The 103,682-nt window shown below is 39.9% G+C and overlaps 4 protein-coding genes across 7 annotated transcripts; all 4 read left to right on the forward strand.

Annotated features, from left to right (window-relative positions):
* Nucleotides 1–37,622: 37,622 nt before the first annotated feature.
* Nucleotides 37,623–38,976, forward strand: foxl2l (forkhead box L2-like). The gene has a single exon (XM_044038930.1). The coding sequence runs from the start codon at nucleotides 37,665–37,667 to the stop codon at nucleotides 38,487–38,489; it is 825 nt and encodes a 274-aa protein (XP_043894865.1). The 5' UTR covers nucleotides 37,623–37,664; the 3' UTR covers nucleotides 38,490–38,976.
* Nucleotides 38,977–39,998: 1,022 nt separating this feature from the next.
* On the forward strand, nucleotides 39,999–53,659 carry tmem201 (transmembrane protein 201). The gene is made up of 11 exons (XM_044038258.1): nucleotides 39,999–40,218; nucleotides 40,793–40,913; nucleotides 41,485–41,679; nucleotides 41,767–41,937; nucleotides 42,725–43,083; nucleotides 43,179–43,379; nucleotides 48,904–49,124; nucleotides 49,385–49,447; nucleotides 49,580–49,870; nucleotides 50,068–50,196; nucleotides 50,995–53,659. The coding sequence occupies exons 1-11, from the start codon at nucleotides 40,109–40,111 to the stop codon at nucleotides 51,090–51,092; spliced, it is 1,959 nt and encodes a 652-aa protein (XP_043894193.1). The 5' UTR covers nucleotides 39,999–40,108; the 3' UTR covers nucleotides 51,093–53,659.
* Nucleotides 53,660–57,428: 3,769 nt separating this feature from the next.
* Nucleotides 57,429–74,581, forward strand: pik3cd (phosphatidylinositol-4,5-bisphosphate 3-kinase, catalytic subunit delta). Of its 3 annotated transcripts, none has more exons than XM_044038946.1 (23): nucleotides 57,429–57,759; nucleotides 58,690–58,864; nucleotides 60,376–60,604; nucleotides 61,187–61,419; nucleotides 61,728–61,904; nucleotides 62,636–62,791; nucleotides 63,093–63,182; nucleotides 64,222–64,443; nucleotides 67,600–67,696; nucleotides 67,794–67,924; nucleotides 68,023–68,073; nucleotides 68,158–68,325; nucleotides 68,522–68,643; nucleotides 68,730–68,873; nucleotides 68,954–69,053; nucleotides 69,137–69,303; nucleotides 69,666–69,775; nucleotides 69,922–70,000; nucleotides 70,099–70,266; nucleotides 71,320–71,443; nucleotides 71,746–71,891; nucleotides 71,984–72,116; nucleotides 72,203–74,581. In XM_044038946.1, the coding sequence occupies exons 2-23, from the start codon at nucleotides 58,724–58,726 to the stop codon at nucleotides 72,338–72,340; spliced, it is 3,126 nt and encodes a 1,041-aa protein (XP_043894881.1). In that variant the 5' UTR covers nucleotides 57,429–57,759; nucleotides 58,690–58,723; the 3' UTR covers nucleotides 72,341–74,581. The 3 variants fall into 3 exon arrangements, with proteins under 3 accessions (XP_043894881.1, XP_043894882.1, XP_043894883.1); XM_044038947.1 differs by having other exon boundaries at nucleotides 57,429–57,680; XM_044038948.1 differs by lacking the exon at nucleotides 57,429–57,759 and adding an exon at nucleotides 58,137–58,328.
* A 1,127-nt stretch (nucleotides 74,582–75,708) lies between these two features.
* On the forward strand, nucleotides 75,709–95,998 carry ctnnbip1 (catenin, beta interacting protein 1). Of its 2 annotated transcripts, none has more exons than XM_044038714.1 (4): nucleotides 75,709–75,839; nucleotides 85,106–85,254; nucleotides 86,323–86,413; nucleotides 93,180–95,998. In XM_044038714.1, the coding sequence occupies exons 2-4, from the start codon at nucleotides 85,159–85,161 to the stop codon at nucleotides 93,236–93,238; spliced, it is 246 nt and encodes an 81-aa protein (XP_043894649.1). In that variant the 5' UTR covers nucleotides 75,709–75,839; nucleotides 85,106–85,158; the 3' UTR covers nucleotides 93,239–95,998. The 2 variants fall into 2 exon arrangements, with proteins under 2 accessions (XP_043894649.1, XP_043894648.1); XM_044038713.1 differs by having other exon boundaries at nucleotides 85,140–85,254.
* The last annotated feature ends 7,684 nt before the right edge of the window (nucleotides 95,999–103,682 follow it).

Consider the following 103,682-nt stretch of genomic DNA (forward strand, 5'->3'; position numbering starts at 1 on the left):
TTAAAGAAAAAGAACGCCATCTAGCGACTTAATTTGAAAACCACCCACAGAGATGATGGAGCTCAAGAACATCTGCAAACGCACCGTGTCTTCATGTTGAAATGAAGAACATATTCGTGTCATGTAGTGTTGTTTTCACCTGTTTTCATACACTTTATATTAAATTCTTTGATTCTAGTGTGATCATTTGTGATCTGAAACTCGTCTTTTTTGTTTTCTGACTTGTTCTGCAATTAAGATTCTGTAAAATATTCATCAGAATGTATTTATTGAGATATTATGTTGTCTCTAAGCTGGATGTACTGTATGTAGACATAACAAGGAGAAGTTTATTCAAAGGTTCATCGTATGTCCACAAGGTGGCGCATCTGTGTCCAAGTTAATGAACAAACTTTCAAACATATTCTCAGCAGCACAGGAGAATTGTTATCTTGTGAACTTGTTTTCTTTGCAATCACATCTAAACATTGTTAAATGGATGAGAGAAATATTATGCAACCGCAATGTAGGGTTGCATGCACTTAATTAAACATGTGCAATTACAACAATGGGAAGTTTAGATGCATATTTAATCGAATATGCACTTAAATGCACTACAAATTACATCACAGACTATGGAGCATCAAAAGAAATAAGTGATGTTGTGTATCGAATGGTTTCTAAAATAATGATCAGTTGAATTTAGAATATTAGGGTCTGCACCTTTGAATAGACCCTAACACAAATAAAAAGTATTTTATCTAGGGTGTTTTAAGGTTTTATCCCACTCTAACAGTGTCACAGTGACTAATTCAAAGCAGACAAGGTGTTCCCTCTGTTTTTTTTAAAAATGATTACAGGTTAGGGAAATGTATAGCTCACTAACTAACTAATTAAAAAAGAGAAATATTTACAAGCAGCTGAAACCAGTCATTACACAAACAAAAGAGAAAAGGTGTAGTGTAACAGTTCCTGGTGACCCGCCAAAATCTGCAACTGTGTCCGAAAGGAAAACTTCATGTGAGTGAACGGCAGATTTCCATGTTAAATCAGTGGATGTGCTTCTACAATAGAAGCATTACAAAGTCTAAGGAGGCATAGATGTCATAGTAATCGTCAAACTGACGACAAAGTCTCTGATCCTCTTTTGGTCAGCAGTCTATTGAAACAGGCCAAATGTAATAAAATTTTGCTAAGCCCTGCTTCAGTCCGGCCTCTTGTGGAGTATCGGTCTTTGTTGGGTAGCTCATGTCCCTCCATGGGTGAGCTGTGCCGATGCATGCTGGACACTTGTTTACCCAGGATCCCGAGTCTCAAGAGCCAGCTGTGTGTGCTCGGACTCACATCGCTTTTATTTGCTTTTGGATTGACCCAAATGATGCAGATCTAATTCTACAGAGCTCCGAGCAGATTACACAACTGCTCGCTGCAGCAGGCGAGTGAATGGGGATCTTGGCAGAATAATTCTGTGTAGGTGGAGCGGCACCTGTTGAACCTGATCTGGAGTCGGGACAACAAAGTCCGACAACTCTTGGTATTTCAAATTCTATCCATCAATAATTCCTCCTTGTCATTCCTGCATCTCAAAGATCTGGGACTCAGACAACAAAGAGAACAAGAATTCCCCTTCAACTAAAAAGGAACTTTGTGAGTGACTCCATCATTAGAGCATCATTAAAGCCAGTGCCGACGTGGCCGACATGAGGAATGCAGAAAACAGAAATCACTGCTGTTTTTAAGAGATGATCAACATTCGCCAGACAAGAGCCTGAAAAGTACTTGCTTTTTGACTCAGTCTTATGAAGTAGAGGTCTGATGTCAGGGAGATGAAAGGGTTCAAAAGGAGGGAGAAGCTGTGTTTGCAGATTTAGCTGAGTTCAGTAGTCTGTTGTTCAGATCCGGTGAATGCTCAGCGGCTCCTTTTGACTGCCCCCTGCTTAATTTGTTGTTGTACAATGAGCCTGTGCACTTCTCCAAATCCATGTGCAGAATGCAGAAGGAGAGTCAATTATATCTGTATTAGGCGGTGTCGGCCGGGCAATCCCTTTATATACACTGCCTAATCAAGTGCTAGTAGTAATGTGTTTACCATGATGACTCCCTAACAGTGAGAAGCCACAGTGCCCGTTTGGGTGGCCTTTGCTTTCTTTCAGCTGTTGTGTCCATTTTATCAAGGAAAAGGAGAAAAGCTTCAGTCTGGCGAATGAATCGCCACAAAAACACAGGACAGTTTGTGGGTTTTATGTGTAAAATTCTTTATCCATGTACAAAATGTGAGGTTCTTATGTTGAGTATTCTGTCTTCTCACACACCAGAGGCTCGGTGGAAGCAGATGGAAGCGTTTGGCTTTTCACTGCACTGCAGTTTCAGTTACAGATTATAGCTAAAAATATTAATTATAGATCTTTGCGCCTGCTACATCAGTAAAATGCTATAATACATACTTAACAGCAATTAATTATATTCCAACAATACAATATGATACAATTTTCCTGTCACTTTTGCTTTTTTAATCTGTTAAGTTTAGTTATTACTTTTGTTCAAAAATGTGCACTTTTATTTGCAAGTTTATAATTACAGTGAAGAAGTACTTTAATCCAATCCAATCTAAATGTATTTCTATAACACATTTAAAAACAGCAGAGTTGACCAAAGTGCTGCATATCGCACAAATACATAAAGACAGGATATGAAACAATGTAAACTAAAAGCAATAGAAAAAATAGAAAAAGGAATATAAAACACAGAAACAAGGTCACACACACAAACACAAATATTAATCGTAGGTCTTCTGAGAGCTCTTTTGTGCGAGGCATGGTTCACATCAGGCAATTCGTCTTGAGAATAGCAACCTCAAAACTGGCGTGTGTGTTTTTTATAGTGCAGGGCAACTTTAACCAACACCTCCAACCTCATCTCATTGATTGCTCTCCAGGTCAGCTGACTCCTGACTCTGATCAGCTCCGGTAGAAGTCACTGATCTGGGGTTTCATACGTTTACATAGTGTGTTCCATAAAAAACACTTTATCCTCCACAAGAGGGTCGCAGGGGAGCTGTGCCAATCTCAGCTGACATAGGGCGATAGGCGACAGTACTTGTAAAAACATAACCAATGAGCAAAATCTGTTTATGTTGAAAACGAAAACATTACAATTTGCCAATGAAACACTCACTCATTCATCATCTAATGCTTTATCCTCCACATAAGGGTTGAGGGGGGGGCTGGAACCAATCCCTCTCCATCAACCATTCACTGTCACATTTAGACCTACAGTCAATTTACAGGGTCCTGTTAACCTATCTGCATGTTTTTGGCCCGTGGGAGAAACCAGAGTGCGACAGGGAGAGATTATAAGGTATTTTACGTATAAGTAAAACAATTGATTACCTCCTCCGCTGCTGGTGACACTAAGTTAATCCACATACATGATGACGATCAGGACATGATCATTTGATGTTGTGTTTCCACATCAGATTTGACAGCAGGAATACAAAGGTGCTGTTTGTGCCAGTTAGTGCTGCAAGCTTTCTGAAACAAGTAAAACCAGAATCCAGAGCATCCAAAGCACCAGGAGATCTAAGCTTCTGAGTGAAAGGACACATGTGGCTCATGCATTCACCTCCCAACAAGAAGTGAAGGGATTTACAGAATACCAAACACACACACGGTCGATGGCTCATGAAGAACCCTAATTAAAATAAACACTGAACAATTAATGCTCACAAATATTTGTGTAAAAAAAATATGTGCTCATTCCCCCTCAGATCTGCCAGTAGGAGACGTTTCACACGCGTAGTAGTGTCATGGATTTCTAAAATGTCAGATCAGACGTTTTCTTTTTACACCCATGCCAGCTGTAGTGGTATTAAAACAGCAATTTTCCTGTTCGACTATTCCGTGTTTGATGTATTACCAGGACTGCAGGGGAGCTTTGTGAGTGGCCAGCATTTAAATAAATTAATATGAATTTGGAAATATTTCTCATGGCATTACAGGGCTGGGTGATTTCAGTCAAAGGCTTCAAAGCTGCATGTTTGCACCACAAACGTGAGGGGAAAGTAGTATTTTGTCATGGACTTTCACTTTATTCTTCCTTAATCTCATTACTCCCTCGGCTGTTTTCATACCTGACATAAAAAAACCCTGAGATCAATTATATTTGCCTCACTTTTCAAGCGACTTGTTGTCATTTTGCCATCTGCAGACCAGCATGTCCAGTACAATGTGGTGTATTCACGCAGCCTCTTTGGCTTTCTGAACAGAGAGAGAGACCCCTTTCTCTTGCTTCTCGCCCCAATTCAGGGCTTTCTTCTCCCTTTTAAGTGGGCTGTTGATGAGGTTAGTCTAATCAGATTAAGTCAACTCACATTGGTCTCTGCAGTTTGTTTTCCTTCCAAAGGAGTGCTGACATCTCCTATACTTTTTCTTTATCCTCCTCCTTGCACTTTTCATCCAGGCTTCCACCCAAAAAAACCCTTTCAGCAGAGGTCCCAATGGACTCCTTTATAAAACACCGTTCCCCAATGATATAGGTTATTTAGAAAGGGTCACTAGACCGCTATGCAAGGGAAAGGCCTTTAAAGTTGTGCAGTGACGCATTTGGACATTTCCACTGGTGTCTGTGTGAATGCCAGAGATTAGGTAAACACAAAGCCCTAAATCAAATTTTGGAAATTGCTGGAACCTTTAATTTGATTCCTAAATAAATGTTTAAGGGATGTTTTGTAAACTACATGAGTAATGCAATCTATACTTAAATTTAGATGCTTGGCTGAAAGAAGTGTTTTCACGGCCAACTTGTTAAATAGTTTTTAAGTGGAATAAATGTGATTTGATTGGTTTGGTTTTCAAGATGTGCCTGTTGTGCAAAGTGGTGAAAAAATAGGTATATAAGTATGAGAGAAACTAAAATAATACATGTTTGTATTACATTGGGAGAAAAAAAAATTGTTTTCCAAGGTTGATTTGAAAGTTGTTGATTAAAAGGTCATATAAGCGAGATCATTGGCATCATCAGAAACAATGTGGTTCTCAATATTGTGAACTTTCCAATCATTAAATCAACTTTGCACTTCTTGAAACACTAGATCTCAAGTAATCATTAGAGAGAATCATTACAGGGCCACGTCACCCAAAAACAACAAAAGTTTTTACGAAGTTCCAGAGATAAATGTGTTATTTGCTCATCAGACGGTGGATCTGAGATACATGCCTCATTCCCACAACAACAGAGGAAGTTGGGATTGAAAAAAATGAATAAAATTTAAAAAAAGTCGACGTCAAAGTCACTTCCTTCAAAGAAAATAAAAGCCCTGCTCTGCTCTTCACCGAGTTTCTGTCAGTTATAATAAGTATGAGTAAAAGAGCTGAAAAAAATAAAAATAAACTGGTCAAATTTGGTCAAATGAAACAAACAGCAGCAGCATGACGATTTTAATTCCCATGGTGAAATTTTCCCTTCAAACTGATTTGATTAATACACACAGACCCCAGTTAAGAATATACCCCCACCTGTAACTGTAAAATCTCCGAAGTTCTCATCAGTGGTGTGTCGTAATTTGATGCCCCCTCTCATAAGGGGCTTACAAAGACAATGAGCACAATGAGTACAGAGGAGGTCTTTTCAAATGACTTCAGAGAGCCCCCCCCTCCAAGAAAAGACGCGGCAGCACTCTGACAAAATGAAGGCAGCAGAACCACTTCAAGCTCTGAGAGAGACTGTCCACATAATTACATTACAGCATCTCAGCAGCCCCTTTGAGCTCCATACGTGCAGCTTGGGCACACCGCACCGCTTCATTCATATCATAGCTCCACAGTGGAATGTGCTATGACAAATATGGCCCCCTTGGTCTCCCTTGAACAAGGTTGCGCTCCATGGGTCTGGCAGCCCTCGCATCGCTCTGCATAGTGGTTCTTGGGTTTAAAACAGAGGGTGGGCACTGAAAAGACAAAGGATCAAACGTGGAGGGCGAAGAAAATCTAAAAATCGACTTAGTGTCAAAAGAAATGCCGCTCGAGTACAACAATATGCATATTTTCCTCACAGATTTGTCCAGTTAATTTTTTCCCCCCGATGATGCACCACACAGCATGATATTGATTTCACAGTTAAAGACAATAAAAGTTAACATGAGGGGCAAAAAGGGTCGCACAGACACTTGCTATTACATCTGGTTTTTAATTGGTTTTGCGAGTGAAACAACCATTTTTTTTGCCCGAAACATCAGTAAAAAAATGTTTCTTGTTTCTCCTTTATAACAAATGTCAAGTGTGCTCGCAAGTAACCACCATACAAGGAGAAAAATTGGGCAGAAAATCAGCATTTTCTCTCTTTTTGGCCTAAACTGATCTTGTGTCTAATCCATTCCAGCCAAACCAAATACATGTAAAAGGAGAACAAGATTTTTCACAGGCTGTGGTGAATGCTGTTGAATAAGGCAGACAGGCAAACACAGAGCAGGAAAAAGGCACATTTGTCGCTCAATTAACATACAGACTCCTCAATCAGTTTTGATTTGTAAAGATCCTTTCCAAACCTTCACATGCCAAATTATTGAAATTTAGATTGATGTTTTCCTCCATTTGTGATCAAAAGTCACAGTCAATCTAATCCACAGACCAAATCTCCCAAACAAACACAGCACAAAGCACAATTTTTTGCGATGTCCCTCCTTGATAACCATATTAAAAGATGCTGTTGATCTTTTTGTTTGATTTTGTTTTGCTTTGGCTCCAGAAGAACTGGACAAAAAAAATTACTCCTTTTGTTGATGAGCAAAATTAATGCAAATTAATCCTTTATTCGTACGTTCAGCTCTTGCACTTTTGTTTGGGGCCTGTGAGCTATGCAGAATCATAAGAAAGGTGATGAGTGTGAACATGCATTGGTCAGTGGAAGAGGGAGATGACCCCACTCATGGGTGACAAAGACTTCTTTATGGCATTGATGTGAACCCATGAAGCAGGGGTATTTCGCTGTGACTGACCAGCACCGCAGGAGATCCAACATGCGCAAAAAATGGTGCCCCACTAAAACCAAGTCTTTTTCACCCAATAAAAGGAGGTTAGAGAATCAAAAGAATGGCAAAATCTCTCTCATTCATGAGAACATAATCTCTGTTTGTCAGCCTGATAGTGATGCTGCAGAGTCAACATTAACTTAAAGAGGAATAATCCCAAGATTGATTTTTTGCTTAAATCCATATGCTATAATTAGGTGCAATGCATCAATAAATAGTCAGGAATGGCTGCAAACTAAAGTTAAACCTTGACGAACTGCAACAGATGAATTGAATTGGCTTTTTGGTCTCTATTCCTACGTTTTAATTCTGTATTTTAAATATACTGTGTTTTATTAGTGAACTGTACTGAAGTGTCTCTTTTGTAACAGAACTTCCTGGTTAACTAAAGGTACAATCTTTACACATGTATGCATGAAATAAACATGTAAACATGTCCTCTTTTACTTGAAGGGAAGCTTCACCTTGTCTGGTTGGAGCATAAGAGCAAGTTGGAAAATTTAAAAGAAGCTTTCAAACCTCTGAGACTATACCTGCTGCCACGAAAATTTTTTTTTTCGTTAACCAAAATAAAAATAAGAGTTTAAAACAAACGATTACAAGCTGAAAGTGAATTGTGCGTTTATAAAACTAACTAAAACTGTAGTGAAAATGGACTTTTGCAAATTCTTGAAATTAATACATGAAAATTAAAAGTTAAAATTAAAAAACATTAAAATGGCATCTTTTACTAAAACTAATAAAAACTAGCAAGCCTGCTCTTAAAACTAACTCATTTAAAAAACAAAAAGTCAAAACTAAAACTAATGAAAAATCCAAAAGCATTATAACCTTGCTGCCAGCACAACTGAATCCAAGGGAGCTGTTTGTGTTAAGTTGTGACCCTGACAAGACAGCTGTTTCATAACAGCTCCCTTAAATCCTCACAACGGTTTTCCTGATTAAGATGAGAACGGACCCTGACTATCAGATAATTCATTTTCCACCACTATGTGAGCAAGGGATGCTGACTTTGCAAGACACTGGTGGAGAACCAATCCTTGACGTGATCCTTTATATCACAGTTTGCTTGTTGAGGCTGAACTCAGCACATTCCTGCACAGGGCCAGAGGTAAAATAAAGGACACGGGCTGTAGCAAGATTATCCACAGAGAAACAGCAAAGAAACTCCACTCTTAATACTGGTTATTGCTGAAGTTAAACATGCATGTCGCAATGACTGGCATACACAGTGGTTAAACCAAGGGACAAGGGCTTAAAGCATTTCCATGTCTGTGGTCACCTCAAACATAATCCCATCATCAAAGTCCTCTCTAAACCCCAAACACCGCCACCCTTCCCTTTTCCTCTGATGTGGATATTCACACACTCCACAGCAACATACCCTCCCTTAAACTTTTATTTTGGGCCAAACATTGCAGAGGAGACGATTTGTGTCTTTGAAAACACTATGTATCAATCACATCAAAAGCCACGGAAACAAAAAGCTGGCAGCATCAGACAAACACTCCCATTAGTCACTGCGCTCTCTTTTCTCGTGTATTGCGTTGTGGCTGAAGGAGGGGCTGTTTACTCTGGAGTATCTCACACTGTATAGGCAAAGAGAACCTACCGCCTCGTCCATTCAGCAATCATGGAAACAAGTGGACTACTGTGCAGTCAATTACAATAAACACACATCAAAGAGCCACAAAATGGACTTCTGTTTCTGGATGCACCATGTGGCACAACCTTTTTCCTTACAACGCCCTCACACGCGATCTTCCCACACTCATAAACTCACCATTAATAAGGTCTGAAAAGTTTAATTTTCAGCTCTCGCTCTTGTGTTTCTTTTTCTTGTCTTCATCCCTCACCCCCCGTGTGGTGCTGACCCAGCCAGCAGACCCTCTCTGCCCCCTCTGTGGCCCCCTTCAACCCTGGGAAGAAGAGGCCCAAGCCAAAGCTACGACTGGGGCTCATTAGCAGCACCCACCTGGAGGCAGGCTGGGGTCTGACGGGAGCACAGGCCTTTATCAAGTGGCTGTATGCGGCGGCGTGACACACAGCAGGGACAGGACTGCTGCAGCATAACATACATCACAGTACACCGTCACATATACAGTGGTATATCTATGATCTTGTCTTGAGCTGATCAAGCTTAACAAGTTAAATGGTTTCTGTAGCAGAAGCACACCACTTTCTGTGAACCAACTGGGAATCCTTTCAGCAGTTCCCTCATAAACGTTAGATAGAAGGTTTATAACTGTTTGTGTTGATGGTATCACCACAGCAGAAAGAGTCTGTAAAACAATTAGAAACTTGTGGCCTTTTGTGTCCAACTCTCTTTGAAGTCTATTCCTTATGCAAAGTCAGTGTCTCATCGGCCGCTGTCTTGGAGACAAACAAATTACACAATTATTTTGGGAGGGGTGGTTGTAAACTATTTACTCTTAATAGTTGTTAGTGTAAAGTATAATTGTAATAGTGCTCTGGCCTGAAGCCTCTGTGGTCAGATGGCCTGCAGGCAGACATGAAGGAGATTCCCCTGGTGACGTGGCTCCAGTCACACAAATGCATCCAGAGATTCAAGCTTTATCATTACATACATTATAATGTTCAATAAAATGTATTACTTTGCCTTAAACACTTCAGTTAACCATATAAATGTATTTTTTAATAAAGTAAAGCTTTTTAATTCAAACCAAAATACTTTATTAAAATAAGTCGATCTGCAATGTAAAATACTGTAGTAGATATGAATATACAGATTTTAAAATACACAAACACAACAATAAACAAATCTAAAAACAGTTTATTATTATTATTAACAAATTATAATATGTCTAGGGATGGGTATGGTTAAAGTGAGAATGCATTTATCAAGTGAATTGACATTTTATTAAACTGTTAGTGTCACCAGTCTGATGGCTTCTGTTACAAACATCATCTTCTTGTTTGTGTAAGTACAGACAGTCTGAAGTGCACTGCTGATGGTGGCAGCTGAAATTTGCTATAGAGAAAATGATCATTAAAGATCTTAAATGCATTCCTGAGAATGTGTTCAAAAAAGCTCCATGAGAAATGTTTGTGTTTGGCAAAATCATTTTTGAGATAAGGAGAGACCAAGAGAGGGATTTAAACCCATAGAAAACCTTCAAATGTACTCAGCGATCCTTTATTATGATTGCCCATCTTGTATACGCTAATCGGACACACAATTGTCCGAAGACCACAGGTAATACTAATACCATTTATACTGTTGGTACTATTCTCCATTTAGGTTGTATACTTTGTCTGAAAGCAAAGTGTTTCCCCCCCAATAATTGATCATTCTTTTACTTCTCCAAAATATGGAGATCACATGCTCTGAAACTCTGTGCTCTGTGTTGAATGGAACAGTAGGGAGAACATCACGGTTTTAATCAGCTAGTAAAAACAGCAGCTGTGACCCCGAGGCTCTCTCCTCCATCAGACTGTTAATCCTGAGCACGAGAGAGAAGCCCCAGAGGCTGCTCACCAGGACATATACATCATATCCCATGCTAAAGTTGAGATATACAGGGCTATGGTTCAAAATTCAGACAACTGTCTATATCTAGGCACTTCCTCTACCTCTTAATCAAAACATAGGATGAATGAAAGCATGACAATATCCCAGGTGATGGTGAACCTTTGATTTGGTCAGCTCAAAGTGTGTGTAGCTCATGGTGAATGTGGACAATGGATTGGTCATAATGACTGGTAAATCTTAGTCACGGACCACCACATCAGTGACAATTAGCATTAGCTTGACTCTCCAGGCTCACCCCTTAAGCAGGATGAAAAAGAAAAAACTGACCTGCTGACTAAGCACATTCCACCTGCAGCCTGCAGTTCAAAGAGCTCCCATGAAGGACGGTCAGAATCTGCACCTCACTGCTCCACTACTGTCCGGCCACCACCTCCCCTGAGGCAAAGGCTCACCCTCCTCCACACGGCGGGTGACCTGGTGCTCCATCAACAACAACATCAACCCATTCACAACACGTGGAGCTGCTCCGACCACTGGCTGAGGCGCTACCTGCCAGCTAAGTGCCTCAGGTGATGTTTGAATGGGCCCCCACATCAAAATTAGCCACACCTCTGCCCCTTCAGAGAAGAGACACGAGGGAGGTAGCATATGGCCAGCTCAGATGAATTCCCCTACTGTTTCGAGAGGCTCCCAGAAGCCTCCAGGGTGATCGGAACTCCATGCTCTTCTTCACTAGATTAAGTCTAATAATCTCCCAGTAACGAGACTTTAAATCCAGCGCGGTAAAACACTGGGCCCTGGGGTTCACTTACACACTGCACATGCTGGTTTCACTTTAACACTATTTTATGACTGCAAGAGTTAATGTCCCTCATCAACTTTCTCCTCATCTGTGGGAAAAGAAGGAGAATCTCCAAAAGCAGATTTACTGGATTGCATTGTATTAACTGTGAGTCATTCAAATAATGTTCATATTGGAAACTGAAACACAATGATGACAGAATAAAGAGGTTTTGGTTTTGTCTACGAACTCTAAAGAGAGTAATAAATGATATGACGTGATGTGAGAAGACATAGGAGGTTGGACATTTTGATTTATCGTAAACGACATCAGTTTGTGACAGCAGCTGTAGCTGAAATGTAATAATTCCTCGTTGTACAGGGAACAAGTGATCACTCACCCATTGCACTCCCAAATGAACCGTTTCCTTTGGGAAAGGTGTTAAAGACTCCTGTGATCCCCAAAAACATCTCCAGGAATTACATTTTATTATTTTTACATATTACCAAGTGCATTTAAGTTGTTTAACTGTTAAGTGGTGACATTGGTTGGCTGGATTTATTTGCATGTAATTGAACTTCAAGCTCTCCAATTTTACTGCCCTTTAAGTTAAAAAAAATGATTTTGTTAGTGTAGTTTATGAGAAAAATAAAGTTTCACTTAACCTATTTTAAACATAAATGTGTAATACAGCAGGTAGAATTTGCTTGTAAACAACTTGTATTAAACAACACCACATTGTTTCTACACATAAATCAGTAAACTTAATAAAGTGATATAGTATAATGTTACTAATCTCTTGTGAGAGGCCAAAATGGTTGGTTTATAGCACAGTATGTTGACTATTGGATAGATTTCCATGAAATGTGGTAGAAATATTCATCTCCAGGAGTTTAGACAAAGGCAACTGGACTTCTGGCTTCACTTGAGTAGACAACATTTAATCTCTCATACTTCTCCATCTTCATGACAGGCATGTGTTGCCCACAGTGAAAACCATCGTCAATTGACCACATCATCATTTTCTTTTCATCTAGTACTTTTCACCAAAATTCATGTATCTGTTATTTATATTTCATCTTTTACTCCACTACATTTCCTCTAACTATCTTACTTATCAAATAAAATCAGAAGAAGAAGATTGTATTTATATAGAACTTTTCTCGTGTATTGATGAGCTGCTTTACACTACAGTTTTGCCATTTAGCCACTCACATATCCATTCACACACTGCAACATGGGGTTAAGTGTCTTGCTCAAGGACACACAGACAAGCAGAGCCAGGAATTAAACCCACAGCCTTCCAGTTGAAAGACAACTCGCCCTAACACTGAGCTACTGTTATGCCCCCTTGCACTTCATGATAGTGCTAAACGTTTGCGTTTAGGTTTGATGAGGAGATTGGCTTGAATTTACCGGTCTGACCACTAATGCAGACTTCTAATCCAATCTAACTTTGTTTATAAAACACTTTAAAAAAAAACAACAGCTGAAACAAAGTGCTGTACAACAGAGATAAATAAGACAAATAAAACATAAAAAATGGCATCATAGGCCTAACGAGAAACACCAAAACATACAATAAAACACCGTAGAAAGCATCAATAAAAAACACAAATGAAAAAGTCATACAATAAAACTATAAAAAGATAAAAACCAACATCTCATACTGGGTTGAAAGCCAAAGAGTAAAAATGGGTTTTAAGATGTGTTTTAAAAGTGGACAGTGAAGGGGCGTGTCTAACATGCTGTGGAAGATTGTTCCACAATCTTGGCGCAGCGACCGAAAAAGCTCTGTCCCCTCTGAGCTTCTGTTTAGATTTTGGTATCTGCAGGAGCAGCTGATCAGCTGACCTCAGAGACTGGGCAGGAGCGTAAGGATGAAGCAGCTCAGAGAGGTAGAGCGGGGCAAAGAAGAACAAACAAAAGGATTTTAAAATGCACAGGCAGCCAGTGGAGTGAGGCTAAAATAGGCGTTAAGTGTTTCCTCTTACGTGGTCCAGTTAAAAGACGTGCAGCAGCATTTTGGACGAGCTGGAGATGTGAGAGGGACGTCTGACTGACTCCAGCATAAAGTGCATTACAGTAACCTAAGAAAACCACTGAGATCTCAAGGGAAAAAAACGTATCCAAATTTATGAATATAAATAAAAAATAAATAAATGAAAGTACTGAGTGCACTCAGTCCTACCGCGCTCCTTTTGCAGTCATTGGAGTGATGATGAGGATACACAATGGATGAGGGCCCAAGGTCCTAACTGTGGACTCCCTCAAAAACCAGCCTACAGAAATGTACAGTAGAATTACTCATTCAAGCTCTAAATGTATGTCCATGTAGGCATACAGTGCTTAAATAACATTACCGCTTTATATTATCCACATTACTTTTACATTGAATCATCACAAGCCACAAAAACAATAACACAGTATATTACACTAACTGAGCATAGATTTTTTTTCCCAAAGTTTAGCACGTTTATACTTCAGTCAACATTAATTGAATACATTATTATTATTATTATTATTATTATTATTATTATTATTATTAATAATAATAATAATAATAATAAACAACTCAACTAAATTGAGTTTAGCCACATGAAACTTGTCTTGAAAATGCATGTGCTGCACCTAACTAGCCAGCATAGTAACCAGCCTCGTCAGATAAGATGATTTACCAGATAAACAACTACCCAAATTAATTAGCTCCACAAACAATGATGACATCTTTAAAAAATAATGTGACTGTTGTTCATGCCGTCCCGTCTGGTTTATTGAGCGTACACCTATGGTGTTTGGGGTTTGTTTGCTACTACAGTTAGCATGCTAGCGCAGCATGTTGGCACACAGCCAGTACTCACCAGGATATCATTCAGAATTCTGAGTGGTTCAACGAAGTTCCACTCGAAATCAGAGCTACTCAGTCATCACCTGGGTTTCAGGGTTTTATTTCTGCTTCTATTTTATCTGTTCTGTCAAGCTCAAGTCTGACTTGTTTTACTGTCCACTTGACGAAGCAGCGCGTGAGAGGTAAACAAAGATCCTTTCTAGGGTGAGATGACCAATCGGCGCACTGAAAAGAGTAAAAGCTACTGCCTAATCGATCTTGTGGAAAACACAGCACATAACTATCTGGGTTTAATTTTGTGTTTCAAAATAATTCTCACCTGCTATGATTTTTCAATAATTTAAATATAAATTATTGATTCACAAGGTAAATTGGAGATTACCTGGAGTGCTAAATTGCCCTGGTTACACTACCATGGCTCAATCCTTACTCCTCACTTTAAAAAAAAAACTTTATTTCTAAAACGTAAGTACATTTTATATCAGAAAATGACTTTTACTAAAGTAATATTATAAAAATTTACTTCACTTCTACCAACATCATTTTCTGATAGGATACTTTTACTCAAGTGTCCCTTTTAGGTACTTTATACAAGACTGTTCACCAGCCTCCCTTCAATTTATTGTTCACTGTTAATTACCAAATATTGGCAATGAAACAAAATATACAATAACCTTTATATCCGATGACAAACTGTGAACACTTTAACATACTGTACTAACTGATGGGAGGTGAAATTACTGTGTTGTGAAAGATGTAAATCCTGACTCTGAATAACGATTTCTTGGGAATTACTGCTGAGTTCATAATGAAACAAGGTCTCCCACAGGAGTGTTGATTAGGCAGATGCCTTCACTGTGCAACAGAATCCAGCGTCTGGCCCGTCTCCTGCCCTGCAGGGACTCAGTTCATTCATTCTCTGTAATTCACGGCCAACCCAGACACGACACACGCTGCTGTTCCCCCTCTTCTTTCTACTCGTTTAAATTGGAAAAGCAAACGCAGCAGAACCAGCAGAGGCAGAGGAAGGAACCCCAGCGATGGAAGATATTAGACTCTGACGAAAAGCCTTCCACAGGAAATCCAGCCTGAAAGCAGAACTCAGACATTATTTGATCGTGTTGCTCAGTCACTGGTTTTGTCAGTCTTCCTGAACGTTGACAACTTAAAACACATGGTTTCCAAACAGTTAAGAGGACACAATGTGTTTGTATGATCCTTCATCACAACTCTAAAATGTCTGGGACTTGACAGAAGCTAAATTGTGAAGCTCCAATTTCAAATTGTTGGAGTTTCAGAAGTCTTTCAAACAGAAATAAAAAAAAACAAAAAAAACATTTTAAATAGATTGAACAGACTAAAATACCTGTGCTGGTTCACAGATATATACAGTAAGAAGGCAGCGCTTTTCCCCATTATTTATGCTAAGCAAAGCTAATATCTCTTAGCTTCACATGGATGGGCGGTTAGATAGATGGATAGATAGATGGATGGATGGATAGATAGATATGTTTTGGAAAACGTGCTGAAGACAATGGCATTCCAGTCTCAAGACATGCAAAGCCTGCTCACCGGGAAAAGGGACCAAACAAGGTTTCTCGGCTTGACAGTGTCTCTTCCATCCTTATGCTAGACAGCCGACTGAAAATGCCAGGAATGCCAGACTGCTGCTCAACAGGAGATCATGTTCCACTTATTGGCTAGTGGTGGGCAGATCCACGGGGACAATGTCCAAGATGAGTTCCCACACAATAGGAACAAGACATTTATGACTCTTCGGCCACAGAAAAAATGAGAGGTTCACACTCGGGACACTTGAGGCTCCCGTACTCCCACTGACACACAGGGAAAGATGCTGCTCTGGGGTGACACTCCTCACATTTTTGAGCTGTGTCTGTACAGCTGAAGAAAAGGTCTCCCCTGAATCCAATCACACTGCCCCATCGGGGATGATTTAAATGGCCCGTTATTACCTTTCTTAGTCATTGTTTCTTCACTGGTATCCTCGTCTTTTAATTATTAGTTTCGCTGGCACTCAGCAGACAAGAGCCGGCAGAATTCTGGCTTGGTATTTCAGTGGCATGTAAAAATGACTAGACATAACCCAGGAAACCAAAATGAGAAAGACAGCTTTACGTTCATCCAGCAATGCAAATTTATGTTCTGTGTAAAAACTGCAATACACATGTGCTTATCTAGTAAGTGGATTCAAAATAGAGTGAATGAAGGACTGAGCACAAATACTGTATGATATGTTATTTGTTTGTCCTCAAAATGTTTTCATCTTTTTGCACTAAAAATTCAACATTTCAATGATAACCAGAGAAATATAATGAAAAATGCTTCCTCATAAAAATATATAAATGAATTGAATGATTATGCATGGCTAAAAGATTATTTCTGGTGAGTAATGATGACTATTAGTGTGTTTTTGTCACTTTGCACTATGAACTTGTGTGTTCATGGAATAGGCAGGGCCACTGTGAGAAGTATAACACTTCATAATTGTCAGTAATTAAAAGTGATTAATCTTTATGTGAACAGGTGTGTCTCCCTATACATTTGATCTGTTATTGTTTTGTGTAAACTGGAAAAGAACATGCAGTATTTCTGATTAATGCTCAGTGTTTCTAATACAAAAACTTTATGCTAAAAAGAGCTAGAGACAAACGCAGGTATGCCAAATAAATGAATATGTGGATGTTTTGTCATCTGATTTCCACCTGCTATAAGATTAAATAAATAGATCTCTAGGTAGATCCCCCTGCAAAGCTAATTTCAGGTTATGTTGTATCCAAATTCACTGTTACAGGCATGTTTTTCTCTGCAATACCTTTAAATTGTAGTTTAATGTAAATGTATTCAAATAAACCCTTACATATATTGATAGCCACATATCAAATATAGGCACCAAAATGAAAACATGTTCAGTACCCAGGCACTATATTTAGGATTTGATCTTTTTTTTTTTTTTCTCCATTTGTTGACACAAGAGTAAAGACTTGTTATCTGATCTCAGAGTGAGGTGGCTCATTCCTTTGAGGAGATGAAACTCACTCAGGTCATCTCTCAGCCTTCAGACTGGGAGCGCCACCTCCTGGTCTCTTTTCACAACAGCAGAGGAATTGTGGGGTCCCCCCAGTGATGCATTTTGGTTTTAGGCTGGCTGAAGTTTAAGTTTCCTTTCAAGCTTGCTATTAATCCTTTAAATGATATAAAGAAATATTAGAATATCATTTTTTGACATTTTGTCTCACACATATCATTATAAAATTTCACAAATGTTTCTGTGGAACGTTTCCGTTGCTCCTTTTCTGCTGGAACAGAAATGTGTATAATTAGCTGCACCAATTAGTAAAGACCTCCTTTGATGCTCATTACACATTCTCTGCCAATTAGTAGCATGAACGCACCAAAATCCTTTCATGAGCGTCCCATTTCCTCACTGGTATCTATTATACTCTTCGGCTATTAGAACCCATGTACAGACATTTCCAAATTAGACCTTACTTCCACTTTGAGGTTTACTTCAAGACGAGGGAGAAACAGAGTCTTTTAACAAGTGGGCCTCATTCTCTTGTTCACATTGGGAAGTTTACCCACATCTGTCTCAGCACCCGACCCCTGGAAGAGAGAGGGTCAGTGCCAAGACCAGAGGTCAGCACTTGTCCCATTGTGGGCTAGAACCAACACGAACCTCTATCGAACACTGCGGTCAGCGGGAAACATTGCCTGGTTGGTTTTTAAGGCCACGGCTGTGTGAACTGAGCAGGAGTTGTACTTAGAGGTGGTTTGCTGCACGGAAGCATCTGAAAGGGACCCTTTAGGTGTCTTAATGAGGAAAGGAATAAACAATTGTCCTGCTTTGTTGCGTCTTTTCTGCATCGTCAATGGCACGGACACAAATACACAACAAAGCTGTGGTTTGAGAATTTGCAGGTGTGCATGGATGCATGTGAAGCTACCAGAGGAAACGCTACCATGCAAGAAAAAAGTTTATGTGGCACTCAAGGGGGAGGTCTGTATGAGAACGGATCTAGTTAGCAGCGTCACAACAGCTCTAACAAAACATTCTGTCAGGTCAGGCCAGGCTTGCAGCAGTGATCATGTAGTATTCAACCACATTATTATATAAAAAAGCAGCAGTCTTACTCCCCTCCCCTGGTTCGCCTCTATTCTCTTGCTTGCTTTCTTTCAGTGCTATCAGCAAGGCACCATCCATAATTGACCTGATTCCCAGATTGCCATTCCCCTGACCACCCTTGCCGTAGCATAAAAGTGGGCAGCATAGGTGGCACAGGACTGCCTCCCCGAGGGGAGAAGAAATGCAAAAGAAAGTATTCTTCCAACATCGTGAAAGAAAAAGGAAAATCAGCATAATGACGTGCTCCCCTACCACACATTCACTCTCTCACCCACACCTACACACACTCCGTCTCCACACGGCCCCTCCTCCCACTCCCGTCCGCATCAAATCTTGATTAACCTCCTCTCTAACACCCCCTTTCCCACCCACTCACATTCACACGTACACATAGGCACAAAGTGCCTCAGAGGCCCCCTGACAGATGGGGAGAAGGGTTTCAGGGGGTTCCTCTGAACAAATGGCACCCTGGTTTAGTGTGGTGTTGTCAGGGTTTGAATTGATCTCCGGGACTACAGAGGCTTCTCTCTGCCAGTGTGTCACAATGGCAACAAGTGTGTAGAGCTGGGAGCAAGCTTGTACAGGCATGGGACCCATACCTCATGAATGATAGCTTAGCAAATGTCCCTCCTTTCACTGGCTTTCATTGTAGGGCCATCTCTCGTTTTCTTTCATACCCTACTCAAAAAACTTGCCCAGCTTTGTTGGTTTTATTGGGTTTGATTGGTTTGAGATTCTGAAACGTGTTGGTTTTTGTCTGATTTTGTACGTGTGAACTTTGGACTGAGGCAGGGAAGAGGTTGTGTGTGTGTGTGTGTGTGGTGTTGGTGGTGTTTAGTGGTGGGAGGGGGGGGTTGTATTTTTGTACATTTTTGCTTGTTAAATTGATGGCCGCTGTGGTCTCACGGTATGGTCTCTGGATTGATGTAAAGCTATCTGTCATTGGCCAAAGCTGCTGAATGTGATTCAGTTTTATATGAATAGTACTTCCTGGGAGGTCGTGATGTTTTTCACTTGGTGAGATAAACACCATGTGCGCAATTTTCACACAGCTTTCCATAAATTTGAGCAACGCGACTTTCACACAGTTTTAAAGGCTGTATATAGATCCATTCTTGTCAAACACGGATGCTTCCCAAGTTTTTTTAAACAAATGTTAAAAACAGGCATAAAAATCATGCATTTACGTTTGCTTTTTTTTTAATCAGCTGTATAAGTCGTATATTTGTCTAATGTGGTCTCATATATCTGCACAATGAGCCTCTGTCTCACTCAGAGTCCACTGTGACCTCTCATGTGACCCTGGGTAGCAGTTTACAGGTTGAGAAACAATTGTCCCATTGGTAGATAACAACGGCATCATCCCTCCGGGCTCATTTCATCACTGTCACTTCTCCTCCTGCTGGTTAATGTTTCACTTCTCTTCCATTTTCTGCTGCTCTGCCTGCAAAGGAGGGGGGAGAAGGAAGAGCGCAGCAGAGGAGGTTTGGTTAATGACAAAAGGAAAACAGGGGGTGATCAATTGATTGGTAAACAAACAGGCCGGACAAGCAGCGGCAGAGCACGGCGAGCCAAGGGAGCTGAGTCTGCTTATCTACCACCTGTGACATAGCCATCCATCATACCTCATTATCATGGCTGTATCAAGAGGTGTTGAAGGGGATGATTACCTGCCTGTGATCAAAACTTAAGATAGCAAAGCCAGCATGAGGAAGTGGTCATTCTGTCATGAAGATTTTTTTTACTTTCTGTTTGCAGTATAATAATGGGACTCCAGCTCTTTGTACTTCTATATAATCAAACAATTCAGAAGAAAGCTCATAACCAGAAGCCATTTTATCTTGTCATTTAATTTTCATGATGATACGGTTACACGAATGATGAAACTTAATTTCACACAATGCAACATTAAGTTATATTTAATAACATAACTAAACGGTCACTTCTTTCAACCCCTACAGTTTGCCATACATGCGTTCAGTTACTTACATTATATGTCTTTAAACTGCAATTGAGGTAACTCTGATGATTTTGCACAAACGTTATTAAACTACTAGTTTTTTGCTCAGTACGAGACACAACAAGCAGGGCCTCAGTTGTATTCTTTTGTAGACGAGTGCACAGTGGTCTACCAATAATCTGTAATTTATTTAAAATAAAATATGTACACAATCTATAGAAAACCAGTGGTGTAATGACATCCATTATGGATGTGCTGTTCTCCTTGCAAGAAAGTGGTATGAGCAGCCACTGTATGACAACATGTTTTGCTAAGGTCACTGTGCATGCAATCGACGCATCAGTTTGTCTTGTCACTCAGTACAGTACCACCATTTGTGACTATGCTGAGCTGAGCCAAACAAACAAAATAAACTCTGTCAAAGCAAACTCTGTCCTTGATCCTGTTGGCGCTCAAAATATTGCAACTGCAAAATTCTCAAGGACCTCTCATCTTATTTCCGTTCCCTGGTAACAAATGACGGTAACTGTCTCTGATGAGAAACTATGATCAGTGTATTCAACAGTCAGAGACAAGTCTATACATTTTTGGTCAAACATGTTGTCAGAATACTGCACAATGAAAGCAGACAGATGTTAAAAGTTGGAATAGAAGAATTATAAAATGTGCCTTTGTTGCTTGTTAAATGTCAGTAAAGGTTGCCTATTTGGAGAAAATGACATTTCATGATGACATTTAAGATGGAATTGAATTCATAGAAATAAATGAAAATGGATCAGTTGAATTTTTGCAAAAGTTTCACTATCCATCAAGTAAGAGAAAGGTATGAACTCTATATGTGTGCTAAGTAACGGTTGCCTTTAGCTTTTTAACAAGAAGGTCGAACCCCCAGGCAAATGATTTGGGTCAGAGAGCAAAGGTACACATCTCATATATACCTCTGTGTCAAGACGATGTGTCCCCTTGCTTCCTTTTGTGTTGTCCACTCTGCATAGCAATGGCGAGTACACTGCAATATGTCTGTGGAGGTGGAGGGGGGAGCATGTATTGTTTAAGAGGTAAGGTCTGCATATTAAGAAAACACGGAGAGAGAACAGGCAACTGAAAAGGCCTTTGAATGAGAATCAATTAATTTTCATTTACCTCCATTAGCACTGGGCAGGGATTTGCATCTGTGAACTCATTGCCAAACTGGCAGTGGTCCTTTTAGTGACAGAGAGGGCCACATTAAGCTAATGATGGGGGGCAGAGGGAGAGACAAAGGGCTGTATGTGTGGGAGGGGAGGCCTGGCCGTCCTCTTCTCTCATTAACACCACAGTGCCCTGCTCTGCTGTCACACAGCAAGCCCTCACAGGCAGATCATTAACCACAGACGAGGATGTGAAAAAACTCAGACTAATAAAAAAGATGTCACAGCCGACCATATCAAATGTGTATGTTTTATTGTGACCAGGCTTTGGTGAAAAAAAAGAAAGAATGGTCTTTATTTGCAGCAGATTTTTCCATTCACCAATTTACTTTCACATCCATTGAGCTGCCATCAGCCATTAGGAGCAACTTGGGGGTAAGTATCTTGACCAGGGACACATCAGCATGTCTGGAATCAAGTCCTGACCTGACGACCTGTTTGGGAGACGACCCACTTCTACCACTGAACCACAGCTGCCCCTAGTGTGACATGAAGTGTACAGTGCTGTTTATAAACAATATCGATGAAAGAGAACACCTCTTAAGCTGGGTTGAATTGACGTAATCATTATAAGTGCAAGTGTTCCTTTTGGGATATAATCTGCATTTATGTGCAATAAACGATGAATCAAAAGACAAGAAAATAAGATGCAGAGATTCATTTAACAATATGTAAATGCTCATGAGCAAGGCACTAACCTCCCACCGCTGCACAGGTGCTGCATTGTAGAACAAAAATATAAACGCAACATTTGCTCCCATGTTTCATGAGCTGAACTCAAAGATCTAAAATATTTTCTATATAGACAAAATCAAAATTCCTCTCAAATATTGTTCACAAATCTGTCTAAGTCTGTGTTAGTGAGCACTTCTCCTTTGCCAAGATAATCCATCCCACCTCACAGGTGTGGCATATCAAGATGCTGATTAGAGTGATGGTTTAGCTGATTAGCTTGTCACAATAAAAGTGTATGTATGTGTGTGTGTGTATGTGTGTATGTGTGTATGTATGTATGTATCTGTGTGTATGTGTGCATGTATGTGTGTGTGTGTGTGTGTGTATGTATGTAAGTAAACCATACATTTCTTAGGTGATCAGTTTCTGATATTTTAACAAATGGTTCAAATTTGGTTTCAGACCAAAAAATAAAGGAAAAAATAATAAAAAAGGACCCCCTGTAAATATATATATATATATATATATATATATATATATATATATATATATATATATATATATATATATACATACATACACATATAAGAAACAACAACATCTAACAAAAATATCTGCCATATTAAATTAACGTACTATGAATGAAACACCATACCATTTTAGTAAGATACCTTCAATTTGGTACGAGTCAAAATGCCATGCATGGTGGTCACACTAGCGCACTGTGTGGCTACTTCAGCCTATGCATTAGTCAAATACACTGTGGGGATCTACAGTACAGTATATCCACCTGTGAGTGCATATTGTCTCAGTGTGAAAGTGAACAAATCAAATATCTCACTTTTCCTATAGAAGTAAATAGCTGCACATCTGTGGAGGAGAGTCAACCTAAAACAGGATTAGACATGATGAGAGTCCTCTTTTTGCAGCACCACAGTGTAGAGCCTTTGCCTCCACACGTATAGGGAGGAACCCAGACTATATGAAATGAAGCGGAAGGTATGAGCAGAGAAGAGGATGAAAGACAAAGTGGGAGAAGGGAGCATACAGGGTCACATATGTGACATTACACTAACAATAGGAGTGGCAGGACTAAAAGTGTGCAGACATCCCATCTTGGGCAAAGCTGTCTCCCAGCTGTTTGGTTCACCTGTCTATTAAAAGGGAACATACTTCTTGGTGACTACAGAAGAAGAGACAGTTTTATTGGTACTACAAGGAGGAGGCCTTAACTACAATTGATTATTGGAGAAGGGGTAATAAATCACTTTTCGTCTTATTTGGAGAGGTGTGACTCTCCACTAGTTTCCTGATAGAAAAGGAGGATATATAATTAGGAGTTGTAGCAGATTTCATAATTCAATTCAAACTTTATCATAAGAAATTGTTCAAGGAGATATCAAATCCCTCTCTGCGAAGTTTTGTCTTATAGCAACACATGATGTGGTTTTACAATAAAGCCCAGACAGATATTGAGGTGACCTCCAGCCCTTTCCTGTACTCAGGCAGCCCCGCTCTAAAACAAAGTGGACATGACAAGAGGAGAGGGGACAAATCAGATGGCTTAATTGTTCTTGGACAATTAGACCATCACTCAAGAGAACATTGAGCAACCCAGCATAAGAAGCAAAGGGAGGAGGTGGCTGAAGAAAGGGATGAAAGAAGAGGGCACTAAAACACCCACTGAGTTAGAGAGAGTGAGGGGGAAAGCGGGAAAGGGCCGGGCTATTGAGGGTCCGACGGGGCAAAAAGGAGCAGAGAGCAGTTTACAATACTGTACAATGCTGTTCTGCACCATTAAGTGGCGTGGAGGGCAGGGCCAGGACAATAGGCTTCTGTCCCCAAGGAGAAGGCCAGCAGCTCCAGAGGAGTCCTCCTTTTCAGCCCATATGTTTGTGGTTGCCTCACAGGATGCTCCTCTTGCGGTGGCCGCATGCTCAGCATCTGGACACAGGAGGTCCTCCATCTTTCCTCAGTGACCACTGCAGCGTTAAGGAGGGGTCTCCCTGGTAACACTGCAGTGACATGCAAGGATTTGGGGCAGCACTCCAGCAATTTCAAAAAGGAAGTACTTCTGGGTGGAGTGAAATCCCAATTTTATTGGATTTAGAGAAACAAAAATCAGACAATTCCACCACAGGACTGGAAACCTGGGACCCAAAATAATCCAAAACAGAATTAGCACAAGGACAGTTTAATCCAAAAAACAAACAAACAAACATTGCAGACAGTCTTTTAGCCGTGCACAATTGTTTCCACTGCCTGGGTGTCGTGTGAAACAGCACAAGTTAATTTAATAATTAGAGACAATTGTTCAGCTTAGACGGAGGAATTCCATACTAATGTAATCAACATAAGACAAAATTGTTCCAGATTATTTGTTCCTTTTTTCCTCATTTCATGGAGATTTGCATTTGTGGTTTTTTATTGTCATATTTCTTTGCACATGTCAAAGGCGGACAGTACTTTATACTGTACCTTAAAGGTTCAGTGTGCAGTATTTCACTTTGGTTGATGATGTTACATGTTGCATTTAAATGTCTCTCACCTCACTCTTTTCTGGACTGGACTCCTTTGTAAGCATGTAGGAAAACCTTTGGCAGTCTTCAGTTATCATTAAAACAGAAAGGTGTGTATTTTGTCTTTTCTGCCTAATTGAAATAATGTCAGTATATTTGGACATACTGGACCTTTGAACATTTTTAGTCAAAGCCATTGTCCGAAAGTTTCCTTTGAACAAGACGTGTCCAAATATTTCAGGCGCATTTCTACAGCATTTCCATTACTTAACCTAGTGTAAATTTCCTCTGTGATCAGAACAACTGTGACTCCTGTCCCCCTTTGGACCAGTGACAAAGAGCTGTCCGAATGATAGATGATGAAGCTGCTGCTGCCTGAGTTTTCAAACAAAAGACCTGTCTCAACTCCTGTCCATCCTTAAACAGACCCACAAACCCCCTAAAACAGAAAAAAAAAATATTTATAAGCCAAGCGACCAAGAGAGAAAAGAAGTTGGGGGAGAGCCTAGAGAAGAAGAATCTTAACAAGTGTTTACCCTCTTTCTGTTGCCAAGCTGTGGAGTAATAACCCACCGTAGCGAAAGGCAGAGCCTGAGCCAGGAAGAAAGGCGTCAGCCTGTGGGGTCAGGGGTCACTAACTCTACCATTGTCTCTGACAGGGCGAGCACACTCCAGCTTTTCTCCAGCTTTCAAAGGCCTGTGATGGGGGTGGAAGGATAGGCCTGAAAACACTGGGTCAGGACCACGGGGTTTTATGGTAGCCAGGGAAGAAAGATTTGGACCCCAAAGGTTAAATGAAGAGCGAAAGGGCCCTTCTGTCCAATTACGGAGGGACAAACGCTCTCTGTGACCCTTCAGGGTCAAAGTTCAGCCGAGCCATTGGTAACGGCACACTTTGGCTTATTGTGGACCAGATGAGATGAACCTCCACTGTGTTTATTTAAGTGACACCCGGACCCATAGTAAAAGTATAAATAATTCTGCGCTGCCACTTAGCAGAATGAATTTATAGACCAGGCGGACTTTTTCACTCCTCACTTGGATACATAGCACAATGAAAGAGCTAAGCTTTTATTGTGTCTGTAAAATTTTACCAGGAACATCTGAAAACATGAATTAGTTGAAATATAATTAGAGGTCAAGTCATGGAAACACAGTGCAAACATAGTTGTTTATGAATGAAACGCTCAATCGAGTCAGTCAGAAGTTTCCCTGATCATGTGCCCATCTCAGTCTCCAGCAGCACTTGTGGTGTTAATACCTGCTGATATAAAGGCCCAGTGGAGTGGCATGTCTCCCATATCCGGAGATGGCAGGATTAGACCTGAACTACTTCCTCCTGAGCCTGTGTGCCGCCAGGGATTAAGTCGGTGAATTTAATCATCTGCACTTGTTAGGTTAACAAGCACAAGTACAATCATATTACAAGATTTAGCCGAATCCTTTTTTTTTTTTAGGCTTACAGTCCTTCATTTGCGGAATCATTCTTTTCACTTGGGATCACCTGCAAACAGTATTTCAAGGCTGGCCTGAAGGACACAAACATTAGAGGTGAACTTCCCACAGCTGTGATAAACGGCAGGTTTAGTAGACAAAAAAGTTCAAATTAAAAAATGGCAAACAATAGAGTCAGTGGAGGTTGTTGTGTTACTGGAATTTTTTGACTCCTAAAGAAAATACACTCAGGATGTTCCCATGTTCACCTAAATCCTGGTAAACCCTGGCAGCACTGAGCCATAGCCAGCTCACCCTCCAAAATCTCTCAGACAATCCAGAAATGAACCTGAGGACAATCCATCAAAGCCTCGAGGTGCGGCCGCCTGGAACACACTGAGCGCTATGAAAGCTTTAAATCTCTTCCTCTGCAGAATCCTTTTAGCATGGCTCTGCCACACTCTACCAGGGGGGGAGTGCTTGGGCTGGATACCAGGCGTGGTATCGCGGGGATAAATTATGCAGCCAGTGTTTGTGTGTGTATGTTCTTGCAGGTCTTCTGCGTGTGTGTGACAGTGAGTCTGTGTCATGGATGAAGAGGATTTTCCTCTCTCTGGGACTCCTCTCTTCAGGTCCTATCATTCCTCCTGAGCTTCAGCATAAGCCTGTTGGACACACATCGGAGTGGTGAAGGGGTGTCACTGGGAGTGAGCCCGGCTCCCAGGGTCTTACAGGCCCTTAGAAGGAACAGGATGACCTTTAATCAGGGATCAGGGGCACTGGCTGCAGCTGGAGGCCTACAGGAGCCCATGGCCCCAGGTCAGCCTCCCTGCCGGCTGTCCACCTTGAGCCCGGACACTGAAGTGGCCTTAGGCCGGATGAAGAGCTCATTGCAGGCATGAGGTGAACATTTATGATGGTCGGAGTTGTAACTTTCATCTGGAAGATCTTCATCCACACTTTCTGAATAAGATCTGCAGACTTGACACCTGTGATTACCTGTGTCACAAACATAACATGACAATTTTCACCTTTTTTGTTAAGCTTTTCTATTCCTCTATTCCTCTATTCCTCAGACTCAACCAAACCGCTTTAAGTGAAAGATGTGAGGTCAAAACAATGAAATGAAACAGGTGGGAGACATAGGATGCTGAAAATCCACATATAATGGGGTCACATAAATTCAGCACACACATTTTTGTTGTTATTATGCTTATGATGGTTGTGATGAAATTGAGAGAAGTGAAACAGTAGGGTCAGTATTTGATTGATTATCTCAGTCTCAGTCCTACATTTTACAATAATACAATTGAAGATAGTCAGATTTGCATACTGTATAGGTGTTGTTTAATACAATAAAGGGACTTACTGACTTTTTGGTCAAATCCATATGTTCTTTATTTTCTACCTGAACATTCTGTTTGTATTTCAGATGAGAAAGACAATCCCTTTGTCTCTTCATTAAAACTTTTCTCTCACTAGGATAAAAATGACCCAAACCTGTACTTTCCATCCCAAGCTGCATTATTCTAACACACACTCAGTTCCTCCTCAATAGACACAAACCACAGACACACTACCACATTTACTCCTGCCATCTGGGGGAATGTGACCCCCTCCACTTGCCCTTGCCCCATTACCCACCCTAAGGATTAGCCCCCTACCCCCACCTCAGCGCGCACTACCAACCCTTCATGCCCTATTATCATATTTGATCCACCCCCCTCCCTTACTTATTTCACCCTCCCACATGCACCACCAGTAAGGCATGCCCCCTTTTCTTTGGCCACTCTCAGGGAGAAGAAGAGGAGGATGAAGAGGCAGGGGCTTTCATGGGGAACAATCTGCCAGGGAGGCAAAGAATGAGCGGGCACTCAATTAAGGGTTGCCCATTGAGCCTGCGGAGTGAGCCTGAATGTGGGCCCCTCCAAAGGAATGGAGTCCCATGAATAGATTGTCGGCCTTCATGAAATATTAAAGAGCGGACGGATTTCCCACAATATTTGTACACCTCCTTTTGTGGGGATTTCTCCCTCCATTGAGCCTGAAACTGTTAACACATCCGCTCTGAAGCGCGGCCTGCAGACTGTGCTAAAGAGCCCCACGGTCTAAGCATCAAACGCCACCTCCCCACCCTCACTCTCTCCGCTTGGTGCCCTGTCTGTCTATGTTTCTTTGTCTTTCTCTCCCCATCTCTCTCTCTCTCTCTCCCTCTCAATCTATCTCTCTCATTCCCCTTCTATCTGTGTCTTGCTGCCCATGAGCTATTCATGGAGGGGATTACAGCAGTTTTAATGACCACCTGTCCTTGCTCCGGTACTGCATTGTGCCAGGCCAGGCCAGGCCAGGCCAAGCAGTAAGCATCCCACTTGCATTAAAGGGTCAAAGCGCTAACTGGTGACCCTTATCTCCACCGACCAGAGTCTTACCGCAAAAGCCACCCAAAGGTTAGAATCTCAGTCACCTGGATAATCAATAACCTCCAACCTGCTGACCGTCCTGTGTGCAACTAAAATAACTTTAAGAAGACAAAGGACAAAGCACAACAGCACTTTTACCTCCTTTTAGCTGCAGTGAATTCCTTTAATGACAGTCTAAACAAAGCATTATCCCTAAAACTAACCTAACCTTAACGCAGTGGTTCTCAATTATTTTCAGTCATGCTTCCCCTAGAGGACAGAATTGAAATACTATTTATTTATTTATCTGTATAAACCACTGTATGAGTTGCCCCGTCCTGTCTCTCACACCACGCCCCGCCAGGGGGACCTGCCCCACTATTTGAGTACGTAACCACAATTCAAATCTTAGCCCTAAACTTCCTCAGAAATGAGGTTCCGCCTCATTAGAACCTGGTTTAGGTCTCCATGAAGACCACTGGACCCGAAAAGGTCTAAGTGTTATTGCCAGGAAAGGTCCTAAAGTGATAAAAACAAAGACAATTTAAGAGTTGCATGAAGAACAAATTGTGGTTGATATGGAAAGTTTTCCAATCGCTCCCCATAACGTTAGTTTTTGGTTGCACATTCGGTTCCCAGAACTTTACTTTCTCACAACCTTTAAAGAATGTTCTTTTTTTGGTTCCCAGAACATTCCCGTAACCATTTTTATTAATCTGGAAAATGTATTTACAATTAGGAAATGACAATTACTTGTGAAAAATAATGAACTTGAGAGACTTAAGTCAATCTTCTCTAAAAACAAATATGAGATTTGAAAGCAAGTATCAAGAGTATTCAAGTTAATTAGTTAACTTTTGGTGTAGATTGTTTTGCCTCTTTGTAAACAGGAACAATGTAAAATTGTTTATTATGCTGCATCCATCACCTGAAAACAGCCTCTGACAAGCAAAACTATCAGTTCTGGATGAGGGAGCGTTTGTGTCCACATTGCAGGGGTGGGTGGGAAAAAGGTTGTTTATTCATGTAAACTGCTAAAGGACTGGTTATTTCTTCTTCTTTGTGTTTTCAGTCATACTCCAACCTGTTTGCAGCTGTCTAACTTTGCTTGAATCGAACAGACATTTGTTTATACAAACATTAATTTTAAATGTTTAAATGGCTGCAGTAAAATAAGTATTTAGTATTTCAGAGGTGACGGAAACTGAAAAAGAATCTCGGTTTGGTGAGTTTTTGAGCATGTTTAGGCCCTCAAATAAGCATTTCACTAACAAAACCTGAAACCAAAATGATCTACATTGAATTATGTCACTGATAGCAAGTATGGAAATATGTTTGTCTCGTCATGACTCGAATGGATATTTAAAGGAAAGGTGTTTAACTTTCACCCTGTCTGTTCTACTCAGGAGATTTAAACCATGTGGGTGAACAGAGTGAGCAGAGAGCATGTGGTAGCATGAAGCTCAGCTGTCCACTCAAGCAGAGACCCAGCTGTGAGTGCACTGGAAAGCAGGCTCCTTGGTCTGGCCTCCATATGCTGGGGTGTGGGGTCCAAGCAGTCAGTGCAGCCACAGCACATGGAGGGCAGTTGGGGGGCACATGGGTCCAGGAGCAGTGGTGGGGAGAGGGTGCAGAAGTGGGGGGGGGGCTTAATAGCTCCACCAGCATTGTACAAGGAGGACAAGAGCTGAGGAGAACACAGCAGGAGAGTGAGGGGCCTTTTCTAAAGAGCGATCAACTGGAGCTCCTTTTCTCACACACCCTCCTTTCCTTGGCAGAGTGATACACTGGCTCTGGCTGAAATGTGATTTTTTTTGCGTTTCTCCTATGAAACTGTTTTGTGCCCCTTGCCTCCTCTTCCCACCCACTCATCGCACTCATCTATTCTGCACTGGAATTAAATCGAGCCACGTCGCTTTGTCTTTCAATCATCTTGTCCACATCAAAGTCACTCATGAGTGGACGGTAAAAAGGAGGAAGGGGCCAAGGACGAGGCAAATCTCTTTGGCTTTTTGCCTCACACAATGCTTCTCATTTGAATTCCCCATATATTGCTGATCACCACTCTGAATGGTGCCCCTGATGAAGTGTTGTTTTTTTTTGGTTCCTCACATGAATTCCAAAGACCCTGGGGATACATTTTCCTCTTTTTGTCTTTGACTTCAAAGTTATCTGGAACGGTACGTGTTGGAATGAAGAAGCTGAGGGGGTCACCAGGTCCAATGCGGGGATGTTGTTTACCAACCTTCACCAAGTCAGGGAGCTTTAAAACTATGCAGTCACCACAGGGTGTTGAATAAAGACATTTTTCAAGCACTGAGGTGTTTTCAAGTTTCAATCCATGTCATAAGCAAAACATTCTTTCAATTGCTGCTCGGGTTTGAAGAAGGCCCCCTTTGTTTTGATGATCTTTTAATTCATGAGTTGCACCCACACAGTGTTTAAACTCATAAAGGATCGTTCTACTCCCATCTTTGGCCCTTGTTTTTGATGTGTGAGGGCATGGCAGGAGGTTAATTACTGTAGCAGTAGATGAAAAATGAACATTATTTTGTATATCTGAGGAATTGCATTCACTGGTATGATACGTTGAGTTCTATTACCTGGCCCCTGTTAACTATAATCATTCAGTATTATTATTATTACATTGATGCCACTTTATACAGATGACAAACCTTCTCAACCTAATTCATAATACAAATTGTGACGTGAACCAATTTGTGCACAATATAAGATTTCTCTCTCTTTATTTCTGGAACACCAAATTTTTTTTTTTCAATAGGTAAATAAGTCACTTTCAATATGTACTGTATATGTGACACGTGAGTGAGGGGTGAGGGGTTTTTTTGCACAATATTTTGGGAATGTGTTGAAAACTGAAATATCCAATAAAAGACTGGAAGAACTCCCCTGTGACCTGTCTCAGGAAAGTACTGATGATTAGGAATTAAGACAATGCGTTGTCCCAGTATATGGATGTGTCAAAACACTTTACACATCATCACATTAATATCGCCACTCACTATACAGAAGCCTTGAAGCATGTCAGTATGCTGCCCTCTGCTGCCACACTTTGGAAATACAACTGCAGAGAGAGAAGAGAGAGAGAATTATTATTATTACTCTTTAGTTTCTCTTGAATATACGAAAAAAACATATTTTGTAGTTTGTGTATGTGGATGTATCACACGTATAAATGACTCATATATGATATATACTTTTTTCTACACTAGTACGCAGTAACAGCCCGGTGTATTGTGACTTTTCCCCATGATGTCTCGTGATTCATGCGTTTTATGTGATGCATATGTGGTGATTGTTTCTAATTTGATGTAGGCTACACAAATATCTTTACGTTACCACAATGAGTTTAGAGACATTATTAGCCAGTCCGCCACCACCTCAGCCATTCATGGGACATGAGCTACTTCAACTCAGTGACAAATGTCTTTATCATTCACCACCACAAGATGGCATAGGAGAGTAACTAATGGACAATGAACCAGGCATAATGTAATGATAATCCATCCATCCATGCAATAATAAGTTAAAAAAAAAAAAAAAGAAAAGAAAAGTGGATGGGGTTGTGTGGTCATTGGGAGTATGTTATAATGAACAGGTGAGTTTTTATCCAATTCAATCCAACTAAAGCACTTTAAAAACAGCTGAAACACAGTGCTTTACATCAGAGATAAATAAAACAAATAATATAAAAACGTGTAAAACATACAATAGAACAATAAAACACTGAAGAAAGTATAACACAAATAAACAAGTCATACAATAAAACCATTTAAAAAAAAAATTCCAAGATACACAGTGAACATATATATATATATATATATATATATATATATATATATATATATATATATATATACATATACACTGTATGTCATGTGTATGTCATCTGTATGTCAGATGTTAACCTGACACAGACAACTTTGTCTAGAAAGGTTGCATCTGTTTTGGGATGGTGAAATGTGAAAATACACTTTATTTTCATGTAGGAACTTGAAAGTGATTATTCAGGGCAAGCTTGGTATTTGGCAGTGTCTTTATCAAACAAATGTCATCTGAGGCAGCTGGGAGAGGCTTGCTTGAGAAGATATAAATCAGTTGTCAGTCAGATGTCACAAACTTCACTGACTGCTATCTGAGATTAGCTTTTGTTTTCCTGGCAGTTCTGTGGGAAACAAGCAAGAGTACATTTTAGCAAGGCTTTGCACCAAAGCTTCAAAACAACAAAAGGCACATATGGAAGCAGGTTGATTGGCAGTGAGGAAACATGTCAAACAGGAAATCTTGACAGTTTAATTCCATCCAGGAATTCTTCAATAAAGTAACATGAAACATACATCTAGACGAAAACCACTTACACTTTAAAGTGTAAACAGAGAAACTGTAAATGTGAGACTCCAAAATGATACAATGATGCCTTTGTGTGTATAGTGGTGATCATTCCAATAACAAAGAAGCTGTGAGCATGTGATCTGTCACTAAGGAATCCCTGTTGACTTTATCTTGGCACAGAAGTTATTTTTGTAAATGACAGCAGGGTGCAACAGTGTTATTTTTACTTTAAATCTGTCACCATGGATTTTAAGTAAACAAGTCCCTGACTGATAATGGCTTTAACAGACCTATTTGGAGATAGTGGTAATTACATACACTGATATTTATCGTAATCCAGTGTGACAACCCAAGTTTATGAGGCAAACAATATAGAAGCGGAGGCTGGAGATGGGAGTGGTATACAGGACACCTGCGGTGTTTGCCCAGACTGGCACAAGACTGACTGACTGACTGACAGGTCGTTATGTAGAGTGTTATAAAGAAATGCACTGTGGGAAGAGTCACAGGTCAGTAGGGTGACGTACAGAGCAGGAACTGCAAAACCGTAAAATTCCAAAAAAAATGCCACACCTTGCATGGGAATGGGCAGACAAGCATCGTCGAGGCGGAAATTGGAGTATCACATTCAGGATGTAAGCAATGGCTATATGTGAAGTGTACAAGCAATGTGTATGTCTCTTTTCTTGTTTACACTACTCTTTGTGTGTCTGACTTTCTGATGTGCTCCATCTGCGTTTGTTCAGACAGAGGCCTCAACACTTCTGTCAATGCCTTTTATCACTGATCACAGCTTTGCAGGTGCCCCACAGAAGGTGACTCATATTTCATGTACGCTCAACCCACTGCAGTCAAACGACACGTTTATTTCCTGCATGTTGACTTTATTTGGTCGTCAGTCCCTGATGACACCATATAAAACACGCTAAAGGAAGGTAAAGTCAAATAGCAGTAAATTGAAACTGTAGTTCTATTAGATCTATGCTCTAGACTAAGTCAGGATATGATCCCTGGCTCCGACCCTGAGATTCTCCCGTGTAATAAAAATATCACTGCATGTTATCAGAATGGGAATATGCACTACTGATTTACTACGCATCATGGGCTGTCATCATGACTAGAACAGAGCTATAATTATAGACCATATATTGGTTAAATTCCCTTCCTCCTTGTGTGGTTTCCTTATAATGAACATTGCATCTTCATAATTAAATCAATTAATGTCAAGTAATGGTTTTGGATTTAGTTGAATGATAGCTCTGACACACAACACAGTGGAAAAGTACATCATGTGAATAATAAGATCAATGACATCTAAATCGTATCAGTTTAGGATTCTAGTATTGGGCCTGCTGGTTCACGATTGGTTTTCCGAGGTTTTCAGAGACAAGTGCTGATGTATCTGCAGTTCAAATTGCTGTTGTTAGTAACACCTTTTCTGCTTTGACAAGTTAAAATCTGCTGTGAGGAAACAATGGAACTTTTAGCCAAAAGCAACTGGGACTGGCTCAAGGTTGATTTGCAGTTATAAACAGCTTAACTTTTGATCAATGAGTTTCCAAAAAGGTAATCAGTCCAGTGATCTGCATGCCTGCAGCTGGACATCACTCATCTCGTGAACAAACATCAAGGTAAAGATGTTTGAGCACTAATCCAAACCTTTCTATGCGTGTTAGCATGCAGGAAGAAGAGAAGTACAGGTGTTGAGCTGATTGATCAGCAAAGCAGAGTTGGTGTTCTGGACTAGTGCATCTCTGTAGTCACCATCTGTGCATAAAAGGTATTCATGGTATGACTGCAGCAAGGGGAAGTTCCTGCTTGTGTCGGGTGGAGAAGTCAATATTTTTTCATTCAAGTGTTTGTACTGTGGAAATGAGGCAACAACCGGATTAGACAGAAATATTCTCAAAAGTAATGTCTGAAACATTTAATAATACTCCACTTCAGCAAAAACACTCAAGGTTGGATTAACTTTGCTGTAAAATGTACCTAAATGCATTAAAGAATGCCCCCTATTGGATGTTTATTGGCATTACAGCAGAGGTTTGGTAGAGAATCTTTACTAGGGATGAGAATCGGTACCGGCCGATACTGGTCAAAATCACTTGATCAGATATCGGACAGATAAAAATGTCAAATCTGACACAATCCAAAAATTCTGTATTGTACGCTTCGCTAAGCACAGACTGTAAAAATGTAAATAAAAATCAGCAAAAGCATTTTAGCTGAGTCATGTTTGGGCTGTTAACATTTGTTACACAGTTGGAGAATAATGTCTTAACAGCTTCATAGTTCAGGTCTAAAATGACTATATCAGACTAATATTGTTAGCGGTGGATTTTCAAGTTTGTGATATCGGTATTGGACACAAAAAAGTGGTATCATCCCATCCCTACTTTAAACTCAGCACTAAACCGATTACATATTTCTTTCAATTAACGTCTCTGAAAGTTAGACAAAAAATAAAAAATAAAACAAAATTAAAATACTCAAATTGTCATTTTCCTCCTCCAGAACTTTTTTCCCAACCCCAGATTAGGCAGATAAAAATAAATATGTTATTATATTTTTGACTGTCAATTAATATGTTCCTTCAATAGAAGTTATGTATTATTTCAAAGAACATTATCCCCATTGAAATCATATTCTTTATCATAAGACATTTATTTAAATAAATCACTTTAAACATAACCAACATAATTTCATTAACAATATTATAATAATGGTTATGTGTCTCTAACAAGTTCTTAACTTCGGTCAGGCGTAATTTATCACTGTTTATTATTGAGAATTACATTAATTCTACAGGTGATATTACTAATGATATGCTGTTTAAGACATGTTAATAACAGATAGCATAGAATATTTTACAGTAACTTGCATATAAAAAAGAAAGACATAGAAACACGTGATGCTTTAGTACATTATAACAGGGAAGTATACTGTGAACAGCTTCCACCAAAGTCCTTTTACATTCAAAATAATTCATAGATCACTATACAGTAAATGTGATGGCTGTATATTATTTGAAGATATAGTTTTGAATCTTGTTTTTCAGCGTGACACTCAAGAGCCATATGAGGACCTTTGAGAGCTCTAACTCCTCCTCCTCATCTTCAGATGTCTAAAACCAGGCACACTTAGTTTTTGGCAGATTTGCTGCATTCTTCTTTAGTCTCAGATAGCTTCAACTACACAGATTGTGTTTAGCCTGGCGCCTCGCTCTGCTCATATAACATCAGGAGGTAAATCTACCTTTCTCTGTGATGAAAAAAAAAGGACAGTGGGCATCCTACTACCTTGTCATTTTATTTAAGAAAATGAGAAATCAGAGAGGGAAGTTTCAGAGAGCAGATGAGACACAGAGTCCATCATTCTTCATGTATCTAAATTACACGAGTCAAACTGTCCACTGTAAAAGTGGTCAGAAACTTTCCATATATATGTATATATACAGTACTGTATGTATATCAAAGGTGCCTTTTAAAACACCTGGTGACACTTTACAGAGATTCATGCAATTTTATACATTTCTGAAGGTCAACATAATAGTTAGGCGTCTTGTACTACTTTTCACTTTTTTACTAGTCAAACTAGTACCTTAGTGGTAACAACGGCTGATCCAAAATAACCTTTAGTCCTTGCCAAAATCTTACTTGCTATGGTTGCTTATTCCTTTTTTTTTTCTTTTTTTTTACATCCATGTGTCCATATCAGATCAGGGGAGACAGACTGTCTGGTGAGAGCAGGTGATCATTATCTGCCATCCTGCAGCAGACAGACATGTCTGCTGTTCATTCCTCACGCCTCTGATATTTGCAAGTGCTGGAAATACCCAACTATCTTGTGCATCGGAATTAATACAGCGTATAAAGTTGTAAAATAATTCAGTGGGGAAAAGTAACCCTGTGTTTGTGTTCTTCAAGTCAACGCATGAGGGTTGTGTGTGTGCATGTTTATGTTGGTGCACTGATTCCATTTCCACTTTGCTACACAAGAGAAACATCTTATCAATAACATCTTAATTTGACACATGAGGCATTTCTGACTGTTTTCAAGCTTATATCATAGTGATTCAAGTTCAAAAACATCAATGTAGAGACTTAATATGACAATTAGTTTCTTATGTCCACTTATTAATATCAAGCAGAAAACTAATTTTTAACGTTATTTAGTGTTTCTCTTTCTAATGGTGATTGTCAATTCAGTGTTCAAAAGTGATTTCACTGGTCAGCCATTGTATTAAATCCATTTTTCTGTGTTTATGTTGTGCCTATTCACCTAATCATCTACTTCACTTTTTTAATTCATACATAATTGTTTCAGGTAACTTATACTTACATTTTCAGTTAAATCTTCATTACAGATATAAATAATAACTTAAGATCTTTCATTTTCATTTTGAGGGAAGTGATAACTTGTTCAATTCTGCACCAGACACTAACATTATATATTATTATATCTTGAACTTGACCTATTACCAATCTATTAATGTCATTTCATGAAACAAATGTGTTTAAAATAAGTGTAATAAATGATTTTTTTTGTTAATTTGTAGCTACAAACTTCAGCACCGACAGCACGTGCCTGACAAGAGGAACACAGTAAGTATTTGATCTCGCCGCTTCAATTAGTCGATTACTTTGAAGACAAATATAAAATAAAGAAACAAATATCGTGTGACCCCAGGCTCAACCCAAACATTTACAGAGTTGTCCACGCTGCGCGCGTAAACAGCGTGAGAAAGTCGGTGAGATGAAAGCAGACGCTAACTGCTGCGGCTCTGTACCTGTGGGAGGAGTGTGTGCACCTGCGGACGCTCGCTCTGCGCCACTCACACTGAGCCGGAGCTGGACACCCGAGCCATGGACGCAAAGGAGGAGAAGAGTGCCGCCGAGCAGGGAGCGCAGCTCCTGGACCTCAGCTTCAACCTGGTCGCTCCTGCTCCAGAGCCGAAAGGTGACCTCACCTCTGGTCAGCTGGAGAAGCCGCCGTACTCGTATGTGGCTCTCATCGCCATGGCCATAAAGGACAGTCCGGGGGGGAGACAAACCCTGAGCGGAATTTACGACTACATCGTCTCCAAGTTCCCCTACTATGAGAAGAACAAGAAAGGTTGGCAGAACAGCATTAGGCACAACTTGTCTCTGAATGAGTGCTTTATCAAGGTCCGCAGGGAGAGCGCTGCTGACAGGAAGGGCAACTACTGGATGTTAGATTCTGCTTTCAATGAGATGTTCGAGAAGGGCAACTACCGGCGGAGGAGGAGGGTGAGGAGACCCTACAGACCCCCGAGTGTGCCTTACCTGCCCGGGAACCCCGTGGAGTATCCCGTGGATCCAATCTACCTGCAGCCTTACGTGAACAGCTCGTGGAGCCTGTGCCCGCCGCAGCCCGGCTCGTCCCAGCCCACGGGATACCCATCACCTTCGGTCATCAGCGGACACTCCCGCAGCTTGTCCCCGACCACCTCTTTCTATCCCCCATCCCACTTCCACCACCACCACCCTCCGTGCGGCTCCTGCCGCCACCTGCCCGTGCTGGTGCCCCACACCGGTTATCCATTTGGCGGAGTGACGCAGCCAGTGAGCCCGGACGGAGGCAACGTCTCCGTGGCATGTAACTACCAACAGTACACCACGTACGCCATGCACGCAGAGGCGCAGCTTACTCATTCGTTTAACCAGTGATGAGCTTTTGATTTAATTCCAACCATTATCAGCCACTTCACGGACTCAACGTTCATCTGCCTCCATTTCAATTTGGTTGTCATTCCTTTGTCACATAATGATTTGTTAGTTTGACAAAATGTTGGTCAAATTTTGTTGACTTTGTAACAAACAGTTTGATAAGTTTTGGTTATTGTTTGTTCCTAATAATGACAAGACTTACCGTCAGAATTCACTGTATTTTGCTTTAGCATCAAGAATGGACCGCAGGAAAAGACCTGATTAGGATGTATTCTAAAACAAAATATACTTTTTATTACTTTATGTTTTACATAATTTTTTGAATAGGCCTGCACGAGTGTATCTAAGTTATTTATTTCTTTTCTTTGCCTTTATCTAATTCTCGGAGGTGTTTTGTCCAACAGTGAGCAACATTGATTCATTTGATTACGAATGTTTTCTAGATATAAAATGTCATGTTTGTTCAAATAAAATGTTATTTTTGCAACTTTTGAGTCACTCTAATGTAATACATTATTATCAATACATTAACTGTGATAGCAAAGAAGAGCAGAGAGCAGTCAGTGGTGAGTTAAAGCATATTTACAGAAGTAGACAATTTGAGGTGGGTTTTTTTTAACTTGTTCTCTGTTCTACTCAACTACATGAAAGAAAAAATGTTGTAGCCTACTCCAGATAATTAATACAACGACTTTAAAAGACTTAATAATATACAGGTCCCAACAAACATTGACCCTTGGTCAATGTCACAACAATAAAACAAAATTCCTCAGAATTTTATATAATTATATAAATTAATTTAATAGCTTTTCCAGTTAATTTCTTATTAAATAGGTGACTTGAATTAATTACCTGGTAATTATTAATTATGAGATGATAGGTCCAAATTTAATTGAATATGTTTGTGGTATTGCACGGGGGTAACCTCAGGTTTGTTGTACATACTCTGCAATTATTCACATATACACAATAGATGATGCGGTCCAGAACGATACTGTATACATTTTATTTTCTGAAATAGTCTATGCTATGCATTAAACCATTCATTCCATACACAATCACACCTACGGTCAATTTAGAGGGTCCAATTTGCCCAATCCCCAAGTATGCATGTTTTGGGCTGAGAAAACCCACGCACAAACGTGGAGACCATGCAGAAAGTCCCTGGTACCGACTGGGTCGCGAATCCGGGTCTCTTCTTGAAGTGTTACATTGTGAATGTACTTTTCCCATTCCGTCGATGTTCCCTGAATGCAGCATTACACCTTCTGAGTAATGGAGGACACCGCGCCGCCTTTGCTGTCACTCCAACACTATCGTCTACATTTTATACTCAAACAAACATGTGATTTAACTAAGTATCGACAACAAAAATCACATTAAAATAATGACATTTAAATACGCGCTCGTCTAATTGTGGATGAGTTTAGACAATGCAACAGTGAGCAAGACAAGTTTCAATTAAGAAGGGGGGAAAAAAACGAGACGAATCCCAGTGACTCTATTTCCGGTTCCGTTACAGAAGCGTGCACAAAAGAGGATTTGCCGCGTGCGCTTTGGCGCTGTGTGATGTTGTTCTAACGCCCTGTCGCCTTGTTTACCGGTATTTTCTATAGAAAATGGAGGCGTTTAGCCAAATAATTTTGGAATATCCTGAGTTAATGTACGGAGGAGTTGGAGTCACGGCTTTTGTCACCGGTGGAGCGCTCATATACAAAATTGCCACCAGGTAAGTTTACAAACGTGATCTCTCTTTAGCTAGGTTAACGTTAGCTTAGGAGCGAGTTGAAAAATCGAGTTTATAAAGTGCACTGACCGTTCACATTTGTGAGTAATTACTGTATATCCGACACTAGTCTATATATGAACGTTAGGCATTCGCTAGCATTTATAGCCGTCTTGCTAACAAACTTTACGAAGTAGTCTTGTACTAACATGAAGGTAATTAGTAATTTTCTCTTTATTAATGCATACATGCATTTAGCAATGTATGTATTTGTCAGGTATTGTATGCATATATACGTTAAGAAAGCACACGTGCATACAATACTTGACAGGTATTGACAAAGTTGTCATATTGTCGTAGAACCATAACAAGAACACACCATATGTTTCCACGTCAATATTATCAAACACACAGGCACACACGGAGACGACGTGTTGCTGTAAATAGTTTGTATTTTAAGTAGAGTACCTTTATTGAGCCAACTCTTTAAAGACTAATGCAGTGTTTGGATTCTACTGAAGGACAGTTTTGATCGTGTCAGATTTCATCATATTCAAATCTCACCTGTTCTCTGCAGAAAGAAGCCAACACATGCAAGTGTGAACTGCTGGTTCTGCAATGAGAACACAGTGGTGCCTTATGGGAACAGAAACTGCTGGGACTGTCCAAGCTGTGAACAGTACAATGGTTTCCAGGAGGTAAGTTAGAAAAGTATAGCCCCACTTTTAGACCTGGTATTAAAATCTGTCCTGAGGGATCTGATCACAAGTGGACAGTACGGCCAACACCTGCCATTAAAATGCATGATGTCTTACCTGTGGGCTGTATGCAATTATGGGAGGATGGTGTGCCTCTTTGTGACACTAGAAAGACAATTTTAAGAAGTTATAATAAGGGCTGATCAATTTATTTCAAAATTGCAGTCTGAAACAATGCAATTAGATAGTCTTAAAAAGTTGTTTTGCAGTTCAGATTTCAAATGCAATTTATGTTTTAAAAAAACAAAGATTGTAAATGGATTTCATATTCAAATCCTTTAGCCCTTGTTTAAATTTACAGATGTGTATGTGGTCATGGTGTTTGTATCTGTGTCTGAGAATAATCACATGTGACAGGTTTGACCCCAGAAGGACAGATGTGAATATTAGGTCTGAATTTCTTGGCATCTCAGTGAACCATTTGTATATGTCATCTTTATTTTTTTGCCACTCTTGGGAGGTGTGTGATTTTAATAAGTTTTTGATTGTTGATGATCCATCTTGTTTTAAGAATGGAGATTATAACAAAACCATCCCGGCTCAGCACAAGGCAAATCTGAACCATGGTGTGTCTGGAAGCTTTCCCTCATCTGAGACACCGAAGATACAGCAGTGGGTCAACTGTCAGATGCTCTTGTGCAAGAAGTGCAATAATAACCAGACTCTAAAGATCAAGCAGTTGGCCTCATTTATCCCTCGGGACGATGTATGTATTTTATTTTTCTCTGTTCACTGTAATGCACCATATGAGGACAACAATTAACACAGACTTTATTATGGTTTTGTCTGGCAGGAAAATTATGATGAGGAAATTGAAGCATACAAGCACCACCTGGAACAGACCTATAAGTTATGCAGGCCATGCCAGACAGCAGTGGAGTATTACATTAAATATCAAAACCGACAGCTGCGTACAGTGCTCCTAAACCATCAGCTTCGACGCTCTGTGAAGAGCTTTGAAAAGGTTGGTACAACCCATACACACTCTGTACAGGTGGTTAAATTTAAATTTTACTATTCTTACTACTCTGTTTCGGTTTTTGTGTCAACCCTGCATGGGAATGCTAATAAATAATATAGGCAAGTTTTAATTACATTTCTTTAATGTGCCTTCAAGGTCAGGCCTGTGTTTAGATACTTTGATATGTAAATGGATAAAATTACTTTTACAAAATGTTATAAATGTGAAAAAAAATGTTTCCCATTAATCTGTTGTATATTTAAATAAACAAATGAAATGCCTTAAACTTCCTGTACTCCAAAACTTTTAGACTCTTTTCAGAGTGGAACATTTGAACTGGTTACAGGCCCAATTCATTTCCTCTTTCCCATGCTCAAAAATTAACAAAGAAAACAAGAGTTTTTGAAGCTAGGTGTTGTTTGTATTTTGATGAGAAAGTAAGTTGAGTATGCAGTGTATAAATCTTTGATATTTCCCCTTATACCAATAGTAATTACAATCCTAAATACATACTAATTTGTGTTGCCTTTTGACCAATTATGTCAAAATAGGAATATTAGTGCAATAGGAGCCTTTTTTTTAAGTTGGTTTTATGTATCTGATTTTCACACTTGTTGTTGTCTGTTGTTGAAGAAACTAAATCAGCTTTACCTTCCAATGTGTGTGTTTGTTGGTTATAATATAATTAATAATAAAAATGAAAAATTGTCTTTTACATAGTTGATAATTGATCCCCATTTATTGTGAAACTGCTTCGATTAACCATGACAACCTGGTATCTCCCCTACAGAACTCCTATTCTCTGTCTCCACCTCTGGGGGTCACACTGTTGCGTGCTCTGGCCTTCCTGGTTTGTGCTTTCCTAGTTGCCACAGCTTTCTGTGAATTTCCAGACCAGCCTCTTTCATCTAGTGGCCCACAGACAGTAAACGATGGTGTCACTCCTCTTAAAACCCTCAACGAATCCACCTCCAAAAACAATAGCAGTGGAAATTTACCTGTATGGCAGGGTCTGCTGGATCTCCTCCCAAACAATGTCACACAAAATGTTAAGCTGATTTGGCAACATGGAAAGGACAACCAGCTGGTTGTGGTCTCTGTTGGCCTGTTGACTTGCCTTACTTCAATCTTCTTAGCAGGATCTGCAAGGTAAGCTCCCTCCTAATTTTTTGGGATATGTCACACAAAGAAAATTTAAATTAAAGACAAATAACTCTTAAGTTCTTGTGTATCTGTATTTTTAGACTGAGGAGAATTGATGCTGTGGCCTCTGTCTTGTGGTTCCTCGTTCTGTGCCTCTTCCTGGCTGATAGCTACTGGCCTGGTGCCTCGGGTTGGATGGACACAGCCAAGAACAGTAGCATCACTCTGTGTTGCCTTGTCAGCTTTGCATCTGCTTTGGCAACTCGAAAACCACAGGGTCTGCGAAGAGGCAAATATAGAAGGTCAGAATTTGAGTAGTAATCTTCCTATTGTGCTTGAAATATATACAACTGTGCAAAACCTCCTGTTTAGAGTAGAGGTGTATGTCCAATAGAGTCGGGTCAGAGCACAGCTTATATTGTTGTTATTGTTTCATATCCAAACCAGGGACTTTTTAAATTAAATATCTACTTTTAATCTATAACTCTATAGATTTAATCTATAGTTCTGTTTATATGACTCTCAGGTTATGATACAATGACAAAGTTAAAGCATATAAGTGCAGCCCATGATAGGAATGAAGGACTACTGCTATTTGGTTAGTTTTCAAACAAAACCTTACCTTTGTGCACACAAGAAATTGCTCTGAAGTTGTCTGGTCTGTGTAAAATGCTACACTGTAAAACCATTAGTTAGTTACCAGTACTGACAGACACAAACACTGATATAATTATTAGCCACCACTTTGAAAATTGCCAAGTTCACCCTACAGAATGTGTCAATTGGACAAAATGTGCCACAGTTTATTTCATATTCATTATGACTACTTGCTTTCCAAAACCTGGGTGAAATACAACATTCTCTGTGATGGACTAACCTTATGAGTTTCTCCGCATTTAACTAGCACTAACTTATGTATTATTTATTATACCATAATTTTGGGATGAAGCGATGCAGCTGTGGGTTGAAGATTGTTCACTAACTACAGCTCATTGCATGAAACTATCTTGTGATGACACTACAATCCATACTTTAAGTGACTTTCAAACATCAGATTCCTCTTGTATCACTAAATAATATGTACAATTTCTAAATTGAAATGAACAATTGTTCAGTCCTTTAAAACAAACATTTATTTACTGCTAACATATACCACAAGTGTTACATATACCACTCTTCTGAGTTCTTAGGTCAGAGCTGCAATGTTTTACCATATACAGATATGTGGCCATGCATATACTGAAGTGCTGCAAAGAGGCTGCTGTTGTTTAAAGAATACAAATAATGATAATAACTTTTAACAATTAGGAAAGTGACAAATTGATTGTTTAAAAACTGGATAATCTTCTCACTGCCAGTTGAAATCAAATAATCGAAAAACACTTGGGAAGAGCAGACACGTAAATAGAGTTAATATTTTTTATAAACTACATAAATAGTTAAAACGTTTTCTTGATTGCTGCTGTTCTCTGTCCTGTTGTTGCTGTGATCATGTACCCCTGATGATTTTCTATTTGTATTATGTGTCATTTTCCCCCCTCCGTGAAATGATGCATACCATTTACTACAAGCCAGTAAATCTTGCAGAGCATTCTTTTTCTCATGTAACACTCCTTTATGCAGAAAATGGCACCTTTTGTCCTTGGTAGGAAAAGTATAAAGTCAGATTTGAGGGTTTTAAGCTGATGGTTAAAAAGAATTTCCTTTAGATGACAAATGGGCAAGTGCTGTCTTGTATTTTCCTTGAGGTGATTATGTCAGACTGTAATTATCTCTGGCGGCCTTATTTTCTTGGTACTTGAACAAGCAAACAGTTATGAAGGCCCTGCTACTGTTCATGGTCACTGACGGGAAACTTTTCAAGTGTCATGTAATACTGCAGCAAATGCCAAGCAAGTGTTTTTAATAAGAATCAAAGTTAAAACAAGGTGAAATGAGGTTGTACCTTGCATGTCCTGTTCGTGCAAGATGAGCCACTATAATACATACTACCACATTACGCTCATTATGTTAAATTTCACTAGCATGTAGTTGTTAGTTCACTTCCACTAATACTAACCATGTTGCATGTGCTAATGATGAACCTTGCTAGTTGCATTAACCTGTTGTTAATTTGTTTGAATGTATCGAGTGAAGTACAATATTTATTAGTACTGTGAATGGGTATTTCTAACTAATACCTCTAGATTGTATTTGGCTATTACAGTATTGTTAGCATTGCATGTTGTGTTGTCTTGTAGATGGATATATGACCACAAACGAGCACCTCTGGTGCAGTAGTTTCAAAGCTTTAACCTGTGAATCTTTTTTTAGCAATAAGTGCTGCCAAATAAAGATGCTGCAGATGCAGTAGGTTTTATTTAAAGTATTGATTCTATATAGTTAAGAGTTGTCTTATGTACAGACTGTGGCTTAACTGGTTTTAACAAAATGCAGCAACACCAATGATTTCTTTTGACATGTGTCAATTGGTTTAATGCCGAAAATCATGCAATGCAATCATTGAAAGCTTAGATAATATCTATAATATTGCATTTATTAGTAATAACTCCTTATCTGTTGACAAAAAAAATCAACAAAATTGAATCACCTCTACACTCATTCTGATGGAGGCAAGATAAAGGAAAATGTATGAATATTGAGTATGAGCATGATGAACTTGAGTAGTGATTTGTTTTAGTTTTGATTGACTTGGACATTGATGGTAAAAAGTTCAATGGTCTGCACCTGGCTCTGTGTGCGTTCTCATATGTGTATATGTTTACTTTTTTGTTTGAACAACTTATAATGTATTTTCTTTGCCAGTGAGTTGCCTGCTGTGCTGTACTTGTTGTGTATTCTGCTGTGCACGTTTGTTATACTGTGCTGCAGCGGCGAGAAGTGTGTGAACCCTGTGGAACTACTTTTTTGACTATGAAATGTGATCTGAAGCCAGTCTCTGTCAGATAATGACAGTGTGCTTAAGGTGATGTGCTCAAAGGATAGTGACATTTTGTGCCTTTAGTGAACAATAACATTCACACTGCAGGTTGTGTAATTAGATAATTGATCCCTTGAAGTTTAAAGGATGTCAGAACCTCCAGTAACTAAAATCTCAAACTTAATCTGTAGATCACACTTTTACATTGTGAAGCACAAATGTTGCAAAGTTTTACAGAACTGCTTTAGTTCATTGGACATTTCACAACATCTGTGCCTGAGCTCTGGCAAATCTTTGATGTCAGTCCATGTGTTGCACCATCCATCCTCTACTGGTCCTTTACCATTAAGAATTTAATTTATTTAATTTAAAATCATTGTCTTTTTTGTCTGCATACACTTCATATCAGTAGCAATAATAATAATACAATAGTAATACACTTTATTGATAGAACACTTTTCTTAAAGTCACAAGACTTTATGCCTACTAAGGCAGAGAAAAGAAAGGAACTCAACAGATCACACAATGAGCAAACACTCAGTGGAGACAAGAAAAAAAATCCCTTTTAATAGAAAGTGGTTTCTGTCAAAACCAGGCTGGAAGAAGTGACAGGATAGAGAGGTGTATAAGCGAGAAAACAAATGAACCGCTAAAGGCCAGAACATAAAAAACAGATAATGATGTTGTCAAAATGGTAAAACATAACTTTAAAGTGGCTCTAACTCGCACTTATGGTCTTGTTATATTGATTGGGCTCCAGGTCTTTCAGGCTTTTGTTAACCTCACCTAACCTTAAATCAACCTGCTTTGTGAATGTTTTTATAATGAATTGGATATAGACAGGATGAATATATTGATCATTTATCAGTTATTTACTTGTTAATTGTAGGGCTGCAACAATTATTCAATTACTAAATCATCAACTGTATTGAGAATCGATTTTTTTGGTTTCTTAAATGTTAATATTTTCTGGTTTCCTTGCCCCATTTGACAAACAATTCCTTAGAACTGAAACATTTTTGGTTTGTGGACAAAACAACACATCACACTCATCACTTCGAAGTTTGGGAATGTAATGGACCAAACTCTGACAATAATTGACAGATTAATTGATTATGAAAGATAATAATTTGTTGCAGCTCACACTTACTGATATTACTATGATCACAATATAAACATTTATGACAAATTTAGACTCAAATGGATATAATTCCAGAGGGGTCACTTTTTTTGCCACTGTATACTGCATTTCTTTTTTACACTTTTTATAGAATGTTCCTGTATTTATCAGAATTTTTATTGTTATCCTACAAACGGCACTACTATTATTCCAACTTGTATGTTACAAACAAATGTAAAAAAAGCAATTCTATTATTGCCACAAACGACAATTTGTGGTATTTTAATCGTGACTATGGAACTACCTTTTTACTAATGGAGAAATTAATTTTCTTTTTTTAATCCTAAATAAGCTGTCCTGTGTTGTTCTAGAGATCCAGTATGTAACTGTAATGTTTCAGTAATGTGTGTGTGTGTGTGTGTGTGTGTGTGTCTGAATATGAACTTTTGTGGTACTTAACACAATTAAAGGTCGAGTAAACAAATCTGGGGGGGAAAAAAAACTGATATTTGAACCCAACAACAAAGCAATTCCTCCCCTTCTCCTCCCTGTCAGTGCTCCAGAAGCACAACTTTATTTTTTATTCTTATTCTTTGTTAAGCTAACAAATGGTAACTGGCATAGCATTTCATGTTATCAATCCTATCACTACTCTGTGTGTGTGTGTGTGCTGTAAAACAAGTAACAAATGAACAACCCCTATAATATTTACTAAATTGACATACTGAAAATGACTCCTACCCACCTGTAGAGAGCAGCACTCAACATTTGCTCGTATGGTTATTGCATTTGATGCAACTTTTTTTGCTTGTGTTTTAATGAAGCAGTTGGGATTAACGCTCCCAAACATGCAGTCCCTAATAATCTCTTTATAGGAGCACTGTCCATTAGCATGTGCCATATCAAGGTCTGTCACTCCCATTATCCCCCCCCTCTTCTTTAATCTCCTTTGTCCTGTGCATTAGCGCCCCCTGGTGTTGATTGACTGTAATAGTGTTGTGGAATTGGTTGAAGCCACACACAAGGGATGGCTAACAGACCAAGGAGATATTCACTGAATTTAGGAAAGAATATTTGATTAGAATTGCTTACTCCACCTTTTGGCTGCCCTAAATCCTGAAGTTGGGTGTCTTGTTGTAGAATTGAAGCTCCAGTTTAACACCTTGTAGAAATGCTTGTTGTGCATGTAATGTAATAAAGAACTGGTGAAAGGACATGATTCTGGGGTTTTTCTTTTGTTTGTTTGTTTATACCTGGTTTAACTGCAGCAATGGGGTTAAAGCAGAATACTTTATCAGTTCACAAAGACTGTTTCAATTCATAAAGAACTAGGCTTGAGTCTGGAAAGGAAGGTTACATTGTGCATTGTGAAAATGTATGAATGTGGAGCTGTGTCACTGGGCAGCATTCCCTTGTACCTGTTCTCTTGGCAGTTGTGCTGTTGTGTGTTTAACAGCTGCAGCTGCTTTTTACTGACCGCTCTATTATAGACTGCTGCCTTTCTTCAAGTACTTCATTACATGGATATCAAATGTGTGGTAGAACGTTTGTGCCCCGACTTGACCTCAGAAACCTTTAAATGTAAAAAGAAAAAACAAAACAAAATGGCGTTAAACCAAAATCACATCTGATGACTGTTTGCTTTACACATAACCACAAAATGAAAATCCAATGCTGTTCTCATGGTTTTATAAAAGCAAATTTCTCTGGGTTTTAAATCCTTTTCAATAGATTTGATTTTGTTTAATTTCTGGTCACATAGAGTCATGTTGCTCTTGTGTTGCAGATACCTTGCAGGCAGCTCTGCAACTCCCACATTCAGCAACCAGGCTCCTCTGTTCTTTCCTGACCTGGCAGAGTCTTTCATCCCCACTCCACCCCCAAATCTTTCCAAACTCATCAGCTGTCAACAGAGTCGTTACAAATGCAGTGATTCTCCCTCCTCTCTCCCTGGACGGTTGAGCAGAACCCTCTGCCTTGGCACCATCCCTTCCATCAGACGGACAGGTAACGCAAGTCACGACTCTCATTCTGTGCTGACAGACAAACAAAGCAACCGTCACTGGCAAAACATCTGAGGTGGTGTCAGTTTTGTTCATAGATTTAGTGGAATTTCACTTATTTGTTTTGTAATACCTTGATGCAAATCATTTGTCTTTTGTCCAAGTAGCTTGTCTTAAGTTTCAACAGGGGCAGATGTAAGTCAGGCTTGGATAAACTCACTAACACTAACCAGTTGTGATGAATGTGTTTGTTTGTTTTTTCAGATTCTGGTTACCTGTTTAGTGGAAGTAGACCAACCTCTCAATATAAGGACTCTCCACCCTCAGGTATGAAACCTCCACCTACCCCTGTATGTTCAATAAACCACTGATTTCCCTCTTGTGGGATGAGTAAAAGTTTAACATGCACTCTCAAAACTATTGTTTGACGCGTTTCATGATTTCTTTTTGTCCCCACAGACTACTTTTCACTGAAGTCTTGGAGCCACCCATCATCCCCGAGTCACTCTCCAACCCCTTCAATCGCTGGGTCGTGCATCTCCAGTTCAGAGTCGACCAGGCGCCGTCCCCTCATCAGCCCAGCTCGCCTCAACATCTGCAGCCAGAAACAGTGGCATTTCTGTCCAGATCCAGAACCCAAGCTCTTCTCAACCCCACCCGCATCTCCAGCATATTCTACTGTTGGACCCGACTCTCCCATTTATAGTGGCCGTTTTTCACCCGACATTTCCCCTTTCCAAAGCCAAAATGGTTGGTACATGTGAGGTGACGCTGTTAGAAAATGTATTGTTGAGGTTCTGCAGTGTTACTACATACGGAGTAAAACACACTCAAGTCACACATATATTGGCTTAATTAACACCAACGGTTTCACATTTATTATTATGATGCTTAGATGATGTCATATATGATGTGGCTGATTCAGTGAATCATGTACCTGGTTGCAGATTTGAGTTTGAGACATGGCAGCGTGATTGATAAGGAAGAGAAGAGTGAGAGGGCCAGCTCCTCGGGCTCATCCTCGTGCGTGGTTGGCACAACAACACAGGTGCTGGAGAGTACTCCTCCCCCAAAAGGTAAGAGTATATGACAGGGTTGTAAAAAAAAAAAAACGTATCAACTTTCACATGAACTAAAATTCATTTTTTGTTTTCATGCCTATTGTGTAACTTGATGTAACCAACACATTAGGATCTCGTCCTTCTTAAATAGAGATAGAATTGGTTGCACATTCACACATTTATTTACTGAATATGACACAACCATCCACTCTTACGCCTACTGTCAAATTTAGAGTGTCCAATTTACCTAAGCCCCATGATGCATGGGAGGAAACCGGAGAACCCGGATAAAAACCACGCACACACGGGGAGAAATGGGTATAATGTGTGCACAAAATGAATTATAATATTCTCATGAATTACTGGGATAGCGTAAAGCCAGCAAAAAAGGGCTGAAGCTTTGGGATGGACAGATGGTGTGAGTTTTATTATAGGTTGGGAATGAGTTGCAGATATTCTCAAGCTCCATCCGGATGCTTCAGTCCTCCTCGCTCGCTTTAATTGTGCAGCTCTCCAGGTTCAATTCATGAGAATATTATTCATATTATTCATTTTGTGTGCATGTTTTACCTATTTTGTGGGAATTAATTAGTATTTCATGGTCATCCACATCAGTTTTTGTTATCTGTTCATAGATGGGTAGTTTTATTGTCATTGTATATAGGAAATACAACAGAACTTTGCTTTCAGAAGGAAAATATGTTAACTCAGAGTAACATAACTCACATATGCACTGAAAACAACAGTGTCACGTTGACATTTAATGATGATTGGTTTGGCATTAATGTGCTTCTTCCTCTGTGACATCTCCAGGTTTATTCAGTCGTCTCAGCTTGCCGGGGATTCTAACGGTGAGCCTGGCTGCCAACCTGTTCCTCACCTGCTTCTGTATGTACCACTACTGGACATGAACTTTTAACGGGTCAGATGCTGTCTTCATGACTGTTTAGAAAGTGCCAGAAAGCATCAACTTTAGGGCAGTTACTTTGTTTCTTGGCCCTTAGTAAAAAACTGATTGTTTTTGACAACAATACCTCCCTTTTGTTGAAGATGCGAGAAAAATAAACATCAAATACTGCACTTTTAAATGTGTGGTTTGTGACTATTTGAAGATATTTTTCTGCTTTTGCCTCATTTCATATTTGGCTTAGTCGTGAACTGTTACTGTGGAAATGGACATATTTATTTAGATAAGACACCAACGGATAACATTTTGATGAGGCTTTGAGTTTGCATGAACATGGGATCCAAGCAGTTGAGACAGGACTTTGTCTCTGTACAAATATGTGAGACAAGGCCCTTGTCTGTTGTCTGGTGTGCTGCTTTTGCCAAACATTGGGATGCATTAAGTAGCATGTTATTTTTCTTTTTGCATTTTTGAAATTTGTACAGAAATTTGCATTGTAATCAGGGTTGCAACTAGTGATTATTTTCAAAATTGATAAATCAACAAGTGTTTTGGCCCAGAAAATATTGAAAGCTGTCAATTTGTGTTTCCCTTATCATCCACATGATGATGGTGTCTTAAATAGGGTGCATGTTCCACCTCATTTTTTCAGGTTTTCCCTTTTCATTCGTGACCTGTCTGTATATTCAGTGGGGATAGATTGTCAGATTGCAACCCTGCTGTCTATTCTTTGTAATACAGTTTACATTTAACATTTTTAATATTGTGGTCATTTCATTCAGTCACAGTTAAAACAGAAATGGTTAATTTTCTGTTGTTGCTGATATTCATGGCTGAATTTGTACGGAGCAAAACTCCTATGGTGCAATATCAAAGATTATATTTATAAGTGTATTTCATTTTTTTTGCACTTTTCTCTCTTTTTTTCCCCCTGTGCTCATTTGTGCTGAATCATGAATGTCTAAAATCATATCTATGATTTGAAATTGTAGTATTAGAAATGTGTGTGTGTGGATGCTGAACTGCTTTTCCACTACATGGTCCGCACACGTTTGTTTGCTTTCCCATTAGCAGTAGTACCTGGCAATTTTAGTACCTGCTCTGCTCTGGCAAGCGAGCTGAGCCGATACTATATGTGACGTCGTCAGAATGCCGTCACAGGAAGGCAGGAGCGCGACGTCCGACACAAGAATTGGAATGAACAATGCCTAACTGTAGATCAATTAAAAATACTGAAAACTTGCGTTAAACTCCAACATTTAGCACAGAAATGTCTAAACTATCCATATTTAACAGAGGAGTCTGATGTATTTATGATGGCGAGCCACATCCCAATCCTAGCCGTTGTATTTCGGTTCAGTGTCTGTGCTCTGGTCTTGCAGGAAGTATCGAAATCTTTTCAATGAACTGATTCTAATGATTCAGTACACTGAAAATACCTAGTTTGTGTGTGTCGCGTGTGAAACAAAGTCACGGCAGTTTCCTGCAGTTGTAAAAACCAACCTAAACTGTGGAGGCGGGACCGTGTAGTGGAGAAGCGCCAGTCGTCTACAGGAAGTTATACATGTGTATGTGTGTGAACAGGTTACAGCGTTTTCAATATTGTATGTTGGGGCTTTTTGGTGTATTGTTTTTTGCAAGAAAAGTTTTGCATTGATGAATAAACATGTACTTTACTTTTAAAGTACAGTACAGTTACTGAAACACTACTGAAGGACAAAAACACTGTCATATTGTCTTAAGTTATGAATAAGAGTTGTGAAAGCTATTATAACTTATCAACAGACTGGATATGAAATGGTGCATTTGAACGTGACGTGTAACCTGGCCTGTGTTTATTTCTTCTCTGAAGAAGCTCGTTAATTGAAAGATCAAGTACATGTTGTGAAAGTTCATTGTGTTTTTTTGGTTCGTTTTTTAGACAACAGGAAGTATTCCTTTACCTTGTTGACGGCATGTATCTTCAGCCTTCCTCAGAACTTCTCAGCTGTTGTTGCTGATAAGAACCTGTGCACACGTTTCTGGTTGAGGCGTGTATTTTTTTCAGACAAAATATGACCCTATCGGCTTTCCATACTCATGTCCTTATTTCCACCGTTGGTATTGGTTTTCTTCTGCGTGAATGACTCTGGCCTCTTCCCAATACATTACGTGATTCTGTCCTTTGCCCACAATGTTGTAACCTGTTCACACATGTCTAACTTCCTGTAGACAATTGCCACTACATGGTCCCGCCTCAGCCCGGCACAGCTCATTATGCTGAACAAGACAAATCTCATTTAATTTTAGTATAAAATGTGTGTCTGTATGAAAATTTAATTCGTATTTATTGTCAGGTTTCTGTTGAAGTGTATTACTGTACTTTTGTGCTTTCACGTCACTTTTATGTTGAGTCAAAGCTTCTTCATAATGCGTTAATATTCTCACTAATGGTTTGAAGAGTTGTTGTTGTTGTGTTCAGTGATGCCAATGTTTGTCTGCTAAAGCTGTTTTGGTCTGAGTGATTGTAAGAAACGATGCAGGATTGTTTCATGTGGACCAATACTTTTTGAATAAAGTGTTCCGTTTCTAGTTGTTTTGTGTTCTGTGGGATGTAGGTATAAAACAAGCTTTGCTAACATCGCCCCCTTCTGGCTTTAGCGACACATTGTGCCTTCATATCTTCTACACTGCTTTTCCTACATTCCTTACATTTGTGTTTATGTTCTTTGGTGAACGTCTCGGTCTAATTTTCATCACTGAGCTGACACAGAAGCCTCGAGGGAGGTTATGTGTCTCATGTGTTGCCATAGTTTGAAAGACTGGAATAAACTTGGTTAATGAAGATGCAACTTTATGTGCATTACTGACCAAGTAGTCTAGGACCAAAACAAAAAGAGAATCGGTGGATTTAGGTTAACAATTATAATTCTCTTCAAAGTTAAAAACAAAGTAAACCAAGTGGTACTCTCAGATTTGCTTTTAATTTAATTATCTTAATGAGTCTGAACAATTCATGTTGTAAACTTTTATCAGGAAATTTGTATTATTTAGAATTCTTTATTTAGTTGCTTCAATATTTTTGAAGTTGTATTTATTGAATAACAATTGCTTGTCTTATGGTAGTCATGTGAACCATCAGCTGGGCATCCCTCCACTTCTACTTTTTTCAAATGCATGATTTGAAAGTGGTGAGATGGTACTGTAAACGTCAAATGTAGAGCTTTCTCTCTGTTCAGCTAAACCTGGTTATGACTTTGAGTGGGTGGGGGGGTTATATAGGTTTATACTTGGAGTCTGCAGCTCTTGCCATAAGTTTCTCTTCTGTACAATCTTCCTGTTTTCACCAGCTGGTATGATGTGCTCTCACAGACATTGTGTCTTTCAGAATACAAGAAGCGAAGCCGACACATCTAATTTGACACAATTCAACAGGAAGTCAGAGATTTCAGGTCCGTCAGGGTTTCCACACCTGCAAAACAAACTGAAAACAACACGCAATAACACACATGTACACTTTTTTTTAATATGTTTGCCTGAAATATATTTTTCCAAGGTGTAATCATGCACTGTTAAATAAGTCAAATTTACATTGTTTATCATAAAAGCTGTAGTTGTAGTGTCATGTTGCTTATGTTGGCCCCGCAATTTCCCCTTTCTACTACTGCGGTTTGTGTTCCTCTGCAGCTCAAGTAAAATTGTCACTGTGGAAAAAACAAGGGCAGGTTTCTTGTTCATGAGTTTGTTTGTGGTCATTGGCCTCTTAATGCTCTGAAGACTTTACATTAATGTTATCCTTTATTTATCTGGGAATTGCATTTTTTAACATTGGACATTGCAAGGTCCCTTATGCACAATTTAACCTGCTTTTTTAAATGTATAAAACACAATCATGTTACAGTGGGTGAGATCTTCTAATGATGGGAACTAAATAATATACCCAACCTTTTAAACTATTAGATACTGCTGGTCTGTTAGGGGCCAAAGCTGCAGTTGTGAAACACTGGAAAGGAAAACAACAAGTAGAAATGAGTGGTTCCTTTTATTATTGCACACCAAATATTTTATATTTATATTCTTTGAATTGTCATCTGTCTGTTACTGTGGCATAATTACATTTTGTTAATTAAACCTGAAAAGGCTTAATGAGATGGGGGGAAAAGGAATATATTTTGTTAATTATCTGCAAGTTAAGCACAATTTCCTGAATAAACATGGCGGCCACAGACCGTGGCCACAGAAAAAAAAGAAACCTAACTTTTCCAAATGTGAACTAGCTCCTGTTTTGAAGCCTCAAGATTTACAATTAAAATTCACCGACATCACCTGCAAAAAGGCACCTTTTTAATGAGACCACCTGACAATCTCATTGGTGTCCACTCATATGTGCTGTCTATTTTCTTCTAAACAGGGGAACTGCTTTACAATATTGACATTGTATTCTATTGAAAAAGACCCAAAAAAAACTAGTGATTGGGACCAGTTACTCTTGAGGAAAATGTATATTAAATCAATGGAGAAATCGGCCCACCTTTGCACGGAGTTCCACTCAAAACATTGACTGTAGATACAAAGTAGTGGACAAAGTCTTCAGGTAGGATGGAATGTTTGTATCTAGATTCAGGTCTTTTTTATCCCGTAGAACACAGAGCATTTAAGCTGCTGTTTTCCCATCACTATGTTAAAGCGTACAGTATATACAGAGACTATAAGAATGATTTTATACACACCTGAGCAAAAAGTAAAATCTGATTGAATCTGTGAAATTTGGAATTATGTCACAGTTCAAAGTTTGCTTGGCGTTTATGAACAAAAATGAAAGAAAAGCAGTCCAATTTTATGGCTTTTGCACAATTATAGCTACGTTATGTCACTACCAAAAAATGCAATTGAAAAGTAATCATAACTTTGACTCAACAACACGTAAGAAGAGGGAAAAATGTTGTAAAGCCTGAATATGTGACCTATAAACACACCCCAGGATCTCCATATAAGACCTTGTGTATTATTCCCGCGGCAATTTACCAAGGGTGCACCTGCGGCACAGATTCATGCCACGTGAGCACTAAGGGTTAATAGAGCATAATGTCACTTTGTAAATGTGTTGTTTTTTCAACTGTTATGTGTGGCTGCTTAAAGCTTCTCTCTGTTGTCCGTCTCTCTCTCTCGCTCCCCACTGTTTTTCCTCTCCATTCCTCTGTGCTTCATTTCAGTGATTGCATCCCTGCACTGTGAGTGGAGAAGTAGAAGACGTCATCGTGGGGAGGGAAGTTTAAAACGGGGGAGGAAAAAGAGTGAAACCACAGTGATATATGTATATTTCTAGCCTCTGGTCATACTGCATCAGCAACTACAGCACCAGGTCTACCACTCCGTAACTTAAATTTTCCCAGAATGAACTCTGAATTTGGTAAAACAGCTTTCTCCTTCTTCGCACCACGGACATGGAATGAGCTGCAAAACACAATTTCACTACAGACACTCACTATAAACACATTCGAAGGCTTTTTATGGACTGTCATGAAAGAAACATAACCTTTTTGTGGGGTTTGGATTAAGGATCTTGTTGGTTTGGCCTGTATACTTCTGCACTTTGACTCTCTTTTAATGACCTCCTTTTAACTTTTATATTCTGTTGTGAGTTTTATTTCTGAAATTGTCTTGTTTCTGTAACTATTTGTACTATCTGTGCTGCTATCTTGACCAGGACTCCCTGGAAGAAGAGATCTTGTATCTTAAAGGGACCTATGGCTAAATAAAGGATAAATAGGATAAATAAAATAAAACACAGGATAAATAAAATAAAAATAACAGTGGATGAAAGTGGGTAGCAAGCTGGAGGGCTCTCTTTGTATTTTCCTCCCTCCTCAGATTGTTTTTGTTAATTAGATAGTGATGGTGATTTTTCTTTTGGGGACATGCTGGGTCCGTTCAGGTGCTGCCCACCTTTTTGATAATTTTTTGCCGGGATCTCCATCCCTTTTCCTTTGTTCACTTTGTTTTGAAATAATGACATTTTAATTAATAAAAACAAATTACAATGGTTTAAACTTGTGGCATCCATTGATGCTTAGTCTCCTACTATTATTAGTAATTATTACTAAATGCTACTTCCAAATTCAAAGGCTACATCCATTTCATACATACAGTCTCTGTCCAAAAAACATTAGAATACTTTATTCCAAGACTACAATTTTTTTGTTTATGTTAAAGTGATTTTACACAAACATACGCATGGTTTAAATCATGACCACCAATTAACACTGGACCTTTAAAGTTACCAATATAAATGTGCTGAAGGTGGATTGGGGGCGGGGTCTACACAGAGCGTAATCCACTTTCACTTTGCGTCTTTATCGCAGTGAACTTTTTGGGAGACGGTCCCTTGGCCCGGCAGAGGTAGTCTGAGCACAGCCGGCTCAGAGCCACAACACCGCCGTCTGTCAGTCTGACTGTAACGCCGGGCTTCAGCGACGCTTCTCCCGCTTCACTTCACATGCACCTCTGACAGCGCTGCGTGACTCCGGGACTCCGGGACTCCTCACCCTCACTCGACGGGTCGCTGCGCAGCCTGCAGCCGCCGGGGGAGCGGGACACGTCAGGGGTGAAGATGGTGAGAGCAGCCTCCATCTTCACCGCGACACAACCATGAAGAGATAGATGAGCTGTCTGTCAACTGTCTGCACCAACAGGTTGAATCAGCTTTTTCCCTCATTACGTTTTAATTTATACACACTTTAAAATGTGTCTGCTGCTAGCTTTGTAGACTGCTATCTGCTGTTTTTATTACCCTGTTCTGAGTGTAAATATTTATTGTAACTGTTGAAAAATTCGGTGTTTTTTAATTTATTTTAAAACACAAACACGTGAATGTGTGCGTAGAGTGTTTTTATGTTGCTCTTAGCACTGTTGTCTTTACCGAGTTATTGTTAAGATTATCTATCTATGTAGCACACTCCATTGAACATTGATATTAAGCTACAGACAATGCACCTCATACAGAGCAAGAGTGTTCTCTTACTAAAATCAATAGTGTCAAATTACTTGAAGAAAAAAAACAACTGACACATACATACACTCAAGTGTGTTGTTGTGTTCTCTGCACAGTCAGGGGGAAATTATAGGACATGCTTATAGGACACGGTTACATGTTTTTTTTCTGTCTAGTGTTTAATACTCCAGTCAAATGAAGTTCCTTGTGTGGATTCACCTGCTTTGACCCCTGAGAACTGGTTGCACTTCTCTCGGAAAGAGCATACTAGTGAGTTAAATCTGTACACAGGCTTCAAAATGCAAATTAGAGACCTATAACAGGACTCCGGAGTTATTGAATTTCGCAATTCAATAACTTATTTATAACATAGTGGTCGAAGATTGAGGAGCTGAAGAAGGAAGCTAATGCAGGCCACTGTTTATCATTCATTTTATTCATTCCTGTCATACACACCCCTGCTTGCAATCGTCCAATTTCAACACACAATCATGCAAAGATGTATCACTCAAGGTTTTAGGAACAAGACACGGTGTCTCGTGGACAGTAAACACATGTTAATAGAGGACATATTAACCCTGACTGTGTTTCCTCCTCTGGGTGGATGGCCGGCTTGTGTTCTGGTGAGCAGCAGAGGAGCTGACGGTAAATGAGAGGCTGTCACCATGCCCCCAGGGAAGTATGGGATGCAGGAGGAATGGGGGAAGGAGGGTGTCCAGGAGATCATCATGGACTTCCTGCTGCCGAATGGGATCTTCCTCAAATTCCCCGTGTCTCGAAATGACACCATCAAAAACATCAAAAAGGTACGTCGGCTCACGTCACGTCCCCTTGTATTTCTTTTAGTCGTCTTGATAAATTTAGATCTCCCACTGAGGCGTGTTCATCCATTATAATAAAACACTGTATTTCTAATGCACCGACTGCAGTGCCGTGTCGTGACCTCAGTTGCCGACGCTGTTGTTATTTACAATATTTATTCAATACCCTTTTAAACAAATTGGTTGATTTAATATTTCCTTAAGGCATTAGACTAATTAAAACACTGCACAGTCTGAACAATGCACCGTCTGATTCATCTTGAAATTTTGAGACGAGGAGCTGCAGCTTTCCTCTCCCTCGTACACAGACAGTCCGCTCTGTGCTGAAGCAGATCTGCTGTTCAACGTGAATGTGCCAGTTTCTATGCCAACAGTTCTGCCACTCCAGGCTGTTTGATTTAGCTCTGTTAAGTAATGATACTCTGAGAAGCTGTTAAGATGATTAAGAGATTAAAAGTCTTTCCAGTCTTGAGTGATTCACAAGGAATTTTAGTAAAAGAAAACATTTCGGGGGTCACTTTGTGTGAAGTAGATTATAATTTTAGCTCATGAAGTCAGTCACAGAAAGCAAAAGGGTGACAAATGTGTTGTTCCTCAACAAAGCTTTCGTTGACAGTTTTTTCTCACTTGTGAAAATGGTAATAGCAACACAGACCCTAGTGTTTTAACCACCATTTCCTTAATAAAGCATGCTTTCATATGACCCTTAAGGCACACACTTCACACTCGCAACTGTGGCTAAAACGAATGACTATTTTTATTATCGATTAATCTGCTTTGTTTATTCAGAAACCAACATTTTCACATTTAATTGTATTTTTTTATTTAACCTTTAGCCTCAAAATGTATTTTAACCTCTCTGGTGACAGACGTCAGCTTCTTGAAACAGTGCGAGTGAAATGACCGTAATAACCACATGTTGGCTCTGACCTGCAACTTCTCACATTTAACTTTTCTGATAATGCAAAGTGTGTTAAAGGGTTAATCGGGTAGAAACCCATTGAGATTGAGATCTCTTTTCCAAGGGTGACCTGGCCAAGAGGTCAGCAGCACATGACATGGTAAATGTTAGAGAGACAGGTTCCAAACAATCCTTTTGACAAAAACAATAATGTAACAGTGTTTAAAGTTTGCTTGACATTTAAAGTGCGGGAGTTGAGGTCACAGTAACAAATTAAAAACACAGGCACTGTGTGTCTAATATGAGAGAACCAAACGCTCCAAGTGAATTCAGTTCAGTTCAAGCGGAACGCTCTTTCCCCCTATTTCTGTTCACGTGGAACAGATCGACGGAGAACTTCACTAGAACGAAGAGAATAGTGGCTTTTAGTTCTTTGAAGAAGAGTGTGCCGATGCAGTAACTAATCCAAGAAGTGTGTCAAATTTGACCCCAAACCCTGCTTAAACGCATAAATGGATGATCAGAATACATATAGCTGTTGCATTATTTAGTAATCACTTAATAACCAATTAATCATTGCATGCCTTTTTTTCAGATGGTTTGGAAAAATGCCCGGAGTGAGGCCCTCTTCGGTGCGCTGGGCGACCCGGACGCGTACGTCTTCACCTGTATCAACCAGACGGCGGAGCGGGAGGAGCTGGAGGAAGAATCGAGGCGTATCAGTGATGTGCGGCCTTTCATGTGTGTTCTGAGACTGGTGGGCAGGCAGGGTGACCGAGTGGAGAAACTCACCAACACACAAATCAGCCTGCTTATTGGCAAAGGTGAGCCCCTAAAGAGTCACGGGGGGGGTCTAGTGTGGTGAGCATTTACTGAGACGAGAAGAAGAAGAGGTGATTTCTGTCGGAGTCTTCTCAGGTCTGGATCCTGCTTCTTTGAATTATTACAGTGAGTGCAAAGAATTGTATTGAGATGACATTTTCAGACTACTTCCTCTCACATCATTATTCAGTTCTATACTAGGTTCAAGTCGGTGGTGACTGGCAAATCCATCATCATGTTCGGTAGCAGTAATGATGTTGTCGCCGTTGCTAGGAGAAATGTTTCAAGAACTTTCCCGAAGCTAACAGCAGTCTGTGCTACTTCGTAGTTTAGTTTCACAACATAGTGACTCTGCACATTCTTGACAGTCTTATTGTTTGGGTTGTTTTTTTACATCCAGGGATGCAATAAGAGGCACAACAGCACTATTTGTGTGAATGAATGAACAAAACATCTCACTGTAATTGAGAGCTGTGTGTTGGCTATGTTAAAAACATGAGTATCTTGTCACAGTTTTCTTTGTTTCTTTCTTTCTGTCTTTCCTTCTTTCTTTATTTCTTTCTTTCTTTCCTTCCGTCCGTCAGGTCTTCATGAGTTTGAGGCCCAGAAAAACCACGAGGTGAATGAGTTTCGGACCAAGATGCGCACATTTTGCGAAGAGAAGGCTCAGGACCAGCAGATGTTGCCATGGCACCAGTGGATGGAATACAGCTTCCCATGTGATCTGGAGCCTTGCTGCTCCCCACCGCAGTGCAGGAGTTCAAAGTCCAAAAACACCAAGAAGATTTTCGTCAACGTCAAGTTTGAGGCGTGCGATGTGAGTCGATCTGCTGCTGTAATTTTTATGAGTCATATTTGTAAAGGCAAATCACATCAGGTGTTATGGTATGATGGGGCAGCAGGTGGGAACCACGCAGCAAGCAGTGCACAACAGCTAGGATTGGAAAAACTGTGGTTCCACGTTGTGTCGATAAATTGTGGAGGATGGTGTTAAGTAAATATGATCACATTTGGAAATCCCCCTCCCACTCCACAGTCACCACCTTCAAAACAAAGTCCACTGAGAGGAGAGAGAAAAACTGTCTGATTTTCTGTGAAATTGTCTCCTTTGGAATCCTTTAACAGGAAAGCTTCATGCTGCAGCAGGATCCTAAGGATCACCCGGTGGCTCTGATCAGGAGCGCCCTGAAGAAGAAGGCCACTGTCTTTCGCTCAGTGCGGCAGGAGCCTGAGGACTACACGTTACAGGTCAACGGGAGCTGGGAGTTCATCTATGGGAAACATCCCTTGTGTCAGTTCAAAGTGAGTTCACATAGTGTCGCCTTTTTATATTGTATTGTTTCACACAGTGTTTTTCTGTGAGTCTCAGTAGATTTTATTGTTGTTTTTTGTGACTCTGAATAAAATTCAGCTTCTGTCTGAAAACAAACGTAAATAAATAAATCTCACCTTTATAGCAATATGAAACAAAGTGGCCCATACATTGTGTCAAACTGTGGATCTAACGTAATCAGTTTGTCAAATTTTATTCAGGCGGATTTGAAGAGATTTCTTCTTTTTCTATACTATGATACAATGTAATTGGAAAGGTTTTATTTAGCAGTGGGGCTGTTATTATTTCAGTGCTTGTGGATGAGTTTCTGTTCAGTGCTGTTTATCTATGAACACTGCTCTGTGTGGGTGAAACTGTGACAGCTGAAGTAACTGTCAGATCAAGACCAGGGTTGAGTCCAGGTTTTAGTGGCAGGAGACTCCACTAATGAATGTGAAACTCTGGATCCCAGCAGGAGTGACTCATATCTGTCTCGCAGCCCTTCAGAAAGCAACGGCGTCCATCTACACATAATGAGATTTGGTCTGCATTAACCTACAGCAAATGAGCAGCCCCAAGGACTTAACCAGCGCTATCAGAACACTGGGAAATATCTGTGGGTCAACTGACAGATAAATGTACCAGTAAACAAAAATAATTCTTCTTCTGCCCCCTCCTGTTGTCTGTCTCTGTCCTTTTTTTTCTTTTTTTTTTACTCCAGTACATTTTCTCATGTTTGAGAAATGGCCAAAACCCACATCTAACCATGGTGCACCACTCCACCATCAGCGCGTATCAGGAGGAACAAGGCAGGATGTGCAGCCAGGTATTCAAGAGTCGTTCATTGTCCAGACCTCCTCCACTGCCCCTAAGAAAGGTAAGAGGTCAGCGGACGGTGTCTTTCATTAACAGAGCAGCTGTCTCTCTCTCTGTTTCTCTCTGTGTGTCATTATGTTGTGTATGGAATTATTTTTTATTTGTTAAGAGCTTTCTCCGTTTGTTTGTTTTTTACACTTTATTTTGAAAGCCTTCCTTCCCTGGCTTCTGTCTTCTGATACATTGCCAAACAGGACGTTCTAGCAACAGTTTTGTGCCTCCAGACTTCAGTGAATGCCATCAATGAGATTCTATGAATTGAAAACAGTAAATCATATTTTCTTTTTTTCTTTTTTTTACAGCAGAACACAGCTTCTCTGTGGTCCATCAATGAGCCATTCTGCATTCACCTGCTTCAGGGCAGCCGAGTCAATGCAGACGAAGGAATGAAGGTTGGTGTGGTTTTTACGTGGGTTTCTCTCAATTTGCTGCTCAATGAAATGCGGCGTTCATTTGTTTACCAATATCTTCATTTCAGTTGTAGGAACTGTGGCGTTGACATATAAATGATAGGACTGTCACATGGTCTAGACCACACGTTTCCCATAATCATCAAGGCAGTTGGTTAAAACTTCAAAACAGGAAGTGGGGAGGGCCTCTCTGTTTTTTTACGTCTCATTCTGAGGCCTAGATTCTAAGAAAAAAAGACTGTCTTTCCCTTTCTCGCTTTCAATGCACTTCTTTTTTTTGAGGGCGATACATTCCTCTTGTTGTTACTATTGCAGTTAGGTTATGAACTATGTTGAAATAGATTTGTTAGCTCATTTCTCTGAAAACGGTTTGCATTTATTAAAAAACCATGTAAAAAAAAAATCCACATTTCCTTATTTATTCTCTTTTTTTTTGCTAAATCTATTTTCTTTTTTTTGCTGTCAACAATTTTCACATAGATGAAAAAGAGAGACAAGTCAAGTAGGGAGCTCTGTTAATGTGTGTCTGGGTCGGTGACTTTATAACTAACCGCGTTACTGTTTAGTTGGGTTATTAAGTGTAAGTGCCCTTCTGCCTGCTGCCTTAGAGCACATCATGACTCATGGCAAATTTGTCGTGTCACATAATTATCAGTCAGGCGCTGGTTTGAAAACACACCCTGGGGGAGGATAACCACTCATATACAGTATTTCTGTAAATATACATTGACTTTCTTGATATGACAAAGTGCCGTAGTGCCGAATTTTGAGTCTAATGATTGTTTATGATTTTTGTCACACTCTGCAAAGCATTGAAAGGTGCCGCGAACCTGCTTACATTATGAATGTGTAGATCTTTTGACTCATACTGACACAGGAAACTGTGAATCATCTTGTGAAGTTTGCACATCTTCCACAAACAATCTCCCTCACAAATGTGCAAAAGTATTCAGCAGCTTCCAAACCACATGTTTGGCCTTAGTCTTATCTCCACTGTGCATCTGTGTGTTTCCCCCTCCAGCTTGTGGTGCAGGCCGGTCTTTTCCATGGCAGCGAGCTGCTCTGTAAGGTCGTGACAAGCTCGGAAGTGACGGTGTGCTCTGAGCCGCTGTGGGATCAAAAGCTGGAGTTTGACATAAACGTGGCCGACCTGCCTCGCATGAGCCGCCTGTGCTTCGCGCTCTACGCAGTCATTGAGAAAACCAAGAAACCCCGCGGCACAAAAAAGAAGAACAAGAGAGCGGTGAGTCCGGGAAGAAATTCTGACAGCTAGTTAATTTACAGTGGAGCAGGTGGGTGTAAGGGCTTTGTGAGCGTGAACTTGTTTGCATGCACAAACAGAGCTGTTTCCTCTCGAGTGTGTAGTGCGTTTAGTCAGTGTGTGCTGTGTGGGTGTGTTTGCTGCTGCCTCTGGTTGTGCAAGTGTGTTTAGTGGCAAGGCTGCGGTTAACATCTCATCCGCTTCAGCCCTTTTATCTGTGTATCACTCCAAGGAAGGAAGGAACTGGAAAGTCTTTTCAAGGAATTTTAAGATCATCCTCACAGTCATGTTTCGAACAGACCGCTCACAGATCCCGCAGAATATTTCACAATACAACTTTCTCCTCAGTTACTATGCACAGTAACGAGTGGAAGCCGAAGACACTGCAAAGCAATTTCATGCAACGTTCACAGCCCGTCTTTTATGCTTGTGGTCAGTGCTGGATAATTCATAGAACAACCAATCTGATAACAATAGATACCACATGAAGATCAACACGTTGTGGCTAATGTGCTGCATTTACCAGACGTTTCTTTTCTGATAAATAACACAACGTTTAGATAACATCTGTCCAGCTGTGAACCTAGCCGCTGAACGGTTCTAAAGATACAAACCACTTTTATTCACATGACATCAACAACAATAAGATGGAACTTCATCACCAGACAGGCAACATGAACATAGAACAATCTTCATGGAGCTATATGTGCTCCATAAAGCGGGGGGTAGAGGCAGTTTTATTTATTTATGAAGCACTGTTCATACACAAAGGTAGAGTCGAGGTGCTGCACAAAGACATTAAAAACATTAGGGACACAAAAATGAAAGAAATCTATACAAATTATTAAAATGAATAGAAAATATGGTTCCTAACAAATTGCTAAAACGTGCTTAAAAGAAATTAAAATATTAAGGTATGCAGCAGAGATGTATGCAAAATGTCACAAGCAGACTAAATAAAAAAATGTGTAGGAGAAATAGTAAAAACGTAATTATTCATTTAAGTTATTATTATAATTGCAAGTAGGGTTTATTTACTGTTACTTGGTTAACATTCGTACAGGCTTTAACACCATTGAGAGCCAGTTAAACTGTACATGTAATAATAATATTGATCATGTCTGCTTTGTTTGTAATTGTTTAACAGTAAGCTACATTTAAGGAGCATTTGGCACGGAATTGATTATTTAATTTACAGAAAATGAATGATATGATCTGCTTTGATTGTGATTATAAGTAACCCAGAAACTCAGATTCTGACCATTTCCAAAAAAAGGGGGGGATTTAATTTAATAATTTATATTATTAATTGGGAAAGTGACAAAAATATAATTAGTTATTGTAAATGTTCTGGTTTAGAGCTATAAAGCCTTGATTTTTAGCTTTAAATCCCATTTGATTACTGTTTCATTCATGAAAGAGCAACATCTGAATTCTATACTGTAAAGAGTCACCACTGTACTCTGTAGTACAGTGAAAAACAATTAATTCCCATTTTCTGTGGCTGTGGTTTCAGCAGCTTTTATTTTGATGAGTTGCAGTGTCTGAGAAAACATGGTGCCCAGGTGTTTCTTTTTAACGGGTATTGGAGGCTGCTTCTGCTTTCTGGGCAACTTCTCTCTTTTGAGCCACTTCTCCTTTGCGTGTAAGAGAAGTCCTGCAGAAAGTGAGCTGGAAATTGAGCTGTTTTTTGTACGTCTTGTTTATGTGTCTCGCCTATTTTTTCAGCGTGCTTCTTTCCTTTTTAACACATTGGGTGGTGGTAGTTATTTCTCTTCTGTTCTCTTCTTCATTCTCTGAAAAAGTTCTTTTTCCTCATTTTGATAAATTCTTATAAATTCTAAGTAGAGGGTCATGATTATGTATATTTTTAGGAGCTGCTTTACATTTTCTTTATTTCACACAATATAAAAAGTTTCACGCCTCAGCCGTTTTATGGAATTCAAGTACGTTTTCAAAATAAAGGATATGTTTTGCATAAGATAGTTAATAGTAAAGTGTTTCAGCGAGTTTTTACTTATAGACAGGAGAAGAGCTTGAAAAGAGTAAAATTGTGTTGAATTTGATCCAGACTAGGCCTAATTTTATACTTTAACTAGTTTGTTAGGGACACATTAAGATAGTTTAGTTGGTTGTTTGGCCTTTATTGTGTTTGAGTTGATTGACACGGTGAAATAAAAACAGGAAATTGGGTGAAGTAGAAAGAGAGACATAGTAAATGGTTACTCAGGCCTGCAGTCAATCCAAGGACATGCTACTCGAGGCCTATGTGCCCATGTGATGTGTGCCCTAACCAATTGGCCACTATCTCGTCTCTCTTTCTTTCTTTTCAGACTCAAAGACACTGACGCCATTTCCACGATTTTACAATAGAATAGATGTACTTTATTGATCGAGTGTAGCAGCAGCAGCAGCAAGACACACAATATACAGTACATGGAATAAAAATATAATAGAATGGATTAAAAATATACAAATATAGAATGAAATAAAATTGTATGTACATAACGTAAGGATGAGGAGAGTAAAGACTATTAAATAAATATGTAGTAAACTGTGAACTGTAAAGTACATAGATTAAACAGTAGATGACTTCACTAGAGCTGCAACTAACGATTATTTTCATAACCGATTAGTCTGTAATAACATAATGTATAAAATGTTGATCAGTGTTTTTCAAACCCATAAAGAATGATGTTCTCAAATGTCTTGTTTTGTCCAAAAACAAAAAACAGAATAGTTTTCTGGTAATGTGGAGCAAAGAAACCAGAAAAATATTCACATTTAAGAAAAATGAAAAATCAGGAAACTTCTTTTGATTCCTTAAAAACACTCAAACCGATGAATCAATTGTCAAAATAGTTGCAGATTCATTTAGTAATCGATTAATAAACGTTTAGTCGAGTAATTGTTTCAGCCCTAAAATTTACGTGACTGTTGTAGAGAGATGTGCCATGAGGCAGGAACGACTTCTTCTATCTGTTCGTACGACAGCGGGGCTGCAGCAGCCTGTTGGAGAAGGAGCTCTACTGTCTGTCCAGTGTGTAGTGGAGGGGGTGCTCTGCATTGTCCATGATGGAGATCATCTTTTGCAGAGTCCTCCTCTCCAACCCGCATCGTCTCTCTCTGTTCTTTCAGGATTGTCCCATAGCCTGGGTGAACACCATGGTGTTTGACTATAAGGACCAGCTCAAGACCGGGGAGTTCCTCTTGTCCACATGGCCGTCTGTTCCTGGTACTTTCCAGACTTGTCTCTTCTTCTTCTTCTTCTACTCTCAGCACAGGAGAGTAAGTAGATTAAAGCAGCTCAAATGTAACCTTTTGTATCACAGATGACAAAAGTGAGCTACTGAACCCGATGGGAACGGTCGAGAAAAACCCCAACGTGGACAGTGCTGCAGGGCTTCTCATTTGTTTCCCCAACATCCGACCACATCCTCTTTACTACCCTCCCCTTGACAAGGTACTTATTCTAAAAGGCCATCATAGATTCAGTACAAACATAATTGTTTATTTATTGTTTAAATCTGTGAGTTCAAAAATGTTCATCTGTGTCATCAGATAAATTACATCGAGAGGAACGGTGATGCATCTTTTGCCACTAAAGAAGAGGTAGGACCTTCACACATACAACTGGAAAAAAAGCTTGCTGTTGACCACATATTCTTGAATTTCTTTACTTGTCATCACGTGTAGAACATGAAACTTAAGGAAATCATGGACAACAAAAACTACACAGAGTTTTTTGAGGACGAAAAGGAACTCTTGTGGAAGCTCCGTGCTGAAGTTCGCGACCATTATCCAGAGAGTCTCTCTAAGCTGCTCCTCATCACCAAGTGGAATAAGAGAGAAGATGTTGTCCAGGTATGAATGGAGGGGCTACAAGTTTGATTTTACAAAACACAAGAAGGTCTAGATTCAAATCCTCACAGTGGAAAGAGATTATTATTTGTTTTCTAAATCATTCATTTAATTTCACATGTTCTCTAATAGCAATCTGTCATTTTACACACATTTTACATAAATAAATGAATAAAATAACAGTGATTATTTTCTCCAGATGGTGAGTCTGCTGAGGAACTGGCCAGACCTCCCTGCCATCCATGCATTAGAGCTCTTAGACTACAGTTTTCCTGACCCAGCTGTCCGTTCTTTCACTATCAGATGCCTCAGGAAGCTCAGGTATGTTCAGTTTATGTACCTTAGATGTTCTGTCTTTGAACATTACAATAGGGTAATCATTTATTGATCATTTTCTCTCTGCACAGTGATGATGAGCTGCTGCAGTATTTGATCCAGCTGGTCCAGGTCCTGAAGTACGAGTCCTACCTGGACTGTGACCTCACCACCTTCCTGCTGGAGAGGGCTTTGTCCAATAGGAGGATAGGACACTTTCTGTTCTGGCATCTCAAGTGAGCTGCAGTCCAGCAGAAAACCCACAATCGTGTACGTGAGGCCTTTTGTTTGACGAGAGTATTTGTGTGCATTGTAGGTCAGAGATTCACGTGCCATCTGTGACTTTGCGTTTTGGCCTAATTTTGGAGGCCTACTGCAGGGGAAACATCCACCACATAAAGCTCCTAACCAAACAGGTAATCTCACGTGCTGATACAGACCGGCACCATGTACAAGGTGTGAATTTGTTTTGTGCTAAACCTCAAACTCTGCCTCTCAGAACGAGGCTCTGAGCAAAATGAAGGCACTGAGCGACTTTGTCAAGTCAGGCTCTCAGAAGATGACAGCGGAGGACCTGAAGCTGTGTATCAGACAGGAGTCGTACCTGGAGGCTCTGTCCGACCTTCTGTCACCGCTCAACCCCAGCATCATCCTCGCTGAGATCTGGTTAGTACCAGACATATTTTTACCACTGAATTACAAAATAATGTACTGTATTTGTGAAACATTAGCAAATTGACACCTGATCAGTACAGTACGTTTTATTTTAAATCAAAGGATACACAGTTTTACACTAACGTTCACAGTTGTGAGCAGCATGACTTCAAATGTTTGATTAATGAGCCAAGAAAGAAATGATTACATTTGAGTTATCTTTACTGAGGTTTTTGCTTTCGCTCTTGCCTTCTCCAGTTTTACTCACAGTTTCGGGCTGACAGTAAAGACCGGTCTGTCTACAGGCCTGAAACACTTTTAGGATTATCACATGTTCATTAAAAAAACACTTTTTTTTTTCTTTACCCTTGCAGCACAGATAAGTGCAGATTTATGGACTCCAAAATGAAGCCACTCTGGTTGATGTACAAGAACCACTGGGCTCAAGGAGAAATGGTGGGCATCATCTTCAAGAATGGAGATGGTGAGATACGAGAACACCTGAATGGCCACACACACACACACACACACAGATATAAAAACATTACAAGCAGTTGTGGAAAGGGACGGCCCTTAAATTCAAAAAGAGGCTGATCGATACGGCATACTTATTTTATATTTCACCTTTAGACCTTCGACAAGACATGCTGACCCTCCAGATGATCCAGCTCATGGAGACTTTATGGAAGAAAGAAGGTCTCGATCTCAGGTACAGTCAGAGCAGTAGTTTCACCTGCTGATGCTCTTTTTGCTCTCGACAACCCTCCACACAGACCTAATGATGTCAGTTTTATCTCACACTGACAGAATGATCCCATATGGCTGTTTGTCCACTGGGAACAAGATGGGGCTCATCGAGGTAGTGAAGAACTCCGACACCATTGCCAATATCCAGCGCAACAACAGCAACAGTGCTGCTACCGCTGCCTTCAACAAGGATGCCCTGCTCAACTGGCTCAAATCTAAGAATCCTGAGTGAGTACAGTGACACAAAGATTTCTCATTCTAACGCCGATCGAACTGGTCTGTATTCATATAGCTTTACACTACAGTTAAAGCTATACAGTTTACGGTCCACACATAGGCTGTTTAAAGAGTTTTATCCATCTATTTACTTTTGAATTGTTTATCATGATCGGAGTCACAGGGCGAGCATATGTGTCCCAATGTGTATTTTGTTGTAAATACAGATGTTACACTAATTCTGGTCATGTTTTGTGAGCACTTCATCATCCACAGAACCATATTAATGTTAAAAAAAATCTTTAAAATGTGTTTGGAACTATATTATATTTTCTTAGTGTTTACATTGCTGATAAATGCTAAATTGGGGGACAGATATATTTTCAGGTACATATATATTCATGTACCGGCTTTAATTTCATCCCACACTCCCAGGATACCTTTGCAGGAGTCCTTTATGTAACTGGGTTTAGTTGCAAAAACATGCATATGTTAATACTCAGTTTAAGAATGATATGCTGTCAATACAGTTTAAACAAGCAGGTACAAGTGTTCTCTTTTCTCTGTCTGTGAAGAGAGCACGTACATTTTGACCTGACCCAAAACATTTGTTGTGTGATAAACCAGGACCAAGTGCATGGGCGACTGCAGCTTTAGCAACATTAAATAAGAGTAGATTTTTTATTTGGTGCCAAACAGTCTGAAGGTCCCATCCATTCAAAATGATTCCTGAAGAAGGAGAGCTGTTCAATTTAATGAATAAGCCTTTTGTATGTCACGTTGGCACAACAGGCCCAGCTGACTGCACGAGAGTACATAAAGATAATTAGCCTGAAACGCTTCAGCTCCCAAAAAGGAGTGGAGAAAATTAGTCAAAGCTTAACACCGCGAACCCTGTGCATGTCTAGACTGTGAAAGGACACAGCGGTCAAACATTAATTGGCCACAGGAACTCCTCTGTGAATGATGAATAAAACAGTAAGGAAAACCTGCCTCGTGACTGAGTGACGCATGTGTAGTAATGCCAGCTACTCTTGTCTCACTGCCCCTTTTTTTTGTCTCCAGGGACACACTTGATCAAGCAATAGAAGAGTTCACGCTGTCCTGTGCTGGCTACTGTGTAGCTACTTATGTCTTGGGCATCGGAGATCGTCACAATGACAATATCATGATCAGGGAAACTGGACAGGTGAGGTTTTACAGCACATGTGACACATGAGGCTGAATAGATTTATAACCCACATTTCAACAGGTAGTGTGCGTCAGAACACATAACACATCTGCCAATGTCAATAGTGTAGGAATTGCAATTGATATGATGTGGCACTGATGGGTTTGTCAGTGTTTGCAATGGACTCTCTAACTCACCAACAACTTAGACATGAATGACAGTGATTATTTTGTCACATTAGAAATCACTCAGGTCACTCACCAGGTAGTGATCAGTGATTTGAAACTTACCAAGCAGTCATTTTGACCTTTGTCCCTCAGCTGTTCCACATTGACTTTGGCCATTTCCTGGGTAACTTCAAGCGGAAACTTGGGATCAACAGAGAGCGTGTGCCTTTTATCCTGACTTATGACTTTGTTCATGTGATCCAGCAAGGAAGGACAAACAACAGCGAGAAGTTTGAGAGGTATTGTGTATGTTTGTGAATTTGTTTTTTACTTATCTGGAATTTTGTTTTATTGCTGATGACTTACTCTTGCATCCATGTCATGTCATCAGGTTCCGGGAATACTGTGAGCGAGCTTACAAGATCCTGTGTCGGAATGGGACGTTGTTTGTGAACCTCTTTGCTATGATGAAGGCAGCGGGACTGCCCGAGCTCACCTCCTTCAAAGACATCCAGTATCTAAAGGTTTGTGACAATATGACAATATGACAGTAGTGATGCTGCTGCTCATGAAACATTGTTGACAATGATTTGGTTCTTGTCTCCAAAAGGATTCTTTAGCTTTGGGCAAATCCGAGGAAGAGGCACTGAAGAATTTCAAAGTAAAGTTTAATGAAGCACTGCGAGAGAGCTGGAAAACCAAGGTCAACTGGATGATGCACTCCTTGGCCAAAGATAATAGACCGTGAAGAACACTGAACACTTGAGGACAGCTGAAAGATCATGGAATATTTACTCGTGGAGATGAAAGGGAGTAAAACAGAATCAAATGTCCAACTTCATTGATGGCACTTAAAGATATTCAACGTTTGTTTACATCTGTCTGTTATAAATAACAACTAAGTGGAGGCATCTAGAGGCTGAAATAATCGTGGCGCATCACTTGAACACACAGTGAGGTCAAACTCATCATACTCAACTTTCTCCCTTCGAACAATTGAATTGCCTTTGCCTCAGGGCCACATTAAGACAGACATACGGTATGTTTTTAATTTGTTGAAACCGCTACTTGAAAACCACCTGCTCATGCAAACGTGTCATGAATCACTGAAATAGAAGCAGAGACTGTGAATGTTCATCTCACTGACTGGTTTACTGTGCGGGGAGCAAACAGCAAATGATGATGATGATGAGGATGATATCTGTCAGTCGAAGAACAATAACAGCGTGGCAGTTTTACCTCAACTCTTTCATACACTGGGAAGCCTCTGTCATTTCCTCTCATTTCAGCTGCCTCTCTGGGGGTGTCTTATTTTCTATTTTATTGTATTTTATTTAATTTGGTATATTTTAAATACTTGTACAAAGTCATGAAAGATATTTTAAAGATGTCCTCTTTTACTGCTGTATCACTTACTGATTTGTGATGTTGCCTTAAAGTACAGTATGTTGCCTTTTGAGTAGCAGTGGATAGAGATGAGATGAAAACAAATGCTTAGATTGGGACCTTTATTTGGTAAACACGTGTGTGTGTGTGTACACGACTGTGATGCCCAGCAGACCCTCACTGAAGAGCGACGACGTTTTAAAGGAACAGTTTGATATTGTTGTCTGAAAACGTCACCATACTTGTGTTTTCATCACAAAGGAAACAGGGCCAAACCATCAGTAGCAACTGGAATTGTAGGCGACATTTAAAGCTTTCATGAAATGTCCTCAAGGAATCGTCAAGTCCAGTTTGTGAATCACTCTATTGTCTCCTGTCTCCAGCCTATTTAGCAGACAGATATGAGAGTGGCATTTTAAATTTTTTCCAATAATATCAAACTATTCCATTAATGATGTAGTTGCAAACAAGACAAAGAAATGGTCTTGGGCTCTGTGCGAAGAGGTTTTCTTTTTTGTTTGGTAACGAACAGACAAATCCTGCTCAGTACAACATGAAAAAGGTGTTACTGTTAACATGGGCCCCATGAAAGTGAAAATGTCACCTATGTTATGTGATCTCAAATGACGCGGTTTGTGTGTATGTGTGTACTTGTTACCTTTTTAGAACCTTTTCTGGCATAAACACTGACCTTGTCAGGACCAGTAGTTCTCATGATCCCAAAATGTGGTCCTAATGAAGTAGAATTTAATTCCTGAGGAACTTGTTAAGTTTAGGACTAAGATTTTAAATGTGGTTAAGGTTAGTATTGGGCATTAACTGGTTATGGTTAAGGTAAGATTGTTTAGGCTGTCCAAATGAATGACTTAAGAAGCTGTGCAAACCTGTGTGTGTGTGTGTGTGTGTGTGTATGCTCCCGAAATATTCTCATATTTAAGCTACCTGTAGTTTCCGTTGTTTTTCAACATATGTGCCAGCAGGTGGCATGAAAGTGATTTCATGCTCACAATGTCAAACACACTGATCCAATGCTGTGCAAAATAATGTTTTTCTTTCTGTTTAAGTGAGCCTGTGTGCTGGATGAGTCAATGTTATGTTGTGTTGCTCTGATTGCTTTACATGCTGTATATCCTGCTGCAAGTCCTTCATGGACCAGTTGAATGTAAGATAAAGTGCTTTTCATATGCTTTTTTGTGTAAAAGTTCAAGTAACCCTGACTGTTTGTATGGATCTCTATACAATGATGTATTTTACAGAAGAACAAGGACAAGTGAAGATTAAACACATTAAAGTACAGAAATATACACTGTGGAATACTGTAGAGTTTAAATATGGGTCATCTATGCAGACTTAGTTACACACATCCGCTTTAAGCCTGGAGGAGTGGATCTACTCAATTAATAGACGACGTTTGCTAATTGTAAATGATACTGCTGTTGCCTTTTAATTGATTTGATCGATTGTAATAATAATAGCTCAGGCCTGGTTTAAATGTGTGCAGCTAAAACAGAACAATTGTCTTTTGCATATTCCTGTTTTCCTCTTTGCTTCTCATGCTGTTAGGAGGAAAACGCGCACTCAATAAATCGTTTGCAACAGGTCATCTCAGCTGTAACCTTCAAGAGTCATCTGTCAGCTCAGAAACCCTTTGCCCTTTGTTTGCGTGTAGATTTTCTTGACTTTTGTGTGACTAATCCACACAAGTGTGTCTCCAGATGATTTACTTTTGGAGCCACTTTACAAAGTATCAAGAATTTAGAAAACTGTCATAGTGTAGAAATGTAATTCATTGCAACCAGTAACATTTTGATCATATGCATATTTAGCATTATGAACATGCAGCATTGCCTAGTCAGGGTATATACAGAGTAAGCATCATCTCTAACATTATTTATTTCCCTCTTTTTCATAGTTAAAAATGAATTATATATAAAACCAAATTTTGTCTGTGACACAACTGATTAGAGAGCTTTAAAATGGTTTTACAAGAGACCCCTCTTGATTTATTGATACACTAAATGTGACTTCCATATTTGGTGGTGTAGCAGTTTATTGATGTCTAATTTTGCACGATAGTTTCAACTGTCAGAGAGTTGCATACATTTGTTGTATCGTTCAATTGAAGAAACAAACTTGAGACAGCATTCAGTAAGTGCAAACCTCCACCAAGGTCGCTCAAGTTTTCACAGTGTCTGGAGCATCACTTAAATCAAATAATTTCTTCCTTGGGCGATAACTGAAATTCCTAGAGTACTAAATCAAATTCTGTCTTGCATTTTGGATTATGCTGCTCACAGACAGACAAACGTGGCCCAAAACATAACATTGTGAAAAATAATAATTAAAAGTTTGCTTTTTATGTAAAGCTAACATTTCTGGTCTACTTGTGATGGAATCATTTTCCATTGAATTTTGATGTGAAGATAATGATAATAACAAAAAATAAAATTCTACTAAATCTAGATATGTATATGGATTATTTCTACCTTGTAACCTACATCTCCAGACAATTTCATGAAAAATTGTCTTACATTTTGAGTTATGCTTCTCTTTGTGCAGTCCAGTGTTATTCAGTCTTTTTAAAGATATTCTCTGGTTTAAAACATAATCTTAATCTCAGAAAAATCCCCTCCGTCATGATGTCAGGCCTGCTCCTCAATCCATTTATTGCTATTTGTTGTACCGATAGCGCCCCTGGTGGCCGGTGGTGGGACTGATCAGGCAGCGGGGCTGCAGCTGCGTTGAGTCAGTCCGCCGTAGCTGTGCCGACTGGAGGGATGTGACCCCGGAACAGGACGCCCTCCTACAACAACACACCATTCATACAGAACACAGAAGAAAGAAAAGCTGGACCAGGAGGGGTAAGCTCACTTTTATGTCTTCTTTTCTTGACGATGTGTTTAGTGTCATGAGCCTTTTAGGTGCAAATTGTGTGTTTCGCTCCCGACATGTACTCTTCTGTGGCTGAGCAGCGGATACACTCATGTACCTGGATGCTGTTTGCACCCATAGGAACTTCATTCAGGCTTTTGTCTCCGGCATGCTAGCGAGCTAGCTCGGTTGTTAAACATTGGCTGCTTTCACAATAGTAACGCGGGTTTGACGGAGACTAGTGTGGGTAACGTATCTAGGTTAAACCGAAGACGGCTTGCATGTGATTGCAGATTATTATCCATGCGTTTTCCCGAAGCGGACATTGTTTAAGGTCCGTGTCGAGGGGTAGCATTTGAGTATCGCTGCTTGCTAGCAAGGCGAGCGCTGCTGCAGTTTGAACATGAAAACAAGAGCCGTTCAGTTATCTGCTGTTCTTTTTCGTGTTGCTGCAGGTATTTCTATGTTGTATTTTACTCAGAGATTATCCGTGAAGGAAAACAGTTAATTGCTCAGTAACTGTCCATCTCAACTACGTTAGTGCTTATTTAATTAAGCAGTCGCGCAGAAATTAATCAGCCGAATTTTGACTTTTCAAAAAATCGGCCTGTTATTACTTATTTATACAAGCACAAACACTTTTTTGACGTAATAAATACAAAGTACTCTCTACTGGATTGTTAAGGGTTTTTAAGCGGGGTTGTATGAGGGAGTTACACGGTGGTGCAGATGCTGGTGCTGTTGCCTCTCAGCAAGAAGGTAACCGAGTTAGTATGTTCCCCCATGGGCGCATGGGTTCTCTGTATCTGCTCTGGCTTCCTCCCACAGCCCAATACAGCTTGGCCATTCAGTTAATTGGGCAGTTTAAATTTAGTGTGAGAGTGAGTGGTTGTTAATCTCTGTTTGCCCTGGCGACCCTCATGTGGAGGTAGTAGGTGGATGGTTGAATGCATTAGCTATTGACATAACATTTCTGACGTTGCCGTTTCTGTGGAAAAGTCCAAGGCCAGGACACAGGATCTCACTGACAACATCGATGCCAGCAGGGCCCGAAAGAGAAAACAAAACTCTAGCCACTTAATGAAAGGATCACCTAATAAAGTCAGTGTCTGCTTAAGTCTACACTATCTTAAGAATGTGTTTGCTGCCATTTCTTGCAGTGAGACAACCTTTTCCAGCTGAAAGCTGAAGATGGTAAACTACTCATTTCCTGCAAGTCCATTGAGGAAAATCAGCACATTTCTGTTATAGCACACAGGGGATTTTAATCCACTGCTGTCTCCATCAGTAAGTCCAAATGTGTTATTTTGTGACTTCAGTGTTTTGAAATCCTTAATTTAGATTTATCTAAGTGACTGAAACTAATTTAATTTTCCACCTGAAAAGTCTAACTGCGACATAAAGCAGCAACCGTATTCTTGTTATTGCAGACTTAAGTAGTTGTACATATTAGGTGGGCCTTTTGTGAAGTGGTTAAATTATTTTTTTCCTGTCATCTCTGCTGGCAGACATGTTATCAGTGACAATAATGCATGGGTTACCAGGCTGGTTCACAGAAATGTAGACATGCTTGGCAGCACATTCACTGAACTCAGTGTTGAGAATGTGTCAATAATTTATACAACCAATGAACTTGAACTTTAAAAAATCCTTTTCCACCCAAACTTTTTGCAGGCAATGTTTATTTTTTTTTTACTGGTTTTATGTATTTAATATTTGGTTTATACATTATTTTTTAAAATGTATAAATTAATATTAATTATTATAAAAATATGTTCCTCTCTTAAAACACCTACCAGTCAGTCAAGTCAAGACATTGCTTATTATGCATAGAGGATTACATTACTGCTCCAACCCCAGGCACTGTTGTACAAGTGTCCTCTTCGATGGTTTTTCGTGTCAAAGTTTGATTTTTCACACAATTCTGTCATTTAACTTCTATTTTTGGATCATGCCACCCATGGTTGCATTGTGCCATGCAGCCTTTTACAGTGTCTGCTTCCCCCACATGTCAGATAGCTGACAGCTCTTTTGAGTGGTGAAGCTGGCACTCAGCCAGTTGCAGGGCACTGATGAGCCCTGCTACCAGTGGGTGGCAAGCACACTTGAACCCTCCTGGCAACCAGCAGAGATGATCATGAACCACAGTATGTGAAGCCTTTCGTAGTCCGCACATTCCCCCAGCTGACATGATTTTGGAGAGAGATTTGGACCGTTGGCCTTGCCTTCCTCCCCTCCTCGATTCACTTGCACACATTGAGGGCAGGTGGGTTTCAGCAGCTGCTCAACCCCCGAGTATCGATGGGACATCATCTGCTGCCTACGAGCAGTGTTATGTAGGGAGAGCTGCCTCATCACACAACCTCTTGCCCCGCATTTGGCACATGCTCCGCCAGCCTCTATTCGACATTTACCAGGCCACATTAGTGGTCTCCTGTGTCCTGCCACTCATATAGGAAAGTAGCTATCATCCATTAGTTTCTTACACACTTGACAGAAGCCTCCAGACAAAGAAAACTGCTTTTAACTTGAACTCACAGGGAAGCATGGCCATCTTCCCTGTGTGTAGCCCTTTGAATGGTTTGCATGGTATCCTGCACATTTGCATTTTCATTGTATTGTTCCAAGCACAGGGATCACGTAACTGTTCACAATTCGACGGTGCCTTTTGAAATTTTGCGGCCACAACCCCAAGGGACCAGCTTAGGGCAGCAGCTTCTGTTTCAATTCCTTTGAGAGACCTAGATGAGCGAGTGGAGATGCTCTGAGATCATAGACTAGATTTAATCATGCTATGTTGCATGTTCAAATTACGTATTGTTGGAACATCCACACAATCATGTTACCTATATCTTAGTATCTAAGTTATACTAATAATAGTATTTCCTTTTGCCCAGCAGAATTGTAAAAAACTCAAGCTTTCTAGTGGCACTGGCTATGTGTGTGTGTGTATATATATATGTATATACATACATACATATAATTTTTCTTGTCAACTTTTACTGTAATTCAAGTCTTATTATCAGAAATATTAAAATATTGAACCACACACATAGACCCAGCTGTGTATAGATACACAGGATTATTGGAGTTCATGCCTCACATGGTGACAACAAGACATGACCTACTTATCAGTCATGTTTTGCCAATCCACTTCATCATGTTTGTCCCCAATTACTATAGCCACTGTTGTAGGCACTGTACATGTCGGGAGATTGCTCCACACAAAGGCAGCATGCAGTCATCCAGTAAATCTAAGCCAGATTCTTTCTGTCCTGTAGTGTTTGCTTGTCTGGCTGGACCCCATGCTCCCTCAACCCAGAGGGTTGGTTAAGGCTGGTCAAGTGTGGTTAAGGCTGGTCAAGTAGTTTTCATAATGAGTCTGCAGCTTTGAATGTGTACATTGTATAGGGTCAAAGTGGTTTGAAATGAGGTTTGATTGGCAGAAATGTATCACTCACAGTTACGATACAAGCAAGTGTCAAATGTCCTTTTTAAACACGTTTATATTTTTCATTTACTGAGTACTTATTATTCATTACTTATTACTCATTAGTAGAGTGTGTGTGCATGCATGTCTGGTTGTACCTGCAGTGACACAGCTGCTCTACACACCCAGGCCAGGTTGTTGAGAGCTCAGCTGGCAGCCGCACCAGGATTGCAGCCTTCTTGAGTTTCTCACACATTTGCTTGGGATGCTGGAGCAGCTAATGATTGAATTCAAGTTATGTCTCCTTCTCAGTTTTTCTTCTATGCAGCGGCTGTCGACCTCCTAGAGTTCAGGCATATGTGTGAAGTTGAACTCTGTTCATCAGTTAAGACTGAGGACTGTTTCCTATTTCTGCTTCCTGGAAGTATTTGATTTGTAAAACAATCAAATGTTATGCACCATGCTATCCACTTGAGTCATAACCTCAAGTGGAACAGGCAATGTGTGATTAGGCTGGTGTACTGTCCCTGCCCTTCATGGCCCTCAGCAAATGTGAGGGCCTATCACATTGCATTCTGTCATTCCTGGCAGCAGGCACTTGCTTGCTGTTTGACCCAGCCATTCTGCTGAAACGGAGAGGAGCATTTCTGCACATCTACCCATCCATTTACACCATTTATCCTTTTGAGGGTTGAATTGTCTGGAGCCAATCCCAGCTGACTTCATTTGAGAAGTGGGATACAACCTGGAAAAGTTAGGTGAATGTATTAGTCCTTTCTCAATGTCAGACTAACACACCAAGATAATGCGATAGGGAGTTGAATTATTACAACATATGTTCAGATGTCAGACTAGAGTCGGGCTCGGGCTGGACCGGGGAATCTGCACGTGCCATAGTTTCCAACCTGCAGCTTAAATGCTGAAATAATAGAAGACGCTGAAACCCAGAAGAATAAAACAACAGCCACAAAAACATGGCGATTCAATAGGTCATTCAATAAATTGATTCCTCGCTAGTGCTTCTATGCATGGACCGTGGTCCAACTGAACTGTATAGTCACGCTACTTAACTGTGGAAACATGTAAACATGCTGACTACCTAACCTGCATGTCTTTGTACTGTGGAAAGATGCTGGAATAGATTGAGAGAGAAAACCTCTATGTATGTATGCGTGTATGTAAACACTGTATGTTATGTCTTTACTTTTTTTTTTTTAGAAATGATCTGAATGAAGTTTTAAGTTACCATTGTAAAACTCTGACCAGTTACTCTAAGTCACTATAATTGTCTTCAAGTCATGAAGTCTCTTCATTTTAGCTGAAGAAACATTTTTCGCTTAAATAAATAACAGAAACTCCTTTGTTTCACTTCCCCTGTCTGACAAGTCTAGTAATGTAATCCACACAAAACACAAAATAATTTTTCATAAGTCAGTAAATAAAGAGGCTTTAGTGTGAAGCTGAAATAATAATCCTATTAATTAATTAGCTAGGAAAATAATCAGTAAGATCAAAAAGTATTAATAGTTTCAATAATGTTTCTGGCTAAAAATAGTAAAAATAATTTCAAAAAATAATCAGGTTACAGCTTTGTTGATGAGATGATTTAGTGCTTTCTTGTCAAAAACATCTTAAACAGATTATCTTTGGATTTTGGGGCTGTTGGGAAAAAAAGACATTTTAAGATGCCACCATAGACATAGGGAAGCTTTAATCACCACTTATTCATGCTCATGCAAAAACCACTTATTTGATTAATCATCGTTGCAGCTCCAAAGTGATTTAGTTCCATATCAAATATTGTCTCCCACTGCTGCCATGGTGTTACAGGGAAGCTTGCCCTTGTGTTCTTTTCTGTTTCATTAAGTTTTCTAAGCGCAGTGTCAATGATATTTTTTCACTCAACTGCCAAGAAGGACGGCGACTTGATGCCTCAGTTCATCCCAACGTCATGGGGGGGATTAGGCTTAGATCAATTAAAGGAGGTCTTTGATTATGTCTAGAACATTAGCCACATGTGTGTGGAGGAGGCTGAGCATCCTCTGAGGGATTAGTGATGAGCCAGCCTGCCTCTAGAACCCAACATCAGGCATGCACAAAGGAGGCAGAGAGGATCCATGTCATGATACCACAAAATATGTGTGTACATCAGAATAAACCCAGGTTTGCTGCACGAAACAATGGTGCTAGAGCATCCTGCAACTCTGGGGCTCCTGTCTTCTCTTGACATTTTTGCAACTGACCTGCTGCACTTAACAGTACACACCTCCTCGTAGCAAATGGGGAAAAAACTTCACTGAGTTACTGGCACAAGGCTTACGCTACATTGCGCATCATAAACCAAATGGTACACACATGTCCTGAACTGTGACAAGCCTACCGAACGGGACGGATTTTTTAATGAACCGTTTCACCCCTAAAATCACCCAGTAAATAGGTTTTTACCAGAAAGTTGTCCTTGTAATTTCTTGACACATCTTTTATATCTGCAATAATTGGAATTTTTGTGATTTTTGTCACTATTGTATGACACAGAAAAAGAACAATGAAGCAGTTATTAATTAAAAATAGTCAACATGAATTTATAATACTTAATGAAATTATTATTTTAATGATGACAAATGGAACATCTGACAATGAGGACAGATGGGACATTCTTCATATGTATCAAATTGATTTAATGTTTGAAATGTAATCCAGCACTGATACCTCGAAGGGATTTCTTAAAGGGTTTAACTCTGGAGCAGTGAGGCATTAAACACCCGCCACCTACTGTCTAGAGCATTGCTGAAATTGTAAGGATGGCTGAAAAGCAAGATGGTTCAATTGGAGTGCACAGATTAAATTGCCTGTTACATAATTCTATGCACAATGCCGAAAACCTATTATACGTGTTATCCAATTCACAGTGGCAGAACTATCATCATTCCACTTCTGCCGCTGCTGCCTGAAATAGTATCATCTACAAATGAGCATTTCTGCCCCTTCTGAAGGAGACGAGGCGAACGCTACAAAAGGATAGATGCGATCTGACTCTTTTTGCTGAATTATTTTTTTTAGGTTGGGTACAAACCTGTCACAACAACAGAATAATGTGACTGATCAGTCAAATTTACAATTCCACAGTGCTTTGACTTCCTACGGAGAGTCTCCCAATGGAATTATATGCGCTATGTTTAAAGTTCTATTAGCAGTTATGGATATGAAAGAGGGATGAAATAAAAATAGACTTAAAAAACCAATAGCCACACCATAGATTATGCTATATATGGCCAGTTCAAAGGCAAATATCTCAGAGTTGTTAATGATGCAACCAATAGACCTAATTAGAAACAGATGATGTATCAACCTTTTGTGTAGAGAAGATATGAAAATGTTTAAGAGTCAAGTCTCTAAATTAATTAATTCATCAATTAATTCTTAATTCATCAATTCATCCATATTTATTTTGTTGCAGTATCTTGTGTTCAAAAATCTCAAGACAGAACTAAACATTTTGACAATTTGAGAATCCCGTTCTTTAGTTTAGGGATGATATTGGTCAAGATCACTGGATCAGATATCGGACAGATAAAAATATATAATCCAAAGAAATCCTATTTTGACATGCTTCAATATACACAGGCTGTATCTCAATAAATATTGGCAACTGCATTTTAGCTGGGTCATGTTGTGGGCTGTTTATTTCCTCATTTTGGGTGAATAATATATGCAGTTTGAGAATTATGTCTTTGAAAATATGTGAAATGGCAGAAATGTGTAAAATGGCTGTATCATACTGATATCGGCAGCTCAAGTTTGTGATATCAGTATCTGTATCGGACCCAAAAATTGGTTGTTGTTTCTACTTTTCATCCACTCGTACATAATGATTTATTCCCATCTCGTTTCTTTCATTCTTCATATTGTATGTGTCTTCTTTCTGGCTGGTCTGTGTGCCTGCAGTCTCAGGTCTCCCCATTTGTCTGAAGTGTGGAGCTTGTAGACATGATCAAACGTGTCACTGCAGCTGACTGAAGCCACCGCCACTCCACCCCCTACACTCTACCAACATCCACACTTCATCACTACCCTCACTCTAACACATACATGCAGTTCTACCTCCACCACCCCAGTGCCCTGAGGGTCCACTCAGCTACTGAACTGACACCATCTTTTCACGTGTGTCTCGCATTGAATCTCAAGCCACCCTACAATGAAACGAATGTCCAATGTAAGGTAGTTTGCTGTAAATAATATTTGCATCTGCCCCTTATACATTGTCCTGCTGCTGCAATTTGTCACTGAACAGACAAGAGGACAAAGTCACATGTTGGTTTTGCAGAAATTGACCACCAAAGGGTGTAATACTTTTGAAAACTGAAGCCAGAAGCATGTTGTCCAGCTGCTCTGATCTGGATGAGTCCACATGCTCACAGTGGAACCCAAATGCCAGCCAATAGCCAATGGTTCCTCATTCATCCTCCACCCCTGGGCTCTAGGAAGGGGGGGCGACAAGCCAGCTCCTCAATTAAATATAACCCCACATCAAACAGCCTGTCAACATGCATTAGTGGTCCTTTGTATAGATAAGAGGCCAAAATAAATTGCTAGAACTATCATAGTCACTGCGGCGTTATAAAAGATTCTGAGGGGAAAACAAATCCTGACTTGCGTACTTATATTCTCTATTCTATTTATTTATTTATTTATTTTTTCATTTAAATGTTTTATTTAGTTTTGTCTGTGAGTTATTCCTGCTGCATCGTTTAGCTTTTTCAGTTAGAAGGTTTAGGCTGTATGTAAATCAAGCCGTGCTGTATGCCTCATCTTGTTGGTGGGTTATTACAGAGATCTGATGCGACAGCAACCAACCTTGATGTGGGTGTGCTATCACAGTGGAACCTATCCCTTTTCCGTCAGCCGCATTAGCTTTGGCAGCTCCTTTTATCATCTGCCTTCACTCCTTCCCCTTTTTTCCTCCCCTTCTGCCTGTATTTTACATCTCTGTGGAGTGACAGAGAAAATAGGTCATTAGTTAGATGGAGAATAAGAGATGGAAGGAGCAGGCAGTGGCAAGATCTGTGTGAAAAACGTCATACAATATGCATGAGAGGCGTTCATGCTGTGAAGTGCCAAAACTGCACTGTGACTCCCAAGGCCAATGACTTCTATATCTAATGTGATCACTGTTAGGATAATACGAACGTAAAGCTTATTGCTTTATGCATCATCTACTGTATAGTATTTTGCTTTATATTAGCAACACATATATATTTCCACCCTGATTTTCTGCATGTGAGAAGTCTGATTTGAAAAACACTTAATAATTTAAATGCAGTCAGTCTTTTATGTTGTTACAGTAATTCTCCTGGGTCGTTAGTTCAGTGCTGCAGACTTTTTGAGCATTAATCCTGTATCTTCTGAAGAGCACCAAAAAGGATGTTTTAAGAGGTTGTGTTTTAGAGGTTAACAGGTATGGGCATTTCTATGGCTGAAACCAGTGCTAATCTTTGGAAATTTGGGCAATTGTTAATTAATTTTCTTTTTTCCCTCAAACTGATGAACATTTATTAAATAACACTTGGTCTGTCTCTCCAGTCAAATGGGTGGAAAAAATACATTTAGTGACTTAAACAACAATGTGTCAACTGGCATAAATAAGTAATAATCAGTCAATAAATGTTTATCGCCTGATGGAGATTCAAAAATAACCCGACTGACTAATCAGTCTACCCTTTGTTCTGTTGTTAGATCACTGTGCAGTTGCCATAGCTATCATTTTTCAAGGCTGCAAGTTATTATCTTAACAGGTATGTGAACAACATTTTGTGTGATTTTTCACAGGTCTTGTGTAATCTGGATTTATTTGTGTGTCCAGAGCCACAGGAGCAGGGGGGATGAATCGAGAGGAGGCCCCGGGGAAGTCTCCTGAAGACATGTACATCCAACAGAAAGTGCGGGTCCTGCTCATGCTTAAGAAAATGGGATCAAATGTAAGTATGGCCTTTTTTTCCTCTATATTTAAAGACATCCGATCACAATTGTTCACTTTGAAACTATTGTGTCAGAATGTGTACAAAGGGGGTTTACAGAAGATCACAGAGACATTCAGATTAATAAATTCATATTATTACACCTTTATTCTAGATGTTTCATGTTTTTGTTTTAGAGTAGCTAATCCCCTTGAGAAATTGCATTCTTAATGTTTGTAGCCCTTCAGCCTCCTGGTTGTCTGAAAACAGATTTTCATACACCCAATGTTGTATCCAACATCATTCAGCAAACATCTCCATGCATCTAGGCAGAGCATGCAGCAGCCCCACAGATGTGTTTTCTATTCAGCTCAGGTAGTGATGGGAATTCTTGTCTAAATGGCTCTTTGACAGTGGGGAGGAAGTGGGCTGTTTTTGCTGCCTCTGGATGACAAAAACCTGACTGCAGGTAAAGGGGTTATGAGACTGCACAGGCAAGTTGACATAAAAAACAAATACGTCCTCCATTAAACCTTTTTAATAAGATAAGCCAATTTAACGCTGAAGTAGGCTTGAACATGGATAGTCGCAAGGAGAAGCCAAAAGGTTTTAAGAATATATTAAATATTATGGCATGTGTTTGAAAACAAGATCAGCAAAGCTGGTGCCTGTTATACAAAAGGAGGATTTAATGTTATCAGAGTAACTTCAGGTTTAACTTTGGTTGTTCAGGGTTACAACTTGGGTCCACTTCTGACACCAAAACTGTCTATTATAGTATTTCAAAAGCCCAACTGCTGAATTATGTGTGTATATGTGTATGTGTATATATATATATATGTATATGTGTATATATATATATATATATATATATATATATATATATATATATATATACACAGATGTATACATACATATATATATATATATATACATATATATATATATATATATACACAGATGTATACATACATATATATATATATATATATATACACACACACACACACACACATGTGTGTGTGTATGTCTGTCCTTTAAGATGAAGGTTTGTGTTGTAACATTTTTTCTTTGTTTGCTGTTCTTCAGCTCACACCGAGTGAAGAGGCTTTTCTCCGAAATTATGCAGGTGTGGTCCACAGTCAGATGAGCCAGCTACCACAGCACAACATAGATCAGGGTAATGTTGTGAGACACACACGCACACGCACTTTTGGTTTTAAATCTTATACTTTTGGTTTAAAAAGTGCTAGAATAGATGGTGATAATGACGGTTAAAAATAAATGCCATTTAAAACACCGTTCATCTACAAACACCACCCTCACACGTTGCTGAGTTGGTTTTGAGCTGAGGGAAAATCCCTCCACACACAATTGCTCCTTTAGAATCCGTTCCCCAGCTGGCCTATTGGATTCCCTGACTGAGCACAGAGGTTGATCCAGCAGCCCACCAGCACTGTAAAATTACTCATACAGCAAACATTAGTGTGGCTGACTGGAAACAAGTGACTCAACTTCCACATGAGTGAATTGCCAGTATCACTCCTGTTTCACACAAGTGGCCCAAATAGAAATCCACATTTAGTATAGCAAATCTCTATTCTTGTATGCTGTTGTTTGCTTGATAGTCATCTTGCATATGGGGTCATATTTCTTTAGGACACTGGGGAGCGCCGTTGAGCTGTTTTTAGCTCCTTAATTTTTCATGAGTTCAAACCACAAGGGGGTGCTAGAATAATAGTGTGTGTGGAGTCACTGCAGTAGCCCGATTAAGCGGAAGCATATTCTAATATATGATGTTGGTTCAAAAACATAAACTGCTCTGCAGGCTTAGTCCAAGCATGGGTGTGACACATGAGGCCTTTCTGTGCTCTCTCTGCAAACCCAGCTTTAAGTCTTAATGTTGGTGTTGCGTCTCCATGTCTGTGTCCTTAACCTGGGATGAAGATAGACACAGTTCTTTGAATTGATAAATGTGTTGTTTTCTGCTTTAAATTAATATTTAATATATTACATAACAGACACGTTGACCTTGTCTGTTTAAATTCAGCCCGTTCTGCAAAAAGCAGTGTGTCATCAAATATTTCAGGGGCATTGGTGATGTGTAGATGCATTTATTATTATCATGTATGCTGTCAGGTGGACAGCAGCTCCTCTTAGACAATTTAGTTTGTTTTTAAAGATACATTTATGGAGTATGTTTTCAGTGCAGACTAATCCACAGTCTGTGCTTCTCCATGTCTATTAGTAGATACAGAACTCTGTGTCTTTGCTGTGTCAATACTGCCAGGAAGATTCTCATTAATTATGGATGAAATGACTGGTGAAAGGTGCTCCAACTATGCATTATACATCACAAAAACAGACACATTTAGCATCATCTGGGAGCCTGCCTCCACCCTGGTGTGGCAATGAATTATTTGTGGTCTGCACCTTGTCTAGTCATGTGATTGGGTATTTTGGAGGTTTGGAGTTTAGACCTTCAAAATATGCAATGCTGAGTGAAGGACACCAGTCTGTAAGCATCAGCACAATTAGGATTCTTTGACATGGTGAATATATACTTGCATACATGAAGAAGGAAGTCCAATATTTGATCTCATTTGGACTTTGTGATTTGTGTCAATATTTTGTGTTTTAAAATGTAATTTCAAACAAAATATTGAATAAGAACTGAAATTGTGCCTTGCATGACAAGTGCAAATATATAAGTATTGAAATGATATCTGGTCTTTTATTATTTTATCACATAATTAAACGCTTTGTCATTTCAGTATTAAATATCAGTAAATTTGGAAAAAGTTATTTATTTTTTGCAGTGCAATTTCCAGCCTTGAGTATAGGGATGGGTATTGATATCAGTCCAATACTGGTCAAAATCACTGGATCGGATATCGACAAAAAATACAACTATTTAAATACAAATCGGCAAAAGTCGAGTCATGTTTGGGCTGTTTATTTCTTCTATTTGGCAGAACAATATTTGTTACACAGTTGGAGAATTATTAAGTGACTCAGCACAAATGTGTTGTTATCTGCTTCATATGTTCATAAATGGTCTAAAATGACTGTATCACTTGTATTGAAACTGAGCGTAGTTCAAAGTAGCATGGATACCAGTCACTTTGAAGGCTCTCTCTGGAGTGATGGTGTTATTGGTTAGATATGACATCCACAACGAATGGTAGCTACCCAGAGAGAATTAAGGGAACAGTGACATAGTGGAGAGACAAGCAGGTAAAGACTACTCTTATGTCAATAGCTAAAAAATACACAAAAGGCAGTGTGACAGATGGGTAGCGTCTTTGCTGTTGTCAAACATATTCTAAGAAAACAATTTCTGCCAGGGTTGAAGTCAAATCCATCCAGAAATATTGTTCATGCTCTGCTGAAATGTTATTCAGTTGTTTTCTTATAAGAAACAAGATAAAAACCAGCTAGAGGGAGCCCCACTCCTATTCTTTTAAGTTTATAGGTCACTGAATTTGCATTTCAGATCAGTTTTAATTGGCTGATTATAAAACATGCAAATACTGAATTTTGTTTAGCAATTCAAATCAGGCCATAGAGTGATTTCCTTCTCTGGAACTGTAGATATTTTCTTTCACGGTATTTATTTAATTATTTATTTATTTTCTGTGCTGCTTTTCTGCACGATAACCTTGATGTAGCTCAAATGTGGCGTCCCAGAGGAGCAGATGATGTTCGGCAAGCAGGACTCAACAGGCTCAGTTTAAACACTGATTATTATTGGAAATGAAATGTCAGCTCATTACGCATTTCTTCTGTGTCTTTGTTTCAGTCCAACTTGCTCAATTTTTGGGGAAGTCTGAATAATAACTGTCACTCCAGTGCAGTTAGTTTTCTGTGTTTTGTGTACTTTTGTCTGCTATTCTGAGTTTTCTATAACTGACATCATGTCACGTCATACAATACAGTTTGTCAGAGCCACACATAATGGCAGCAGTTGCTGGGCTTGTTTGCCTGTCTGATTTGACGAAGGAAATTCACTCCTCCAAGTGAAAAACGTCTGAGGGCCATAACAAAAGAGGAGAGATGAGGAGTCCCAGGAAAGCAGCGCTTCCCTGTGGGCTATGGTGTTGTTGCGAAGCGCTGCGTCAGTAGATTGGAGCAGGTGTCATTAGGGGGCCTGGAGACAAGCTGGAGTGCTAATTACACAGCCAGAGTGTGATATTCTAATCTCTCTCTGCCAGACTCTTCTCTTCTTACAGAAATATGGCCTCTCTCCTTTCAAATATTACTCCAGCCCTGTGTAATCAATACAAAATCTTGTTCTTTTTTCATGGGAAACTGGCCCAGCAATCGTGCAGTCGTAAAAGCCGCCCCTTAGAACTGAGAGCACAGTGACACAGAGTAGGGAGCAGTGTGGTATCGATTCATACATTGTCCTGCTCCTCACTGCAGCATGATTCAGAGCCAGGCCCTCAGATTTATGAACCACCACGTCTACCGAGCTTAACCCTCCCAAACACAGAGGCACAATTTTCTTCTCTCTATCTCAAATGTGTCTTTTTGTTTGAAGTTTTATAGATGAATGTTCTGGAAATGTTTTGGAACACTTTGTCCAGTATGGATGTGCTGAATCAGCCATCATTTCCTTTCAGACTGCGGCTTCTCCATATTCTGATTTTGCATTCTGGGCCTGCTTAGTAAAATCTGCTGCATCATAAACTCTTTGCGTATGGCTTGTAAAATGTGAGATTAATTAAGACCATTTAAAGGCCTCATTTAGACTAGAAAAATGACACTGAAAGTGACTTGCTGTTACTTAAAATTAATGTCAAAGCTTGTTACATCTTATAAAGTTGTCTTTATATTGTTATAATATGGTAAAAATGTTGCCTTTCCTTCATCCAGTGGACAGAGGTCTACTGAGATAGTGTATATGAGCTCCTTTTTAAGAGCTGGTCGGAATAACAGTGAAAAATCTCATCAAGATTACAATCATGCAGACATACATTGGTTATTAGAATTTAAGTTAAGCTTGATTTAAATGAAATAGATGGGTAGGGATGTTGCATTTGAATAAGTTGCTGTCCTCTGTGTTACTGTCTGTAGCCGTTACCCTGAAATAGCATGGGGATCAAGTGTATTAGAATACACCCACTGTGTTTGTTTATGTTACCATGTTGAGCTGGACCACTCACCTCCCTGCTGCGTGGCTTGCTTCTTACCCCGCCCCTGCTGTGGGTGGAGCTTTAGCTGACCTTGCTGAGATTGTGACCTCAGACAGTGTTGCTGCTCTGACTAATGCTTCATCACTGCAACACTAGAGTCATATGGCTTTATCAAGGCTCATATCATCTTTTTAATTTCAGTACAAACTCCACTTGGGTTCATTCACAGCTTTTCTTTCCCGAGAGGGTTTTGTTGATGTGTGTAATCTTTCATGCTCCCATTTTTTAACCAAATATCAATTCATGTTCTCTCAGAAGTGTTCAAGTGAAGTGATTCATTTAATACGTATACTGTTGTTTTTGTTTGTTTTTTTGGTTGTGGTTTGGTTTTCTGACACATGAACGTGTCAGACAACAGTCATTTGTGTTGATCATAGTTATGCGCTCTCTCTTACTCTCTCTCTCTTCTTTGTTATGCACTAGGGGATGGGTCTTAGGTTGTTGTTGTTGTTTGTTTGTTGTTGTTTATGTAATCTCTTGTGCAGGGTGAGGAGGGGATCAGTAAACAGTCAAGGGAAGGGCTGGAGAAAATCCAGGCTCTGAGCTGCACTGAAACACACCAAAAGCTGCTTGCTCATAAGCAGCAGCAGCAGCAGGAGCAGACTGCCATCCTGTGATGCCCTCTGATTTTTATCTGTTGCTAAGCAACAGCTTTGAGGGACTTGACGTTTCCATCATGTTTGGCTAGAGCTTGTGTGTGTGTGTGTGTGTTTGTGGCAGGGTGAGGTCTGAACATGACTCTCAATTGACTCATTCAAGTCAAACAGATATAGCTCAGTCTTCCTCATGACTCTGTGTGTGTGTGTGTGTGTATTTTGAGAGTGATTCCGCTCGTCCTGCAGCTCAAGATGTGTATTTCGTATTAACTTAACTGTCCAGTGCCCAAGGGTGAAGGTCCTCTTACAATAACATCATCATTCAGAGTGATGTTTATTGTGATAAATGGTGTCATTTTAAGGTCCATTGTCAGAACCGAACCAGAGCTGAGAGGAAATCGGGTTTTCTCTTGTGTGATGTCACATAATTCTCTCTTATTCAGGCATCATTATCACTACATGCTGTCTCCAAGCATATGAAATTTATATTAATTGAAGTCTAACAACCAGTATTTTCTCATCATCTTTTTCTAGTTTTTGTCTCTTGCTGCTGCTTTTTCCCCCGTTCACTTATCTTTCCCATAACCTAATCTGGTTGGCCAGACTGCTTTCATGGAAAGGGATGAACTGTGAAGATGAGTTAATTTTAAAGTGCACCTCCTCTGAATCTATAAATAAAGACACAAACATTCACTGTTTGAGGGTCTGCGCCGTCTGATGTTGATGGTCCACCTTGTGCCGGATACACGGAGAAAGCTCACAGTCGCTGGCCTACTTTCATATCCCTGCAATGTTTAAATCTAACAAGCACTTGATGGCTGCAGTGAAGAAACCCTTTTTATAGCAAACGAGTGTGAGGTGCCAACAGGAATTCTTCTCCACCATGTGCAAAGGTGTGGAACTTGGTGTTAGTGATATTTCTGTCTGTATCTGTTGACTACAGCTCCCTTACATCAGTTAAGAATTTGAGCAGCCTACAAATGTTCTTGAATGGACTTTATAGTCCCGGTTATTTATATTTGCTTTGTCTGTCCGGGCGTGACTGTTCTGCATGGTGAATTTGCAGTTTTTACTGTGCTTTCAGTCGTGGTTTCACAATTGTTTGAGTGTTGGTTGCCAAGAAACAAATGTATTTTACCAGGCTGCCAAATACAACGATGGAAGAAAGTGTATAATCATTTCCTGCTTCAGTCTCATCTTTTACACAAGGTCTTCAATACAGACTTGACTTAAAGAACTGTTGAACACATTAATCATTGAAAGAAGTTGGTGCAATTTAATTTTCTATCATTTATCAAAGAAAGATATTTCATCAGGGGCGGGCAGCAGACTTCAACAACTAGATAAATTAGAGGTGGCAACAGACAAATGAAAGATTACCAGCTGACTAATGAAGTATTATTGTGTAATGGGCACAATCTGTCTGTTGACTTAAATAGGGTGATGCTGTAATTATCTTTGTTGTAGTTAAATTGCTAAAAGTGAAAGAGTCACCAAAGGAAAGTAAATGACCGTGAGTCAAAGCTGTAGCAGCAAAGGGGATTGAACAGGATTGAAGTTACAGATCCAAGTGTCATCATGGCAGAGTAGTAGAATCTGTCAGCAGAATATTCTACGTTCTATGGTATCTGTCACCGGTGTCACCAGTGGCTTTTCACAGTAGGTGAACATGTTGTTGATCTGTATTTCCCCAAAGAGATGATGAGATGAACATGAGACGATGTTTTCAAGTGTCTTTTTGTGAGAAATCAGAAAGCTCCTTTTAATTATGGTTTTAGCATACAACCCGATTAATTGAATATCCAAATAGTTGAAGTATCTGTGGGGTTTTTTAATAACCCAGTCCAATTGCCCTAGTCCTTTTCTAAGAGGGACTCGTCTTCTCATGCTAAATGATAAAAACAAGTGTTTTGGGGGGTTTTTTGTCCCCAAACATCAGAGATCACATTGTCACAGAGAAAAAAGTTTAATACAGTTGATTACTTCATTTCAGTCACGGATGCCTGATGGGGGAACAAAAGACATCTGTGGACTCAGGCCACCATTACATTTGTTGTTTTAGCAGCAAACAGTATAATTATTCTCTTTAACTCTTTAATGGAACACATCCAGAAAATACTTAATAGTGATTGTTTGCTGTTGCATGCTGTAGGTGCTGAGGACGTGGTGATGGCGTTCTCGCGATCAGAGACAGAGGATCGGCGACAGTGACCCTGGACCTCCCCATCCTGCCTCAGTGTCCCCCGCACCCCATCCCCGCCCCCCACGCCCTACCCAGCATGTGATCCACAACAACCCAAACTCCACCGACACGACACTGACGAGCTCAGGAGAGGAGGAGCCCAGCGACGGGACAGAAGAGGAGGGGAAGAGACACAACAGGAGGTGGCTGCCTCGCTCTCCCTCAGCCTTTTCCGCCCCCGGCTCCTCCTCACACACGCTGGCACACCGTTTTACCTGAGATGCACTCAAGTGGGTCACTGTGGGGTTGAAGCTTTGGCAGTCAGTAAAAACACTCATGGATTGTGTGTGTGATTGAATATCAAATGTAGTCTTTTTTTATTCTGGTCGGAGGGAGAGGGGTTTTTTTTTTGTTTATTTGTTTGTTTTTTGTACTATCTTGTCTGTGTGGAGACTCGAGGCAGTGTTACACGTTTTATCTGCTGTGGTCACTGGAGGAACTGACCAGTTAGCAGCCTGAATGAAGCAAAGAGAAGGTTAGTGTTGGGTCGAGCAGCAGGTGTGAAGATCGTGGTCACGTTAGGGGAGAGATTTTAATCATTTCTGCTCACCCTAACGCGGCGGGAAACGTTTTTGATTTAGCTGTTTTGTTATAAAGGCTTTAGTAATACGTCGTACCAGAGGCCTCGTTTATAAACATTTTGTGTGCATATAAAAGAAGCGTGAAAGATGCATTCGCAAACACCTAACTTTATGACCCCTGTTTGAGGACAGTGTTGTACTTGTGAGCAGATCTTCAGTTTATAATTGGATTGGTCTCACAAAAGTGTGCGATGCTGTAGTAGCTGGCATACAATAACAGACGCTTAAATAACAAAATAAGTGTCCTTTTAGCTGCATGCGACACCATCATAGTGCTTTACATTTGTTTTGAACAGTTTGGGTACAACTCATAAAGTGACACACTTAGTTTTCCAGTATTATTCCAATACATTGTTAGTTTGTTTTCTTTGTATAAGCCAAACACACTTGAACGCCTCTTTTGTGTCAGAGAATGATTTGTCTCTGATCTCACGGCCGAGTTTCTCTCATCAAATCACAAACCACACTCATGATTCTTCTGCTCTTAACGCTGTTTGTATTAACGCTCACAACGGGTCCGTCTTTAATCGTCTGTGTTTTATTATGGCGGTTAACGGGGCGCCCATGCTGTGGCTTTTGACGCGCTCAATTTGATTTCCTGGGTTAACACGAGGATATAGGTATTTGAGTTTTATAAATGAGGCCTCCGCTCGTTCTCCTGCTGCTTTAGTTTTAACCAGAGGCTGTTGCAGGTGCAGCAATGCTTTTCTAATAAAGGAAAGCTTTAAGAATGAAAGACACTAGCAGGCGTAATATTAAAACACAGGTGTACACGTTCTCCCCAAACAAATACTAGTTTTGTTTTGGGTTATTGTGACTTTTTTCTTTTTTTTTAATTAATGTACAGATAGTTGGGAAATACAATAATGATTTGATTGTGCCAATTGTACTTTTTCTTGTTTTTTTTTATCTGTAAGATAAAAATTAACATATTGATTAAGAAAACTGATAAGAGACAAGTAGTAGTTGTTATTTATTGTTTTCTGAATTGACTCCCTGTTCCTCCAACACATCATTAAAGCCGGAGAACCAGTAGATAGTTGAAGTATAACGTTATCATTATTATTATTATTATTATTACTATCATCAGCAGTGGCTCTTTTGTTCACACTAAAATCACACAAACTCTAATTTATAACTATCTTTAGCTGAAACACATGAAGCCAAACATAAGAACTGTGTGCTAATGCTGACTGTACTGTATCTCTTGCACTATTATCAATGGGATATTTGCAAAAAATACATTTTGATATTTAGCACAGGGATTGTGTTTGGTTTATTGATAAAGGAATCTCCGTAAACATGTTTTTATTCCTTCCTGATTTACAAAAAACAAAACAAAACCCAATCTTCTTTTTTCATTTACTCAACTGGAAATTCTCAAATGAAAATTTGTTAACAGTCAATATTTTCTTTTTTCTTTCTAGTGACATGCTCAATATTTAATGTGTTTAAGTACAGTTTGTTAACTTGTATAACTTAAGATAATTGTAAATCCAAGCATGTCGTGGTTTATAACGTGCATTCATGTGGAGACAAGGATCTTTGCAGACTTGACCCCATAACCATTGTTTAGACATTCTTGACATTTGTGGAAGCTACTAGCTCTTTAAAAAAAAAACTTTCAGTAAAAAAAGTTTTCGGTTATCGTGACGGCAATAACGTCTGTTTGAACGTTTACTGCGATGTAAGCGGCTCACAGATCCGTCACACTCTCCGGATACGGCAAAGAAATTTGTCTTAATGTTTACTTTTATTTTGAAGCATTCTTTATTTGTCTATGCATTGTTTCTTTGTTTTCTCTATAAAAAAATGTGTCTTACTGTACATTTTACCTATCAGGGTTGTTCTACAGCCTTTGTTCAAGGAGTGTGTGTGTGAGCGTGTGTGTGTGTGTGTGCTGTACGTGTGTCTGTGTCTTTTTATTTTCAGCATGCTGATGTCTATGTATGTTTTCACTGTGATAACCTGATGTTGCCCAATTGTCCTTTTTTATTATTTTTTTAGTTTTTTGTTTTTTTTGCATTTGTATTTTGTTTTCCTCTCATTGATTCGTTGGTTTTGTTTTGTATTGCTGCTGACCTTGTCTTGACTTAATGCTTCCAAATCCTATACCAACTGAACCATTAAAAAACTTTTAAACCGTGACAACTGACGTCTTCGTCTTTTCTTGAATCACAGAAGTTTAGAGATGACAAACGGTTTCATAATCTGATTCATAATCACTGGTTGTCCTCGGATTAGGCCTCACACAGAAATGAGTAATCTCCATTTATTTGCTTATTCTCTTGCTTTTGTACAGACCAAAAACCTTGGTCTACACTTTAACGGTTGAAATGTGAATTCTGCTGGAAGAGCTGAATCAATATGTCAGCATTTAGATCTAGTTTGATGTATCCCAAGTTGTTTGGAGCTACGAGTGTATTTATGCTACTAGTTTCCTATATTGGCCATTTTGACAGGAGGAAAGAAAAGCACAGGTGTAAATAATCAACTGCTCTGCTCAGCGGCTCATCTTCCCAATGCATATATTCAACTCACAAATTACAGTTACTACAAATATGGCACAAATAATAAATCCATAATACAGTACCACATAGTGGTTAAATATGGCTATACAAATAAACAGAAGTTATGACTCAAACTTATATGTGCGCAAAAGTGGATATGTGTTTCAAGTGATTTTTTTTACTGTATAACTGTACTGTATATTGTAAAAACTGTATATTTATTGGTTGGTGTATTCATTTCATTGATAGAAGGGCTTGAGGGGCGCCCCTCCTGTAGAGGGCAGCAGTCTGCAGACAGCCATGTCCATCACAATAGGGACATTGCTTTCCCCTGAATTCCACGTGTAGGCTTTTGTAGGCAGGTTGATGGAACAAGATAACACACTCAGGAACATAAGAACATGCTTATGAAGACCATACAACTTGATAAAAAGCTCCAGAACGAGTGGCTAAATACTAAGGGAGACCACATTCTGCATTTCAGCTCCACAGAGACTGACAGTTAATGCGGTGACACCCTATGAGTTGTACTGTTTGTGACACACTGTCACTTAACAACACATCCTCGTTATCAGCCGCAGCCCCCCATGCATTCTCCCTGTCAGGTGTTAAATTGAGCCTGATGTTAAAATGAGACGTAATCTAGTCATCAAAATGGAGAAGAAACTGGGCGTTGTGTGTTTTCTCTGCACTAATGACAAACATCTGTTTACCGTTCCCATGCCTTCATTCGCACAGATGCGCGAGTATCCTGCAATTTAGAGGCAGCGAGCTGTGGGAATGACACCAGCTGTTGACCAGTTTTCAGTTTTGGTGCATTACTTTATGTCATTTTAATCCTCTGTTTAAGTTGTTGCTGAGTGTTCAGACCTCCACAGCATCACCAGTATCACAGCAGACCCTGGTGGAGCGTACTGATGGATCATTACTTTATCACAGTCCTTCAGATTCACATTCAGATGCTCTTATACACGCTGTTGGAAGAACAGAGGAACAGGTGCAGACTTTTGTCTTGTTCAAATGTAGATCAGTTCTCATTCCACAGGTAACTATGACTCTGGGGCTGCAGGATCCAGATCCAGGCTATTATTAGGGCCAAGGACCTATTGGAATTCCTGGGGAAAAAAGTCTCCCCATTTCGAATTTTGGACTAAACGTTAGTGAAAATTGCCAAAAATATTTTATGAAATAAGGGAAGTGGTGCAAAAATATCACAACACTTGGTGGAAATGTCACAGCCCAAGACGAACAAAAACAGACTATTAGAACCATGTCCTCAACTCAACAGGAAGTTGGCCATTTTAAATTTGGCGTCCAACTTGACGATTTGCACGTTTCATAAATTAACTTGTTTGTGTACGTTAATGTACAACAACAAAAACATTTACATTTGTACCACACACCTCAAAGATGGAAAGTTATCAAAAGATATTGCAGATTCAAAAGAGGCGTGGCCAAGTCAACAATCATAATTTTGGCATATTTTGACCATTCACCACGAAGCAGGAAGTGCCCCGTAACTTCGCCATACATTGACCAATGGGCTCAAAACTTCATATGTGACAGAAAAAAGACTGACTTTGAACACGTCTACGAACATAACCTTGACCCAACAGGAAGTCAGCCATTTTGAATTTAGCTATCGTTTCGCCACAAAACAGGAAGTTGACTGTGTCTTTGCTGTACATTGATGTCATACATGAGAGAAGAGACCCGGCCAGAAAACATCAGCACATGAGTCAAGGCCATAGCGCCACCTGCTGGCAGGGTGCTGGCTGCGAGGGCCCCACACAATGGTTCAAATTGACATCAGTATAAAGTGTTTTCAACAGTTTATGCCACAGCTTGTATAAAAGACTTTATAATACTATAAATGTATAATCTCACACATTACACGTTACAACGTTACATATATCTGCTCCTCCTGGTCTCTACCTCACTATTTTAGAAAGCAGGTTTGAAGCTATACGACTCTCATGACCTGACACTAAAATAACTGCAGCCCGTGTACTTGAGAGGGAGGGCGTGTCTACAGCCTGAGTGAATGTGATCGGCTCCACTCTGCATCTTCAAAGCAAAAGATGTCCCCTTGAAAAAAGTGTGGGAGCAGTGTCTCGCCCTCCCACTGCATCACTCAGCATTATTAAGCAAAGACGGAGAAGAGGAGGGAGAATGAGGCATGCAGGCACAGAGGACACATATTATTGTGGAGTAATGCAGCAGTGCTCTCCCACCCTCCATAAATCGCATCACTAATAGATGAGATCTGCTCCCAGTTTCTTCAAAAAAATCTCCCCACAGAGTCAATATGCTTCCTTTTATGCATCAGATGCTCAGACTCTGATACTGATCTGTGCTTTACTCCAGTGCAGTATGACTGACATATGAAGACATTTTCTTTACAGTCTCTCCTGACATATGAGTGCTCACTGAAGAGCATTTCATGTTGTGCTGTGCTGTCTGACGGCTGATGGCACAAAGGAGCTGCCCCAATGCTCTTTGAGGAGTCTGTGGCAGAACGTGTCCCTGAGTTGCCTCAGTTCAGCACCGAGGGGATGAGAGGGATTATCCGTGAGGGCTTTTAGCTTCGCCCTCATCCTCCTGTCTGTCACTGCCTCCACACTGTCCATCCTCACCACAGAGCTGACCTTCAAGAAGAGGACACTGGCCACCACTGGTAGCAGCCCAGTGCACATGCCTCCTCTTACAGCCTGCTCTGTCCCTGTCCCCCTGTAGATGTAGAGGAGCTGCAGTGTTAACTGACCAGTGCAGCTCAGGTACTTGCAACTATCTGCCATCTCCACCCCTTGCCCATGAACAAAAGAAGTGGTGATATATAAGGAGACTTTGTAGAGAGGGTTTCCACCTTTCAATTCCTGGGAACGCACATCTGTCTTGTGGTCAGCAAACACATCTGCTCTCGTTAAAAAGGCCCAGCAACTTCCTGAGGATCCTTAGATGGAACAAACTGCAGTCAGTCAAGACCAGTTGTGACTTTCTACCGTGCCACAATTGCGGGTGTGCTGGTTTATGCCATGTCTGTGTGGTACGCTGGGCTGCACAGTGGCCGTCAGAGGAGAGACTGCAGAGAGAAATAATAACTGCAGAAAAGATGATCGGCTGTTCACTTCCCTCCCTGGACAACATTGCCAGTTCCACTCTGGAGCCAAAGCAATTGTCAGAGGCCACTTCCATCTGAACCACCACCTGTTCAACATGCTGAACTCTGGTAGGAGGTACAGGATCATCAAGAGCAAAACCAACAGATGTCTTTCCATGGGCTGCTCGAATTGATGTGCAATGATGTGGAGAGATCATGTTTGTTTGTTTGTCCGCATTCTGTTTTTATATTTAATGCACTTTACAGAAGTTGCTTTTAATAATTTCGGAATGTGGATGTTGTCCATGTGTAGGAAGTCCACCACCAGCCACTCAGATGTTCAGAACCCCCATGATGTTGAGCTGCAGATGGTTCCTGTCTCATCATTCTGCAAAGTTCTCCGTCAGGTCATAAGATACATAACCCCGTAAACCACATACAGTAAATGAAGGATGAAGCGTAGCTGTGGATACATACTGGCACATCCATACGACTAAGTAAAAATAATAACAGTAAATGCATGTCACTGAGGCGTAGAGGTTGACTGACCACCTTATTTGGCTCAAAGTCAAAAATGTTTAATCTGAGTGTTACATGAGCCTTATCACTGTAGTCAATTATTGGATTATTTTATTATTAAAGGTATACATTATCCACTTATACCTTTGAGTAGCTAACCCCCCCTCAAATGTCACACACTGAACCTTCTACTATTTGTAAAGCACTTAAAAACAACCACAGTGGGAGCAAAGTGCTGCACAGAAGAATAAATAAAAGACATACAAACTCAGTTTAAATTGTCAGATTATATCATGTTCATCATGTAGGGTTCCTGCTTCCAATCCCAATTCGATGGCACCCAAATATTCTGGAAATTCCTTTTGATGCATGCCTTTGAACACATGTGGAGCCCACACTGCTGCATTTTATTTCGCCACCCAGGCTGTGGACCACACTGAATGGAAGTGAAACCATCTTGACAAGCAGTTTTTCAACCCTGCACCAGATTTTTCTTGATTTTTCCTGAATCTCAATCTGGGCTGTGTGTTGGTTTACCTGCCACAGGGTCATGGGGTTTTCTCCTGTAGATCACTCATTTTGTGACAGTCTAAAAGTGTGATTTAAACACACACACACACACACACACACACACACACCATATATCAAACCCAATGACTGCAGCGTCTCCACTCTGTGACACACACCGCTCCCCTGAAGGCATTGCACTCCAGCCATCTGCTCCAGCAGCGTCAGCCTGTGATATCACTTTGACAGAAGCTTATTTCCACGATATACTCTCAGGATCAACATATCTGTCCACCTACAGGATTCCCACTGCTATTCTTCCGCTGAGCACGATTTATTTCTCGTGTACGACACAGTGTGTAGGCAAAGCGTATGGAGATGTCATCTCTGTTTTTTTCATATGACACCCAAAAGAGGAGATGGTTGTGGGAAAGACTCAGAAATATTCACTGGTTCTTGGTGGGTGACCAACGTTTGAGTAAATCTGAAAAACTGTCATGTCATGTAGTAAAGGAATTATGGTGATGAGACTCATTCACAAAGAAAGTGAGATTTTTCCATGACTCAGTGGTAAAATGTTTAAAAAGGTCTGAAAATGACACAAATTTGTGCGAATCTAAAGAGGCAGAATGGCAGAAATGTAATTACTGTTTATGATTCACGCACACATGTGTTTAAAATATCAAGGCCTGCCTGTTGCTGGCTGACATAACAAATAGACACAGGCCATAGACATATAGTGACTGAAATAAGCATGAGCGACTGCTGTTGCTGCAGGGACAGCATATATTTAGACAGCGTTTACATTAGATCCAACTACAACAATAACACAAGTGCTGCAGCCGACTGCAGCGGTGTCTCAAACAGGAACACGATTCCTAGAAACTATTTGTTTGTTTAAAAAATGCAGTCGTATTATTTGAATTAAGCCAATGCAGAGGGACTTCAAAAAGCTGAAGTGATAAGAATTCAACCATGCAGAGGTTGGCGGGGAGGTGCAGCAGCAGCTGCAGCACTGACTGATGAAACAGACTCCAATTTCACAAATTCAAAGCTGTGTTTATTTCTCTGTTTCTCCAACAAACAATACAAAAAAATTAGCCGAGTATCTGTGTGACTCTGTTCCATAACTGTGCCTCACCTGATCAGTCTGTGACAAAACAAGATAAAGCCGACTGTGGACAGAGCTACCACACTGTTTGACCCTCGCAGATAAATGACTGAGGCTGATGCAGCATCCCGCTGAATCCTGGGAATGTGTAGAATGACTCAGCGTTCTCATTAGGAGTTGGCAGAGAGGATATCCATCACGCCACCACAACAGAGTTATAGTAGCCTATAGGAAACTGACACCGGCTCTGACATTCTAATTGTTGGCTCACTGCAGAGCAGACACTGCTGACTGCTGAGGAAACGTTTCTGACCCTTTTTCTGCCGATGGCTGAAAACTATCTGAGATGAAATCAGGAGGAAGTGATTAGTGCGAAATGGCCAAATGTGTACACTGTGATTATGTCTGAAACAACTTCCAGCCCAGTAACTACAACCACATTAACCTGGTAATGTGGTAATGTGGTACCTGCCAATATATGAACCAATCTGATTAAACAGATATTTAGAATTATGCATGCTATGGACTTAACTCACACTTCCTGCACAGGCGTGCAGGAAGTGTACTGGCTGTGGCCACAAAGGAAAATGTGCATTTAGAATATGGATTGTTTCTAAAGTGATGCTGTGCCGTAAAGGATGTCCCTGTACAGGTACACACAGGTGTATGAGAATAAGGGGAATTATACTAGTGGTGCATGCCCCACTGGTGCACAGTAGGTGCCCTTTTAATTGTCACCCCTACCCATCCAAATGTCTGTGCACGCCACTGCTTACACAGCTATTCTAGTTCCACTGTTATCATTGTTTCCTCCATCAAGATCTTGTGTTTTTGGCTGCATTAGTCTGTCACTTTCTAAGCATAATTCAGAAAGATTCTGAAATTCTCTTTGTAGATTACGGTGGGTTAACGAAAAAAAGATTAGATTTGGGTAGTGATCTGAACACAGATCTATCAGATCTAAGAAATTTGAAAATAGGGAGGTGGATTATCACAACTTGGTTTGTTTGACACTTTATTTAAAGAATGATTGTAAGACCACTGAAAGAACCTGGCTGCAACATGAAGGACATCACTATCCCTGTCACCGACTGTAGCTATGGAAACTGCTTCTTTCTCATCCCGACTGTACGTCACAAAAACAAGACAAATCCGTGCAAAATCAAGCAATAGCTATTAAATAGTGACAATGCACCTAGCTCAAATGAAATCAAGGATACACTATTGTCCCCACGGGGACGTTTTTCTGGGGCATACGTGCGACGACAGCTGCAGAACAATACACAGCAAGACAGGGACGACAAAGGACATGTAATTCAGAGAATATAAATAATAGAATATAAAGGAAAAGGTAAAGAAAATTCATTCAAATGTGGACAAGACATCAAAACCTGAGAGTCAAGCTAAAGTGACTACATTTGCTTTGCTTCACATTCACAGCCTCACAGCCTTACTAATGTTGTCAAAGCAACAGCAACAAACGGTTGTTAATTTTTTTGCTATTTTTGACGACATTATCCCTTTCTGTTTGCAGCCAGAGGTCAGGGGTCATCTGCAGAGCAGCAGCGTCTAACAGGCTCTAACACACGGTCGGCCTCTATCTGCAGCCTCAGCCTCTCCAACAGCTCGTTCTGACACACTCTCTGACCTCCATGTAAGAATTTGCAAATGCATATGTCAATACTAATTCCCACAAGCTTCACCGGCATGAATGGAGGAGAAAAGCAACGCTGCCAAAGCATTTCAGGACATCAATATCGCTGGTGCTGATGCACAATAATGAACTGCATCTTATGTAAGACTGTGACTGATAACGCACACATGCAGCAGCAGCAGCAGCTGTCATCAGATGATGCAGCTGATCATTTGTAAATTATGCTCAAACCTAAACACACATTGACATACTGTATATATGTATGTATACTGTATACACACACACACACACACACACACACATCCTTCAGCCACGTGACAGGGACAAGGTGGATATGAGGTGTCACTGTGTGTGCGTATGCTCTCATCCGCCTGCAGGTGTTGTTGCCATGGCAGCAGCATATGAAATTGTCTGAGTGAATCATGAGTCGA

Source organism: Solea senegalensis, linkage group LG11 (genome assembly GCF_019176455.1).
Source record: "Solea senegalensis isolate Sse05_10M linkage group LG11, IFAPA_SoseM_1, whole genome shotgun sequence".
Classification (NCBI taxonomy): domain Eukaryota; kingdom Metazoa; phylum Chordata; class Actinopteri; order Pleuronectiformes; family Soleidae; genus Solea; species Solea senegalensis.

Bases quoted from the DNA above. Each gene is read 5' to 3' on its own strand.
- foxl2l (XM_044038930.1), top strand. From the start codon at position 37,665: ATGGACGCAAAGGAGGAGAAGAGTGCCGCCGAGCAGGGAGCGCAGCTC.
- pik3cd (XM_044038946.1), top strand. From the start codon at position 58,724: ATGCCCCCAGGGAAGTATGGGATGCAGGAGGAATGGGGGAAGGAGGGT. The intron at 68,074-68,157 runs GTAGGACCTTCA...CATCACGTGTAG, and splicing joins CTTTTGCCACTAAAGAAGAG to AACATGAAACTTAAGGAAAT. The intron at 68,644-68,729 runs GTATGTTCAGTT...CTCTCTGCACAG, and splicing joins AGATGCCTCAGGAAGCTCAG to TGATGATGAGCTGCTGCAGT.
- tmem201 (XM_044038258.1), top strand. From the start codon at position 40,109: ATGGAGGCGTTTAGCCAAATAATTTTGGAATATCCTGAGTTAATGTAC. The intron at 43,084-43,178 runs GTAAGCTCCCTC...CTGTATTTTTAG, and splicing joins TTCTTAGCAGGATCTGCAAG to ACTGAGGAGAATTGATGCTG. The intron at 49,871-50,067 runs GTTGGTACATGT...ACCTGGTTGCAG, and splicing joins CCCTTTCCAAAGCCAAAATG to ATTTGAGTTTGAGACATGGC.
- ctnnbip1 (XM_044038714.1), top strand. From the start codon at position 85,159: ATGAATCGAGAGGAGGCCCCGGGGAAGTCTCCTGAAGACATGTACATC. The intron at 85,255-86,322 runs GTAAGTATGGCC...GCTGTTCTTCAG, and splicing joins TTAAGAAAATGGGATCAAAT to CTCACACCGAGTGAAGAGGC. The intron at 86,414-93,179 runs GTAATGTTGTGA...TGCATGCTGTAG, and splicing joins ACAGCACAACATAGATCAGG to GTGCTGAGGACGTGGTGATG.